Source organism: Musa acuminata, chromosome BXJ3-4 (assembly GCF_036884655.1).
Source record: "Musa acuminata AAA Group cultivar baxijiao chromosome BXJ3-4, Cavendish_Baxijiao_AAA, whole genome shotgun sequence".
In the NCBI taxonomy this organism is placed as follows: Eukaryota; Viridiplantae; Streptophyta; class Magnoliopsida; order Zingiberales; family Musaceae; genus Musa; species Musa acuminata.
In genome coordinates this window covers 253,383-375,278 of record NC_088352.1, presented here as the reverse complement: position 1 = coordinate 375,278, position 121,896 = coordinate 253,383, and the positions used below count along the sequence as shown (strand labels likewise).

At 40.1% G+C, this 121,896-nt stretch overlaps 15 protein-coding genes and 1 pseudogene across 27 annotated transcripts; 5 read left to right on the top strand and 11 right to left on the bottom strand.

Moving 5' to 3' along the window:
• Positions 1-688: 688 nt before the first annotated feature.
• On the bottom strand, positions 689-7,585 carry LOC135636940 (ABC transporter G family member 12-like). Its single transcript, XM_065149170.1, has 9 exons — positions 7,447-7,585; positions 5,235-5,964; positions 5,060-5,139; positions 3,761-4,225; positions 3,565-3,690; positions 3,340-3,471; positions 2,539-3,096; positions 2,350-2,457; positions 689-1,221 (listed from the first exon to the last, which is right to left on the bottom strand). Exons 2-9 carry the CDS (start codon positions 5,455-5,457, stop codon positions 874-876), a joined length of 2,040 nt encoding a protein of 679 aa, XP_065005242.1. The 5' UTR covers positions 5,458-5,964; positions 7,447-7,585; the 3' UTR covers positions 689-873.
• On the top strand, positions 7,322-8,462 carry LOC135636944 (tRNA-uridine aminocarboxypropyltransferase A-like). Its single transcript, XM_065149177.1, has one exon. It carries the CDS (start codon positions 7,415-7,417, stop codon positions 8,279-8,281), a length of 867 nt encoding a protein of 288 aa, XP_065005249.1. The 5' UTR covers positions 7,322-7,414; the 3' UTR covers positions 8,282-8,462.
• On the bottom strand, positions 8,390-15,779 carry LOC135636941 (ABC transporter G family member 15-like). 5 transcript variants are annotated; one of them, XM_065149172.1, is made up of 9 exons: positions 15,642-15,779; positions 13,441-14,134; positions 13,267-13,346; positions 11,968-12,432; positions 11,772-11,897; positions 11,547-11,678; positions 10,745-11,302; positions 10,557-10,664; positions 8,390-8,605 (listed from the first exon to the last, which is right to left on the bottom strand). In XM_065149172.1, exons 2-9 carry the CDS (start codon positions 13,661-13,663, stop codon positions 8,528-8,530), a joined length of 1,770 nt encoding a protein of 589 aa, XP_065005244.1. In that variant the 5' UTR covers positions 13,664-14,134; positions 15,642-15,779; the 3' UTR covers positions 8,390-8,527. The 5 variants fall into 5 exon arrangements, with proteins under 5 accessions (XP_065005244.1, XP_065005247.1, XP_065005243.1 ...); XM_065149175.1 differs by having other exon boundaries at positions 8,490-8,605; positions 10,557-10,642; XM_065149171.1 differs by lacking the exon at positions 8,390-8,605 and adding an exon at positions 9,092-9,687.
• Positions 15,618-16,571, top strand: LOC103980550 (uncharacterized). The gene has a single exon (XM_065149178.1). The coding sequence runs from the start codon at positions 15,623-15,625 to the stop codon at positions 16,472-16,474; it is 852 nt and encodes a 283-aa protein (XP_065005250.1). The 5' UTR covers positions 15,618-15,622; the 3' UTR covers positions 16,475-16,571.
• A 275-nt stretch (positions 16,572-16,846) lies between these two features.
• LOC135636939 (structural maintenance of chromosomes protein 5-like) lies at positions 16,847-34,909 on the top strand. Of its 3 annotated transcripts, none has more exons than XR_010496099.1 (30): positions 16,847-17,047; positions 17,133-17,310; positions 17,392-17,545; positions 18,488-18,561; positions 22,080-22,229; positions 22,431-22,535; positions 22,614-22,759; positions 24,410-24,521; positions 24,631-24,786; positions 26,069-26,190; positions 26,272-26,416; positions 26,516-26,581; positions 27,325-27,453; positions 27,539-27,637; positions 27,775-27,940; positions 28,033-28,178; positions 28,267-28,330; positions 28,421-28,545; positions 28,656-28,733; positions 29,891-29,963; positions 30,878-30,981; positions 32,091-32,207; positions 32,286-32,363; positions 32,464-32,563; positions 32,649-32,703; positions 33,943-33,991; positions 34,069-34,156; positions 34,237-34,309; positions 34,372-34,516; positions 34,595-34,909. XR_010496099.1 is itself a non-coding variant. In XM_065149168.1 (30 exons), the coding sequence occupies exons 1-30, from the start codon at positions 17,007-17,009 to the stop codon at positions 34,654-34,656; spliced, it is 3,159 nt and encodes a 1,052-aa protein (XP_065005240.1). In that variant the 5' UTR covers positions 16,847-17,006; the 3' UTR covers positions 34,657-34,909. The 3 variants fall into 3 exon arrangements, 2 of the variants coding, with proteins under 2 accessions (XP_065005240.1, XP_065005241.1); XM_065149168.1 differs by having other exon boundaries at positions 34,413-34,516; XM_065149169.1 differs by lacking the exons at positions 34,237-34,309; positions 34,595-34,909 and having other exon boundaries at positions 34,372-34,488.
• Positions 34,910-35,502: 593 nt separating this feature from the next.
• Positions 35,503-40,693, bottom strand: LOC135636943 (annexin-like protein RJ4). Its single transcript, XM_065149176.1, has 6 exons — positions 40,508-40,693; positions 36,831-36,976; positions 36,527-36,742; positions 36,235-36,447; positions 36,062-36,151; positions 35,503-35,924 (listed from the first exon to the last, which is right to left on the bottom strand). The coding sequence occupies exons 1-6, from the start codon at positions 40,581-40,583 to the stop codon at positions 35,727-35,729; spliced, it is 939 nt and encodes a 312-aa protein (XP_065005248.1). The 5' UTR covers positions 40,584-40,693; the 3' UTR covers positions 35,503-35,726.
• Positions 40,694-47,995: 7,302 nt separating this feature from the next.
• LOC135635956 (pentatricopeptide repeat-containing protein At2g13600-like) lies at positions 47,996-51,243 on the bottom strand. 2 transcript variants are annotated; one of them, XM_065147441.1, is made up of 3 exons: positions 48,672-51,243; positions 48,386-48,569; positions 47,996-48,247 (listed from the first exon to the last, which is right to left on the bottom strand). In XM_065147441.1, the coding sequence occupies exon 1, from the start codon at positions 51,223-51,225 to the stop codon at positions 49,462-49,464; it is 1,764 nt and encodes a 587-aa protein (XP_065003513.1). In that variant the 5' UTR covers positions 51,226-51,243; the 3' UTR covers positions 47,996-48,247; positions 48,386-48,569; positions 48,672-49,461. The 2 variants fall into 2 exon arrangements, with proteins under 2 accessions (XP_065003513.1, XP_065003512.1); XM_065147440.1 differs by having other exon boundaries at positions 48,386-51,243.
• A 4,586-nt stretch (positions 51,244-55,829) lies between these two features.
• LOC135635964 (basic leucine zipper 23-like) lies at positions 55,830-57,380 on the top strand (annotated as a pseudogene).
• A 2,029-nt stretch (positions 57,381-59,409) lies between these two features.
• On the bottom strand, positions 59,410-61,446 carry LOC135635963 (probable auxin efflux carrier component 1d). The gene is made up of 6 exons (XM_065147447.1): positions 60,676-61,446; positions 60,509-60,594; positions 60,255-60,412; positions 59,807-59,883; positions 59,653-59,723; positions 59,410-59,560 (listed from the first exon to the last, which is right to left on the bottom strand). Exons 1-5 carry the CDS (start codon positions 61,437-61,439, stop codon positions 59,657-59,659), a joined length of 1,152 nt encoding a protein of 383 aa, XP_065003519.1. The 5' UTR covers positions 61,440-61,446; the 3' UTR covers positions 59,410-59,560; positions 59,653-59,656.
• A 2,426-nt stretch (positions 61,447-63,872) lies between these two features.
• LOC135581105 (proteasome subunit alpha type-4-like) lies at positions 63,873-67,345 on the bottom strand. Of its 3 annotated transcripts, none has more exons than XM_065149734.1 (2): positions 67,250-67,345; positions 63,873-64,818 (listed from the first exon to the last, which is right to left on the bottom strand). In XM_065149734.1, exon 2 carries the CDS (start codon positions 64,804-64,806, stop codon positions 64,054-64,056), a length of 753 nt encoding a protein of 250 aa, XP_065005806.1. In that variant the 5' UTR covers positions 64,807-64,818; positions 67,250-67,345; the 3' UTR covers positions 63,873-64,053. The 3 variants fall into 3 exon arrangements, with proteins under 3 accessions (XP_065005806.1, XP_065005804.1, XP_065005805.1); XM_065149732.1 differs by having other exon boundaries at positions 67,168-67,314; XM_065149733.1 differs by having other exon boundaries at positions 63,873-64,807; positions 67,168-67,314.
• A 5,053-nt stretch (positions 67,346-72,398) lies between these two features.
• On the bottom strand, positions 72,399-74,167 carry LOC135636519 (probable sugar phosphate/phosphate translocator At5g25400). The gene is made up of 2 exons (XM_065148218.1): positions 72,866-74,167; positions 72,399-72,696 (listed from the first exon to the last, which is right to left on the bottom strand). The coding sequence occupies exon 1, from the start codon at positions 73,990-73,992 to the stop codon at positions 72,907-72,909; it is 1,086 nt and encodes a 361-aa protein (XP_065004290.1). The 5' UTR covers positions 73,993-74,167; the 3' UTR covers positions 72,399-72,696; positions 72,866-72,906.
• A 2,291-nt stretch (positions 74,168-76,458) lies between these two features.
• On the bottom strand, positions 76,459-78,035 carry LOC103980450 (agmatine hydroxycinnamoyltransferase 1). Its single transcript, XM_009396879.3, has one exon. The coding sequence runs from the start codon at positions 77,900-77,902 to the stop codon at positions 76,595-76,597; it is 1,308 nt and encodes a 435-aa protein (XP_009395154.2). The 5' UTR covers positions 77,903-78,035; the 3' UTR covers positions 76,459-76,594.
• Positions 78,036-78,563: 528 nt separating this feature from the next.
• On the bottom strand, positions 78,564-88,558 carry LOC103980552 (uncharacterized). 2 transcript variants are annotated; one of them, XM_009396988.3, is made up of 6 exons: positions 88,402-88,558; positions 84,808-84,880; positions 84,221-84,314; positions 79,791-79,904; positions 79,651-79,705; positions 78,564-79,384 (listed from the first exon to the last, which is right to left on the bottom strand). In XM_009396988.3, the coding sequence occupies exons 1-6, from the start codon at positions 88,432-88,434 to the stop codon at positions 78,938-78,940; spliced, it is 816 nt and encodes a 271-aa protein (XP_009395263.3). In that variant the 5' UTR covers positions 88,435-88,558; the 3' UTR covers positions 78,564-78,937. The 2 variants fall into 2 exon arrangements, with proteins under 2 accessions (XP_009395263.3, XP_065002849.1); XM_065146777.1 differs by having other exon boundaries at positions 84,812-84,880; positions 88,402-88,458.
• Positions 88,559-91,315: 2,757 nt separating this feature from the next.
• LOC135637362 (WAT1-related protein At5g07050-like) lies at positions 91,316-93,274 on the bottom strand. The gene is made up of 7 exons (XM_065150071.1): positions 92,915-93,274; positions 92,770-92,832; positions 92,563-92,679; positions 92,215-92,464; positions 91,980-92,138; positions 91,740-91,891; positions 91,316-91,664 (listed from the first exon to the last, which is right to left on the bottom strand). Exons 1-7 carry the CDS (start codon positions 93,106-93,108, stop codon positions 91,451-91,453), a joined length of 1,149 nt encoding a protein of 382 aa, XP_065006143.1. The 5' UTR covers positions 93,109-93,274; the 3' UTR covers positions 91,316-91,450.
• Positions 93,275-94,547: 1,273 nt separating this feature from the next.
• On the top strand, positions 94,548-115,180 carry LOC103980452 (protein DGS1, mitochondrial). Of its 3 annotated transcripts, XM_018824394.2 has the most exons (15): positions 94,554-94,818; positions 94,915-95,009; positions 100,339-100,453; positions 100,588-100,791; positions 100,957-101,103; positions 101,222-101,386; positions 104,399-104,593; positions 107,632-107,732; positions 108,048-108,137; positions 111,367-111,439; positions 111,518-111,546; positions 111,648-111,771; positions 113,718-113,828; positions 114,725-114,825; positions 114,926-115,180. In XM_018824394.2, the coding sequence occupies exons 3-15, from the start codon at positions 100,370-100,372 to the stop codon at positions 115,044-115,046; spliced, it is 1,545 nt and encodes a 514-aa protein (XP_018679939.1). In that variant the 5' UTR covers positions 94,554-94,818; positions 94,915-95,009; positions 100,339-100,369; the 3' UTR covers positions 115,047-115,180. The 3 variants fall into 3 exon arrangements, with proteins under 3 accessions (XP_009395157.1, XP_018679939.1, XP_009395156.2); XM_009396882.3 differs by having other exon boundaries at positions 94,548-95,009; XM_009396881.3 differs by lacking the exons at positions 94,554-94,818; positions 94,915-95,009 and adding an exon at positions 95,845-96,124.
• Positions 115,181-115,642: 462 nt separating this feature from the next.
• LOC135635629 (putative RING-H2 finger protein ATL69) lies at positions 115,643-116,389 on the bottom strand. The gene has a single exon (XM_065146845.1). The coding sequence runs from the start codon at positions 116,281-116,283 to the stop codon at positions 115,741-115,743; it is 543 nt and encodes a 180-aa protein (XP_065002917.1). The 5' UTR covers positions 116,284-116,389; the 3' UTR covers positions 115,643-115,740.
• Positions 116,390-121,896: the final 5,507 nt, after the last annotated feature.

The following is a 121,896-nucleotide window of genomic DNA, read 5'->3' as shown; positions in this document are numbered from 1 at the left end:
TAACTTTTTTGCAAATGGTAAACGATGAAGATGGGATTCGAGACAAGGATCTTGCGATAAATTGTTAAGGTCTTTATTAACTAAGATAATTGACATCTTATTCTTTTGATCGACAACCCTCAAGAAAAATATTCATTTAAAAAATTAAAAGAAAAAATAAATTTAGGTGGAAATTGAAAAAACATGCAGAGCATGAGGCCTTAATTTTTAAATTATGGTGTTAATCCAATCTTTACATGCTTAATTATTGTAAAATACAAAAGATGAGAGATTTTGATTACGACCGGTGAAGATGAGATGAGATTTTCTCGTAGGGCTCTGCTGCTGTCGAGGGTCAATGTTTTTATCAGTTAAATTAATTGATGTTTTTTTTTTAATTATGGGATAAAATTTTAAAGATTCAATCTGTAGTAAATGGGTCAAAAAAAAATTATGGGATGAATCCACAATGATCTGTCATACTTTTTTTTATCATTATTGCAAATATGTAGGATTATATTTGGATCAACTAAAACCTGCTTAATATGTGTATATATATATATGTGTATATATATATATATGTGTATATATATATATATGTGTATATATATATATGTGTATATATATATATATATATATATATATATATATATATGACTCAATCACGTGCAGAGATCATGGCTTAATTTTCCTGTGTACCACTCCCCACTTTGCAATTGTAATTCATGCTTAATAGTGTAAATGGATGAAGCAATATGCATCCATCAACCTAACAAGAAGCAAAGCAGGAAGACTTGAGAGAGTAAGTCCTACAGCAAAGCTCCTTGCATTATTACAATAGATAGCAAGCTCTGCACCAGCTTTAACAGTTTCAGTATCTACTAGCAGTTGATGTCATGGAAGTGGGGAGCTAAGTCCTTCTCCCAAAGCCATGGGATGCTCTGTTGAGTGCCTCGACGAGAAGGACATCGTCCTCCTCTTAGGCTTCATGGTCTGTTTCAGAGTTGCTCTCAGGTAGATCATTCGGAACACCGACGATATCTTCTCTCTAAGCTTCAAGATAAGAAAGAAGGTAATCCGGTACGATATGAGCAAGACGAAGATGGCCATTAGATCTATCCACTTCGATCGGTTTAAGCTGATCCCGAAGATGTTTTCGATAATATACTCCCCGCTTAGTTTGGGATCTCCGGGGATCAACGGGTCGAACTTGAGCCCTATCAAATCATTCTTGTAGTTTCCCTAAAAAAAAAGAAGCTCATGAAAATACATTTAATGATTACCGAACGCAAACCATGTCCATGATAATTGATATTAAAAGGTAATCATTAATCAGATCAACGTACCATTAGTTGAAACTTATGATAAATAAACTAACTACAACCGGGAGGCTTGCCCATATGGGCATATAAAACTTGCATGAATGCTACTCGTGTGGATCAAATAGAGATGGTCAATGTCATATCTGTTTTGTTATTGTTCCTTTACTAAGAACATATGAAGTATGAACATATGTATAGGTGAAAGAACCAATCTTGATGTCTTCTAAATATTTCTGTTAGCAGTATAGAATTGTTTTGGCCGACATCCAGAACATGGTCAAGAACCAATTTCTATGCACTGAAGGCAATAACTTTGTGGAACTGATATGCACTTCTTTTTGCTACACAAAACCATTATCTTCAGCATTCTAATAAGCATGTTTTGGAAGAGAGAAACATCACAAAAGTTCAGCTTCTAAGAGCCCTATAAAGATGCCATTCTTAGATTGCAGAGATCTTCTCCCTGAGAAGCAGAAAGCCTATCGACTATGCATGGTTACAAGCTTCCAGGAAAAGAAGTTGCAAACAATGTTCAATGAACAATGAGGATATAACAGCTCTTGTATGCATATATAATCGGTTTATGAACAATGAGGATGAAACATCTCTAGTATGCTTACAGTAATAGGGTCAAAAACCTATGATTGAAGACCTCGACAAGTATGACATAGGTTTCCAGTTCTAGCTCACAGACCGTACAGGGGATATCATTCAAATGACGGATTAACCCTTATCTCTATTGGGGGAGAAGGATTCCATCCAAGAAGGACAACAACTAAAAGATTAAAGAACTTATAGTTAAGTACTTCTCTCTTCATAATGGAAGTAGATACTTATATGAATCTAAAGATCATTATATCCAAAGAGAAAAGGTTTGTTTGGAATTGAAATATTAAGTGATGACGTCTTCCTCGAAAGCTTTTAGTGTACCTTAACACAAAACTCCATTTTTAACCCTCTTAAAATTCTAACAGCTAAGCACTTTATCCCGTCAAATGTAAAGGAATTTACTTTTGGATAGAAGAAAGTTATACAGATGTGCAGTTACCTGCAATGCCCATGAACCATAGCTGATCAAGGAAACTGGATATCGCCAAACAGGCTTCGGAAGATCTGGTAGCAAGCGAAAGAACCCTGCCGTCATCATCATAATTCCCTGAAATTGAAAATACATTATAAAAAGTCACACATTTGTCACTTTGATCCTTCTTCAAATACTGAAAAAATATGCACGTACAATGATGCCAGCTCCAGTTATGATGCCCATCAAGAAATTAGGCACAAGTGATGCGACAATCATCATCAGGCTCTCTATCACCGCAATGCTGGCGTAAAGACTTATAGTGAAGTAGGCAAAGTGCGAGAAACCATTTCTAAACTTCACCATGAAGTAGGTTATTGATCCACTAGCGAAGGCAATTGCAACCAAGAATGGTGATGAGGAGAGGAAGTTAGAGAGGATGTATGCTGCGACTCCGTAGTGGCCATTTTGTCTTTCACATGTAAAGACCTTCATCTCTTCGATAAAGGAGGGAAATCCTCCGATGGACATGAATGTCATGAAGCCTGAGACGAAACCGCCGCAAGAAGCTCTCGCCAGTATGGCAGTGTAGCTTGTGCCAACATCAAAGTAAATGGTGCCGACGCACACAGATACAACCATGTAAATTATGATCCTTAACCAGTAATATCCGATGTCTCTCGACATGTTTGCAAAAGACCTCTTTGTGAGAGTTCTGAGCTGCTTCCACCAAGAAGCTTGGCTCCCTTTTTCTGATTCAAATATAAGCCCTTCCTTCAATAAAATGAAAATTTTAAGAAGTTAGGTCTTGGCCACTATCAAAGCCCAAAAAGATGAAACAAGGACTGCAAATTCCATCATACATAATTAATACAGATATGGCATTCTATCAATCAACTTCAAATACTCGAAAATTTTGTGCGGCTATCAGCTTAGTGCTTCCATGATGTCAATGAGACAGTTTACATGCGACCACCAAAGAATAAAATTCGTATAAGTTTCAAGGAAGATGATTACTATCTTGGATATGTCTTGTATTTGCCTTTTGGTTGCCATGGCATACTCTGAGCTCTTGTATCTTTGGATAAGAATAGCTTTGATCTCTGAGGTGCCTAACTTTGACAAAGGATCTATAGATGATTCTGCCTCCTTAATGAACAAAAAAGATGAAAACACCAGAAGTTATGCTGGATTCTTCGGAGAATGAAAAGGAATCTTGCACTACTGAATTGGTAGGCGTACCTCATGTAATTTCATTGAGCCTTTCATTGTGGCATTAACATGATCAAAATCAGAATTTATACATCTAAGGAAGTGATCGGAAGGATTTCTTCTGCTGGGACACGGAAATCCAACTTCTGCAAAGAACTACAATACCATATCCAGGCATTCAGCAAGGGAAAACAATAAGAGTTATTATAAAGAGAGATTGACCTACCTTGGTGGCCAGCTTAGCATCTCCAGTATAGACAGCCTCTCCTCCTGACAGTAGGCAGAGGTCATCAATGAGAGCAAAAACTTCACTGCTAGGCTGGTGGATGGAGGAGATGATGGTCTTATTGCCGTCGAGTGCAATCTGCTTGAGTGTCTGGATCACAAAGAAAGCTGAGGCACTGTCAAGTCCACTCGTTGGTTCATCGAGGAACAGAAGACGAGGACGCGTTAGTATCTCAAGTGCAATGCTTAGCCTCTTCTTCTCTCCACCGCTTATCCCTCTTAAATGCCAATTTCCTATCGCACGGTCGGCACAGTCGTGCAAGCCCATCTCTTCTATCGTCCCTTCGACTACACTTGCCACCTCCTTCTTGCTCATGGTGGCCGGGAGCCTCAGATGAGCTGAATAGGTAATGGTTTCTCTGACAGTGAGGGTTCCAAGAAACACATTTTCTTGTCTCACGTATGCCTGTGGTAATCAACAGAATTATGAGAGAATTGGATACGACCAAGCATAAGAATCTTTACTTATCATAGAAGAAGTATTGTGAGAAGGCAATATTCTTGGGAAGAATTTTAGCAACATCAAGAAAAGCAGCAGAATTCCTTTAGTTATCAGAGTGGAAGGATTTTGAGATGATAATTACCCAAAAGAGAAGCAATATCAGGAATATAAAGAGAATGAGGTTTTAGCAGCGAAATAAAAATATTCAAGGATGGAGCCTAAACATGATCATGTTAAATTAAAATTGAAGATCAAACATTTAAGCTTAACCAGCAAATATATCGGCTGTATGTGTTTTTTTCCCCTAAAACATATCAAACTGGTAAGAATGTTTGAGTTTTTCCATTTCCTATGAAGAAAAAACTGTAGAACAGAACATCCGATCAATGCCTATGCAACTAGAGCACTAAAGCCAGAAGGTTCAAGTGTAAAATTTTGAAGTTGTAATGAACCCTGTTAATCTGAATTAGCAAAGAAGTAAATTATCTTGCCCCCCTTTCATTTATTTACTGCTGTAGTCTTGGAAGCTCTCCCTGAGTCATGGTTCCTGCATAGACTAATCTTGAATTTAGAACAAAAGTTTTGCTTTCCTTATCATCCTAGTAAGTTTAATATCCACTTTGTGCTACGCTCTGATTAATCTGAATTATCTTCTTCAAATCGAACAATTTCATCCTTAATCCTCTCTAATCCTTATCATGTATCATTCTCCCAACAATAAGAATTCCAGTCAGGGATGTCAGAGCAGCATGTCTGAGACATACAAGTGAACCAAAGAGTATACGGGAAGCAACGTACCACCACACCGTAGTCCAACCTTCTCTTCTTTCCATTGAGAAGCACCCTTCCGGTCAAAACAACATTCCTTCCAAGCCTCCCTATTGAAAATTGCAGTCACAGAAGAACAGCAGCTCTTATAAGCAACAAAACTAAAGAAGCATTACTTGCTACAATACGAGTAGGAGGAGAAGACCTGCCAAAGAGTCGAGAAGAGTGGACTTGCCGGAGCCGGACGGCCCCATGATGGCCATGATCCGGCCAGGCACCGCGTACCCGCTTAGGCCGTCTATCAACTTCTTAGGCTGTCGACCACCGCCGTAGTTTGGCAGCACGGCCGTGAGGTCCTCCCACACCAAGTAGGCCGCCGCCGACGCGACGTGCAGCTCCGAGGAGGAGGCCGGTGCTTCTATCTCCATTGCAACCCGACCGCCTCGGCTACAGCTGCTGCCATCCCGCAGCTTCCTATAAATGCTGAGGTTGATGGTGATGGGCGTACGAGGGACAGGTACAAGTGCTCGGCATCAGAAGCGGTGAAGGCGAGGAGATTCATTCTCCCCGAGTCAGAGTCCCTTTCACGGAACCAAAGGTGGCAACCATGGTCTGAGCTACAATGGAACGGCTGCATTGCTCCTGGAGGAGGTGAAAGAAGGGCAGAGACAGAGACATCCAAGGGGGATGGAGACAGAGAAGTGAGCTCCACTGGGGTGGCCGTATTGGATGACTCCATTAATGGGGCGATAAAGGAGTGCAGTTGGAAGTTGGTTGCTGCTGCATATGTTTCAAGGTGTGCAAAAGAGAGAGAGAGAGACAGCTGCTTCATCCGATGGCGGACATGATGAACTCCGAATCTATTGTTAGATTCTCCATGCATCCTTACCCAGCAAATCTCATTCGCGTAGACTTACTAGTCACCTGTTAAACACCTGGGAATATCAACTAAAAATTAGGGAAAAAAATAGTATTGGAAAAAGGAAAAAAAAGATTGAGTTTTTAAATAAATAACAATCTTTTTTCTGAAAATTTTGAGAACATGTAATTGGTTTCTCAAAATATTAAAATAAAAAAATAAACTAGGCTGACAAGGATGGGATAATTATTTTGTGATCAGAGTGATCAGGTTTTACCTTTTATATGGATAATTCTTGTATTCTTTGTATTTGACTTGAGATACAATCAAAAAGTAGGTGAAGACTTAAGACCGAAGGATTCATGGAATGTTAAATGAATGGTTACATGTCAAGTCATGTCAATGTCGAAGTTGACAAGGATGCATTACAAAAACCCAAATTGTCATTGAAGAGGCCTACATCTTCCTTCAAAACAAAATGTGAGGCATGCTTTTCATTGACCCAAAGCTCAACTCATACACATGCTCATGAACATGACTGCCAACAAACTTTAAATTTTATGCCTGCTACTAAACTGGAGCTAATAAGATTTCACAGACACATCATAGGATGTCAATCAAGGGATAACTAATTCATTAGCATAATAACTTTTAAATCTCCGGACAAAAAACTATAGTTACTAGAAATTAGACATATTGTCTTTGTTAATGCTTGTAGAATTTCTATAACATTGATTCCATGAGATGATTAATCCATTTGACATAAGCTTATATTAATAATAATGAACTTATCAAATCCTATAAACCGACTTCATTCTTATTACACCATCAATATGGGATTAAAAATTGAGATGTCATAGGTTACTTTTGTTTGGATACTTTAAAAGATAATATTTTCCTTTCATGTTTATTCGCTTATGACCATAACTAGTATTAATTGGCGATAACTTTATATCATTAGCCTAAAATACTTCAACTCAAGTTAATAGTAAGAAACATATCATCTTCATTTCATAATGTATCAGAGATATCATTGCCCTTGTCTAACACTAAGTTCACTCTAATATCATCTAATTTCACTGAGATGATTGATCGATCCTATTAACTATTAATATAGTAGAGTTACGAAATAATATAGTTAAATCAAAGGGTGTTGGACTAAATCGAGGTATCCCATTGTTTATCCAACCGGACAACATCGTATAAGGCCATATGTGTCCCTTTGTTTGACCTTTTTCTATCTCTATTTATGAAAGAGTTGTACAGGTCACCGTTCGGGGTGTCGTATCACCACCATCCATTCCCTTAAGAGTTGGATGCACTCTTCTACCAAGCATTCAATGCTTGATTGGTCACGTATTGTTGTATTCAATGGTGATGTAGACGTCCCACACGTACATGAGATAGACGAATGATCTGTCAACTCCATGTATAGCTATTGCAAGTAAAAAAGCTTCTACTGTGCTTTGCCTAACGTTACATAAAGAGGCGAAAATAATCACATCTTCGTTAATATTCGTGTTAGCATGATGGGAGGAGATGGATCGCCGTTGCGTACCTGCGTTGATGCGGAGGAAGAGGAAGAGCCGGTGGTGGAGGAAGGGCAGGGGAAGCGGGAGATGTGCTGGGACGGGTGTGGCCGCCCTGCGAGCGTGTGCGTGTGCGCGCATCTCCCCCCGCAGCCGCTCCACACCTCCACCACCGTCGTCGTGCTCCATCACCCCCATGAACTTCGCCGCAACCCCCTCGCCACCCTCCCCCTCCTCGCCCGCTGCCTTCGCCGCTGCCACACCCTGCCCGGCCGCCGCCTCCGCCTTGGTTCCCACCCTCTTCTCGACTCCCTCTACCACGGCCACCGCGGAGATGCCCCCTCGGCCGTCTTCCTCTTCCCCGGGGGCACGGACCTCGGCCTCCTCGCCGCCGATGCGGCCGGCCCGCCCTCCGTCCTCGTCGTCTTCGACGGCACGTGGAGGCAGGCCAAGGAGATGGTGGCGGCGAGCTTGCCGTTCCTGGAGCAGTTCGCCACGAAGGTCTCGTTGGGCTGCTGCGAACCCGGGGTGGAAGGGCCGAGCACGTTCGAGTCTGAGCTTGTGCTGAGGAAGGAGCCATTCAAGGGTTGCGTGAGCACGATGGAGGCGGTGGCGAGGGCGCTTAGGGTAATGGAGCCCGACGGCAAGGGGGCGGCGGTCGAGGCCACGCTGCTGTCGCTGTTGAGGGCCATGGTGGGCTTCCAGGCGTGCCATCTGAAGCCGATGAAGCCTCGCTCCAAGTTGAGGAAGAAGGATATGACAATGGCGGCAGGTCCAAAGAAGGAGAAGGAGAAGGAGAAAGAGAATGCAAATGGGTCTACAGAGGCTGCGGAGGAACGACATTACATGGAACCTATTTGTTAGAATTACTGAGAGAGAGAGAGAGACGAAAGACAATATAACTGAGGCCGGAGTCCGATATGCTAACAACCCGTTTGTTGGAATTACCCTAAGAGAAAGAGACCAATAAAGTGTAACCTGATCAATTTACACAATGTTTCCAACAGTGTTTCTCTATTACATTATCAAGGCAACTTGGATAGCACACCTTTCTTCCAGACACCTTTGAGGACTGATCGATACATGAAGAATACCTGCTACTCTTGGAGGTCAATTCAATTTGAGCTTGCCAATGCCAATGTTTATGTTGTTGTTGTTCATAGAGAGAGGACTGGAGAGACCTCGTTGCTGTTAAATCAAAACAAAGATTATCACCACTTGATTAGAGATACGTATTTATGTATTCATCTATCAATATTAAAGACGGTCAATCGTTTTCTGATCACTGATTAAGGTAGTACGAGTAAGTTTCATGCGCAAACACCATTCATGCCCTTGTTTAGTTAGTTTGATGACCACCTAAAAAGCTAGATATTGTAAACCATGGTTTTCAATTCCAAATCATATGAATCTGTACAAATCTATCCTTTTCCTCTTCTCTTACTACTCTTTTTCCTGCAAATGTCAGTTTTTATCCGCTAAACTAATTGACATTAAAAAAAATTTTGTGATATAGGTTCAAAAAAATTTGTTGGATGAAGTTTTGGACCTGCAATGATTTGTCAAACTTTGACCTTTGGCAGATATGTAGTAGTATGTTTGGATCAACAAAAACCTGCTTAATGTATAATTTGTTGAGCTCAATGACATGCAGAGATTTACCCCCAAAAGAAATGACATGCAGAGATCATTGCTTAATTCTCCTTGTAACATTCCTCAATCTGCAATTGTTAATTCATGCTTAAAAATGTAAATGGATGAAACAATATGCATCCATCGCAAAACAAGAACCAAAGCCTCCTGCATGAAGACTTGAGAGAGCAAGTCACCCCCAAGAATACATACAGCAACCCCCTTCCATTATTTCAATAGATAGCAAGCCCAGCATTAACAGTTTCACCATCAAGTAGTACTAGTTGATGTCATGGAGGTGGGGAGCCAAGTCCTTCTTGCAAAGCCATGGGGTGCTGTGTTGGGTGCCTCGTTGAGAAGGACATCGTCCTCATCTTAAGCTTCATGATCTGCTTCAGAATTGTTCTTGCATAGATCATTCGAAACACTGGCGATACCTTCTCTCTAAACTTTAAGATGAGGAAGAAGAGAACCCGATATGATATGAGTAAGATGAAGATGACCGTTAGATCTATCCACTTCGATTGATGCAAGTTAATTCCAAATATGTTTTCGAGAATGTACTCCCCACTCAATTTGGGATCCCCAGATATCAACGGGTCGAATTCTAGCCCAATCAAATTATTCTTGTAATTTCCCTATAAAGAGAAGCTCATGAAATTAATTCTAGCAAAATTATTCTCATAGTTTTCCTATAGACAGAAGCTCATGAATTAATTCTAGCAAGCGCAAACCATGTCAAAATTTGTGTCTGAAATATGATGATTGATAATAAAGGTAATCATCAACCAACTCAGCATATTCTAATACATTGTCCGAAGAAAAGGGCTAAGAGGATTTGTGAAAAAATCCTAATATATCATTAGTGGAAACTAATGATAAACAGATTGCCTACAACTGATAGCTTGCCTTTATGGGCATAACAAACTCTGCATGAGTGTGACTATGTAGGTCAAATAGGAATGCTAAATCTCGCTCATCCTTTTTCTTCATTGCTCCCATGCTAAGAACAATTTAGATTATAAGAACAGTGAGAATATAACAGTTCTTGTATGCATATATTTTTAGTTTATAGACAATAAGAATAAAAATAATGTAAAGACCTCAAAAGGTATGGTATAAGTCTGAAATTCTAGTCCATTGACCATGTAAGGGAAATCATTCGAATGGGGGATTAACCCTGATCTCTCATTGGGAAAGAACGATTACCATCCAAGAAGGATAACGACTAACAGATTAAAGAACTTACAACTAAGTACTTCTCTCTTCGTAAAGGAAGTAGAGACCTATATGAATCTTGGGATCATGATATCCATCAAAAGGTAGTTTTCAATCTTTCCCTTCTTCGTATTTCTCTTGCTCTCTCCTCTTGGAAAGATTTTAGGGTACCTTAACACAAAACTCCATTTTTTACCCTTTTAAAACTCAAACCGATAAGTACTTTATTCTGCCAAACGTAAAGGAATTTATTTTTGAGTAGAAGAAACTAATACAGATGTACGGTTACCTGCAATGCCCATGAACCATAACTGATCAAGGAAATTGGATATCGCCAAACAAGCTTCGGAAGATCTGGTAGCAAGCGAAAGAACCCTGCCGTCATCATCATAATTCCCTGTAATTGAACATATAGTATAAAATGTCGCACATTGTCACTATGATCTTTTTTCAAATGCTGCAAAAATATGCACTTACAATGATGCCAGATCCAGTTATGATGCCCATCAAAAAATTTGGCACAAGTGATGAGACGATCATCATCAGGCTCTCTGTCACCGCAATGCTGGCGTAAATACTTGTAGTAAAGTAGGCAAAGTATGAGAAACCTTTCCTAAACTTCACCATGAAGAAGGTTATTGATCCAGTTGCGAAAGCAATTGCAACCAAGAATGGTGATGAGGATAGAAAGTTGGAGAGTATGTATACTGCAACTCCGTAGTGGCCATTTTGCCTTTCGCGTGTAAAGACCTTCATCTCTTCGATAAAGGATGGAAATCCTCCGATGGACATGAATGTCATGAAGCCTGAGATAAAGCCCCCACAAGAAGCTCTTGCCTGTATGGCTTTGTAGCTTTTGCCAATATCAAAGTAAACCGTGCCGGCGCATACAGATACTATCATGTAAATTATGATCCTTAACCAGTAGTATCCAATGTCTCTCGACATGTTTGCAAAAGACCTCTTTGAGAGAGTTCTGAGCTGCTTCCACCAAGTAGATTGGTTCCCTTCTTCCGATTCAAATATAATCCCTTCCTTCAATAAAATGAAAATTTTAAGAAGTTAGGTCTTGGCCACTATCAAAGCCCAAAAAGATGAAACAAGGACTGCAAATTCCATCATACATAATTAATACAGATATGGCATTATATCAATCAACTTCAAATACTTGAAAATTTTGTGCAGCTATCGGCTTAGTGCTTACTATGATGTCGATGAGACAATTTACTTATGAATACATAAGAATAAAATTCATATAAGTTTCAAGGAAGATGCTTACTGTCTTGGATATGTCTTGTATCTGCCTTTTGGTTGCCATGGCATACTCTGAACTCTTGTATCTACGGATAAGAATAGCTTTGATCTCTGAGGTGCCTAACTTTGACAAAGGATCTGTAGATGATTCTGTCTCCTTAATGAACAAAAAGAATGAGAATGCCAGACGTTATGTAGGATTCTTTGGAGAATGAAAAGGAATCTTACACCACTGAATTGGCAGGCGTACCTCATGCAATTTCATTGAGCCTTTCATTGTGGCATTAACATGATCAAAATCAGAATTTATACATCTAAGGAAGTGATCGGAAGGATTTCTTCTGCTGGGACAGGGAAATCCAACTTCTGCAAAGAACTACAATACCATATCCAGGCATTCAGCAAGGGAAAACAATAAGAGTAATTATAAAGAGAGATTGACTTACCTTGGTGGCCAGCTTAGCATCTCCAGTATAGACAGCCTCTCCTCCTGACAGTAGGCAGAGGTCATCAATGAGAGCAAAAACTTCACTGCTAGGCTGGTGGATGGAGGAGATGATGGTCGTATTGCCATCGATTGCAATCTGCTTTAGTGTCTGGATGACGAAGAAAGCTGAGGCACTGTCAAGTCCACTCGTTGGTTCATCGAGGAACAGAAGACGAGGACGTGTTAGTATCTCAAGTGCAATGCTTAGCCTCTTCTTCTCTCCACCGCTTATCCCTCTTAAATGCCAATTCCCTATCGCACGGTCGGCACAGTCCTGCAAGCCCATCTCTTCTATTGTCCCTTCAACTACACTTGACACCTCCGGTTTGCTCATGGTGGCCGGGAGCCTCAGATGAGCTGAATAGGTAATGGTTTCCCGGACAGTGAGGGTTCCAAGAAACACATTTTCTTGTCTTACATATGCCTGTGGGAATCAACAGAGTTCTGAGAGAAGTGGATACAACCAAACATGAGAATCTTTACTTATCATAGAAGAAGTATTGTGAGAAGGCAATTTTCTTGGGAAGAATTTTAGCAACATCAAGAAAAGCAGCAGAATTCCTTTAGTTATCAGAGTGGAAGGATTTTGAGATGATAATTACCCAAAAGAGAAGCAATATCAGGAATGTAAAGAGACTGAGGTTTTAGCAGCGAAATAAAAATATTCAAGGATGGAGCCTAAACATGATCATGTTAAATTAAAATTGAAGATCAAACATTTAAGCTTAACCAGCAAATATATCGGCTGTATGTGTTTTTTTCCCCTAAAACATATCAAACTGGTAAGAATGTTTGAGTTTTTCCATTTCCTATGAAGAAAAAACTGTAGAACAGAACATCCGATCAATGCCTATGCAACTAGAGCACTAAAGCCAGAAGGTTCAAGTGTAAAATTTTGAAGTTGTAATGAACCCTGTTAATCTGAATTAGCAAAGAAGTAAATTATCTTGCCCCCCTTTCATTTATTTACTGCTGTAGTCTTGGAAGCTCTCCCTGAGTCATGGTTCCTGCATAGACTAATCTTGAATTTAGAACAAAAGTTTTGCTTTCCTTATCATCCTAGTAAGTTTAATATCCACTTTGTGCTACGCTCTGATTAATCTGAATTATCTTCTTCAAATCGAACAATTTCATCCTTAATCCTCTCTAATCCTTATCATGTATCATTCTCCCAACAATAAGAATTCCAGTCAGGGATGTCAGAGCAGCATGTCTGAGACATACAAGTGAACCAAAGAGTATACGGGAAGCAACGTACCACCACACCGTAGTCCAACCTTCTCTTCTTTCCATTGAGAAGCACCCTTCCGGTCAAAACAACATTCCTCCCAAGCCTCCCTATTGGAAATTCAGTCACAGAAGAAGAGCAGCTCTTATAAGCAACAAAACTAAAGAAGCATCACTTGCTACAATACGCGTAGGACGAGAAGACCTGCCAAAGAGTCGAGAAGAGTGGACTTGCCGGAGCCGGACGGCCCCATGATGGCCATGATCCGGCCGGGCACCGCGTACCCGCTTAGGCCCTCTATCAACTTCTTAGGCTGTCGGCCACCGTCGTAGTTTGGCAGCACGGCCGTGAGGTCCTCCCACACCAAGTAGGCCGCTGCCGACGCGACGTGCAGCTCCGAGGAGGAGGCCGGTGCTTCTATCTCCATTGCAGCCCACCACCTTAGCCGCAGCTTCCTATAAATGCTAAGGTTGATGGTGATGGGCGTCCGAGAGACAGGTACAAGTGCTCTGCATTAGAATCGTTGAAGGAGAGGAGATTTATTCTCCCCGAGTCACAGTCCCTTTCACGGAACCAAATGTGGCAGCCATGGTCTGAGCTATAATGGAACCGCTGCATTGCTCTTCGATGAGATCAAAGGATGGCAAAGAAGTGAGCTCCACTGGGGTGGCCTTATTTGTTCTCCATTAGTGGTGCAGCAAAGGAGTGCAGTTGGATGTCGGCAGCTGCTGCTTATGTTTGAAGGTGTGCAAAAGAGAGACGACTACTTCATCTGCCTGACATGAAGAACTCGGAATCTATTGTTAGATTCACCATATCGACGTAGCATGTCCTCCGTCTACTGCCATCCTTACCCAGCAAATCTCATTCACGTAAGGGTTAGTCACTTGTTAAACACCTTCAAATATCAAACAAAAATTAGGAAAAAAATATAATTATTTTCTTAGAATAGCATTGGAAAAAGGAAAAATAAAGAATGAATTTTTAAATAAATAAAAATATGTTTTTTAAAATTTTTATTAAGATGCTATTGGTTACTCAAAATCTTAAAATAAAAAATTAAAATAGGTTGACGAGGATAGGATAATTCTTTAGTGATCATAGCGATCCAGTTTTTACCTTTTATATGGATAATTTTTTTTTAATAAAACTTGTATTTTGTATTTGACTAAAGATATAATTAAAGTAGGTGAAGACTTATGATGAAGGATCCATGGAATATGTTAAATGAGTGGTTATATTTCATGGCATCAATATCAAAGTTGATAAGGATGCGTTCCAAAAACCCAAATTGTCATTCAAGAAGCATGCTTTTCATTGACCCAAGCATAACTCATACAGATGCTCGTGAACATGACTGCCAACAAACTTTAAATTTTATGCCTGCTACTAAAATGAAGCTAATATTATAGGATGTCAATCAAGGGATAACTAATTTATCAGCTTAATAACTTTTAAATCTCCAGACAAAATACTTTAAAAAGTTACTAGCAATAGACATGTTGTCTTTGTTAAAGTTTATAGAATATCTATAAGATTCACGATATGATCTTGATTCAAATTGAGGTATTACATTATCTGTCTTTTTGGACATACATGTCACTTTTGTTTGGATAATTTAAAAGGAAATATTTTCTTTTCATGTTTATTCACTCATGGCCATAACTAGTATTAATTGGTCACTAACCTTAAATCTACTAACCCGATTACTTTATAGTAGAAAACATATTATCTTCATCAAGGTCTGCCAAAATCAAATAATAATACTAAAACATGCACCTAAGGTTCAATTGGATCACCTCCACGTCACATCATGATGTATCGGATAAATCATGGCCCTTATCTACCCCTAATGTCACTCTAATATGATCTAATTTCACGAGATAATTGATCTATTAATAGTATTAATTAATAATATAGTAAGAGTTATGAAATAATATAATTAAATTTGATTCTACTTCCACCATCACGGGTGTTGGACTCAACTGAGGTTTCACAGTGTCTATCCAATTGGACGACATTGCATATGGTTATGTGTTCCTTTGTTTGGAGAATTCAGGATCACCTTTCTCTTTCTCTGTTTATGAAACAGTTGCACAGGTCACTGTTTGGGGGTCTCGTATCACCATCTATTCTCTTCAGAGTTGGATATAGTCATCTATCAAGCATTCAATGCTTGATTGGTCCGGTAACGGCTTCGATGGTGATGTAGACGTCCCACGTGTACACAGCACATGAGATGGTCGAATGTAATATGGCGTGATATGTCAACTCCATGTATAGCTATTGCAAAATAAAAAGCTTCTACTGTAGTTTGCCTAACGTACATAAAGAGGAGAAAGTAATAACATCTTCGTTAATAATCGTGTTAGCATGATGGGAGGAGATGGATCGCCGGTGCGTACCTGCGTTGATGCGGAGGAAGAGGAAGAGCCGGTGTTGGAGGAAGGGCAGGGGAAGCGGGAGATGTGCTGGGATGTGCGGCCGCCCGGCGAGCGTGTGCGTGCGCGCGCACCTCCCTCCGCAGCCGCTTCACACCTCCACCACCGTCGTCGTGCTCCATCACCCCCATGCACTTCGCCGCAACCCCCTCGCCACCCTCCCCCTTCTCGCCCCTTACCACACCCTGCCCGGCCGCCGCCTCCGCTTTGGTTCCCACCCCTTTCTCGACTCCTTCTACCACGGCCACCGCGGAGATACCCCCTCGGCCGTCTTCCTCTTTCCCGGGGGCAGGGACCTCGGCCCCCTCGCCGCCGAGGTGGCCGGCCCGCCCTCCGTCCTCGTCGTCTTCGACGGCACGTGGAGGCAGGCCAAGGAGATGGTGGCGGGGAGCTTGCCGTTCGTGGAGCAGTTCGCCACGAGGGTGTCGTTGGGCGGCTGCGAACCCGGGGTGGAGGGGCCGAGCACGCTCGAGGAAGGAGCCATTCAAGGGTTGAGTGAGCACGATGGAGCCCGACGGCAAGGGGGCGGCGGTCGAGGTCACGCTGCTGTCCCTGTTGAGGGCCATGGTGGGCTTCCAGGCGCGCCATCTGAAGCCGATGAAGCCTCGCTCCAAGTAGAGGAAGAAGGATATGACAATGGCGGCAGGTCCAAAGAAGGAGAATGCAAATGGGTTTCCAGAGGCTGGAGGGGAACAACATTACATTGGAATCCCCGACATGTTAACAACCTGTTTGTTCGAATTACTGAGAGAGACACGAAAGAGAATAACTTTGGCTTCAGAGGCCGGATATGTTAACAACCTGTTTGTTGGAATTACTCTTGAGAGATTTGTTTTCCTTGAAAGAATTGTAGTGCCTACAGATCAGAAACATTTGAAACTAACCAATTGGAGATTTTTGCCCTGTCATAAGACTTGTCATCACCGAAATACAACAATTATAGCAGGTGTCTGTTTTAATATTTGCAATATCCGGATTGCTACATTTCCAATATCTCATATGTATTTACATATAGAAATCTGACATTAATGACTATTATTGTAAAAAATCTAAGTTATGCATTTTTAAAATAATGCGGTTTAATACGAAAACAAAAAAAAAAGGCTTTTTCGAAAAATCGTCCAATTTCTTTTAGTTACCTATTTTATTTATGGCAAAACGTTCGCGCCTCATGTAGCATCCCGTCCCATTGCGACCCTCTTGGTGTGCCAAACAACCCTAGGGCTTCACAATCCGATGCAGTAACGATCTTCTTCCTCGCTCGCTCTACCCTCGAGAATGGAGAAATAGGGGAGGGCGACACAGAGTGGCTTCTCTCCGTTTCCTCTAATGGCGCACCGTGCTGCTAAACGCTCCAAGCTGAACCAGAGGTACTCCTGATCGAACCTATTTCGCTCGCTTGCTCTTTCTCTTACAGAAGTTGCCTCTCCAAGAAGTGAAACACTTTTATTGCAGAGGGGAGGATGATTACTTGCCGGGCAACATCGTAGAGATCGAGATCCACAACTTCATGACCTACGACCACCTCAAGTGTCAGCCCGGCTCCCGCCTCAACCTGGTCATTGGTCCCAATGGCTCCGGAAAGAGTTCCCTTGTCTGCGCCATCGCACTAGGCCTCGCTGGAGAGCCCCAGGTCTCTCTATCTCTCACACCCAATTGTTCTATATCTTTGTGTGTGTGATCAGGAAAAGGGTGAGACGGGTTTTTGCTTCAGCTTCTTGGAAGAGCTTCTAGTGTGGGGGCATTCGTGAAGCGGGGTGAGGAGTCCGGTTATATAAAGATATCTTTGAGAGGGGAGACTGAGCTGGAGAAGATTGTCATTACGAGGAAGATTGACACATCGAACAGGTCTGAGTGGGCCATTAATGGTATAATCTCTTCTCGCACTTCGTGGGGATAAGTGTTCTTGTTTAACGACTGCCTGACTAGTCTGGGCAAGTGCTGATCTCTTTATACTCGTCTTTCCTGCTCCTATAATCTCTGTCCGAAAGAGAAAAAGGATATTTCATGTAGAATTTTGGTCCTGATATGTTATCATCAGGAATACTAAAAGTTTTTTTTTTCTACTCTTTTTTCTTTGAAATATTTTGTTATGATTACTGTACGATTACTTGATGGCAAATGATCCAAATCGAAGATAATTGAGATTTCGGTTTGAGTAGCTTTCTTTATCAGGCTAGACTTTCATGTATTTTTCCTCTCGGATCATAATGAGGTGTTCTTTCGGGCACTCCATTAACAAAAAGTAAGTTATAAGCATATGTGTGCATGTCACAAATCTCATTCATTGTTGGAAAGCCTCATCGAGCTTTAAAACCCTCACTCATGTGCAAGCAAATGATCTTACAGCCAAAATCATCCATGTCCTCTTTTAGTTGCATCGTATTTTGCTTGAAGAGTTCATATAAGCTTTGTCTGATTCCTTGAGTGGCATATTTATCCATGATTGAGAGGCACTCACCAGTAAGCCTTGGTATGAGCCTCAGGCTCTAACTGAATCTGTTACGGTACAACTCACATGACTGTAATCCAAGTTGAGCCCAAGTTCTTGAGAAACTAGTATATAACAGTCTGATGCTTTTACCGATACACATTTGTTAACATTTTCTTTGTTGGTTTATGAAGCACCTTGTTTAGTTCATGGTTCACTGGTTTTGCAGTTTAATTTCCAGAGGTAATGAGTACCTTGAACTCATGATTTTATTATATATTTTTAGTTTATGGAACCTTGTTCCATATTTTGAATTGTTTATGACTTAAGGATAAAGTATTTGTTCAAATACAGGAATAAAGGATAGTCTTCATTGCAGGTGTGGCGGTGCCAAAAAGGGATGTTATTACGATTATTCAAAAGTTCAATATCCAAATTAACAATTTGACGCAAGTAAGTCATTCAAGACTTTCTTGAAATAACTGTATGGCCAATGCATAATTTTTATTATTATTGTTGCCAAAGTTAATGGTACCTTAGATTTTCATTTTTGCATCTTTTCAGTGCAGCGTATGAAGTCTTTTCTATGCCTAAAAGGGTCTGTTAATAGCATAAGCCTTATGCACTTAGCTTTCCTCTGCCTTGCATTCTGATCTTTATTCAGAAGAATTGTCAACGGCTATCTTTTGCAGTTGTTGGCATTGCAAGGCTTGTCTTTTTTGGTGCTCTTCCATGTTTTTGGCCCCTTTGTGAGTAACATGATCCTAATGGCCTAGTCCAGAAATGCCCCAAATTAAGGTTTATTGCTGATATACATGTTATACAAATAAATTGAGACTAATGTAGGTTTTAGAGTATCATTTATCTCTACTGAGTTGACTTTCATTGAATTTAAGTCCACCGGTGAGTCATTTTAAGCATTCATTTAGATCTGTTATTTGTGTCAGATCTGGGCCAGCTATCGTTAGATATGGCCAAATATTAGAAGATGTTGATTTGAAGGTGTAAGCTGCTAGTTTTCATCATAATATGAGCTGCCTAATGCTTTTGGTTCTTTGGGATCTGGATATTGTGTTGTTCTCTTCTAGCATAGAATTCCATATGAGCCCAAATCCTTGGATCTCTGTTTGGTGGCAGAATCAGATTCTACAGATTATAATCACCTAGTGTTCTCTCATTACTTAAACAAGTAATCTTTAGTCAGCATCCAAGATTTTGAAAAAAAAATAGGGTCTGGATGACTAGTATGAGGTTTTTCATGGGTGTTTTACTGGGAAATAGAAATGTTGTATGCAGGCCTTCCTCTCTGCCATTACTCTCCCACAGATGATTAGTGCAGATCTTTCCTTTCTTTTCCTTTCCTTTTCTATAACAACAAATAACATCTGGTTTTATACATGCTCTTAGAATTAGGTGTACTGAAAAGGGTTTATGGTTTTTGCATTTGATGATGTTATCGACATTAGGAAATATGTCTCCTTGGGAACAAAAATCAGTAATATTTTTTAGAAATAATAGATATTCTCATGGTAGCATAAAACTATTGAAAAAATTTGTCACAGTTTTGAGTTTGAAATTCATGGATCTAAGCAACAACAGTTACCAATTTTAAAATAACTTCTCCTGTAAATTATATCTCTTCCTTGGTTGAACAGCCCCTTGCCACTCCAATAAGGTGAGGTGGAGTTTACTCTGTCATTCCCCTAGTTTTTGCAACTTGATTTATCAAGAGATTATTTATTGTATCTGACAATTCTTTTTGTCAATGCAGTTGTTCATGAATTAACTAATACAATATCATTCACTTGTGATAGGTGCTATCAATTGACTAATAATAAGCCCTTCTTTCTGTTGTCATATTTTGTTTGGTTATCTATGCTTGTAGGGGTCCAATAGACTTGACCTTATCATAGTGTATGGTTTTTTTCTTTTATTTATCTTTTTTAATTGTGTTTGTCGACCTAAGTTATCAGGGTGCAACCTTGTCAGATATGACTTCTCGAAACCCCTCGTTATAATATGAACTAGAATTTTGACTGCTCTTGATTGATGATGGTGGGTGTAATTGGTGGAATATGGTAACTTAGTCCACATTTCTTAGGCATTTATACATTGCATGTGCCCTCATATAGATGTTGTCATTCCTCAAGAAAGATAGCCTCTTTTTATGAGAGGTACTGTTTGAAGGATTTTCTTATGATTATGTATCTACAAAAAAAGATACGAAGAGGACAAATAAGAGGTCTGTTGATGGGTGCATTCTTGAGATTGGTCGGCCCCTCTTAATCTGTACACATGCAACAGCCAGCTTGGGATTGGTCAACTTTTTCAGTCAAAAAAATGTTCTGTAGACTCAACCAACAAATCCTTTATGTCAAATATTCAATTATGAGACTGCCTGTTGCGTGCGTAAGATGAGGGCTTTTGCTTGGTGTTTGATGGTCTAGGTGATGCAATTCATTTGATATAGACCTATTATCCTTGTTCTCTATAAAATGCGAGTTATGATTGATCAACAAGGGACAAGCTTGGAAGCTTTTTGAACAAATGTGTTTTTCCTTTGTCTCAATTTACTTCAAGAATTTAGATCTTTCTCTATTTTCAAAATTTCCCTTCAGTTCGTGACAAGTTGAGTTGCCTTTAAAATCACGAGGGAGTGGAATCATTACAAGTTCCCACTGTGTTCTGGGCGGTTAGGTTTTCCATATTCTCAATAGTATTTAGGTGGATGAAAGAAGTTTTTGATTTCCATGGTCTGCTACTCTTTTTTTGTTGTTTTTCTTGGTTTTCTTAATTTTATCACAACATTTTCAATGAATGCTACTCCATAGATTAGACTGTTAGATGCACTATTGAAAATAATATCTTCTTTTATGCACATATTGGTCCTTTGCGCAGGAAGCAATGGCCTGGGTCAGCCAAAGCCTATAGCTTAGGCCTAGGATCAGGTAATCAGGCATGTTCATTAACTTACCAAAAGACACATGCCTGGACTCCCTATAGTTAAACTCCTTTTTGTTGAGCTGTTATTACTTATTAGAATCAGAATTATAGGTTTTTTAGCAGACTTAGTAAATTCATTCAGGCTTGAGTTTACACTGCACTAAAGGCTTTCATTTAAAAACATACCTTCATTCCTGTCAGGTTTAGGGTGGCGGGCTGGGTTTGTGGCACATATTATTTCTTTTGAGGCAAAGTAAAGGTAAAACTATCAAAACTCTTTTAGTTAAAGTAATGAGAGTACAAACATAGAAAAACCAACAAGAACAAAAAACATCAAAGGAAGCAATAACCATCAGAAGATCCATAACATTTTTTTGAAGTAAGCAGAAGTCAAAAGAAAACTAGGAAAAACATCAGTTAGAACCATCAAAACATCCATCCATAATGATCTTTTCACCCATAACAAAAATGAAAAAGAAGTTAACCTTTTTCTTGGTCAAATAATGATTTTCATAAATAGTTCTGGCACCAGTTATTCTAAGAGTTTTAGCATTGATTTGAGACAACTTCTAGTAGAGTGAGATCACCAATCCATCCCAGACTATATACCAAACAGAAGTATGAGAAAATTCACCAAACAACCCCTAAATCCCATAAGGATCAGAGAAGACAGGTGATTCCTGATATCATCATAGTCAGATTTCCGACTTCCAATGCTCTGTTGCACCCTGAAGTTTACACGATTCAGATCTTCACAGCTGAAAGAATCAAACATTCTGGGTTTAAAATCCGTTATTTTCTTTCAAATATATTTTCCATGTGAAGTCTTAGTTCTAACTTGTTGTTTTCTTTATGATTGTTTAGTTCTTAATTTTATTAGATTAAATTGTTTCTAATCTTGACTATATGCAAACTGTGTAAGGCTTTCTTGTGTTTTGCCCTGCTTCTGCATTAATGTGCTATTGGTTAACCGTGTAGTGTGTTTCTTGGATTACTTATTATTTTTCTTCTGTGCATTTATGTTATAGTTCTTGCCCCAAGATCGTGTATGCGAGTTTGCTAAGCTGACGCCAATACAACTATTAGAAGAAACAGAAAAAGCTGTTGGTAATCCTGACTTGCCAGTCCAGCATCAAGAACTTATTGAGAAAAGTGGTCAAATCAAGAAACTTGAAGTGGTATCCTTTCCGATGTTTCTTTTTGATGATGTATAAAAGTTTAAACCTAATTCTTTTAACCAATAAGCTACTAGTTTGATCTGTTCTTTCACAAGTTGTTTAAGGTCCTCAAAAGGGCAGAATCATTTGTTTTTTTCTTTCTTGATGCTTGCTAGTACTTGGAACAATTTTTAACATGTGCTTTTGGCTTGCTCCTTCTAGAGTGTCAGGCAGAATAGAGATACTCTAAATCAGCTTAAGACCCTCAATGCTGAGCTAGAGAAAGATGTAGAACGTGTTCGCCAAAGGCAGAAACTTTTAGACTTCGTGAGCATATTGTCAAAAGTTGTTTTATCAATATTTTGACTGTTTTGCAGTATCTGTGATGCCTTCTGCTATTCACAGGTTGACTTGATGAAAAAGAAACTTCCATGGCTTAAATATGACATGAAGAAAATGGAATATATGGAAGCAAAGAAACAGGAGACTGAAGCTAAGAAAAAGATGGACAAAGCTGCTAAAATTTTGAATGATCTTAAAAGGCCTATAGAGTATGTACCCGTAACAAGCTCTGTTATATAATCACATAACTTATTTCAGTGTACACATCTTTTTACTTGCCCCTTTGAACACAATGCTTGGATATGTAAGCTCAGGTTGATCGTTCATGGTTGATTTCAAAAGATGATTAGAGACATTTGCTTCTCAAGATTAATTCTCAGTATATTGCTAAACATGCATTCTGTGTGTGAAACTCCTATGTTTTTTGAAAAGCTTATTAATCTATTAACTGAAACTTGTTATTTGCTGAAATATGAGCCTTTTTGATGGATCTTAGTCATGTGTTTCTCGTGTAGGAGACATATATGATTTTTCCTATTAATGCAACATGATAGTTTTTTTATATGGTTTTTGACTGTAGAACATTGGTTCTTTGAGCTAATTTATATAGAATTATGGATACAACCAACTTCATGTTGGTACTATGACTTTGGATCTAACATCCTGATTTAATCTTAAGTCGGAAGTGGACAAATATTTGGATTGACACAAAAGGACCTGCTGAGTACACTACCACCTAGACTCGAGCTTTAGAATTTTGGACCAGTGATTTAGATTTAATAAGTTAATGAGTTCGTTTTCCCATTGGAGGTGTCAGAGCCAAACTATTATTGTGCATGGTAAGGGGTTCAAATACGAATGGACTAATTGTGGACGGAGCTAAAAGGCACGTCATAGTATAGAGCTACCACTAAACTAGGCCTCACATGCACCATGTTAGGGATTGATGTAGGTTATATTGGTGCTTGGCAAGAATGTCAAGCCCTTGAGAGGGAAAGATTATAACATTTAGTCTTACATCGGAATTGGAAAAATATTTAGATTGATCTATAATAGTCTATTGGATATGATACTATTAACTTGGGGCTAAGCATCATGAGGCACAAGTTCATACTCAATATGATAATTTGTTACTTATCCAATCAGGTCGGGTCATGACATTGGAATTATACTTGTGTGGAATAGCTCAACATATGCTTGAAAAACTGTTTTGGTAGGAATTTTGCCAATCCTTGGATATGGTCAATGATATGTAATATGTAAATCTATACTTTACAGTATAGATTCTCATTTACCAATTGTTTCTTCTTTCTTTCTTAAATCATCTTGTCATCTTTTTTATTGGCTTACCAAAATCATTGACAATTTTTTTCATGGAAACACCATCTACCTTCCACGTCTGAGAGCTGATTAGACAAAACTCTGCAGTAAGCTGAACATTGCAAACCCGTACAAATAGGATAAAGAGTAAAGGACAATGATGACAGGAGACGATCAATTGAAATGGATTGGTGAAATGTTTAATATTTAGAAATGGTCATGTTAAAAGGTGGGCATCTGATTCACATCGAGGATTTGAAGTTATGATGGCTAAATCTGAATTTTTGCTTGGTTAGCTGGAGGATACAGCAGAATGGTTGACTTTGATGTTATTGGTCTTTTTGATGCATGTCAATTTTGCCTCCAGATATGGGAGAAAACCATAGATTGCCTGCTATTTGATGGACTTGGTGAATTTTTAGTTTAGTTACTTGAATTTATCTAAGTTTCACCAAGCAACTTGTATAATCAACTTGTTTGTGTTAATAGTAGCATAAATGGTGCCTGAGCTGAGCTAGTGTCATCATTGTCATATGTAGGGAATGGAAGAAAGAGAAAGCAATGCATGAATCAACTAGCAAGAAAATATGCAATCAAGTAACTGACAATGCAAAGAAACGCATGGAAGTTTTTGAGCGGGAAAGTGAAATGGTAAGTTCATTTATTTTGTTTGTGCCTTTGTTTTTTTCCTTTATGAGGCAGCATATGCTATTCTATTATCAAACAAAAAGTAGCTAAATAAATAATATTACTGTATTAGGTGGTGCAAGTGCGAGGAAAATATGCCGAAATGGAAGAGCTAAGAAGGCACGAAGAATCTTGTCAACAAAGGATCACAAAAGCAAAAGAAGATCTTCTTGCTGCTGAAAAGGAGCTTGCAGATAATCCAATTTATGAAGCTCCAACAGATGAAATTGTATGTTGGTTTGTTATTCTTCATCAATAATGTTTGTCCATTAGCTGAATATGTTTGCCATTTTACCAAAACTTCAAATTATTTTATGATATCAGTATATATGGTTATATATTGTGGATGGAAGGGAGTGGTGCTTTCAACTTATAGGAATGGGTCAAATTGTTCGATTGGCATTTATGAATGGCAGACATTAGAATTGGTGGGTTCATATAAGGCTAGGTGGGCCTAATTTGTCCATAATAAAAAAACAAACAATAAACTGATGGTTGATGACTGAAGGGGCATATTTGTAGTTTTCAATTTTTTGGGAGCATATTTTCAATTTTACATGTATATCTATGATATTTTTAAGTTTCAAGGGATAAATTTTAAATTTTAGTGTTTTGTACCCTCTATGAAATTTCTCCTTGCTTCCTTGTAGGCTTATTGTATATACTTATGATATTTTAAAATTGGACAGATAAATTTGATATTTTAGTTTTAGCAGGAAGAGATGTATGAATTTTCTACTTGCTTGCTGATGGCTGTGTACATAAGTTAATCTATCGTATAAAAGAAAATTTTAAAACTGAACATAAGTAATAAAATTTCTTCATATTCTTTTTCCAGCTTAGCACAATTTATTGAGAATCAATATTTTTGAAGGTACAACTTAGTTTAAACCAAGGAATGCAATTTCAGGTATGGGATTTTGTCGGTCCATGTCTAGACCAGCATGGATCCAATCTGTTCTGGCACACCAACACATCATATGCTAGAAAGTGCCAAGGTAACATGTGCACACAGAGAGAGAGAGAGAGAGAGAGAGAGATCAGGGTTTTTTAATTAAACTGGACTGCACCACCTGATATGGTTCAGGTCCACCATGCTTGGACCGGTAAATACAGCAGCAGCGGCAGATTCTTGCCTGGACCGGTAAATACCAGTGGTACAGACTGGCCTAGGCAAAAAATTGAGTTCCCTGGTTTAAATGTTGTTAATAGCATGTGATAAATACAACATCAACAGCAGATTCATGATATTTGTTCTTTAGGGCCATGTTCTCCATGGCTGCTTCCATTCAGTTTCTTTTATCTTCAGTTCCTTAATCCCTCCTGATATGGTGCAGGACAGTATCATGGTTTGACATGAAATTCTCTTAGATTGTATTTTCCAGCTTATTATCAAAACAGATAGTCTATGACAATTAAAGAATTGAAATGCTTAAGCTTGTTAATGGTATACTCCTTATTTCTAATTGTGATTTTCTTGTTTGCTTGACTAATGCATTTCAAATTGGCAGGAAAGAATAGGTAATCAAATACTTGAGCTCCGAATTAATGCAAATGAAGTGAAATCTCAAAGGAAAGAGAAAGAAAATATCTTACTTCAGAAGAAATTGATCTTGAAGCAGTACATTGACAGGTAGTTTGTTTTTACTGATAGATTGTTGGATGCAGGTGCTTTCTTGATTCATGTGAATTACTGCTGGCTGCAATGATTTAGGTTAAAGGAGATGGAAAACAATAACAACAAACTTCTTCAAGCTTTACGAAATTCTGGTTCAGATAAAATATTAGAGGCTTACAAGTGGGTTCAAGAGCATCGAAGTGAGCTAAGGAAAGAAGTATATGGACCTGTTCTCCTTGAGGTGCATCCATCAAGTTTTAGATTAGATCTTACTTATTTGATAGCTTGTCTTTTTTCAAGTGTCTTGACAAATTTAGACTCTTTGGTGGTTTGTTCCCAGGTAAATGTTCCGGATCAGCTTCATGCCTCCTACTTGGAAAGGCATGTGCCTAACTACATATGGAAGGTACTGTAATATCATTTTATCCAACTTCGCATGCAAGATTGTTCTATGCATTCTAATTTGTAATACATATGAAACATTTGCTAAATGTTTCTCCAAGCTGATGTATGCTGTAATGTCCCAACTATATGGGGTCATGAACCTTGTTCTTTTCATGCTATTCACATAAGTTGGCATCAAGACCATGGTTCGCCTTACCAGTCTGTACTAGTGTACCAACCAGTTGTTGTTACGGTATGTACCGAGCTGTATCGAGCCATACCGAGTATATCAACACATGGTATATGAGGTTGTACTAATGTACCACCTATATCGGTCTCCTGTTGGATCAGTACGTACCTTCCGTACTAAGCGGTACAGTAAACCTTGATTAAGACTATAAAGGTAGTGACCATGGGAGGATCTGTAAGCATCATATATATATATATATATATGTATATATTGTTTTTTTCTGTTGATATCCTTTCATTTAAGGCTAGCTACATGTTAACTACATCCTTTTTTTAATTTTCCCTCATCTCTTTTTCTTCCTCATCTTCTTCCTTTCCTCTTCTGAGAAAGGGAAGCTCATTGTTAAAGGCTCCTAACAATGTGGGCTTTAGAGAGGATCATTGTTCCCAGTTAAAGCAGAGGGGCTGCACTTTTGACTCGTACACTGTCTAAATGAGGGGTCAAAGGTGCAATCTTAGCATGGTATCATGGCTTACCCCCGCTTCTGTCTAATATTGTTTTTTTTCTCATTGCAGTCATTCATTACTCAGGATTCAGCAGATAGAGATTTCCTAGTTAGAAATCTTAAATCATATGATATCCCAATTCTAAATTATGTGGAAGGTAGAGGCATCAATAGAGTGCTCTTTCAAGTTTCACATGAGGTAACTGAATATAGCTGATCTAGTTAATGTTCAGCATTCTATATAGTGGAATTTCTTGGTAAGTAGTAGTTTAATTTGTTTGCAGATGCGTGAGCTTGGTATCTACAATAGGCTTGATCAAGTTTTTGAAGCTCCTGATGCTGTTAAAGATGTTTTGATTAGCCAGGCTGCCTTGGAAAAATCTGTATGCTTGCTTTGCTGAACCATGGTTGCGATTTTGTCATATAGCTTTGGATCCTAAATTTATAATTGAATATGGCAGAATCAATGTTATGTTTCATTCAGTGGTTTATGCTTGTATGACTCTTCTTTTCTATTTAGTACATTGGTTCACGTGATACTGACCGGAGGGCAGATGAGGTGTCACGTCTAGGAATATTGGATTTGTGGACTCCAGAGAGTCACTATCGATGGTCCATGTCAAGATATGGTGGCCACATCTCAGCATTAGTCGACTCAGTCCCTCCCTCGCGTCTTTTCTCGTGCAGTAAGATTTAGTATCCTTTTCAGTTCTAATTAATTCTTATGAGTGAATATGCATTGTGACACTCACTAGGCTGAATGATGCTACTTCTGTAGGTGTGGATGTTGGCGATTTAGAAAACCTCAAGTCTACGAAGGTTGAGCTAGAACAAGTGATTGGGGAACTGGAAGGTAGCTTGAAAATGCTTCAGGCACAACAGAGACAATTAGAAGATGAAGAAGCTAATTTGCACAAACAACAGGTTTGTTGCCAAAAGACATCTATATAACTCATTCAGGTTATTCTTCATGGTTGATTTAGATCTTACTTTTCCTTCAAATTTTCCACAGGATCAAATAACCCAATCTTACAAACTTGCGAAGAAGAAGCGCTGTGACCTGGAACGTCTTGTTGGTACATGCTGCATCAGTTGCATTTATGTTTTTAACTACTGATAAAATTGTATGTGTTGTAACATGGTTGATTTAATGATTATTTTTTCAGTACAAAGGAGATGCAAACTTGATTCCCTCAACAAAGAGGATGACCTGGAGTTAGGCACAAAAAAGCTTCTTGATCAAGCTGCTAAGTTGAACGAGAAACGATTCCAAATGGCAATTAAAATTAAAGTCAGGCTGTATCAGATGCATATCTCTGCACCTAAGATCCATCTAGTGTATATTTGCAGCTTTGTCTCTTATTTCTACCTTCCCTAAACATTTTATGGGTTTATCTTCAGAATTCACTGATTGAGGCAGTTGCTCTCAAATGGAAATGTGCTGAGAAGCACATGATGTCGTTGGAGCTTGATGGAAAGGTGAATATTCCTAATATTAACATTGCTGATTGTTGATTAATCGCTTAGGTTCTTATTGTTGGCAGTTTTACTGGATAAGTTTGACACGTTGAATCATTTAGTTACTGTAAAGTTCTTTTGCATTAGAATTACAATTTTGTAATCTCTTGTGTCACTTATGTATGTTATTTTTTTTTTATGGTTAAATTTATTTCTTTTGTCTCTTTTGCTCATTGCTATACTCATCATTATCCCATTCAGTAGATTCTGTCAAATTAAGGATTGTTGATAAGGAGATAAGTATATTCTGCTAGTATGCTTTGGTTTAATTGCGCATTATAAGCTGCAGAAGGAATAAGGGCTGCTTTTAAGGAGCTAGCTTAATTTCCATATCTAACTCGTTATTCGTAGTCTGAGGCTAACACAACTATCAAAGCAACGTTTAATCACAGTATAAGGTATAATATTCATGATTTCTTTACAGTAACCAACTGGAATATGATTTCAAGAGTTAAAATAGAGAGCACACAATCTCAGGAGTCATGCACAAGAAAGTAAATACAAGGCTAAAAGATCATTAAAACGTGAAGTGAAAAATTAATCTGAGTTACATGGTAGTTTGTTGCCACAGAAGAGATCAAGACTTACTTCCATTGTGGATGCTCCATTGTGACCTACGTGATGGCTGTGAGTCATGAAAAGAGGTTCCTTGCTTGTCTGGACATCAACATTTGCAAGCATCCATATCTATGAGGATTCTCTGAAATGATCAAGGTTTGATTTTAAAGTTCAATGATCAATTATTTGTCTGACTTCATATCTATCAAGTTGCAGATCAAGGTTGGAAGTTTAGCTTAAGATTGTTGATTTTTGTAGTTCTCAGTATGTGTACAAATATCGTGTATAATTTGAAGTTCCAAATGTTACAGAATTGACAGTTGCCCAATGAGGTCAATGAAAGAAAATAAAAAAAGGGCTTTATTTAAACCAATAGTTGAATACCAGGTCCTTGTAGTCTGTTTTCTTTGTAGCCTAAAAGGCATCCTCCATTTCCCATTTTGCTTGATATAAGGATTTATTCTTATCATGATTTCTCAAGTATTGTTAGAACTATCAATTTTTTGTGACTAATTACTCATAGAAACTCATATAGTTGTTCTGATATGACCATTGTTTAGATCAGAGAAATGGAGACTGATCTCAAGCAACATGAGAAGTCTGCTTTGGTAGCAACTACACATTTTGGCAATTGTAAGTTTACTTTTATGCTTCAGAAAACCTTATACAATTTCTTTTTACAGTTAGGTGGTATGTTCAGTATGTGACAATTTAAGGAGATTATGTACATGCAGTTTTTGACTTTGTTCACTGTATCAATTAACTGAGGAGTCTAAAGTAAATAAACTCAAGACTAGTGACAGCTTATGGAAAAAATTAAGTTTTTACATGATTGGGGTATTTCTACACTGTACAGTACTTATAATTTGTTCTATATTTGGAAAATCTACCAAGATATGTTTATGCACTTCTGAAAAATCTGCAATTTGACACTTTGATGGCTCTTTTCACAATGTCAAGTATAGGGGTGCCGTTAAATGTCATAAGCTGCCACTAGTAACAAGTCAGTAAAGTTTTTACATGATTAGATATGGATACACTGTGCAGCATCTGTAAACTTGTTCCTGGTTTCATAGAACCAGGAAATGTGGATTCAGTGGCCTGAAATTGTTCTACATGCATCTCATTTATTTATAATGATTCAACCAATGGATAGCATGCAATAATAGATTTCGACCACTCAAATGCTAGTAGTTATGTTATCCAACGTTTAAATACCTCCCATACTGGTGGGGCAGTCAACCAGGATGTGGGCCCTTACCAATTTTGTCCGGTTATTCGGTATCATATGGGTAGTACCATCTGTTAAGTTCACGAACACTGAACTTTACCGGATGGTAAAGACAGCAGTACCAAATTGTAACAGGTGGTAACAAGCACTAACTTGTTTAATTTTTAATAGCTGTTTGTCCTTTTCTCTTTTCTTTTTCTTTTTCTTTTTCTTTCTCTTTCTCTTTTTAAATCATCTTAATGTTATATATAATTATATATATCAAATGTTGTATAATTAACTTAATGTTTGATCTTCACTATACTGATTATGGCAGGCAAAAAAGAAACTGAGCAGTGTAAAGAACAACTCCGTGATGCAAAGCGTCATGCTGAATCTGTTGCAATTATCACTGAAGATCTTGGTCAGGAATTCTTGAAGGTGATAGTTATTCTTGATGTTTATTAAGCTAATCCGGTCTATGAATTTTAAAAAACTTTTCAGATTGCCTTCCTTTTGCTGCCAACTCCTTGCAATTAATGACATTCAGATTGGATAAGTTGGGTCAATATGATTCCAAAGCTCGGGCATCAAGAGCTTTCTAATTATGTTGTTCCGCTGTTCAAATAATTGACTACTCTAACAAATTATTGATTTTCAAAATTTTAAAATAAATTTGGTTTTGGAAGCTAACATCTTAAAATTTTATTACTGTTTTGAAATGTTAATGATTTCGTTACTACATGAAACCTCAATTTCATTTTGTAATTTTTATTTTATGTCACTATTTATTTTTATTTGTCATATATTTGTGCATTACAAATTCTATTAGTTCTTATATGCAATCTATAGTACACATATTTGCTACGTTCTATTTGTGTTGTATTATGGTACATGTGACGTAATATGTAGATTATTTTGCACAATGTTGTGTACTATATTTTAGTAGCTGACAAAGACTTATATTATTTCTTGGTCTTATTTTTTTAATGTGTTTTTGGAACAGGTACAAAATTTGCTTTTGGAATGTCCACAGCTAAATTAAATGATAAATATTAACTATTAATTGCTCGATTAAAACATTTATCTTGTTTATTGTGAACCTTTCATATTGACATCGATGGATCTATAAACATTATACGGGCAAATGATTTTAATCTGATGTGGACTATTTTCGCTTTTAAGAATTCTAGATAGTAGGTACAGAATGGTATACAAGTTGAATATATGAATCTTTTTACAGTGTTGTAAATAATGTATGTGTTTGAAGACAGGAAGTTTCTTAGTTTTAATTGTTAATATATTGATTGATGTTGCCTCTGAAAAACATTACATACATGCAAAATCCTTATAATTATTCAAGCCTGTCTTTTTTGCATGTTCAGATTCTAAATACTTTATTTATATTCCGTTCTGAAATCTTCTATTTTAGGATTTAAAGAATGACATTTGACTTGCCCGAACTCTCAGCAATTTGGGTTTGCTGGATGTGGCTTGTCAATTCCTTTGTTTTTTGGTAACAATGTCTTGCTTCATCAATACGATTGCAGATGCCAGGTACAATAGAGGAACTGGAAGCTGCAATCCAAGATAATATATCTGAAGCAAACTCGATTCTGTTTCTTAATCAGAATATTCTTGAAGAATATGAAAATCGTCAATGCAAGGTAAATCTAGTTAGCGTCTTTAGTCATAACTATTGAGCAATCTGAAAATTCTTTTTTACTAATATCCTTGTTTGACAGATAGATGCCATAGCAGCTAAACTTGAGGTGGATGACAAGGAACTAAGTAGATATCTGCGGGAGATAGATACTTTAAAGGTTACACAAACCTTCTTTAATGCTAATAGACATGCATCTTCTACTGCTTTCACTGGTAGAAATGTTTAAGCTGGGTTCTTATTGAAATAATATTTTGTAGGAAAATTGGCTTCCCACATTGCGGAATCTTGTTGCCAAGATAAATGATACTTTTAGTCGTAACTTTCAAGAGATGGCTGTTGCTGGCGAGGTTTCACTTGGTATTGGCTAATGATCTTTTAATAACTGTTGGAACTGTGAAAATTGTATCTAGTGCTCTTTAAATTGTCTTTTGTCATCTTGCAGATGAGCATGACATGGATTTTGACATGTATGGAATACTTATAAAAGTGAAGTTCAGGTCAGCTACATGTTAAAGAATGAGTCAATCTAATTTTTTATTTTATTTAGTTGATTCACCAAGAAAAACTATTTAATAATGGCATCCCATTTAAAAGAACATAGATGATTTGTAACAGGAGAGTTGATCACCTACTTGAAATTGGAAGCATTATTACTTATTTGTCCGCACTCAAAATTCTTCTTTCATCGATATATTTGCTCATTGAGAGTTTAATATTGTATTTTATGGTCATAATTCTTGACCTTGGTGTCCATCCTTAGAATTAAACGAAGTACTAAAAATCTTGTAAATGTTGCAAATTTGCTAAACATCTGTTTACGATGTACGGCAGTAGAGGACCCTCTTAAGAGGAACTAACCTCTTTGGGGAAATTCCAACTCAAAGATACTTTTCTCCTATCCTTGGAAGGGGCATTATTTGTACAAAGTTATCTTCAAATGTTGCTATAATTTTGGTAATGGATGGGTCAATTACTTCTAATAGGATGATGCACTGCCTCCTTATATGTTAGCTTTCAACAATTGTAATGTATTAATCTATTTCTGATCTAGTTTTGGCATGTTGACCAATTAGAATGGTGATTGGTAGTTTTATATTGTTGAAGAAAAAAACATTATTAGAAAGTTAATTAATGTTGGGAAATTTTGGTAGCTTGACATGTTTGCCATCTTTCTGCAAAACCTATTGAGAGTTACCAATTAATCCAGATAGAGACAGTTTGATCCCATTCTGTTTAGCTGATCCCGATCTGGTTCATTTGAAACTTAAAAGCCTTTCTCGTCACATATAGATAGTTAGAAACAAATAATAATCCTTTTCAGTAAGCTTTAAGGTCAAAGGTTTCTTTGAAATGTTGTGTGATATTGGCATGTGTTCATAAAGTGGAACTTCCAAATCTGTTTAATGTCTCTATTTAAGTTTATATAAACATGATAACTTGTTTACAGTTGGCATGTACCAGCTTTGTTTGTTCACATTATATCTTTGAACGAAACATTAAACCAGCAGTTTATTATATTTTGGAAGTACTGAACATTCATATTGTTCTCAGCAATCATGTCTGAATTTTGGAAATGTTTTGTTCTTGAATATTATTATGTTTGTCATTAAACATGCAAGCACTACAATTTTTTGCTGCTTGCTGTTTCTATCTTGCCTACTGGTTGTTGAGAAGTGTACTTTTTTCATTGTTTGTTCTAGTAATTCCAATCAGTCACCCACTGCCCTTTTTGACAGACAATCTGGACAACTTCAAGTGCTGAGTGCCCATCACCAATCTGGAGGGGTATCATATCTTCATCTCTTATTGTTTTTTATATACCTCGCTGATGAGCTTATTTCTGTTGATTTTTATCATCTCAGGAGCGCTCGGTTTCAACAATTCTTTATCTTGTTTCACTTCAAGATCTTACAAATTGCCCTTTCCGCGTGGTTGATGAGATAAATCAAGGTAGGCTGTCACCTTGGTATATTTTTCTTTGATTTTGTACAATCATACGATTTCCTTGATCGATCTCTCTTAAAACATAGGAATGGATCCTATAAATGAAAGAAAAATGTTTCAACAACTTGTCAGAGCAGCCAGTCAACCGAATACACCTCAGTAAGAAAGATCTATAAGATTTGGAAAATTTTATTTATATATGCTCATTTAGTTTTTATCAGGATAATACCACAAAGTGTTGATGACGCTGGTATACCCGTAGGTGTTTTTTGCTGACGCCAAAGTTGCTTCCTGATCTGGAATACAGTAATGCTTGTAGCATTTTGAATATCATGAATGGCCCCTGGATCGAGAAACCTGCTAAAGGTACTATGGCTAAAATTAGATTTGTACTCAAATTAGGTCATTGTTTCATCAGAAGTAACAATGATTGATTGGTTGCAGTGTGGAGCGGTGGTCAATGTTGGAGAGCGGTGATGGGTTTGACAGGAGAAAGCGTCAGTTGAATGTTACTGGCTTTGGTGATGGATCCCTTTATGAAGCCTTCAAAGGCCTTCTCACAGTAGTTCTCGTGTTTAATTTGTAAATGAATCACAGTAGAGGTTTTGTGTTTTGGTGCAATGCAGCAATATCAATTGCATGTGAAATAATTAATTCTAACTTTTTATTGTGCATTTAAGTCTTGTAAGATTTGCCGCAAGTTTATTTGTGTGATTGATGCTGAATTAATGATTGATCATTCATTTTAAGCTGGGACCAGGTTAGATCATTCATCATTTTAAGCTGGCTTGTTCTCTCCTATCACATCTTCACTGTGACATTTGACAGTGCGCTTAGATCATTGCCAAAAGCTGTGGAATAATTATTTATTTTATATGGCACAGGTATTAGGAAGCTGCATCAGATGAGAGCCACCCCGTTCACACCACAGCATGAACAGAGAGAGAGAGAGAGAGAATAAAAAAAAAAAAAAACCACGAGAAAAAAAGGATGGTGATACATACGTATGGCAAACATTCCGCCCCCCATTAATCTTATATTTATTTTATTTTATTTTATTTTTTAAAATTTTAATTTTTTGTAATCAAAGGTCAACAACAACATACAAACATGAAGCTTAGACTCTAAAATCTCTAATTTCCGTAGCTGAATTGACGTGGATGTGAATCTATGCATTTCTGTATCTCATAAGCTTTCTCCCATCTTCCTCAATAGATTAAGCCTTTTAGATTATCGATCATCCAATTAAAAATATTTATCGAAGCTTACTACCGTCTTTCCCTCTTTTCATTTCACCTAGTCTTCTTTTAAGAATATTAATATGACATATGTTCTTCGTTTGGGCTGTTCCATTTTTAAGCTTATAAATATATTGGACATGTCAAATTAACTCATTCCACATCCTTAACACAACATCATAAGCTGGTAATTGCACCGACACACACACACACACACACACACGCAGGCATCGTCTCACAGCTGGAAACACCTCAAACTCGACCCACAAAACAAAGCCATTGTCTCACAGCAACGTTCACTCCAAAGAGCAGCAGCATAGCGCACCAAGGAAGCATGATCAGTTTCCAATCAAAGCAAGGAGAAAGGTCTTGTAGTCGCCTGAAGTCTTTTGGCGCACTGCCTGCTCAAGAGGAACATTGTTTCTGCTCTGATACATCTCCTTGATCCCCCTCAAGTCCTTCTCGGCATGCATAACAATCACGCGAGTGAGTGTGTCTTCGTCGGTGTCCGGTTTGCTGAGAGCATCGTGTAGTACCTACAGCTCGGAAAGAAAAATAAGCATAGAAGAAGTAAGTGCACATAAGTATAGAAGAAGTAAGTGCACATAAGTATAGAAGAAGTAAGTGCACACAATAATTTTGGTTTGTTTGGTAGCTCTTATGGTTGGTTCACCTCCACAAAGTACGGCTGCGGATTGACGATGCATCCGATTGCCATCCGTAGTGCCGATGCGAATTCATTTGGAGCTTCACCGGCCAAAGACTGACCAGAGTAACAAAGACCTTAATTTCACTACAGATATAAGTTCCAATTTGGTGTTTGAGTTTGAGTAGTCAGCTTTGTACCTCTTCGATGGGCGTGCCGTAATCCTCTCGGTAGCAATTAAAAGTAGCATTGAGTTGTGCCTTGCTTCTAGTACCCAAGATTCTGATGGTCTCTTCATGGTTTAATTTCTTCTGATTTATGACATCTTGAAGAATCCTGGCCTCCGATTTAGCTAAGCTTATATCGATCTCATCTCCCCCGTATCGGTATGTGCTCACTAGTGCAACCAAAAGCTGCAAAAATAAATGAAACATAAAGACATGTTCATACCACAAGTGAAAATATGCAAAAATTTTCCAGAGGACGACGTGCCTTGCGGAAATCTCCAACAGTGTGAGCAGCAACATCTTCCTCCAACGAGTGTTTGTATCGAGCATGGTAAGCCTCCTTCACAGCTAAAAGCTCTTTTGAAGAGTTCACACAAGCAATTTCTATGATCACTTGGTAGTTGAAAGTCTTCTTCAAAGCCACGTAAGCCATCACAGCCTCACGGTCGATTGGGTCAAATATCCAGCGGTAGACAGCCCTCTGAAGAACCAAGCATGCCAATAAGGTGAAACCATGTATGACGACATCTAAGTAAATAAGAAAAGGAAAACGACACGATGATTAGTACCTCAAAGTGTCCGGTGAGTTCAGATTCGAGTCGTTTGATCAGATTCTCATTGTACATTTCTTCATAAGCCAATTGTATGTGCTTTCTTTGAGCCGCATCTCTATGTGCCAATACCAAAATCAATGCCTTCTCATCAGTTCCCCATCCTAACACATACAGGTCTCATAGTTAGGCTTTTACTTCACTATTTCTCAACAATAGGTTTTTATTTCAATAAAGGCATGACACTAACACATCAAACCTCATAATAAAGTCCAAATTATATATATAAATATATAAATATATAAAAATATAATGTAAAAGAATCCAACACAAACATTAAATTGGAGGACATGGGCAAAGATATTAATCATCGATTGCGATTCTTGTGAAAGACATGACAATATCAAATCAAGCATCTTCATAATAAAATCCAAAATGCAAGTGTAAGTGGAAGGGATGCATCCATCCTAGAGGAAAACAAAACATAGTCAACATTAAATTGGAGGGCATGGGGCCAATATATCAATCAATCTTCTCTACTGCAACTCATGTGAATAAAAAAAATGAATGACAATAACACACCAAACATCTTGTCCAAACTACTGGTGGAAAAATGCATCTTTTCCATGGGAAAGCAAACCATAGGCATCCAACAAAAATCCTCTCTATTGCAACTCATGTGAAAAATTAAGGCAAGACAATCAATAACACAACAAACAAAATGCAAGTGGAAAAATGCATCATTTCCATGGGGAAAAAACATAGGCATCCAACTTAAACATTAAATTGGAGGACATGGGCCGAGATATCAATCCTCTCTATTGCATTTCATGTGAAAACAAAGGTATGACAATCAATAGCACATCAAACAAAATGCAAGTGGGAAAATGCATCATTTCCATGGGAAAAAAAACATAGGCATCCAACATAAACATTAAATTGGAGGACATGGGCCGAGATATCAATCCTCTCTATTGCAACTCATGTGAAAAAAAAAAGGCAAGACAATCAATAGCACATCAAACAAAATGCAAGTGGAAAAATGCATCTTTTCATGGGAAAACAAAACATAGGCATCCAACATAAACATTAAATTGGAGGACATGGGCCGAGATATCAATCCTCTCAATTGCAACTCATGTGAAAAAAAAAAAGGCAAGACAATCAATAGCACATCAAACAAAATGCAAGTGGAAAAATGCATCTTTTCATGGGAAAACAAAACATAGGCATCCAACATAAACATTAAATTGGAGGACATGGGCCGAGATATCAATCCTCTCTATTGCAACTCATGTGAAAACAAAGGCATGACAATCAATAGCACATCAAACAAAATGCAAGTGGAAAAATACATCTTTTCAATGGGAAAACAAAACATAGGCATCTGACATAAACATTAAATTGGAAGACATGGGCCGATATATCAATCCTCTCTGTTGCAACTCATGTGAAAACAAAGACATGACAATCAATAGCACATCAAACAAAATGCAAGTAGAAAAATGCATCTTTTCCATGGGAAAACAAAACACAGGCATCCGAAATAAACATTAAATTGGAGGACATGGGCCGAGATATCAACACTCTCTATTGCAACTCATGCGACAAAAAGGCAAGACAATCAATAGCACATCAAACAAAATGCAAGTGGAAAAATGCATCTTTTCATGGGAAAACAAAACATAGGCATCCGACATAAACATTAAATTGGAGGACATGGGCCGAGATATCAATCCTCTCTATTGCAGCTCATGTGAAAACAAAGGCATGACAATCAATAGCACATCAAACAAAATGCAAGTGGAAAAATGCATCTTTTCATGGGAAAACAAAACATAGGCATCCGACATAAACATTAAATTGGAGGACATGGGCCGAGATATCAATCCTCTCTATTGCATCTCGTGTGAAAACAAAGGCATGACAATCAATAGCACATCAAACAAAATGCAAGTGAAAAAATACATCTTTTCCATGGGAAAACAAAACATAGGCATCCGACATAAACATTAAACTGGAAGACATGGGCCGAGATATCAATCCTCTCTATTGCATCTCATGTGAAAACAAAGGCATGACAATCAATAGCACATCAAACAAAATGCAAGTGGAAAAATACATCTTTTCAATGGGAAAACAAAACATAGGCATCCGACATAAACATTAAATTGGAAGACATGGGCCGAGATATCAATCCTCTCTATTGCAGCTCATGTGAAAACAAAGACATGACAATCAATAGCACATCAAACAAAATGCAAGTGGAAAAATGCATCTTTTCCATGGGAAAACAAAACACAGGCATCCGAAATAAACATTAAATTGGAGGACATGGGCCGAGATATCAACACTCTCTATTGCAACTCATGCGACAAAAAGGCAAGACAATCAATAGCACATCAAACAAAATGCAAGTGGAAAAATGCATCTTTTCATGGGAAAACAAAACATAGGCATCCGACATAAACATTAAATTGGAGGGCATGGGCCGAGATATCAATCCTCTCTATTGCAGCTCATGTGAAAACAAAGGCATGACAATCAATAGCACATCAAACAAAATGCAAGTGGAAAAATGCATCTTTTCATGGGAAAACAAAACATAGGCATCCGACATAAACATTAAATTGGAGGACATGGGCCGAGATATCAATCCTCTCTATTGCATCTCGTGTGAAAACAAAGGCATGACAATCAATAGCACATCAAACAAAATGCAAGTGAAAAAATACATCTTTTCCATGGGAAAACAAAACACAGGCATCCGAAATAAACATTAAATTGGAGGACATGGGCCGAGATATCAACACTCTCTATTGCAACTCATGCGACAAAAAGGCAAGACAATCAATAGCACATCAAACAAAATGCAAGTGGAAAAATGCATCTTTTCATGGGAAAACAAAACATAGGCATCCGACATAAACATTAAATTGGAGGACATGGGCCGAGATATCAATCCTCTCTATTGCATCTCGTGTGAAAACAAAGGCATGACAATCAATAGCACATCAAACAAAATGCAAGTGAAAAAATACATCTTTTCCATGGGAAAACAAAACATAGGCATCCGACATAAACATTAAACTGGAAGACATGGGCCGAGATATCAATCCTCTCTATTGCATCTCATGTGAAAACAAAGGCATGACAATCAATAGCACATCAAACAAAATGCAAGTGGAAAAATACATCTTTTCAATGGGAAAACAAAACATAGGCATCCGACATAAACATTAAATTGGAAGACATGGGCCGAGATATCAATCCTCTCTATTGCAGCTCATGTGAAAACAAAGACATGACAATCAATAGCACATCAAACAAAATGCAAGTGGAAAAATGCATCTTTTCCATGGGAAAACAAAACACAGGCATCCGAAATAAACATTAAATTGGAGGACATGGGCCGAGATATCAGCACTCTCTATTGCAACTCATGCGACAAAAAGGCATGACAATAACACATCAAACATCTCCAAAATAAAAATCCAAAATGCAACTGGAAAAATGCATCTTTTCCAATGGGAAAACAAAACACAGGCATCCAACACAAACATTAAACTGGAAGACATAGGCCCAGATATCAATCCTCTCTACTGTAACTTATGTGAGAAAAGGGCATGACAATAATACCTAAAACGTCTACCTAATAAAATCCAAGATGCATGTTTAACAGGGGAAGAGGATACCTTGGACGGCCTTCCGGATGTGCTCGGCGTCTTCAGCCGCAGAAGGAACTGGATGGGGGATCGTAAGAGTCGCCATGATCTCTTTCCCTTTCTTGCTTCCTCTCTCCCTATCTGTATCTCCCAGGACTCGGGTTCCCTGTTCTTATGCTTTCCGGGTGTGGGTGTCAAAGAGGGGTAACGTTGGTCATTATGTTTTCGAGAAGGTGTGAGAGGCGTTACTATTGACCTCTGCTGTGCTGACACGCGCTGTGCGAAGTAGTGACAACGCACCATGCTTGCTTTGGTATCGTCGTCAAGACACAGTGTCCCACATGACTCATCCATTTCCTTTCTCTGCGCTGGGCAGGTCTGCCAACTCCATTCAAATGACATGTTGACGAAGGCACTCCAGAGAGAGAGAGAGAGAGAGAGAGAGAGAGAGAGAGGTTGCGAGATGAGGATGATTCCGAGAAAAGAAATGTAGGAGATAGGTACGGAGTTGACAGCGCGGACTACTAAGATGTATTTTCCAGAGTCTACTCAAGATAATATAGAGAAGAAAAAGGTGTGGCCAGGTGCAATGTTTGTTAATAATAATGATGATTTCTGGATGTGTTAAAAAGAAATTAGAGTATATTTTTAAAGATCATAAATTAATATTTTATAATTTTAAAGAAAATTAGATAAAATTTTAAAAATAAAGAATTCTTAGTCTAAACTATATTTTAGAATATTTCAAATAACAGTTGTAGAGATTAGAAAATCTTATATTTTACATATGTGACATCAATAAAAAATTTTAACCTTAGGTATTCAAGTCAAAGTCTAAAATAGGTTTAAGATTTATAAGTGTTTTTTTTAGAAGTTCAATAATTTTTTTTTTATTTAGTTTGATCTTGGACTAATAATACCTTATTATTACTATTTGAGAAAGTGTTACACTTGCATGTGATCCTTTCTTTCTTCACATGATATCATGATATCAGAGCCATAAGAGTGATAATTTATATTTTTAAGATTTACTTGGTGAAGAAGATAAACGTTTTCAATTATAGAATATTATAGTTGAGTTGGTGGATTTCGTATTGAACTTCTTAATTAGTCTAACTATAAGATCTGGAAGACTTGTTTGGAGTCTTATCCAATAAGGGAAGATCTATGAGATTAGTAACAATACAACAACGGAGACACCATAAAGAGAAAGGATTTTAAATGTAAAAGTTAAATTTGTATTAAAAAGATCTATTTCTCATAATCTCTTTGTACATATTATTCATTGCAAATTAACTTCAGAGATTTGGATCACTCTTGATATATTGCTCAACCAAAAGAATATGGCTCGACTTTAGTATTTGGAGAATGATTCGGCAAATACTATCTAAGGTGATATCTCAACTGCTTAGTATTTTTTGAAGATTAAAAATTTATGTTCAAAAATATAACTCATAGATCCAAATAACATTATTTTTTATGTATGAATGAAACGTTATATTATTGATGGTCTTCGAAAAGAATATATTCCTTATGTTACATCTATTCAAGGATAGGTTCAATAAACATCCTTAGTAGAGTTGGAAAATCTTCTTATTTCTTAGGAATCCTTAGCTCGTCAAATAGCGGGAGCTTTAGAGGGAGATAGAGATGCCCTTTTTATAAATAAGAAAAAGAATAATGATAATAATAAAGAGAAGAAGGATGATGCTAATAGCAAGCAAGAGTCTTCTTTGAACAATGGTGCAAATAAAAAGAAGAGCACTACCAAGGGTCTACTGATCGTCCCCCCACCTCCATGTGTTGATGCCTCGGTGAAATAAAGCTTCTTCGCCTCTTGCTCATCTGATGTTACTGAGCCCTGCTACATGGCTCCATCTCTAGGTGCCCCCGTGAAGCCACGTTGGGAGGGGATGACCAAGAACTAGCGACTATAGGAGGAGGTTGGGTCGACCGTGTCCTACTATTGGGGGTCGCTTAGCCTCATCCTGGTGGACCTGGTATATCGTTGCCTGCCAGAGATGCTAGTTGACCTATAGGCCCAAGCAAAGTAGCCTAATGAAGAGAGGAGGGCAGTGGAGGCCCAAGTTACAAAGCTATCCTTGCAGCTCACTTGAGCCTGCCTCCAAGCCGAGAAGGCGAAGCAACACCTTACGGGGGCACGCATGAGGGCGAAGGTTGAGACCTCTGAACTACACTTGGATCTGGGCCTAACCATCCATCGTGTCAAAGAAGCCAAGGCACGGGCGGAGGAGGCCCGGGACATGGTGGCTACCACTGAAGATGAGATTACTGAAAGTGTGGCAAAGGGCGAGGAGCGGGTTGAAGTCCTATGTCGTGAGTTGAGAGACACTTACCGGCAATTTGGTGAGGTCATCAAGGAGGGTAAGCAATTGAGGGAGCGATTGTCGGCCAACTCTGATGAGTTGATGGTTGCCCATCTAGCAATTGAGGAAGAAAAAGAGGCTTGGGAGGAGGAGAAGAACCAAGCCATTGAGCGGGAGAGGAGGGCTATGGCCTCCTACAAGGAATCCGAGGGGTTCCAATGTGGCCTCTGGTGCCCCAGCCAAGCTGTATATGCTAGATCGCCACTAGTCGCTTCAAGGTGAGGTACCATGAACTCGAGGTCAATAAGGACCCTTGTGTAGAGCTTCCTTAGGATGCTAAAGTGCATGCTCTTGTAGATGTTTCATTCGATAATTACCCAACATCTCCTTCGGCTCTGCCTCCTCCGGCTTGATGCAATTGGGTCCTAGTGACCCTCCTTTTCATTTTTATTAGCTCCCAGTTTATGACCTCCCATTCGAGATGGCATCCGCTTTTGTAACTTATTTTGTCTAATTTAATAAAAACCTCTTTGGAATACATTGTTCACCATTGACATCCGGGGTTTGTTGAGTATTGACTCCTTCGATGCTTAAGTTAGTGAAAGGGAGATGATAATAGTGTCAGTTGTATGACTTAGTTAGTATATCAAGAGCCTCTCTCGAGTTGATGGGTTCCATTTTATACATATCCTTAAATCATTTGGACCGTGTTCTTGGCCTTCGTCGTCGTCGATGGTCCCCTGCTCTGCAACGCCTTCCGTTTTCCCAAGGTCTGCGGAGGGGGCTTTAAGGGGCTGGCGGACCGGTGCTACCAGTTCGTTCGGGTCGGAGGCTCTCCGGTGCTGCAGAGCCATCCGGTTGGGGATATCCCGTGCGTCTGCAAGCACACCACGAAACCGATGGACAGGTTCATCGGCATGAAGAAGGTCGTCCTCGTCAGCAAGTGCTGCGGCCGCCCTCTGGAGCGTAGAACTAAATGTGGAAGTAAGTGAGCTGGCTCATCTTGCTACCGACTGACTAACCCTAGAAAGGACTCTGGTGTTTTGTTTCGGGTTACAGGGTCCCAATGGCATGACCATGTAAAGGAAAAGGAAGAAGAAGAGTAAAAGTATAATATATATCTGTATACACACACATGAAATAAACGGATGCTTTGCGTGGACAAGAGGCATATAACTAAGCACACAATGGTGAAGTGATATGCATGTTGTCTTCACTTTGGATCACGCATTGTAAACGTAAGTTCAAATATTTACATACTTCTCCTCCATATATACTTAATACTTGGTTTCAACTACCAATACGCAAAAGAAACAATGGATAAAGCGCTTGAGAGTTGATGAGATATAGTTTTCGAACACATTTAAGTGATATATCCACACGAAGAAACGAAAGAAGTCAACTTAATGGTCCATCTCCTTCATTTATGCAAGTCTGTAGGACAATACATGTGCAAGAAAAGGAGGAGGAGGAGTAATGGACGAGTTTATTGGATGCAGGGGAAGAACAATCGATATGATTAGGTACTAGCACATACAGGAACATTGACCGGAAATGCACTTGGGGATGCATTTCCCACAGAAAGATTTGCAATCCCCGTTGATGCTGCATAGTCCTTGGACTTGGGCAGCCGTGGCGTATTCAACACCTGCAGGGAAGAAACAGTGCCATGTCAAAATCCACTAAATCATTAGGCAGAAACAATCAATGGAGAATGGAAATTTATGCAATGCTTAGATAGAAGAACAAAGAGACTCACTGAAGGCTATCGCCAAGAGCACCAGCAACAGACATGCTGTCAGAATAGCTTTGTTGGCCATGTTCGCTTGTTCTTGAGGTGATGTTGTCTCTCGAGGATTATGCGGCTTTATCGAATAGTGAAGGCGGTTCTACATAGAGATGATGCATATCTTCTGAAAGATTTAGTATCCTAGGTGATCAGACGCACCTAAAGATTTGATTCATAGAATCAAAATGTACGAGTTTCCAATGACATAGTCCCCAATGGCATGATCATGGAAAAGGTAAAAATATAAATATAAGGTAGATGAAGTACGATAGAAGATTTTTAAGTTTTAGAATTAGAAGATGATGTATCACAAAGATTTGAAGTTTTAGAACGAGAAGACAGTATCATGACGGACAATGCATGGAGATGGTGCATACATAAGATCCGATTCTTAGGATGAGAAGATTGTAGTATCTTATTGGTCAATACATGTAGATAATGCATCACTAGAGAATTAATTCTTAGACCAACAAGGCAGTATCACCAATGATTTTGAGTCTTAGGAGTGAGAAGGTAGTGGTATCTCGGTGGTCAATGCGGGTAGATGATGTATAACTAAAGATTGTCCGTTAACATCCATATCCACGACATGCAAATCCAAATCCAAATCAATGCGTATTAATTCTTCGTTAATATTTTATAAACAAAGTTCGAGCCTTTTACGATTTAGTTGGATTGGTGGGTCCGTACACCAATTAGAGGAATGATTAAAATATTTTATTTTAGGTCATAAGAAAATACTATCTTTATGACACGCGATAGGAAGCGGCTAGAGTTTTCTAGACTATCACGAGAACACCTAGTGAGTTCGAGTTTAATGATTTTGTATAAAAACTGATGAAAAAATATATCGAAAGTTATCATTGCACCTCATTTTTAGAGGTCGACTTCATATTGAGGACGACTTGCACCTTATCTAGGTTGGTGTCAATCTTGATTCGATGGACCATAAATTTGAGGAATTTGCCTCAGCCAACGTCAAAGGTACATTTCAAGATATTCAATCTTGAATGTTTGGTGAGGTCTGATCGAATCTAATGGGATTTCGACCAAGGGCTCTTCGATGTCTAGAAAGTACCCTAGTGTTTTGACGATGGTAATTACTAATTTTTTTTCTATATTATTTATAGTAATAGCAATTGAGGGGAGAGAGACGTGAGAATGATTTCTTTTTTTATTGAGAAAATAAGTGTACATTATAATTATTTAAGTATCATAATTGATAATTAATCTAGAAATCCTTGTAATAGTAAATGAAATATTTCTAGAGTCACATCATTCATTTTTATAAGAATTTAATACATGATATATGCGATAGAGAAGCGGTTAGAGTTTTTTAGGCTATCACGAGAGTACGTATTGAGTTTAAGTTTAATAAATATATGTGAAAACTAATGAAAAAATATATCAAAAGTTATAATTGCACCTCCTTTATAGAGGTCGGTGGCTTCATATTGAGAATGGCCTATACCTTATCGGGGGTGGTATCAATCCCAATTTGATGGACTATAAATCCAAGGAATTTGCTCGAGCCATCATCAAAGACATATTTCGAGGGGTTCAATTGCATCTGAAAATTCTTGAGAGTGTAAAGGCCTCTCCCATGTTAGTTAAGTGGGTATAAGATGCTCAGCAACATATTATTGATATACACCTCTATGTTTCTTCCTATTTAAGGTCTTATTGATTATTCATGGGTATGTCACTCTGATATTCTTGAGTTCGAAGGACATGACTTTATAGTAGTACAACCCTCAATCAGTAATGAATGAAATATGCTCTTTGTCCTCGCGTACCATCTTAATATAATTATAACCTAAGAAGATATTGATGAAGGTGAGCAGCTCATGACTAGAGGTCGAGTCTGACTAGTTGATCAATTCGAGGCACTAAAAAGCTATCTTTTAACTTGTTTTGTTTAGTCAATATATATATGTCATTTTCCTTTACTTTTTTCTCACAAAGGCTATATTGGCAAGCTACTTTGGATAATGGATCTTGTGGATGAAATGAGCATACAACTTATTGGCTTCTTCCTTAATAATGGCTTGTCGATCCAACGTAAATCTTCTAGGCTTCTATCGAACATGCTAGGAATCGGAGCTGATGTTGAGCTTCTATTGTGCTATGGCTTGGTCAATCCCAGGCACATTGCTTGTCATCCATGGCATAGGAAGTTAATGAGCTTGATCTTCTTCTCTTTGGTCTGAGCCAAGCCATTCTTGACTGTTTGGTAAGGTCTAACCAAATCTAATGGGATCTCGACTAAGGACTCTCCGGCATCTGGATGGGTGATTTGGGGCATTGGATCCTTGGGATCTAGCTATTGAACAGAGAGTGAAGTCTCTTGGAAGCAAGATGTAATATTGGTGGGACTCTTGTGAATCACTCGTAAGCTCCTCATTTAAGACTCACATATCTTATTAATTATCCTTTGGTACGTTACTTTGACTTTCTTGAGTCCAAAGGATATGACTTTATAGTAGTACAATCCCCAATCAGTAATTAATTAAGAATGCTCTTTATCGTCTGATGTCGTACTAATCTAATTATAACCTAAGAAGATGTTCATAATGATAAGTAGCTCATGGCCAGAGATTGAGTTAACTAATTAGTCAATTCGACATATCATCAAATGTAATATTACTAAAATAACTTATATCTATTTCAAAAAATAGTTCTTTAATGCCACACATGTGCTTAGAAATTATTAAAAGAAGCTCTTGTATCTTCTTTGAAATTATTTTAAGTCATTAGCAAAACATAGTTTTCATTCTTCCTTTTTTTTTTTTAATAAAGTTTGCCTTATCATCTTGATTATTATGATTATAGTAACATTCAAAAGGAGTAGTAGTATACATTTTGTAAACATAATATTATATTTTAGATCTTTTAGAAATTCTACCGTGTCTACGACCACGTCCTCGACATATATCATAAATTTTATTCTTTTATCAATTTAAGGATTTTGAGTTGGATAGTGATTGACAAAGAGGTCATAGCTTAAATTGAGCTCTAATGTCAAATGTTAAACAACATAGGAAGAAGAGATAGAGCTGTCACACAAAAAAGAGTAGGACAAGATAAAATATTATATATTTCACTCAAAAAATAATTATGTTTCATTATCTAGCACATGGAGTTTATATAATTACTATAGATACATTATATTTATTACATTTAATATGTCAAGAGACTCTTCCAAAAATAAATAGTTAATTTGATTTATTATTCTATAGGCCTTTGATGGATACAATAACCTTGTCGATGCCTTTATAAGTTTAATTTTAACATTTTTGTGAGTCCTAATTGTACTTGGTTTCAACTATTAATACGAAAGAGAGAGAGAGAGAGAGAGAGAGAGAGAGAAGGCCTCGAGATCACATGATGCAACAAAAGCAGTCAGTTTAAATGGTCCATCTCCTTCGTTTAGGAAAGTCTGTAGGACATTAAACGTGCAATAAGAAGAAGAAGTACAAGGAGGAGCAGAGTTTATTGGTTGCAGACGAAGACAACTTGATACTATTAGATACTAGCAGATACAGTAACAATGACCGCCAAGGCAATTGGTGTAGCAATTTTCATCACATTTGCAGTCGCTGGCAACGATGCATGCGCCTTCTTGGACTTGAGCAGCCATGGCGCATTGGACACCTGCAAGGAGAGCAACAGTACCGTGTCAAAATCCACTAAATCATTAGGCAGAAACAATCCATGGAGAAGAGAAATGTATGCAATGTTCAGATAGAACTCCATGGAGAAGAGAAATGTATGCAATCCATGGAGACTCACCGAAGGCTATCACCAAGAGCACCAGCAACAGACATGCTGTGAGGATAGCCTTGTTGGCCATGTTCGCTTGTTCCTGAGGTGATGTTGTCTCTCGAGGATTATAGAGTAGCGATGGAGGTGTTCTACAAAGAGATGGGATGATGCGTATCTTCTGAAGATTCAATATCCTGGTGATCAGACGCACCTAAAGATTTGATTCATAGAATCAGAAAGCACGAGATATGACGATGAAAAGGGTATAAATAAGGCAACTTATCAAAAAAAATCTCTAATGATGGACTTATACCAGATTGCACCCCCCCATTTCTTGTTTTGATCAAAATGCCCTAAATGAATCATAGAAAAAGACAATAAATGTTCTTTGACTCAGATTTTTAGACCTGAACCAATTTTGTACATGAATCGAACTAGATCGGTTCGTCTAAGCTCCAGCTGCTATTTGATTATTCAATTGATTTACTAGTGAAGAGTTAGAATATCGATACGACCTTTGCAGATGCCTTTTTTTTTTTTTTTGCTCGATAAGTCATTCAGAGTACATAAATCTGCCATCAGAGCAGTTCTGACTCTATGCATCTGTTTGTCAGCAAACCTTTTCCTGAGCTGCTCTAGTAGTCATCAGCACTTCATCCGTAACTGTGTTTCCAATACCCTTATTGCACTTGTTGCCTTTCATGACAATCCTCAGTCGATATCCATTTCCACAATCCCAACTCCTGCTGACCATCCATGTTCTTTGAAGTTTGGTGCACCAAGCAAAGTCATATTGCTACATTGAGGGTATACCTATAGCAGACTTGAACATATCAGTACGAAGTACACTTATCTATCTATTACTTGTTCTGATGCCCTGTTAACCAGAAAATGTTAGTGACTTGAAGCAAGGAAAATAAGCTTGTCAAATGCCAACAACATCAACCATAACAAATGCGGATTGAGCCCTACTGTTAACTGCATTTAATGGTGGGAGCAACCTCAAGGGAATAGTTGCATCACCCACAGTCCATTGAGTGCTAATTAAGCCACTTTGTCACCCTCCAACATTACCAACGACAGTATCTGCAGCACACCAGAGATTAGGTCTCTGCATTATGTGCATCACCTGATGTAAAAGAATAAACTTTTCCCCTGATTTCAACCCAACTACTCCCAGCTACTTTTTGAACTCCAATTGTAGAGATCTTATTTCTAACCTTGAACACATCATCCCACTCTTTGTTAGCAGCATACAGATTCGCGAGAAGCACATAATTGGATGAGTTCATTGGTTCAGACACATAAAGTCGTTTTACAATGCGCTTTGCCATGACAAGATTTCCACGGCTTTTGCATGCTCCAAGTAGTGCTCCCCAGAGTATAATGTTAGGCTCAGTCGACAAGGATTGAATAATAACCTCTGCTTCTTCCAGTAATCCTGAGCGTGCAAATAAGTCTACCATACAAGCATAATGCTCAGCTTGGGGCTCACATGAGTACACATCAACCATGTCATTGAAGATGCTGCAACCCTTGCGGATGAGCCCTGCTCTGGAGCATGCAGTCAAGACACCGACAAAAGTGACATGATTTGGCATTATGCCGTTCAGGCGTAATTGAACCATCTCATCAAATAATTGTAGGGCTGTGGTAGCTTCTCCGTTCTGAGCAAGCCCACAAATAACACCATTCCAGGAAACGATATCCCTCTCAGGCAAGCTCTGGAAGAGTCTCAGAGCATCAGTTATCTCACCACATTTTGAGTACATATTCGCAATTGTGCTCCCTACAACAACATCAAGTTCCAACCCATTCTTAAGAACAAGGGCATGAAATTGCTTTCCAATATCAAATGCATTAACATTTGCACAGCAACCAATCAAAGTACCAAAAGTGAAAGAGTTAGGCTCCACTTCAGCCATCCGCATCGAATTGAAAACCTCAAAAGCATCACTGATATGGCCACCCACCTCTAGACCTGAAATCATGATGGTCCAAGAAACCACATCTGGATCAGTCATATCATCGAACAATTTCATGGCCGAACTAACAAATCCTCCCTTCGAGTACAAATTCAACAAAGCATTGCAACAGAAACGATCCATAATAAACCCGGCTCTCACGACCAATGAATGCACCTGCATGCCTTTGCTCACCGACGAGCAGCTTGCAAGTTCGTTCATAACAGTTGCTAAAGTGAACTCATCCAGTCGAATTCGATCCCTGACCATCTCCACGAATATCTTGATGCATAATTCGCCCATCCCAGATTTAAAATAACAATCTATCAATACATTCCACGACGTCAGGTCCCGGTGACCCATTTCATCAAACACCTTCCTTGCGTCACACATCTCACCCGCGTCCCCGTACATCCTCAGCAGATTGGTGCCAGCAAAAGGGTCTGAAGTCAGCGACGCGACCTTCACCATCAGCGCATGGAGCTGTCGCCCCCCAGACAGATCGCAGCAAGCGACGATCGTCGAGCAGGTGAAGTCGTCGGGCCTGACATGACTGCGGGCCATGCGGAGGAAACGAGCGAAGGCTTCCCGGACGCGGTGGATGCGGACGAGACCGCAGATGACGGTGTTGTAAGAGTGAGCATCGGTGGCCGGCATGGCGTCGAATAGGTCGATGGCGTCGTCGATGCGGCCGGAGCGGACGAAGCCAGAGAGGAGGGTGTTGAAGGAGACGAGGGTGGGGAGGGGCATTTGGAGTAGGAGGGAACGGGCGTGGGACAGGGCGCCGCATCGAGCGTATGCGCGGAGCAGCAGGTTGCAACGGTAGGCGTGATTTCGGAAGCCAGATGTAAGCAAGGCGGCATGAAACCTTTGAGCTTCTTTCAGCAACGTCGTATTGCTCATACAAAGAGGTGCGGAGGAATGGATGCAATGGAGACGCTCCGCATCAAACATATTTATATTTTTAATATATAGTTGAAGAACATATGAAATGTCTTGAATATTTGATTAATGACAGATGAAAATTTTATTTTAAATATGCATTGAGTATTATTTGTAAAATTATATTTCAAAATTCTTTTAAATTTAATGACAAATTTACCATTCTAATATTTTTAATATTCATTTAAAAGTATATATATTTTTCTCTTTAAATAAATATATTTATTTAATCTTATAAAATTTTTTTTTTTACCCAAATATATAATAAATAAAATATAATCATATAAATAAATATATATAATTTTTAACATAAATAAATAAAATTTTATCTTTATAGAAAGTCAGATTGATTTCTCGCTAAATCATTTTGGCAATCTTATAGTTTTAGATAAAGTCAAAGAGTACCTTCAAAAACTACCCCCAAGTATTGTCTTCCTCCCCTTTTATCTTTCGCTAACTTAAGCATCGAAGGGGTCGAGTCGGGAAACCCTCTGATGCAGACTTGGTGTGTAAAACCATTGTCAGCCAAGAGACAACACCACTACCTGAAGATGACCCGAGAATCAAAAAGACCTCACAACCAAGCAAATCTCGATTCCTTTTACCTAGCCTCATCGCTCCCAGGCTAAATCGACCTCAACGAACCACCTCCCTTATGGACCTCTTAAGTTGGTTTGCTATGTCAGCACTCCGACATCATAGGAGACATAAGGATGAATCAACTGTGCCAACTCATGATATCAATGACATATTAGATATGATTTGAAAAATTTTTGACAAATACTAATTTACATTTGAAATATACACATTTCAAATATATTCTCAAATACACCTACGTTTGCTTTAGTTCGTAAAGCTAAAGCTACTTTTTAGCTCGTGGTAAATAGCATGCGTTGTGTGCCACTTGGGATCCCCTCCAATTCTAGGAGATGCATTCTCCCTCTTTATATATATATATATATATATATATATATATATATATATATATATATATAGTGCACTTCATGATGACACGACACCTATTTGTCACAGTCAACAACTATTCATTACATAGTTTAACACTTCAATATCATGTTTTGACATTTTAATATTATATGATTGAGATGACATCATCCGTTAAATGTTACCAATCACATCACGGCTATTGCACGTTTCCTGGATTCGATGTACCTGGGAGAAGTGCATATCAACGTGTATCTTTGAGCATAATGGTCTTTAAATCATATCATAAATGGCTCTCTCAAGTATGTTCATCAAGTCAAAAAAAATCACAAGCTTTTCGTATATTTGACTTAAGAAGACTTGATATTTAGTTGACATCTCATTAGCTAAAAATCTATAGAGATTCTATATTCTCCAACACTAATCAAAGATAGACACAAAATATGATCTCGTTGACTCACCACAATCAAATAATTGCTTTTGACTTAGCAAGTACTAATAATGAGATTTAACTTTAGAACATATATAAGTGATGTATCTTCATGACCAATAACTACCCCCTATGTTCCTGACATTTTTATAAAATCATATCCCCAACATTCAATGTCGTATGTTAGACATGGCAGTATGTTAGACATAGCACCATCCCTCCAATGTTATATATTTCCTGGGTTCAACACAAGATGATTCCATTGGGACCAAGAGAAGTACATAATTATTCTTGACATCAATGCGTATATTCATGAGATAACGATCCTGAAACCACACTATAAAAGGCCCTCTCAGATACGTTCCTTACCACGCTAAAAAACTCACAAGCTCTTTTGTACATAGGTCCCTCAAACGTTAGTCAAGGAGATTCAGCATTCATCAACAACAATCAAAGATAGACAAAAAAAAAAAAAAAAGACCCTGGTTAGCTCGAATTAATATCCCAATCCAACAACTATATTTTGGCTTAAAAAGTATTAATTATGAGATTTAGTTTTAGGATACATATAGGTAACGTATGTTCATGAGGCAAACAGAGCAGTCAATTTAATATGCATCTCCTTCATGTATGCAAGGCTATTGCCAATTACACAAACAACAAGTACGAGGAGCAGTAGAATTTATTGTTTTCGGATGAAGTCAACTTGACACTACAAGTTACTAGCATTTTCCACAGACACATCGATGGAAAATGCACCTCGCGATACAGTTTCCACAGTTGCAATCCTTGTCAAAGTTGCATGTGTTTGCTTGGACTTGAGAAGCCATGGCGTATTCAACACCTGCAGGAAAGCAACGATGACGTCTCAAAACCCACTAGGAAAAGAAACGCATGCGATGCTCAGATAGAATAAACAGACTCACCAAAGGCCATTGGCAAGAGCACCAGCAACAAACATGCTATGACAATTACTTTGTTGGCCATGCTGGCTTGTTGTTCTTGAGGTGATGTTGTTGTGTCTTGCTGATGATGGGACTTTATATAGAGTTGTGATGGAGGTTCTATATAGAGATATATAGAGATGATTCATGTCTTCTAAAGATTTAGTATCATGGTTGTCAATGCACCTAAACGATGTATCATCAACGATTTGATTCTTAAAGGCTATTGCACGTTCCTTGGATTCGACATAACATGATTCCATTAGGATCGGGAGAAGTGAATAATCACCCCGATATTAATACATATCTTCAGTCCTAAAACTATATTATAAAAGGCCCTTTAAGGTGCGTTGCTTAACACACTAAAAAAATCACAAGCTCTTTGTACGTTCGGCTCAAGAAGACTTGACATTTGGCTAACATATCATTTCCTATACAAACTTAAATATCAGAGAAGCGATGCACCCTCGACACAATAATTTTTAGAGGGTTTTAGATCCACAAAGAGTCTATAGAGATTCCATGTTCTCCCACACCAATAAAAGACAAATATGAAATATGACGTTGGTTGATATATATATATATATATATATAATGAAAGGAGAAAGAACTATCACACAAATAAAGAATAGGTCAAGGCAAAATATTCTATGTTTCGGTCAGAAACTCTATATTTCACGGCCCAACCGGTTTAAATAATCCCCATAGATACACTACATTCATTACATTTAATATAAATCTCTCTTTTCAAATAGACTCTTTTAAGAACCAATAGTTAATTTGATTTATTCTTCTATAAGTTTTTAATGTGTTTCATCTTTTGATACAATGAACTTATTCATGGTGCCTTGACAAGTTTGATTCCAACATTCTCCCCCCCCCCCCCCTTTTAAACTTGTTCTATTCTTCTATAAGCTTTTAATGTGTCCTCCCTTTAAACTTGTTCTATTCTTCTATAAGCTTTTAATGTGTTTCATCTTTTGATACAATGAACTTATTCATGGTGTCTTGACAAGTTTGATTCCAACATTCTCTCCCCCCCCTAAACTTGTTCCATCTAACATGCTAAATTTTTTTTAAAGTTGTTGAAATATTTTAAATTTGATATATTTTTTTAGTATATCGATCACTTATTCACTCGTCTTGACATAAAATAATTTTTTTATTTTTTATATTATCTCTTATAAAATGAAATCTTGTATTAATATACTTCGATCTTTCATAGTAAACCGAATTCTTGGCTAAGACAATAATTAATTTGTTACTAATATAAATCTTGGTTGACTTCTCCTACGGTATATGAAGTTCTTGGATTAATCTTCTTAGACATATTGGAAGACAAACACAAGAAAATGTTGCTATATATTTTACTTCACAAATTGATATCGTAACGATTTTTTTTTAAAGACTATATGAGTGTAACTTCACAGAAATAAAATACATATATAGTTGTACTCTGTCACTATTTCCAATGAGCTCCAACCTTTTTGATAATAAATAGAATATGTCATAGTTGATTATCCATTTAATATATCATAAAATTCTTTTAACAACCTTTAAATGAAATGTCTTCGTAACTTTCATGTATCTACTTATTAAACCAACTCCAAATAATATATCAAGTCTAGTACATATCAAATATATTAAATATTTAATTAGATTTTTATAATAATTTGGTGTCATATTTGACAGGTGTATTAGTGGGAACAACACCTACCCACAAGAGTTACCAATATTACCACCTCGTGCGAAACCATAAAACATCATCGCCAGAGCAACTCGCCCACCGTTGGATCATCGAGACGGGCGAACGTTTCAGTGAATCCAATCCCTTCGTTGGAGGTCTTCAACCCTCCCAGTCCACCATGTTTACCGAGCATCGTTTTCTCCGACGACCTCCGTCTCGGTCTCTCTTCCCTGCTGTCTCCCTTTTCTCCTCCCAGTAGACCAAAACTGTTTCCTTTTTGGGGCGCCTTCAACCTTTAGCTAGCTCGTGTTTGCCACGAGCTCCCTGCAACCATTAACATACTCCGGCGAAGCATCACAATCACCATCCCACCCTCCACTATTTTCTCCATTGCCGAACTCGCGTGGGGCTCAGTCGTAATTTCCTGCCTTCCTCCGATGGTCGTCAATTAAACCCATCGACACAAACAACACCAGTTAGATTTTGTTTTCTTCTCAAAGAAATGTTATTTGGATTAGAGGAACAAGTCAAAATAGAAGGCCGTGGATTCACGTTGGATCGTAGATCATATAAAAGCTTGCATTTTTATTGCAATCAGTCGACTCGGGGATGAGAAAGAGGGCACCACGGAAGGAAGCAGTGAAAGGGAATCGTGGCGTCGATTGCTTTTCGTTTTCTACTCCCATCAAATCGAAACCTCAAACCACTTTGTTTCTCGCCCTTTCTTTACCAGATTCTCTGCGCCACCCCTCTCTCTCCCTCTCCTCCCCCCCACCCCTCCCCGGGAGAAAAAAAAGAACTCAAGGATAGAGTGGAAAAGCTGCGCCTGCTTGGAGGTCGTCTCCCTTCGCCTGATATCGGCTCCCGATCCCCAAGCCCCGACCGGGCCTTTGGATTTCTGCGCCACGGTCGGATTTTGTCGCTTTTCCTCGGCTCCTTGGGTCGGTACTACAATCTCACATCAAAGGTGCCGTCTTTCCGTTCGTGTTTCTGGAATGGGGATCGTCGTCTTCTTGATTTAGGGTTCTGTGCGATCTTTCTTGTTCGCTCGATTTCTGCGCCTGTTCTTCTTGGATTCATGTAGACGGGCCTGAGTAAATCATCTCAGTCGGATCCGATTGCAGCAGCGGAGTTTCCCTGATTCATATATAGGATTGGAGTGTTGCCGGGGAATTGTCTGGTTGCAGCAAGCATGGATGACGGGGAAGTGGACCTCTCGAGCCACTTGCTCCTGCCGAGCCCCGAAATGACCCAGAGCTTCGACGAGTTCTTGCGAAGGACCACCACATGCACCCACACACACACATGCAATCCCCCGGGCCCGGCCGCCGCCGCGCACACCCACACATGCTACCACACCCACACCCAGGTGTTCGCGACGGGCGAGGAGGAGGGGCCGGGCGAAGAGGAGCCGAACAAGTCCCGCCGCAGGCCGCTGGGGAACAGGGAGGCGGTGCGCAAGTACCGAGAGAAGAAGAAGGCCCACGCCGCCTTCTTGGAGGAGGAAGTCAAGAAGCTGCGCCTCCTGAATCAGCAACTCCTGCGACGGCTGCAGGGGCAGGCGGCGCTGGAGGCGGAGGTGGTCAGGCTGCGAGACCTGCTGGCGGATCTCAGAGGGAAGATCGACGCGGAAGTGGGCGGCGGCTTCCCCCTCCTCAAGAAGTGCAGCCCTGCTGGTTTACGCTGCGACAGCAATGGCCAGTGCGTGGAGGTGATCGACTGGGAAGGAAGCTGTGTGCCGGTGGTGGTGGACTGCCAGATCGATCCAAATGGGGATGACCGAGCAGAACTTGGAGATCGTTGAAGCCGTGTCAATTCAACAAACAGCTGAGAGCGTCTGAAACATGAATCAAAAGGTTTGATCTCTGTCTCCGTCCTAGCCATGTTCCTGAATCCGAAACATGAATCAAACAGCTTGTAAGAAAAATGTTGTATTATATGATGATGGAGTAGCATCTATCAGGCCAATTCAGTGGAAATCTTATATGTACAGAATAAGTAATCTTCTTGCTTAGAAGAGAGAGAGAGAGAGAGAGAGAGACATAAAGAAGAGTAATATCCACATTTGTTTTTTGCTGCTGTAATGGAGTGGTTGAATCGATGGCTTCCTCTATAGAGTGGTGGTGATGAAGTGTTGCTGAGTGTCCAAAGAGGTGAAGGCATAAATACGTGTAGCGACTCCCTTTCTCTACAGCAAATATGGTGTTGCACAAGTGCTTGATTAGCGAGAGAGTTGGATTTACTGCTTTCGCGTGTGCAGCAAATTCAAAATGACTCCAATTTACTGTGAGGTTTGCTGACCTGTTGTTGATGTTTCATAATCTCCTTATGCCAAAAAACAAAAACAAAAAAAGAAATCATAACGTTATGAGTTAGGCAGTCAATAATAGATTTAATTACTCTGGTCGGGCAAATCTGCATATCCTATACGGAGTTGTTTGCACCACCACCAAGACAAAGTGACTGTTGTGATCAGCATTGTTTCCATGAACCAAAGGAAGAATCTTAATGATTAGATAAACAACATTACATGTGATAGCTCTTTTTGTTGTACTCTTCTTGCCAGAGACAAGTACAGTAATGGAGAACACAATGATTCTTATTCTTTTTTTTACATTACAGGAGAATAGAATAATTCTCGGTTTTCAACAAATCTATTCTCTCAGACTCAATAATAATGATTGCACGGACAAAATTTTAACATCACATATGTTGTTACCAACTTTCGTGCCGTGGCCTCGGGGCCGATGCGGTCGGGTTCAGGTTTGGTCGCAGCGGTGGGCCACCTTCTTCCTTCGTGAGGGTGGGGTTCCGTCCTTGGGCTCCGAGCGTATGGCACCTCGTCTTCGTACCTGCACACAGGTCGGGTCGGGATGTTTGACCCGACCCCTCCGATGATTAAGTTAGTAGATAATTGGGGGAGTCTCCTTTTTTCCCCTTTTCCCTTCGATAAGTATGGGGTTTTTATAGCGAAGGGCTACCGCTATCCGGTGTGATCGTTTGCAGGGAGCAAGGTCGTACTTCTGGCAACGTCCGTCAGTAGCGTTGGCGTGCTGTGTGGGGGCAACCTGGGTGTTAATGCGCTTTGGTTGGTGTTCCGATCAGTTTGACCGAGTGTTGTTGGGTCGATCGAGGCGCGAGACGTCCTTCAGGGTAATTGACGTCAATCGGGTTGCGTCGCCATTATCATTCCTGTCGGGGGGGGGGGGGGGGTCATTTCGGTTTGACCTAGCTGCCGCGGGATGGTGCGCGTCACCAGGTGTAATGCCGCTGGGTGTCTGGTGATTTCCTTATCAACATAGTACTAATTTCTTTTCTTCCTTTCTTTCTTTCTTTCTTTCATATGCATACATATGAATACTAATTATATTTAGTTAGGTATTACATATTCTATACATTTATTTAACTTAAATGTATTAATAGTAATTATATTTAGAAGTGGTTATATAATATATATATATATATATATAAGTTAAATAAATGTATAGAATATGTAATGCCTAAAATATGTCTAATATATTTTTTTATATCATAAATGCTTCTAAAAGGTATTAATATAAAATTAGAGTTTTCATTAACGTTTTACTGACTATACCTAACATGAAGCACCCATCATGACATACATGCAAGATTTTAGTGTTTGGATTGGTGGAAGCTTAAATTATATATGTACACGATGGACGTGGATCTGATTATAGATTTCTCAGAAGCACTTTTTTTCTGGATTTAAAACGAGAAACATAATTCAACTAGTCTTGTTTATTAATGTGAAGCATTGGACACGTAAGGTTTCATAAACCAATAATACATAGAGTCAACTTCTGGTGATGCAAGATTGATTTGGACATGCGATGGTGACAGTAGAAAGCTGCTGCTTAATAAAATAGAGTTGCAGCAGCAGCAGATAGTAATGGAAGATTCATTGCTCCAATAATATTTATTTATTTATGATCAGATCACTGAAGACCAATAATTGTTCTTGGTGTTGTTGATTTTAATTCATCCCACAACATCTCTTTAGGTCAAACAACAGTGGTTTTTTTTTTTTTGTTATAATCAGTCACACATTCCTTTTTCATTCAGATAAGTGTAGTATTTCTTTCTCATGACCAAACAATAATCTGTATAACCCATTATTTCCTTTGCTTTGTGACATTCTTTTCCCTAAATCTTCTTCTTAGAAAAACAAAAAAAAACAATAATCTTCTTCTTCATGAAACATTTCATGTGTAATCAATCAATGGGGGATGATCATCATCATGCTCTAGTCTTTCTACCAGAAAACTCCCTCACCTGCAAACGATGAAGTTAACTAATTAGACAAATCTTTCGTTCTTTACAATATGAATTCTGCCATTCGTTTCATCTATATATTATGTATTTACCTTTCTACAATCCTAGTAATATGTAATAGATGATTGTGATGGGAAAAGATGCAAATGTGCCAACGATGACCCTGCAATACGATCAAAGACTGACTCATTAGTGATGATCATGTAATCTATCAAATATACAATATCATGAAGTTAGTTTCCATACCCTGTGCTCATGATCTCCGGATGCACATTATATTCTTTTGCATAAACAAATGATATTACAGCCAGAGGAAGAGCAGCCTGCGATGTTGAATCCAACACACCAAGTTAGACTAGACGAGAGACTCATTAAGTATCCCACTAAGAATCCAACCATTAAACTAATAACTTAGTCCTCCCTCTCTTTTTCTTGTGGGATTGACTGACTACATGTAGGTCAAAAGAAAGAAATAGCTGATCATCCCCCCCCTATTGGCATAACCATTAAATCCAAGAAGAAAAAAAAAAATAAAAAAGAGGGAAACAACTTGTAAAATTCTTTTTTTCTAAGGTAAATTATATATAAATATCATCATACTAAGTATAAATTTATAGAATATAAGGTTTGGAACCCTCAACTTAATCTTCAGTAAAAGGAAAATAGAACTTGCTTATAGAAGAACATCACTCACCTGGACAATCCCTACATGTAAGAGATCACCATGCAGCCCTACGGCGAGCGATGAAGCGGCCATGACAGCAGGTCCTACCAGGAACCTCATCGCCATGGCTAAGCTCGCAACAGAATAGCCACATGAAATGAACCGGCTTTGTTGTGCCATGAAAGTACCTGCAGGTAGGTATACGTGGGTGGATTCATCATTCTTTTATATAGGTCGATGACGGTCTTCCGTAAGCATTATTGCTTATGCTAGTGAATGCTTACCTACGCTGAACGTGGCCAACCCTGTTGCTGAGACAGAGATGATCGCCACTGAGTCGTCGATGATGGTTGGCAGCTTGATGCCTTCCCTGCCATATGTTGCAGAAGACGTAGTAAGAGTTACCGCTATATATGGAGGAGACGAAAGCAGCAAGTGTTTGTTTCGAGACCTGTATGCGATGAAAGACCACACGAGGCCGAGCATGCTTGCGTGTATGCTCGGAATCTTTAGGATCTTCTTCGCGGCCATCAGTAGAATGAGCTTCGCCGATGGCGCCGCCATCGCTGCTTCTGCTTCTGCTGGAGGTGGCGGCATTGCCGCTTCAGTGTTCGTGTCTGCATCGCCATCTCCCTCGGTGACCGGCACGACTGCGGACGCGTTGATCTGCTGGTCGCCATCGAGGACGGTCAGGACGACGGCGGCGGGGACGGCGGCCTGCTGCTGCTTGGCGACCAGGGCGCGCTGCGCGGCCATGTACTCGAACAGGAACACGACGAGGACGTACCAGAAGGCGAACTGGAGGACGACGATCTGGACCATGAGGGTTCCGGACATGGAGCCGTACATGCCGCGGAGGATGGGCACGCCCATGATGATGGTGTTGGGCAGGGTGGCGAGGGAGAAGAGGGTGACGACCCAGGCGAGCGAGCCCCGGGCGCTGAGGCGCGCCCACAGGGCGAGCGCCGCGAGGATGGCCGCCTTCTGGATGGTGTCGGCGGCGATGAAGCGCAGGTTCATGGCGTAGGGGTCGTTGGAGGAGATCATGCGGAATATGAGCAGCGGCATGGCGAAGAGGGCGACGAAGTGGTTGATTCCCGCGCACTGCTCCGGCGTGAATGCCCGGAACCGGACGGACGCGTAGCCGAGGCCCATGGCCACGTACAGCGGCGCCATGGCCTCAACCACATGGTACAGACTCGACTTGGAGATCATCTTCTTCCTCTCTCCAAACCCCAAACCTTTCTTGTGACTGCATGCATGGCGTTCTCGTTCATATATATAGGGCACTCGTTGGGTCAACAGGAGGAGGAGGAATCCCTCCATTGATCACCCCCTGATTTGGACGCCATGCGAAACCACCAGCACTACCGTAGTGGGGAAACCAAAGAAAACGACATCACTCCTCTCTTTGTTGACTCCCATTTTCCACGAAGTGTAGCTTTTGATTAGAGACTTTACAGCCATACGTAAGACCAAATTCCAATCGCAAATGTGTTGGTCGTGCACTGGTTGGGGTAGGAGGCTTCGTTAGGACAGCAGACCTCAAATTTTGACTGCGAGCAGCGTTAACTCAAAGTTGGGGTGGTGGAGTTCTCGTGGTCATGAACGGCATGGGACGTACATGGGATGGATGTTTCATGCATGCTTCCACAGAATCCACCATGTAACTCGAGTTTGGATCGTGGTTTCCGTAGGGCCACTGACAGCCAAGAATGGTTTGCGGCTTCTAGATTTGCGTGTAGTATGAGCACCGAGACGTGGTTGCCACCGAGAATCCATAGGTGAGATGGTTGGCATTACAAAGGCTAAGGAGAGTCGATTCATCTTCTTCTATAATGATCATGCATCCATCATCCATGTGATGTGCCATATAGATTGTGATGAGTCCCTGTGTTTGGAGATGTAATCAGGTGGTGATAAGGATTGTTTATTAGGCAGTGGTGGGATCGTAGGCAACTTCTGATGAGACAATGGTATTAACAAAGGTGGCTGGGAAAGTTTTCAGTCGATGCCATTTCTGTTTGGAATACAAACACGTAGAGATGATGTCTAAATCCAGTGATTACAGGGATGATGCATCCACACCTACACCCACTGTTTTCTCATTTTAAATGGCTCATCAATTTTATTTTTCTTCACAAAATTACTATATATATATATATATATATATATGTATGTATGTATGTATATGTATAGTGCATGTTGATAGAAATGAAATAGAAAGAAGAAGATTGTATTGATCAAAACAATATACAATACTTCATATTTATACATGTTTAGAAGGGAGAATTTTCCTCAACATAAAAGGATTTTCCTTAACAGATTTATGATATCTTATCATGTAGTTAAAGAGATCTTGACTATTGTTGAGGTTGTTATCATGGGACATCTTGATTGTTGTTGCGATTGTTATCACGAGAAGTCTTATTGCTATCACATGTAAAGATTATGTAAATTCACAGGATCAAGGGTCCTCAATCTATGGCACGAGAGCTTTCTCCTCTTTATTCACTTGGATATCCTCTATAATACCCATCATGGAGGCTCTCTTTTTTTCTTATAAAAGGAAAACCCTCCCATTGCAATGGGATGAATATATGAAAAAAGATAAATAGGAAAAACTTTAATATGAATATCTCTATTTTTCTTTATTTTAAACTTTTTAAACTTACATTATAATGCAATGTCCCTCTGACATTAGCATCATAAAGGATTGATCAATCAATCTCCAACACTCCTTTGTTTGTTTTATAGGTAAATCTCCGACCAAAGACGAGAGATACAATATGATCTAATTTGAATCCTTGGAATATCGAATAGAGTGCAAAGTGATATCATAAAGCGTTAGGTCTAGTTAGTTTTATCCATACCTACATAAATAAATAACATATACCAACATTAAAATCGATCATATTTATAATATAATAAATCATTTTAAATCTTAATATCATAATCTATGATACTCTTATGTGATAAAAAAAATGCTTTCATGAGTTTGTCTTGATATTGTTTTAATGAGATTATTTTCACATAAATCATATATAAAAAAAATTTAAACACTTTCCCATCATAAATTGAAAATCATAAGAAAATTTCATTTCATCCATCCAAATATATAGTTAGAAAACGAAATTGAATAGAATGGATTCTACTTGGGGTATCTGATTGTGTTCTTTTTTATGTAGATTAGAGGTTTTAAGAAGATACCAAGTCCGAACAAAAAGTACTTCCCTATAATAAATATTTATAGTTGTTGAATTATAATATTGGAAGTACCAAAATTTCAGCTGATACTGACAAGCTGACAAGTTTGTGATCTCCAAAACATTATGTTTGGTATTGTCAACATGCCATGTTTCTCACAATTTATCCCAATGCCATGCCATTCACGATTGATCGTTTAAAGCAATCAACTTTCAGTCCTTTGTGACAGAAATCTTTCCAATCACGAAAAACTCAACCTTAAATTTCGATTTTGCAAAGTCATGTGCCTCTTAAATCATTCCGTACTTCTGATCTAAGCTGTCGGCACATCACACAAGACGATGCATGGTTCACATAGCAATGTAACGAGTACAACAATGGATTTTGAATCACAAAATGTAGGAATTGACAAAACAGAGCAACAGATTTCATAGCACACTATGAATTTCCAAGGAGCAATTAATTTTAAACTGAAAAGTTGATACATCAAAATAAGATTTTTCGTTCTAAATTGAAATGTTCAAACGTCACACACGATTTCTGAACCCCCCAGCCAAACACTGTTTAAAGTGGGCGCCGTCAATCCAAGAGCACATCATAAATGCTTTAGGAGACCCGAAACTTAAGTGGACTCTGTGGTGGCTTGAGTCACCCCATGCTTCACCAGCAACTTCTCCAGTAACTCTGGCTTGCAGACCTCATACTTCACATCCCCAGAAGGCTCAAGAAAAATCTCGGCCAGTTCAAGCTTCTCGGATGTAAGGCTTGTGCTGTCCATGGTCTTGCTCAGCACCTTTAGAGCCAGTTGCACTGCTTCCTCCCTTGTGATATCATCCTTGTAGTCTTGCTTCAGCATCGATTGTGCTGCCTGGTGGTTGGCACCAATTGCCGCTGCCTTCCAACCGCTGTAATTACCACTAGGATCACTCATGTACAGCTGGAATCCGTAGTTTTTGTCCCATCCTGCAAAAAGGAAGGAGACCCCAAAAGGACGGAGACCACCGAACTGGGTGTAGCCCTGTTTAGTGTCACAGAGCGATTGAACCAGCTGCTCGATAGGCATAGGTTCCTGGTAGGCGAAGGTGTAGCGCTGGGCCTGGACCCGGGCAGTGTTGATCAGGATGTTTGCATCAGACATGATGCCAGCAACAGCGCAGGCGAGGTGGTCATCGATCTTGTACATCTTTTCAGTTGACCGAGATGTCTGGAGGAGTTTGGAGGTGACCTTCTTCTCACCAACAAGGATAACACCATCTCGTGCTAGGATGCCGATGGCTGCCCCAGCATTGCCAATGGCCTCCATGGCATACTCCACTTGGTAGAGGCGACCTTCAGGAGAGAAAATTGTTGTCCGGCTATCGTAGCGGCGAGACATCCTTGAGAATTACTAACACAAGATAAGCAAATTGATCACTTTGATTTATGCAAACGAGCATAGGTTTATAACTACTCCATGACACAGATTATACACAAACTGAATCAGGCAAAGAGATATAGAATGACAGTATAACAAGGAGACCCTTCATTATGCATAAGAAAATAATACATATAATTAGGGAATTTATGCTTGTCCTCCAAATGTTCATAAAAAATTTTCAGACTAAAGAAATAACAATGGGAATTGAAGCACAAAATGAAATCTTGTCTATCACCTTTTGCAAATATATGAAAGGATCAGGATCTGCAGATGTGTTAGAAGACTAGCACAATGGTGATTACCAACATATACTACTAACAGCCAAATCACCTATACATGTTTCAGGAATTCAGAGAATTGGAATAACCAAAAAAGAAAATTTTGAATCAGAACACTACTATATAAGAATTTAAGCTTATAGACAAATGGTTATCAAGCATTTGCAATGAAACAAATCCAAGAAGGAAATTTAAGATGTTTGGAAGACAAACATAGTTGTAAAGTTCAAGGAGCAAGCCAGATCCAAAGATTATGGCCGAATGAAGTAAATAAACTATGCATGAATGACAAATATTCTTGTAATCCTGGGATATCACTCAGTAAATGTTTGACAAGTAGAATTTACATATGCATATAACTTATATGAATTTTGTTTGACAACATGGACTGAACTGTACAAGCCCAATAAAACGGTGATTCCTTTCATTATTCTAATGAGTCCCTCTTCTTTATAAGATCCACAACTTCTATCCTCCTTCTACCATATATAAAAATGAAGCCTCTTCTCTTTTCTAGAATACTTGGATCATATCAGAGCACATCTTGTTCCTCGAGCCATTTTCATCTTTGATATTTCTCATCTTTAACAATTATTTTAGCAAGAGATTTGATAAGAGGATGGACACAGTAACAAAGAGAGAACTACAAAAGGAAAGAGGGATTAACAGCCAAACTGAATCACCAAATAACTATGAGGCAGACCTAAGACAAGCTAAGCTCTTATGGCCTAAGAAAACACATACTTATTAGTTACATCAATCTATACCAACTTAAATCTAACTCTAAGCAAAACTAAACCTGAACCTGAATGGACCCACAAAATTAATATAAAAAAAACTCCAAATATACATGAAACACTGGAACCTAAACCTTATACTAACAAAATCTAATTTAAACCTCTAACTCAACCTGGATCTCATTAGCTATTCAGTGTGAAAATAAACTCAAATGTTCACATACCACCTTATCGACCATATCTCCACTGGTCATACCCCACTCATCAGATTGAGGATCATCACCTTAAACTTGACCCGCAATATATGAGATTACATGCATAGGCCTAACAGAAGTTACCTTAATACTGTTTTCATTGCCCAATTAACCTCAGCCTAATTGCTTGCAACCAACAAGCCCAGTTACATACCGATGATACTTAAGTCTAAGCTACTAGAAAGAGACAATCAGAGTGACAAATAGGAATCTACAATTTTGGGTAATCCATGTCTACTCTCTTTCTTTCTATATTTTCTCTCTTTTCGGCGCTGGAGTGCTTGATGGGTGATTAGGGTATTATAATCCATACCATTAATCTGCCATATACTGTTGCATAGGAAATAAAAAATATTAAGAAATTTATTTGCAGTTGAAAGCAAAAGGATGTTGATTAGCTTTCGAGAAAATTATATTTAACTCTCCTTCATTCAGCAGATATAATGCACATACCAATATCAAATTATAAGAAGCCATGCTAAGGATAATTACAGCACGAAATCAGTTTCCGGATAAAAATGGATAAAGATGGAGAGGAACATAAATGTAATTTTCAAGAGAGACAGTGTACTCGTGAAGCAAGTTGTGTGTGGGTGTGAGCATGCATTTGTTGGCAATCATATGTACTTGTTGGACGTCTCCTACTACTAGATTTCAATTTCTTTAGTCTCCTACAAAGACATCATTAACAAGCCAAAAAGAATGTAGATTTCGTACAACGGACGCTAAAAATCACTAAAATGTATTTATACACCGCACAATGTAGATTTAAAGAAACAAAAGTTTATTCCAGAACCGAATGATCTTAACGATGCCAATCCAAAAACTAAAATCAAAGATATTGTGAGTCATACAACATAAGACAATCAGATTCGCAAAGTTTGAACAGAGTCATCAAGTTACCAAGAAACGAGAGAATCTAAACTCAACAAACCCTAAACCACGGACAGACTGAAGGGGATGATCGTACCCCAAACAAAGCCCTTACTGACAACAGATAAGAGGAGAACGATCCATCATAATAGGTTGGAGAAACGATTGATACAATACCTCGATTGCACCAAAGACAACTCTTTCGGGGAGGAGGGTGAGACGGAGAACGAATCGGGGAAGTGGGGGAGGAAAGGCAAACCTGCTTCGACTCCAAGAAAGGGCTCGGCTCGCGAGTAGGGATTTTATGGGGTCTGATACACCGCGATCACGCGTAGGAACCACCCGATAGTTTTATGGATCCGAAACAAGGATCCAATCATTACATTTCGGATCAACTTCGGATCTGAATCAATTAATAAACCCGATCCGATAATGTTATTGGATCTCAAGTTAGCCCTTAGATTGAATTCTCTTGAGCTACATGTATTTGTTCCTATAGTTGATGAATTATTTTGCTTTCGAATCAACTATATAAATTTACAAGGCAATTTTATTGAAAAAAGTCTTCCTTTTTTGTTTTTTCTTATAAGGTATTTTTTCATTTTTTTTAAAAAAATATTTATATTTTTATAATTTCATAAACACCCCTTCGAGCATAGGCGAATATGATATTAATAGCAAGTGATGGGTGGCATTGGGAGCAAGGGGATAGAGGTGATGTTAGTAGTGGGTAAGGAAGGGAGGGCAATGCTGCATAAAAGAGATAAGGCATCACGGTGGGATCAAGGGGTAGAGGAGGCGAAAGCGACGAGCAAAGCCTCACGTGAGAGTCATGAGCGAGGTGACGGATGCAACAAGTGAGGAAGGACAGGTGGGTCTCATCGTGGGAGTAAGGGGTGAAGGCGACAAACAAAGCCTCATAGTGGGAGCAAGGGGTGGAGGCAACGACAAAGAAAGGAAGACGATTTCGTACAAATGCAATGGGTCTCATGTTGGGTAGAGGCGATGGGATCTTATAATAGAACGAAGTACTATATGATTAATGAGAAAGGACAAAAATATTTATATGATTATAAAAAACAAAAGTACTATATGAAAAAATAAAAATAATAGACACATTTTAGGAACAAACAAAAAAAATCAAGAAAGTCACCCAATTTACTAAGTATCCATGATTATATTAGGATTTCATTTAACAATAGTAGATTAAAAAAAATGGTCTCGATGGAGTTTGTCATTCCAAATATAAGAGAGCTTTTGTCAAAGCAAAATTATAAAGAACGAGCCTCAATGTTATCAACTCTACAAATATAAATGTTGATGGAGCAATTATCGATGACATCTCTATTAGCTTGGCTCGATCTTGGGTCACATGCATAAGGGTCTAAACATAATTGATAAGATGGCTCAAGTGTTTGTCGAGAAGCCAACGTGCAAAAAGATCAAACTCAGGTGGGGTGCCCGATCGATCCCTTTATAAGTGAATAGTAATTGAACTTGGTTAATAATAAATTAATAAACTTCATAAAAGATTATGTAGAAAAAATTAAGGGCGACATCACATGTGTAGCGGAAGAATATAAAATAAAATTCTCAAATTTCCTAAAATATGTTCATCGTCGTGTGAAGATTGGTGCTAAAAAACCTACGAAACTGAAAATCATGTATGAGATAGTTGTATTATCTAGGGAGATCGTATATCTCTGAATTCTTACAGATATGTGGGAGAGGATGAAGGAGGTCAAACGTCCTCCTCTCTAACAGCGATCCACATGGTAGGGGCTGCGAAGATGATCCTCAAATCGCTACCCAAATCTCTACACTTGTTATCGTCTGACCTGAGTCAAGTTGATTTGCTAGACTTAGGCAACCGAGCTCATGTGATAATGTACAATCCAACCTATGTGGCTAGACATAATCCAGCCCATGTAATCACGTACGACCCAACACATTTGGCCAGGTAAGAGCTAGCTCATGTGATAACGTATGATCCAAAGCATGTGACCAAGCATAGTCTATCCCAAGCAGTCAAGTACAATCCAATCCATGTGGTCAAGCATGACCCAACTTGTGTATCTAGGCAAAACCCAACCCACAAGCCAGCGTAGCCTAGTTTAATGGTAAGGCTAAGCCAACTTGTGAGTGAGATTAGCTTTGCCAGCGAAGCTAGGCTCGCCCAGTTATGCGATTGATATTAGACATATAGTCGTCTCTTTATTTAGCTCATTGAACCTCAACCTAACTTGCTACATTGGATAAGCATGTGTGGCGCACATGACCCATCCAAGACTTAGGTGGGTCGATTTTGTTTAATTGGTTTGAGCTCGTTGATTGTTTAACTTGCTATATTAGTCCGATTTTATCTTCTTTTATTGGTTTGAGCTCGTTGATTGATTAAATCAGATAAATTTGATCGGTTCAAGTCGGTTTAGAGTGACATCAAACTAACTTGACTAGGTCAAATCTACTTGACCTAATTGAAATCAATAAAATCCAAATTAAACCAGTCTAGGATGATTCCATATAGGTTCTATAAGGATTTAAGATTGATTTTGTTAAGCCCTAATTGAATTAAGTTTAGTTCAAATTAATTAGACTACTTCAATTACCATTATAGTTGATTGAGAATTATTAAGAGACAAAAATTATTACTTTTTTTTTATTTTATGATATTAATGTGATTGTTACCGTATAATATATATATCTTTTATTTTATTATCATTTTGATGTTAGAAGAAGAGTTCTAATAACAAGGCGGCCAACAACAATATTCTTGATGCTCAACACTTCTATCGTGGCCTAAACTCCTACGTAATATTGGTAGTTATTCGATGACCTTAGCCTCTCCCCTTCAGTCACAACACCAACCCATATGTTAATTTTGTTGGAAGTGTTCTTGAACCTAGATGTTGATAGGGATCACTTATTTTGCAATTGGCTTAATTGAAACTCGTTGCTCCCTCGCAATAGCCAATCGCACCTCAAACACCCGAGCCTCCTCGTTCAAGTCAGGCATAGATTGTTCCCGAGCTCCCTCTATCACATCATAGATTTATAAAATTAAAATATTATTATTTAATATTTATAATTTACATAATATTTTTTTTGGTATATAGTAGTTATATATACTATAACATTTAGTTTCATTAAGACAGTTTTGTTTAAACTACCACTATCGATCGATTATATTAGATAGGTTTGATCGGTTTAAATCGGTTTAAAGTAATATCATACTAACTCGACTAGTTCAAATCTAGTTGACATAATTAAAATCAATGAAATTTAAATTAGACTAAGTTTAAGATGATTCCAACTATAAAGATTTGAGATTAATTTTGTTAGATCTTAATTGAATTGAATTTAGTTCAAATTAATTAGACTACTCCAATTATGATTATAGTTGATTGAGAATTATTAAGAGGTGAAAATTATTACTATTTTTTTTTCTATTTTATGATATTAATGTGATTGTTACCGTATAGTATATATAACAACTATATACTAAAAAAATAGTAAAAAACCTATGATCCCGACTTATCTAAAAATAGTTCAATCCTAAATCACATGCACAAAGTAAAAAACCTAAGGTGACGTTTAAGTTAGGATTAAGATGAAAAATAATTTTGCGTGATAATGATAAATTAATAAACTTGTACGCTTAGGTGAGACTGTCGTATCGTTTGAGGTGGGGTTGATACTTACTACTACGGTTGGTTGGGTGATCAGAAAAAGCTTCAGATTTAGACTCCTCTGTCACCAGTGACTGGGCCATCTTGAATAAAGATGCACCCCAACATCCAACATAGGGAGGAACAAAGCACATAAACACATAAACAAAGCAAACTAGGATGGATCTCTTTTAACTTCTTCAGTCACATCTAATGCTGCAAAAAAAACACAACACACTACTATAAGCACTCAAATAAATAGGTAGAGTTCTTTCCTTTCTGAGTTTGCACTTCAATCTTTTCAGTTAAATCTAGTAAAAGAAGAGTCTCTTTTCTTGTCTTTTCTCTCTATCACAGTCCAATGTGAATTTTTATCCTCCAAATGTGCTTCTAAACCGACATCAGATTCAAGAAATAATGGATATGACCCTTCCTCTCTTCAATAACTGTATGTCATTTAAGCACAGCACCATTCCCAAATTACACAATTACAAAATCATGAAACACAACATGTCCACCAGTAACATGGTAAGGTATTATTGCTTCAGAGGAAAACCATTTTTGAATTAATAATTCCCACTTTCCTTCCTTCTTCTCTCAATCCCAATCTTAATCCTTCAAATGTTTAAGAAGCCACATTAGATTTCCTCCTTTAAATTTGATAAGTCCAATAAGCAGCATTACTAAACTACATTACTAACAAAATCATGAAACACTACATATCCACTAAAATGCCATTACTTCAATTGCTTCCAAATAAAACTCTACACACAAAAAACATTGCTAGATTAATGTACAAAACTCTATTCAGACTTCCTCTCAATTCTAGGTTGGTGCTTACTTTGATCTTTAACATTTTACAACTCACATGAGACCTGTATATTCTTTACATCAGATTCCAGAAATAATGCATAATCCTCACTCTATGTTCTTCAGAATTCACATCAGACTCCAGAAGTCGGATCACACTTCATAATCCTCGCTCTCAATGTAGGGCGGTATCCTTAAAAGCACCATTATTTACCAAATTATGCAAATGACAAAATGATGAAGCATCTCATGTTAAGCTACATTCTTTATCTTTCTGCCAGTTTATCCATCGCACCTAAATACCCAGTCCTCAAATGTACCAAACATGTCTTAATTCTCGTCTCCTGGTCAAACACTAAGTTCCTCTTATGTGCATTCATTGGTAATACCTTTTGGCTGATCTTGTCATTTTTCTGGTTTCAATAATCCTCCTTTAGTATTTCGTATAAAGAAAAACACTGGACATATAGATATCACAAATTACAGTGATTCTTGAAAGTAATAGAGCAAATTACAGAAAACCATGTCTTCTTTGTTAACCTCAATGCAACAGGCAACTTGCTAACTACATAGATATGCATAAATTCTCACAATAACACAACTCTAAAAGCAATGATGCATGCACAAAACAGAAGATTCCCAATGCAATATCTAATCTCATAGAACAAGAAACATCATCCACAAAGATCAAACATCAAATTCTTCAACACATGGACACACATATAACAACTTCTTCAATCATATGAAAAATAAAATTAAATGTTAGCACAACATGCAACAAAACAGAGCATTAACACAAATATGTGAGATCATCAGGCATAGAGTTTGCATCATGTGAAATATGGGTTCAACATGCATCCGAAGGTTCCATAGGAAAATAGCAAATGCAATGAAACCACACAAATGAAGGACATAATATACCAGACATACTAAATTAAATAGCACTTTCAATCTCATTAGGGAGGAGGCAAAAGAAAGCTCCTACATGATCCAACAAATAAATAACAACAATCATCCCTCTTTGACAAGAGGATAGACAGCTAACAGTGATCCAAGTAACAAACAAGCCAACCTAGTGTGATCCATCCACAGTCCTCCACCCACAGCAAGAACTGCCACTAAAATCCTTCCAGCTTCCTCTTCTCAGATCTGACCCAGGTGATCTACCATAAGCATTTCCGGATCTGATGCACCGTGTGCTCAAAAACAGAATCCAACCCCAAGACAACTATAGGATCAAACAAAGAAAGGAAGACAATAAAAGTTCCATTTTTTACTTTTTTTTTTCATTTTGGTATTTGCTCCGTCAAACCTCCTCCTTCTTGATGTAGAAATGTACTGCTAAAGATAAAATAGCTAACGAATGAAGAGATCCATCAGAAATGCTAAAGACGAACCGATGCAATCGTGGCAGAACGCAGAGGGGTGGACGGATGGATCAAGCCTGCGAGTCACCCTTGCGGTCGCCACCCGAGCCGTCGACTTGATCGAGGAGCTTCCCTGCCTCGTCGTCGGCCTGGGCGGCCTTCTTCTGCGCCTCCTTGGCCTTGAGCGCCTGTAGCTTGACGTGGTTGTAGTAGGCGACGCCGAGGAAGGCAATGGCGTAACCGAAGAGGTTGATCGCGGTGACGGTGTCACGGATGACGGACCAGGAGAAGGCGATGAGGAGCCAGTCCTTGACGACGCCGGCGACGTTCATGGTGAGGGCGGAGGTCTTGCCGACGAGGAGGAAGACGGCGAGGTTGAGGGCGAAGGCACAGAGGGAGTTGGTGCCGAAGATGAGTAGGTCGGGGCGGAGGGAGGAGGCGGAGCGGGCGCGGAGGATGGGGAGCTCGACGACGGACCAGGGGACGAGGAGGAAGGCGAGGCAGCAGGGGGCGACGTAGTAAAGGGAGGTGATGGGGTTGAGGGAGATGCCCTTGGAGGTGAGGAGGATCTGGATGAGGACGAGGCGGGTGGCCTCGAAGGCGACGGCGCCGAGCTGAAGGCCGACGCCAGTGCCGTTGAAGCGGGCCTCGCCGTAGGCGGCGATGGCGACGCCAAAAGAGATGGAGAGCATGTTGAGCATGGAGGAGGTGCGGAAAGACTCCTTCTTGAAGAGGATGCCGATGGAATAGACGGCGACGGGCATGAGGGCCTTGAGCATCTGGATGAAGGAGACGGAGAGGTAGATGTAGGCGGAGTTGGAGAACCAGAGGGAGAGGGAGTAGAGGGCGCCGATGGGGACGACGGAGGAGAGGTAGAGGGCGCGGGTCATGGGCGGCGACGAGGGCGGGTCGACGAGGCGGAGCACGCGGACGAGGAGGATGGCGAGGGTGGAGCAGAAGGCCATGTGGATCATGGTGAGGCTGATGGGGAAGGGCCAGCCATACATCTTGGGATCCAAGATGTACTTGTTGTACACGATCACCGTGAAGCTGAGGAAGATCCAGATCGCGACATAGGCGTAGGACAGCAGCACCTTCTTCAGAACCCCCTCCGACACCGCCCCTCCGCCGCCGCCGCCGCTGCCCTCCCGACCCATGATGCCGACAAAAACGATGCTCTCCCCCTTCTCCTCCTCCTCTGCTCAGTTATCCTCCTTCGATACAGATCTGGAGAGGAGAGGAGAGGAGAGGGAAACGCGTAGGAGATGGGGAGAACGGGGATTGATATGAGAGAGAAGGTGGGTTGGATCTGAGAGAGAGAGAGAGAGAGAGGGGAGGAAGAAGGGGGGTGGGGTGGGGCGGAGGTGAGGAAGGAGGAAGACCGGTACTTATTGATGAAGGGAGAGTGACAATAACAAAAGGAGTGTGGGTGTAGAAGAGCTAAATGCGTTGGGGAGAGGAGTAGTCGTTGTCGGCGTCGTGAAATATTGGTGATAATTTCACACCGACACGCGGTTAACGCGCACACTTCTCGACACGAGCACCCTAAAAATTGCATTCTTAGGTGGTCGTCGTGTCCGCCGCACAGAGTAATAATAGTATTTATGTCAAGGGATCCATACCCCAAATGGGGTTAAATCTTTTTGACATACGCTAAAGAGTTTTAATCATAAGATCACATTTCATCGTAGAAGATTTTAATAGGCGTTTTGAATTCTCAACCAAAAATTGTATCCTCAAATTATAATTTTATTATTTTAGATATAAAAATTCATCATTCAATTCAATTCAATTTTTCAAGTTAGGGTTTCTATCAACCGAGTTGATGATGTTGGTTCAAGGCAAGAATTCATAACAGTGGAGTGCTACTAAAGACTATTAATAGTAGAAGAAGATAAAACAATAGGATGTTTATTCCTTTGTCTCCTAAATAATAAGGGGTTTTTTTTTTGTTTTTTTTGTTTTGCATATCTAAAGATAACATGTTTATCTTTACAAAATATTTTTAGAACCTTGATTAACTCATGTTAAATTAAACATCAATTTTAAAATTTAATAATAAACAAAGTATGGAATAACTTTAAATATAAAAAAAATAAATACATAATCACACAATATATATATATATAATAATAATAATTATGACCTAATTCATGATAATTTTCTTTTCAAAGGATAAACAAAGAAGAAGATATTATTATCTTTATTACTTAATTTAACTAATATGTTTAATCGATCGTAAGTTAAGAACATTGTAAATGAATACAAAGTCAAATGTGCTAATTGTCCTGTATGGTAAATAGTTTATCAAATTATGAAAATTATAATTTATCTTCGGTGAAAAAGAAAATTCAAAATACACACAAAATTGTGGGGTGCCCAAGAAAGAGAAAGAAAGAAAGAATCTCGGGGCCCACGTGATGCTTGATGTGTGGTGGGCCCGGTGGCCAATATACTAGTCGAGATCGTACTCGGCTCTTCTTGGACTCGGCATGCCGTAGCCATCGAGGAAAACTTATTAGCAATTATTATTATTATTATTATTATTATTATTATTATTATTATTATTATTATTATTATTATTATTATTATTATTATTATTATTATATGTACATAAATGAGGTTACAGCATCGCATGGAGCAGGTAGCCAGGTTTGGTGCATCGTTGACGAGGACCTGGTCAAAGGGCCATTTGTTCAACACCCCCCTTTTTGACATTGTCCATCCATGTATTCTTCTTCCGATTAAGCTTCGGTGGAACACATTTTCTAATGGATGACTTGCAGCATTATGTACGTGACAGACAGAGAGACGTGGTTGTGATGTTGAAACGTTTTCACCTTCGAGCTTGAAACGTTGCTTTACTCCTCTTCTTTAAAATTAATGTTTGAATCCGTCCGATTACATTCCTTCCTTGTTTTTTACTTGTGATTGGTGTGAATTATATATTTTGGAGTAGATTACCTTCTTATAATGTAATAAATACTAACCCACAAAGTTCTTCTTCGATTAATCAGGATTTGTAAGTTATTTCGTCGTGAATAATTTTGTTGAGGATTTTTCGACCACGAAAAATATCATCGAGCGTTAATATTGACGTCATACGCTGTGTTTGCCGACTCGAACGGGTGGATGTGCCACTCGAATCTCCTTCTTCGCACTATTACCGTGAAACACCATTGGCTTTTGCTTTGATTTCTCCGATACGTCCAAGAAATCACGTCGCTGCGCTGCGATTCCACCTTCGTCCACCAATAATTGTTGGGCAGTGGAAGTCTTTGCCCCGTGGAAGAAGAGGTAGCGGTTAGGTCGGGTGGACGACTCTGTGCATCCCTACTTTGGCACTTAGCGGAGTTGGGTGGCACGTCGAACGAGTCAACTCAACTCGCAAGATGACGGCCTCCCCCCACTGCCGTTCCAAAATTAACGGACGAAGAAGAAGGAGTCATCGTCGTGGCCGCCGCCGTCGTCTGGTGGTCACAAGTGGCTGGTTAGTGTCGGTGGCTCTCGTGACATCTGGCAACGTCAACGTGCCACCGAATGGCGATGCAGTGCTACTAACGTGACGACTCCTCCACATTACTTTTTGTGGCTTCCATTCGGTGGCGATGCCGAGCAGCCGATGACGATGGGATCATGCGTTGCTCATTTATAATATTAACTTTGAGAGACATTTCAATTGGCCCTACATTTCTTGACCCAAGTCCAAATTGAAGCCCTGTCAGCATACGCACCAAGGAGGGGAGAGGTCGTCTGGTCTCAATGCAGGGAGTGGGAGATGCGCTTGAGTACCTCGGCATGCTCACGAAGCAGCGACACCATCACGTCGACGCCACCGCCCTCCCCCACCACCGGGATGAAGATCACGAGCCCCTCCAATGCCACCCACGTCGGCAGGAAGGCGCACAGCTTCCCTCCCCCGCCGAAGTCCACGTCCTCGAACCGCAGCCTCAGCCAGCTCTCGGCGTCCACCAACGGCGACAGCACGTTCCCCTCCGTGCCGTACACCGGCACCAGCTCCTCGTCCCCGTACATGTCCCCCAAGTCCACCATCGACTGCACGTAGTCTCCGCTGGTCCTCGCGATCGCCTCGTGCACGACCTTGGCCGCTTCCTCCAGCCCTCCTCGCGCCAGCATCTCCGCCGTCGATCTCGGGTACGCGTTCAGCACCAGGTTGCCGAAGTAGTGGTCCGACACTGGCGGCTTCAACCTGCGCCTGCCGTTCACCGTGACCCGTATCATCGTCTCCTCCCCGCCCTCGAGCCCGCGAGCCGCCGTTATCTTCCTCCACACGTGGGCGAGCAAGGTCTCGAAGGTGGTGTACTTCGCCTTCGTCTCGGCCTTGAGCTTCCCGGTGATGAACTCCGATGAGTAGCGCAGCAGGATGTTGGTGATTCTGCTCGGTTCGACCAAGTTGTTGTGTGAGGCGAACTCGTCGTCCCGGGGCGTGATGGGCATGAAGTCAAGGCCCCAGTGCTGGAACTCGCATCTCGGCGGGACGCGAGGCTTCAGCCACGACCGGTCGTATAGCGGAAGCGGATCGATGGGGATGCCACGCACGGCCTGCCCCCACGCGACCAAGAAGGCGCTCATGGACTGGCCGTCGGCCACCTTGTGATGGGCGGACAATCCGACCACCAGCCCACCGCAGCGGAAGCGGTTGAGCTGGACAAGGAGCAAGTGGGCAGCGTCCTCGGTCCGGGGGTGCAGCAGCAGGAGGTCTGGCGACGGCTCTAGCGGCATGTGCTCGGCCAAGGTCGACGACACCGTGGCTTCCACCACCAGCACGCCGCCTCCGCCGCCGCCGACCATGAGGCACGGGCGGCCGCCGCAGTCGTGGCCGAGCTGGGCTGCGAGCATGGGGAAGTGCGCCAACGTCTCCGACAGCCCCTCTACGATGTCGGCGTTGGAAGGGGTGGGGGCGGTGAAGGCGTAGAGGACGGCGATGTGGATGTCGCAGGCGAAACGGTCGAAGATGGTGAGGGGCACTTCGCGGGGCTCCGTGTTGGGGTCGCCAAGAGCTAAGACGGTGGAGCTCCGCACTTGGACTTCCATGGGCGTTATCATAGGTACTTTCCCAGGCCACACACTCGCCACTGGGATCCTGGAGATGAGACTTATAGTGAGCTTGGAAGGATGAAGAAGAGAAGTGGAATATGAACAAGAGAACAACAGATTTGGTGGCTAACAGCTCAGTCTCACTACCAAACCTTCAATCGATTAGGTAGACCATATATTGACTAAAAACAGCGTTTAATCTCTCTCTCTCTCTCTCTCTCTCTCTCTCTCTCTCTCTCTCTCTCTCTATATATATATATATATAATATGTATATAATGGGCGGTGTTAGGGATGATTGCCTGAATGAAGACAGGGCTTAGGATAACATTAAAAACAAAAAATGTCCTATTAAATTTAGTCATCAGGAATCGGCAAGGCCATCAGATAAAAGATACCCATACCAACCCTAAATCATCAACATCATAAAAAGACTTCCTGTTCATATGTTTTGCATGCATTACTATTTTTTTTCCTATACCTATAAACTAATAAATAACAAATGTGTGTCAGCATGGGGGCAAAACAAGTCCATCTTAGCGTAGATAGGTAGTGTTGTGAGTGTAATCAAGAGATGGAGCTTGCGGAAGCTCCTTTGCACGGAGTACAAACCCGCACATTTACATAGCAATCTCAGACTTGTAATGGCATTCACCAGGATCATGACGGAAGTTAAGTATAACAGGATTAAGTATAACAAGATCCGTGAACTGACACTAGAAAAGATCAAACATATGCAACATCTTTGGCGAGACCAGCACAAGATGCCAACTGATTCAACCAATTTGAATGTGGCACAATGTTGCAACTCGGGAACTTGCTCAGATCACAATTGGATATTTCCTTAGCTGCTGTGATGACATATTCCAACTACATAATGTCTATCATCCTGTCATTTTGAAAAGTTTGATCACCCAAGAAGATGTAGAAATATTTGGCAACACTACGCTAGGAGTCAGATCTAACTGTAAATCTTACCTATAAGCCAAAAAGACAAACGCAAAATGGTCATCCTTGTACAATCTCATAATCCTCTTCCTCTTCATCTAATCTCGGTGTGATAATGCAAACTGAACAGGATCAATGGTAATCTTATCCATATTGGAAATTGACGAACCCAGATAGTCATCTGTTAGATCACCATTCACCTTAAAGATTGTTGCCATAGCTGCTGCGGTTGTAGCTGAGGCTGGTGCTATCTCCTCAATGTCGTTGAAATCCAAGTTCAAGTCAAAGTTCCCAACAGTGGCACGCACGCTGCTACTGGTAACACAATTTTCTTCAGATGCTGTTGCCATATCTCGATCAGTTTCACTGTGAGTGAGTTCGTCATCATGTTGAGAGCCAGGATCATCTTCGTATATGTTAAAGTCAACACCGCCCTTCTCGACTCCATCGACGACAAGAGAACCACGCCCTTTTCCACGACACCTCCTCCCTTGGCCCCTTCGGCTGCGGCTGCCGCTGCTGCTGCTGCTGCTGCGACAGGCTTCCTGCTTTCATGAAAAGCCTTTTATCAGCAATAAATACCACTTCTCATGAAAACCACATTGCGAGATAGCAACGTTCTTACACAATCGGAATCACAGAACCCAAATCAATAAAGATATATTATAAGAATAACTGAATTTACTATATGAAGTTCAAAGTTTTGATGAAGTTAAATAAAAGAAATGGCTATCTGATGAATATGGAAGAAACCATAAATGGAGAGGCAACCCATGGAGGTCATTCGATAGCAGTGGACAAGTAGACTCACATTGTTGCTCCTCTTTGTCTCCTCTTCACTGTAATTGTCTTCGTCTGCAGCTTTCCTGTATTAATTGTGACACCAGTTATCAGAATATTCTACAAAAGCACAGAACATGGAACACTAATTGTATATCTACGTCTGAGAACCTTTTCTTGCTGGCTTTATCATCAGGATCTGCATCAGAACCACCAACATCTGGAACGTTGCTCACTAGATCTTTTAGGAAATCAAACACGGTAAACTTGTGCACGCACTGCTTCCTGATTTTGAAGTAAACAACAATAGATGTTCAAAACTAAAACCTATTAACTTCAAAAATATTAACTATTAGGAATGAACAAACCAGAATGCACAAAATGTAAATGGTGAATACTTCAGTACCTTAAACTTATTCAAAACAGAAAAGAAATAGGTGAATTTCCTTTAAATTTGGATATTTTGTGCAAAAAAATACACCAGTTAGATAATCTATTAAATTATATCAAGTTGCACGAGACAAATTCATAAGAGGAATATAGATATTCCTAACTATTTAACATCTAAAATGTTCCTAACTGGATTTTATTCACTTACTATTACAAACATAACTGGATTTGCCTAAATCATATCCGCAAAGGACCAATCTCCCCTTAACCTCTTAGGATCCCTTAAGGACTTGCAAAAGAGAAGACGGGTTAGAAGAAGCACTATACTCGGGATCACACAAGCAGATATTTCAGAAAACACTTGATATGCAATGCAAATTATAAACATAGACTTCACAACCTCTAAACGATCACCAGATAAAGGGCACAAGGAGGTCCGTCGCGACCAAAAGTCCCACATTTGCTCACATAACACTATTGTGGAACAAGACAGCGAATCAAACTTAGACAATACCTCAAAAGCCCATCCAACCATGTGCCACCCGGGTAACTCCAGGATGTTGTACCGGTTGATACTTCACACCACTCTGCAAAGCCAAAAATACCATAAACGGTTGTCTAGATGGCTTATTTTTGGATAGTTTTGTCTTTGAGCGGCGATCGCACACAACCTGTGTGTACATAACTGAAATGACCATAAAAGTCAACCGAAATAGGGCTACCAATCCTACTGCAAGCCTTATACATACAATGCAAAGCATGAACAAAATCAAAAGGCATAAACACACAAAAATATTACAATGAACACCTTGTGTATAGAGTTGTCCATGACATTCTCCCTCATTTATACCTTCAACATCCTCGTCGAAGCCTTTACAGACATTATTTCTCCTCGCCTTTGCTATATCTTCAATCTTCTACTTCAGCTGCAATGTGCCTCTCGGCTCCCAACTACTCTCTGTCACTATTATTGAGTAGTAGAACATAAACCTGCTAACGCTTCTTCGACTCGCCAGTAACTCTAACTCTACTGTGGGGTCGATCGAGCTATACTGATCTTCATTAAATTCTACGAATCTCTTAGATAAAGGAAAAGACCTTCCTTATTGCGCACTAGTCTCTCAAACGTCTCGCGTCGCTTAAGCTGGATGGATGCTTGTTGGAGCCTTAATAAGCATCATCTTGCAAACTTTAAAGCTTTTGAGGTCTTTCCTCTACAAGATTTGCCCACTAATTTCTCTTTTGCTTAGTAGGTTCACATCACTTTCAGTTTCAATTAATATTTTGTTAAAAAATAAAACTGACAATTTACTTTCAGTATAACCAATCACTATTGGTGAGGATTTCTCAAATGTTGTCTATCACTACGTCTCTTCAAAGAGTCTTCGAACAACTACATAGCTCTTCTGCTAAATAACTAAGAGAATTGAAGTTCTTTGTTTCACTCATTCTTTCAAGAGTTGAGAAGACAAAAGTTACTTAACTCTACCAATTTCCTTGAGAGTTATACTTCATGCATCAAGTCGGTTATAGCCTTCACCTGCTCTTTGCTCGCACTTCTGAAGCACTTGAAATGTTTACACTCTTTAAACTGAGTTAGGTACCGTGATTTGCCTTCTCATTATCATTAAACTTATGGAATGCAAGAAGTTTTGCCCAAAAAAAATAAAATTTCACCCTAACCTGGAGCAAATCTTTACTACGTTTTGGTTGCCTCTGGGATTCTACAACCAATGATTTAAAAAGCGCTAGGTGCCAAAAGGCACCAAAGTCCAAAAACGCCTGAGGCGCTAGGCGCTCGCCCGAGCGAAGCGAGGCACTAAAATATTAAAATATATAATATAATTAATAAATATAATTATTTAATAGTATTAAAATCAAAATAATATATCATTAATCTAATAAATACAAATACATTACTGTTACTAATATAATGTATATTGTTAACAGTATTCAGTATACCGTTAATAATATACTTTCGAAAGAGAAGGAAGATGAGTGTAAGGGAAGACCGAGGGTGTAGCGACAGCGGTAAAAGTGAGCAGCGGCAGCGAGAGCGGCGAGCGGCGACATACGACAACGGCGAGTAGCGGCAGCGACAACGGGAGCGGGAGCGACGATAACAGCAGCGACAGCGAGCATCGGCAGCGAGAGCGGCAGTGGCAGCGGCGACAGTGGCAACGAGCAGCGGCAGCAGGAGCAGCGACAACGGTAGTGAGCAGCAACAACGGTAGCGTGAACGCGAGCAGGGTTAGGGTTGGGCAGCGACAGCTGATATCGGTGCTTTAGTTGGTTCGATTGAACCAACTAAAGCACCGAAGACCGAACCAGACCTAAAACGTTGGTTCGGTCACTTAGTTTAAACCCAGGCGCTCGCCCGAAGCGCTCGACGCCTGGGCTCAGGCGAGCGCTCAGGCGGTGCCTCTTTGAAGCGCGCCGCCTGGAAGTGAAGCGAGGCGCTCGGGCCTCGCCTCGCCTCGCCCGAGCGCCTAAGCGAGCACCCGAGCACCTATTGAAATCACTGTGTATAACCTTCTCCATTATTTTTATCACCTACTCGTTTGAGCAGAAATGATAAGTACCATATACTACCTACTCCGTTTCTTGATTGAGCCCTCCTGCATCGACCCAAAGTCCCCCATTTGCAACTATCTTAATAAGAAACTCATTGACCTCTGCCAGCACATTGCAAGGCCTTTGCCACCTCTAATTATGTTTGCTCCTTCGACGATCACCTTTGTCTGCTTGCTTTCGAGTCATATACGGACGAAACGCAACTCTAAGATAGTTTATTGCCTAGTAGTTCTGGAAATTTAGCGACTTGGCTGATGGTTTGATATGTCATTATCCGGATTCTGGGCCTCTACCCCGAGCATAATATCCACTATGCCTGACTTCCATTATGGCAACTTGAACGATAACACTACGACATATTCTTCAAGAGTATTCGCCACCGTAAGTTGAGTCACCTTAGTCCCTCCATAAATTGTTTGTCTGAGATAAGATGCATGTGCATCGAAGCTCCCTTCACCTTTGGCACCATGCACAATGAGTGCTCTTTCACAATGAGGAACCCAAAGAACGCCATGATTCTAGGACTTGACTCATTAAGCAAAACAAACTCGATATACATATTCAAGTCAGTCAGAATGGTTATCAAGAAGGCAGGCTTGAGCTCAGCATGGGTGATCACAAGCTAACAGCGAGTCCGAATTAGACCATAGTAACAGCACAAGCAATTAGGTTATCTAATGTCAATCCACCCAATGCCATATCTATGTTTAAGTTGAATGGTTCTTAGGTCAGCTTAATCTAAACGGGTGCTTAAGAAGCTACCTGTAATATCTCCTAAAACAATGGACAGTCCTGACTGGTCTTAATCTCTAAAGCTGGGAAAGACAAAACATATGTGAGGTTCTCTCCTATGTCTAGTATCAGGTGATTCCCACTGCTAAAACACACTTCCGAAATATAGAGACTACCATTCCCAGTGCATCTGTTGAATTTGAACAGAATTTAAACATTAGTCACATTCAATGCATGGATGGAATATAAATATATGATATATACATTCGATTCAGTGTATCAGACCAAAGGAGAACTGGAGAATTTAGATTACATGTCAATATAATCACTTATTGAGAAAAAATAGCTAGGCTTAACAAATTCTTGTTTATTCTATTTACCATTGACGAACGATGACAGTATTGAATTTTGAAACATCATTTTTATTTCATCAAATTTCTACATAATTTAAATTTCACAATCTAACATACAAATGCTTAAAATGAAAGTACAATAATAAAAGATAACAGATGTGATGAGATGAAATATAACAAAGAATGTCTACTTGCAACAAATTAATCAAAGAAAAAGTTAAGATGCTAGCAAAAGAATCTCCAGTGATTCGCATGAAATATTGAATCCATTCATTTAATTCCACCCTATTTTCTGTAGATCATGATAATCTTCACTAGTTTATGACAGAGAAAATAACGCTCTATGAAGTACCACCATAACCACCTTTCCAACATGGCAATATTTTTATACGCCTCTAAAACTCCACATATATTTGTACCCTCATAAGACCATAGAAATCCATGCAAATATCTTTAATGTTATATTATCTTTGTTCACCAAAGATGTAAAAATAAGAAATGCCTCAGGTGATATTACTTGGAAAGATTTGTTTGAATAAATGTGTCACTTACAAATGGAAAGAACTCATTGTCTTAACTCCTCTATGGAGAGTCATGCTATATGTCTTGCCACAGAGGTCTTGTAGAAATAATTCCAATGCCTTGGCTGGAAAATCAAAATAAAAAAAAAGAGTAAATTCAAGTGTACATAGCAACAAGTCAGCACGAGTATCCATGGTGATACCTATAAAAGTAGAGAGGCATAAATATTTAATTATTCATATAATAAAGGACATGCATGTGTAACATATAACAGCTGCATTTGTTTGATCCATACCGTGCATACCTATCTGTGCATGGGATGTTTGCACAGAATTAAGATTTCACAACAACCATGGTCTAAAAAGGACAACATCTCTGATGAGACTTTGGGCAAAAAGGATCTAAAATTGTTCATAACAAATACTGCTACAGTAAGCATTATGACATCTGGATGATGTACTATAATTGCAAAATTCAGGACTAATTCATATTATTCCCCCAAAATGTTCATCTTATTCAATCTAAACAAGCGGTAGCTGAAAAACTTGAAGTAAAATTAGCCCAACTCATGATTCACTTCATGAAACAAGAGTTGAATATCCAGCATAAGAACTCACATACTAGAACAGGTACAGCAAGTGCAATCTTCCCGATATCTTCATCCGATTGCATAATTTTCTTTATTCGGGTCTGCAAACACAATAATTTAATCATAAGATGGTTCTCGAAACTAGATGAATGCATAGAAGCAGTTTTATCCACAGGTTACACACCATATATGAAATCAAAGCAAATCACTATCATACTTAAGGAGGTCAAATTTAAGAGGAACACAGGACCTTCAGTTGGATAATAAAAAAAAAAGTTACAGTAAAGAAAAATAATCAAATTTATGCACCTCATTTACTAAAATTTGCAGAAAGCTGTCTTTGCATCTTAACCTGGAGATGCTCGTCTCAATGTTTCCATAACTACTGTTAGAGCTAGCCCCAGGATATTTACCAAAGGATAATTTGGGCAACACAACAAAGACAATAAAGCGGAAATAATAAAAGCGACAAGAACAAACAAAACACCAGAACACCAGATATACGTGGTTCGGTCAAATGACTTTGACCTACATCCACGGAAGAAAGAGGAGCAAATTACTATTATAAAAGAGGGACACTTACAAATGCCTTAGGAAATGTTCCTAGGCCATAAAACACCTTCAGCTTCCTAAACAAGAAGACTTCAAACCATAAGCAGGTTTTCTTGTGATGCCTACTGTACTTCTTGTGGTGTCTGTGGTACTTCTTGTGGTGTGTCTAACATCAAAGCTCAGGCCCTTATTTATAGTTCCAAGACAAGACAACAAGTCTGATTTTCCCGATGTGGGACTATGGGACTTGCTAAACTAACAAATCTCCACCTTGGCATGTCCCAACAAAACTTGCTCCACCTTCTTCACAAAAGCCCCAACGGGCAATCACCAACAATGAACACCAACCAAGTCCAAGCACTTCTTGAACTTGTAAACCGGAAGAGGCTTCGTAAACATATCAGCTGGATTGTCCTTCGTATGAATTTTCTGAACAAGGACTTTTCCTTCAGCAATCAACCACTTAGCGGAATTATCACAAGAAACTGCATCTGAATAGGAAGTAGGCTCACCAACTTCACTTGTTTCTTCTGCAACAGACAAAGCATATGCAACCAAATTTGCATACCTTTGTGGTGGTCGAATATTTCTCATATGATGCATATGCCATAATTTGGTGATGTCAGAATCAGACAATGATGATGACGAAACTGCAACTGAACCTGTGACAGTAGTTCCCTGCAGAATATACAAGCTACCAGACCTACAAGCTTTCATAACAATAAGAGCACTTCTAGAAACTTTCATAACTCCACCTTCAGCTGTGTATTTACACCCAAGGGCCTCTAGGGTGCCTAAAAAGATGAGATTCTTTTTCAAATCAGGAACATGTCTAACATTAGTGACCGTCCTCACAATACCATCATGCATTTTAATTCGGATTGTTCCTCTACCAACAACATCACATGCGGCATTATTACCCATCAAAACAATTCCACCATTACAAGATTCATATGTGGAAAACAAATCCCTATTGGGACACATGTGATAAGAACAACCTGAATCTAAAATCCATTCATTTTTAGACTTTGTCCTGTCATCGGTAGCAAAGAAAATATTTCCAAAATTCTCATCAGATGCTACACTAGCTTCAGCGGATTCAATAGTTTTCTCAACAAATTTTTCCTTTTGCTTTAATTTATTTTTTAATTTAAAGCAATCAAATTTAATGTGCCCCATTTTATGACAATATCTGCATTCCAAATTTCTATTTCTGGATTTAGATCTAGATTTAGATCTACTACTGTCAAATTCTCTTTTATCCATTTTATCCCTGACAACCAGACCCTCAGCCTGATTTCCTCTACTTTCCCCGGTGATATCTCTGTCTATTTGCTCCTTAGATTTTAGTGCAGATTTAATTTCCTGATACGAAACTATTTCTTTTCCATAAATCAAAGTATCACGGAAATACTTAAAAGATTGGGGAAGAGAACACAAGAGCAACAAAGCCTTATCCTTATCATCAATTTTTGCATCTATATTCTCCAAATCCATAACCAAAGAATCAAATTTATCAAGATGCGAGAGTATAGATGTACCTTCAACCATCCGAAGCATATACAGACTCTGCTTCAAGTAGAGACGATTCTCCACTGTCCTCTTCATGTACAAGGCTTTAAGTTTGTCCCACATGCTCTTAGCCGTAGTCTCCGTAGCTACCTCCCGTAAAACCTCGTCAGAGAGGTTTAGAATGATGCTGGATCGGGCCTTCTTATCCATACCCGCAAGATCTTCCTTTGACGTACCATCTGGAATGTTCTCAGCACCCTGAAGTGCCAAATCAACTCCGTCTTGAACCAGAATGGCCTCCATCTTGAGTTGCCACATGCCAAAGTTGACATTTCTATCGAATTTCTCGACAACGATCTTTGATATTGTCATTGTTGCCAAAAGATCCCAGAACCAGGCTCTGATACCAGTTTGTTAGAGCTAGCCCCAGGATATTTACCAAAGGATAATTTTGGCAACACAACAAAGACAATAAAGCGGAAATAATAAAAGCGACAAGAACAAACAAAACACCAGAACACCAGATATACGTGGTTCGGTCAAATGACTTTGACCTACATCCACGGAAGAAAGAGGAGCAAATTACTATTATAAAAGAGGGACACTTACAAATGCCTTAGGAAATGTTCCAAGGCCATAAAACACCTTCAGCTTCCTAAACAAGAAGACTTCAAACCATAAGCAAGTTTTCTTGTGATGCCTGTTGTACTTCTTGTGGTGTCCGTGGTACTTCTTGTGGTGTGTCTAACATCAAAGCTCAGACCCTTATTTATAGTTCCAAGACGAGACAACAAGTCTGATTTTCCCGATGTGGGACTATGGGACTTGCTAAACTAACAACTACAACTAATTAGGCACACAAATTCTTCTCGACAAAGACTAATATGCCATATGAACTCACATGAATACGGTTAACGTTTATAGAATTTTTTTGAACTTAGGAATTATTCATTTGGTTACCTATATGTTCAGATTCCACAATTCACAACAACAACAAAATGCATGTGATAACATCTAGTTTGATCTTGCTACCTGGTCTGCTCGTATGGCCTAATACAACTAGAACAAAGTACTCGGTAACAAGAATGTAAAGACCAGTCAGACAAGTATAATACGGCTACACAGAATAGTACACTAATCTGTACCTGCCCATAAACTATATGTGCACCACTATCGAGCTATACATATCAACAAGTATAACAAAATAAAGAACCGTCCGGCAACATTCACAGGCCAAGAACAAGACCTTGAAGCTATTATTTTCAATGATCTCATTCAGACGAAGAACAAGAAAAGAAACAAAACAAAGCTCTAATCAATTCACCACAACAGATGGCCGAATCAAGCAAAGGGTGCAGAAACCGAACAACAAACACCCAAATCGATCAAGAAGCTACGTTAGAAGAAAAAGAAAGCAAAACCCTAGTCTCCTCTACCAAGAACTGTAAACCCAAAGAAGGGTGAAGAAAGCACACGATAAAGCAACCAAAATCAATCAAGAAGCCGCAGAGTTTGCTCTAAAGGCAACGAGAGAAAGCCCGAAGCAGAGGAAACTCACGGCGGGAAAACGGGTGTGAAGCTTCCTCCTCATCGCATCAGAACCGCTCCAAGTTCTTCCTGCGGGCCTCGGATTGAGAGCAAACGGCGACGACAGAGGCGGAAAAGGCGCGACTTGTGTACTCTTATCCCGAAGATATAGAGCCAGGCAAGAAGAACGAGAAAAAGAGGGAGATTTGGGTTTGGCGTCCGCTTTCGAGCGGGCTTTTTATATATATATATATTAAATATATTTACGTCAAATTTAATATAATCACCATAGAATCAATTATTTTTATATTTACATAAATTTACCGTAAAATAATTTACACGTATATTATGACTTATTACTATATACTAATTTATTATAATTAATATATATCCATCAAGTGATTATTCTTTTTACCAAATATATATATCGATCCAGTCGTGATCTTATGATAAAGACAATAAACATCTCTCATATCAATTCTCTTATTCCTTAGTTTTCAAGAGTCATAAAAATCCTTTTTCGAATTCGAATAGGTTCGTTTGGGAATCAAAGCTTTCTTTCCATGGTTTACTCGTTTTGAATATTTGCTTATTATTTTTCTTGAACTTGTTCCAAAAAATTGAATTAATTGAAAATATTTTATGGAATAAATTTTGAACACGTGATCCTTTGCTCTGATACCATAAAATAGAATTTTAATTATTGAGTTCTTAAAAGAGTTTGAATTCATGTGGACGTAACAGTGTGTTTGTATTACGTGCATCGGGGACACAGATCACTCGGCCTAAATCCAATTCGAGCACAAAACAAGCTTGGGTTGGGGTAGAGGAATCGAAGGACATGGTAGAAGGCAATCCTATCCAATCCAACCCAAGTTGACCCACGACCTTAACCCAGCTCACTGCCCGGTCTTTGAGATTAGTGATCAGGTTGGACAGAGGTTAGATGGTAGTACAACACATGCTTGATAATTTTTTATTTTTTATCTTTCAAAAAGTTTTTAAAAATATATATTGGGGTCTTTTCTTGAACTTACAAGGCAAACAAAAAAAAAAAAAAAATGAAGTTAATTTTATGTACATTATTGAATTTTTAAGACCGAGGTGATTATCGTCCGTTCAAAACTTCATTTTTTATGTTGCCAAAACATAATTTAGTTATGTGAGATGTTCAAAATTCAGATCCTACGGGTTATGTTAGATCCCATGACATTAGTTTCGACGAATGATTTTACAACAGACATACCTTAGAGGGCTTAGAGAGTTCTCTATGAGCTAGCATATCTAAGGCCTTTTATAATATGATTCGATGACTATCGAGATTAAGCAAAGAGTTATTCGATGAAAATGATCTTACGAGATTGTTGAGTATTACTCAAATGCAAAGAGTTACCTGAAACTATTTCAATTAGTACCGTGGATGATTTGATTCATTGAACGTATAATAATATGAAATCCAAATGGGTGTCGAATCGACGATATGTGATGTTAGAATATTTTTGTGTAAAATTCCCCTTAGCATAGGCAAAGAAAAATTGAGATAATAAAATATATATTGGATAAGAGGAAGCCATGGTTTCTTTTTCTTTTTCTCTATGTTAAAAGATTAATGTCGGCTCAACGTAGCTTATCCAACAACCAAATATTTGTTTCATCGTCTTGATTTGATATTAATATGATAGATGACTTGATACGATGCCAGACGAGTAATAGTACCTCTCCGACGTGTCATGCATGACTTAGATTATCATCGAGAGATCTGCATCGATCTCAAATAAGTGATGACATCTTCACAACATTCGATAAACCTCCATGAAGAGTCATGAAAGGCATTATCCATACATATCTCATATATATATATATATATATATATATATATATATATTTCCAATAAAAGTTTTAACTTTAGCTATCAGTAATCTAACATAAATATTATGGCTTATAAAAATGGCGTCTTTGTATCCACCATATCCACTATTACTTATGATAAAAAAAAAGATGCGTGGTCCATCAAAGAATGTAGCAGAGAAAGCCAATTCCATGACTCACCTTGTATATATATGTATATGCATAAAGATCCTCATGTCATCACGAACATTAAGCTCTCGTTATTGCTAATCCAACACACCTAGCAACCAAACGAATAATGTAGAACGAGTAGGAACGCATCCGATGTGATTTCATTCTGCAACAACGATATTTTACGTCAAAATGGCAAGTGCTGGCTGAGCACTGGAGTCCCAACTTGTCATGGTGGATGCAGAAGCAGCACAGGAACATGACAGCAACTGTTTCTTTTCTAGAATCATGTAATGGAGTTTCCTTTACTGTGCCATTGTTAATTGTCAACTACAAGAGGTTAGGAGTTGTGGGTGTGGAAAAGGAGGAGGAAAAGAAGATGTGGAGAATCGTTGGTGCGTGTTGCGATAGCTCTCGTCACCGTGAGTGCTATGGAGCTCATGCATGAATTATTCTTCCTTCTTCCATGGCGAAGTGCGGTTGTCGTCAACCACACCTGACTTTACTGTTTCCCACCAACCCTTCTTGGTTGGTTGGGTGGAAGAAATCTATGAAGGAATCACACATTCTTAAAACATAATGACTGACGATGGATCACATACTCTCTGAGCTCTATATATATTCTAATCCCAAGCATCAGATGACCGATGAATGTCTGCAACGAAACTTGTATTATCTGTGGAGATTAAGACTACAAGCATCATGTCGTTCAAGGAGGACATGAAGTTCGAAGACAAGAGGCATTCACCACACCGGAAAGAATGTTTGGGTTAGGGTTTCCTGGTCATACACAGTGGTGAAAGTAGAACAACGGTGACATTGTGATAGCATGCAAAGCCTTTCTCGATGATTGAATAAACCGACGAAGAGGAGAGAGAGTGACATGTGCCGAAAGAGAGGGTGTTCGACGCTCTCAATGTCATTATATCTCCGATCCCGCAGTGCTTACATGTAGCCCACGCATACCGAAAAAGGAAAAAAGTGGAAGAAAAACAAGGTTGACTTCCTTGATCATCTCTCTCTCTCTCTCTCTTATTAGCACGAAATGGTAGGGTCTATGATTAGGCTTCTGGTGTGTCCCCTGCATTGACTGCGGTGGAGCTCTTAGCATCTCCATTTATTTCTTCGCCAGAGTTGGTATGCTGACATCCTTCACTCTCCTTTAATGCGACGGGCAAAGACATGGCCTCCCTCTCTTTCTTCTCCTTGTTCTCCTTGTACTTCCCCCAGAGAACCGAGTAGAGCCCGATAATAATGAGGATCGCACCAAGAACACTGCAAACCACATCGAAGAAACAGAGGGATAAGAATTGGAGGTTTTGGGATCCCCAGGGGTACATGGAAACTCACCCTCCGAGATAGATCTTCTCGTTCAGGATGAAAGAGCCCATGATGGCAACTATGATCATCATCAGAGGACTGAAGGCCGATGCAAAGACTGGCCCTCTTTTCGCTATCACCAGCCCTTGAACATAGTAAGCGACGCTAGATGTGACAATTCCCTGCATATGGTAGCTTAGATCAGCATACCTTCCATCATATAACGATCACAGGTGCAGGGTAGTCAGAGATCATGAAAAGAGTATTCACAGCGTAGGCAGCAGCAAGGAGGTTCATATCAAAGCCTATGGTCCAAGCAGAAGGCTTGTGCTCCATGACCAAAGTGACGGCTATGGCTTGCAATGTCCCCACGAAGCATATCCACGTCGTGAGAGACAGCTGAGCAGAGTACCGCCTCAGTGTTACTGCCTGCGAGAGTTGCAGAGATCAAACAGTCAGTACTCTGGAACGAAGGAAAGTTCATGTATGCTACAGACTTGGCTACCTGAAGGACGAACAGAGAAGCCCAAGCTAAGGTGGCCAGGATGAGGAAGATGGAGCCGAGAAACCAGTCCCTGCTGCTCGATTCAGTGGCGGCTGGAGAGTTGGATGCATGAGGATGAACATGCTTTGTCCAAACCATCTCCAATAAGGGACCTTTGTACAGTGTCATCAACATCGCCCCAGCCACAGTCACCAACGTTCCGGCCACCTTCGCCTGGTATATCACCTTCTTCAGATCCACCTTCTCCATCCTAACATCCGAATCCCACATCACCAGAACAACCAGTTCATTAGCTTGCACAGCGAAACACAAATTACCACGCAGCAGAAAGATCAGCTGATGACCAACCTGCATAACACGGCCATCACGAAGGTCATGGCCGGCAAGATGTTGCTCATGGCGCACGAGAAGGTAGGAGAGGTCAACTTGAGTCCAACGTAGTAGAAGTTCTGGTCGATCACAGGCCTGTAATAGCATCAAGCATCGAGGAATGAGCTCTGTTTGTGTACATACATAGATAGGAGTACTGCGTGCAGAGACTATACGAGAACTCACCCGAGAAGTCCCAACACAAATATCTGCAAGAACACCCACTTCGTCATCGCGGGCCGCACCTTCCTGTAGCAGCAACGAACACGCGACTGTAAGCACAGACTCCATTATCATAGCGTCGCAAGAGATGAGCCCAACAGAAGCGTACCGCTCTAGGAAAAGCGCGAAGGGGAAGATGGAGAGAGTGGCGAAGGCGTGGCGGTAGACGACGAGCACGTAATGGCTCATCCCGTTGGTGAGCGACACCTTGGTGATGATGTTCATGCCGGCATAGCCGAACTGGAGAGAGATCATGGCGATGTATGGCTTCGCCCTCCGCAGGTACTCGCTGTAGCCACCCATGAGGAAGAAGAGCCAAGAGCTACCAGGAGCTGAGCAGAGGGAAAAGAGAGAAGATGAGGGATCGATCACTCTTCGTTCACCTGAGAAGAAGCGACTAGCGGCAGGCTCCGATTTATACTGCTCGCGGGTAGAGTGCGGTGCCCCTTCGCCACGGTGGGGCGCCGTGGAAAATCCATATGTCCGAAGTGGATGGGGGCTACTGCGGGCATCCGCCCCATATGTGGCACGGGTTCGGGATGGTGCGTGCTGATGCATGGCGCGCTAGTATCGTGGCCACGAAATAATGGCGTGGGTCGCTTTCGGACGCGGCGCGCTGGTCCTTGCATCAGGACCGTTGGATGGTAAGAATCGACGGCCGAAGTTTGCCGCGTATAAGGTTCGCCGTTCTCGGCGCATGTACACGAACCTTTGGGGTGTACTGCACATACATCATAAAAACTCGTCAATCTGTGCGTTTCCGCAGGCGTTGCCGATCACCTTCGCACGTGCAACGCACGCCATGACCCCTCGATGGGTCGAGGAGAATCCACTGTGCATGGTGACATTGATATATATATATATATATATATATATATATATATATTGATAACACTGATAAATATTTTGGATTAGGTCACACTACTCCCGATTTCTCTTCTAAAATATAATTCTTATAATTATTCTGTAATCCTTTTATAATTCTTTTAAATCTTTGTCATCCAAATAAAAAAGATACGACCAGGAAACGAGAGCATATTAAAATATGACAGGAAGTAGATGCTCTGCAGCTCAAAAAGTGACCGACACAGCACAAACCTAACAGCTTTGAGGAAGCTGGGCTTGTCATGCTCCCCATTGTTTGGCACATGATCACATCCAAAACACCAAGTTGCAGATCCTCGTGGGACCTGCAAAAACGTTCTCATACTGGTTGGTATCTTCAAATCTCGGAGTCTTCGACAACACTGATGACAGATTCATAGTATACAGCAACCTTTCTTTCTGTAGCTTCATTAACCTGGAATCGGGATTTGGACGATTTGGATCTGATTCAACTACTCAAAATCAAAATTTGACCGTCAATCAAATCGGATCGGAATCGAAACCAAACAATAATAAGTCTGGACTGTTCGGTTCTAATTTTAATTACGTAGAACTGAACAAATTATTATATATATATATATATATTATGGATTGATCAAATTTTTTATGGTATTACGTGTGTGAAAATATTATCAAAAATTTGAAAGAAAATTATTAATTATTTGCTGATTTATATTATTTCTAATTAAAAATTAAAACATAAAAAAAAGGAACGAACCGGATCTGGACTGGCGGTTCTGGACCCAGACCTGGTTCGGTTCATGCCTGGGGTGAAGCGTGCGTTTCGAGCTCTCTTCATCACGTATGTCCAGTGGCGACATAGATTGCAGCAGAAGATAACTCTTGTAGTGAAGGTCAGCATCAATGGCAGCAGCCCAAAGATCATGCAGCTACTGCACATTCTGCTGTCGAAGATCATGGAGCTTAAATCACTGCAGGTGTTGAGTATGTTCTGAGGCTTGGATTGCAGTGGACTCAATTTCTTAACCCGTTACAGCAAAAAAGCATGGACAACTTGTGGCCAACCAGGTGGTAGTGGAGTTGGGCTCTCCTTTCTTGCTGGGCGACTAGTGGTGGATGACTAAGGTTTAGCATGTGGAAGGAAGGGGGAGAGAATGAAGCCTTCAGGTTCGTGAGCATGCGAGAAGATTAGGAAAGGGGTCTTTTGTTGTGTCAGGTTACTTGTTCTGTGTCTACCTTGTGTTTGTTAAAATGCCTTTGCAGCTGCGGAATGCGGTAGTCCCACGAGAGTCGCATGGACAAGGAATCGAATTCTTATGGTGGCTGCGTGCAGAATGCCTAACACACACCGATCGAAGGTTCTCTCTCCACGCCCAAAACCCTCTTTTTCTTGTATTTATTTCACATTATCTATTATCACTCTAATAATTTAAGTCGGAGTACAAAACATGTTGTGACGTAATTCAAATATAAAATTAGGATCAAATTTAGAAGCCTAAGAACTGAATTATTTACAATGAACAGTTATAAATGTTTTCTTACATGGAGTCATTCAGTATGATATACGTGGGGATTTATATGAAAAATAAATTTCATTCCTTTCATTTTTGCTCGAGCCAAGATGATGAAAAATTAACATGTCTGATTTTTTTGTAGAATGAATTCATAAGAATTCACCTATCCATATCCTATGTGTAAAGAGAAGGTAACTGACAGACTAACTATGCGAGGGAAGCCACTAGAATTAATGAGGCTAAACATTATTGGAATGAATGGATTTTCCTGGAATTAGATGTTTTGATTTCCTAGAGTGGAGGATTGTAAATAATACTCTTTTTTTTTTCTAGAAAAGAATTCACCTATTCCTATAAGAAAGGAACTTTGACTTGAAGATCATGAATTAAGATTGGCTAAAGGACAAAAGCCTTTCGATTGAATTCACCACGTCTTTATTATTATTATTATTATTATTATTATTATTATTATTTACTGTTTTATTTTGTCACGGTAAAACATAGTTATAATATTAAATAAAAATAAAGTAAATAAATAAAATAAAATAAATAAATAACATGGGTCTGTTTCGGCTCACAAGCCGTCTCATTGGGCCGTGTCTCCATGCCCGGTCCGGCCCGGTCCAAATTACTATGTAGTGGCGACTCGCCGATTTATGCCTCGCTTGAGCCTCGAACTCGTTCGTCAGCGAGGAACCTTTAGCCATGGCGTCGTCGCCGGTCGAGAGTCCTTCGTCCGGCCCTTCCACTGTCTCCGATGCCATTGGCTCGAGGTCCCTCGTCGCTTGCTACACCAGCCGGATCTGGAGGACGTTGCGGGACCGTCTGCCCTCTCTCAACTCGTCTCTCCTCGCCAAGATGTCCCACATCTTCCGGCGTGGCACCCCGGCTCACCGCCATTGCAGACGGAGGTCCGGTCTTCCGCTTCCGCTGCATTCCAACGCCACCATGTCTTCTTCGTGAGTTCTTCCCCTTCTTCTTTCCCGCATTCAAGAAACAGGATATGCTGTACCCTCTTGCTCGTGTGTCTCTTTCTTCTGGTGAGCAAGGGAAGATGAGGTGGACTGCAGAACACGGAATTTTTATAGCCAGATCATCCTTGCCATCCAATCAGTTGGTCATGGTCCTTTAGAGGACTTAAACCCTTGTTTTCTTCCATGCTTCCTCTCTAACATCTTTGATGTGTGATAAGAGCCTAGGGTTGGAGAGAAAAAGGGATGATTACTTCGAGGGGATCGACATTATCACTTCGAGGGGATCGACCTCCTAGGGCTTGTCAAAAGATCGAATAATATTTCATTGCTTGTCGAAAAGAAACAGTTATATCCATCCATATTTATAGAGTTCTACCCAGAGTCCACCAGAGTCCACCAGGACTTGGACTCTTAATAACTTCTATCCGACTCTAATTGAACTAAACAGACTTAATAAATATTATTCAAAAGTTCAGAAAATAAAAAGATTCTAACAATTCCTCCCCCTTCAAATCAGTCTTGTCCTTAAGGCTGAGTAAAATCAAACTCGGGGAGTTTCTCTTTGAGCACTTCAGTTACAGGATATCTGCGGCGCATCACAACCCGTTGATCAAGTAAGTACGGTTTCCACTTCTTGATAGTGTAAGCAATAGGTCGACCTTTCGGTGTTGCAGTCTTTTGAAAAACCCTCTCCATCCGATGGCTAGTGATAGTTGTGACCTTACTTCCACGTCTTCCCATTAGGATCACTTGTTTTCCATTAATAAAAAACTTTATGATTAGTTTAGAAAAATTCCACGAAACATCACCCAAGGTTGATAGTCATTCAATTCCAAGCACCATTTCGAAGTCTTCTAAGGGTAGTAAAAACTAAAAAGAAGTCCACAAGCAACTCTTGGCCCTGCAAAGTAAGTTTAATCTTTGAGCACTTGCTTGCACAAGTTAAAATCCATCCATCGACGACTTTTACTTCAAATTTGTTACAGTCTTCAATGTGGTAGGCCAATCGGTTAGCAGTCGTACTATCCATAAAATTGTTAGTGCTATTAGTATCAATCAAAACTATAACATGCTGATGTTCCAAAGTTCCTCCAACTTTCATAGTTTACGGGTTAGAGTAGCCGGCTAATGCATGCACTGTATGTATGATAGGTCCAACATCGTCACCAGAATCCATACCTTCATGATCGGAGTCCACATTGTTAGCTTCTGGTTTCTCCCCAATTGATTCAATCATCAGAAGTTGCCCTTGTTTACATCTGTGCTCCCTACCCCACTTTTCGTCACAGTGCCAGCATAGACCCTTCGCTGATCTTTCCTTGAGTTCTTCTCGGGTTAGCCTTTGGGTGTTAGGGTTTCGGCTGGGAAGAGATGAGGCGGGTGGCTTGTTGATCATCTGTTTGTTGTCACTTCTGTTTCGACGATTTTCCCTGTTGATTTTTTCCTCATCGTAAACGTGCAAATGATATCGCAGCGATCATAGTGCGGGGTTGACGAGCCTTAACTTCACACCGGATATCTGGATTAAGTCCGATGAATGTACCCACCAGTTGTTGTTCAGACCAATCTCTGGCTTGATTTGACAATCGTTTAAACCTGCTCTGATATTCTAATATTGTAGAAATTTGACGAATTTTGACAAGCTGTCTATCAACATTCTCATATTCAGATGATCCAAAGCGAACAAAAAACCCTCTCTTAAACTGCTTCCACGAGGGAACTCCGTGGTAAGTTTCATACCAATCATACTACTGGATTGCATCTCTATCTAGCTGGATTGAGGTTATTTCTACCTTGGATTCTTTTGGGGTTCTGTGAAAGCGAAAAAAAATTTCTGCCCTAGAGATCCAACTGGTTAGATCCCCATCTTCCCATCTTGAAAATTCTACCTTAATGCGTAGGTAACTTGTGTCATAAACTTGGGGCCCTTTTCCTGTATCTTCAGATCTGTTCAACGTAAAACTTGAGCTCCCATCTTGTTGAAACATGCTAAAGTGCTCCAATAAGCTCTTTTTGAAATCGTGAAGGGTTTCTTGTAGCCGATTCTCAATTCTAGTTTCCAATGCTTCAATTTGTGCTTTCACTGAGTTATCGGTAGTCATTGCGTAAGATTGCAAATCTGTAATCCCCAGTTCTTATTTCTGATGTCTAGTCAAGGGCATCATCACTGTCGATGCGAAGCTATCGAGGAAGCGGACGTCGAGGGTAGTGCTGCGATCGCTGCGTGTGTTGCTAGAGGGCGGCTGCAGCGGAACGAGGGGGGTAGTCGCTGGCTGGGAGCAGCGGCGGCGGTGGTCGCTGGTCGGGAAGCAATAGCGAAGGGGAGGAAACTGTGGTGACCGGCTACTACGGCAGAAGATGCAGAGTTGCCCTGTTTCGATCGCCGCGAGGAGGGGAGGTTGCTGCCGAGGTTAAGAGACAGCAGTGGTGGCGTGGTTGGGGAGTAGCGTCGGTGGTGGTCCGCTGGTCGGGAAGCAGGATGGGTGTGCGTGGTTGGAGGGCGACTGCGGTGCAACGAGGAGGGGAGGTTGTTGGCTGAGGGCTGGGAAGTTGAAGGTTGGGCGGTTGTTGCAACGTTGACAAAGGTTGAGAGGCAGCGAAGGGTCCGGCGACTGCGGCAGTAGAGGATGCTCTGTTGTCGATGCTGGTGGAGGAGAGGAAGTGGTGGTCGTCGAGGCTGCGGCACAACGAGGGGAGGTTGCTGGTTGAGGAGGGCTGGGAGGCTGCATGCGGGTTGAAGGCCGGGTGGCTGCGGTGGCGTTGATAAAGGTCGACAGGCAGCGGAGGGTCTAGCGGCTATAGCAACAGAGGATGCTCTGTTGTCAATGCCGATGGAGGAGAGGAAGTGGTGGTCGCCAAGGCTAGGAGCGATGAGGAGGGGGCAGGGGGGGGGGGGGGTCCGCTGGTCGGGAAGCAGATGGGTGTGCACGGCTGCGACGGTCATGGTTGCCCTGTTTTGGTTGCCGCGAAGAGGGATGTTCGAGCGGCTGCGACCCAAGGGGAGGCGGGTGGCGGTGGACTCTGGTCGGGAAGCGGTCGCGGGGCTGCGGCGGGACGGGACGCTAGCAGCGTTATCTTTGGCGAAGGCTCGGCTAAGGATGACTACGGTGGAAGGTGGGATGAGGCGCCCCTTTCTCACTCGAGTGGGTTGGGGTGTGAGCGGCTGGACGACAGTTGAGAGAGAGAGAGAGAGAGAGAGAGAGAGAGGGGTGCTGGCTGGGAAACAGTGGCGGTGGTGGTCGCTGGCCGGAGAGCAGCGGCGACAGTGGTCACTGGCCGAAAGCAGGGGCGAAGCCTCGCTCGTGAATGTGGCTGCGACGACCCTTTCTCACTCTTCTCACTTTTTTTTTTTTAGATGATGATAATTGCGGCGAAGTGTTGTAAGAAATTGCAACGAGAACGTCGAGGATCGCTGCTCTGATACTAAATGATAAGACCCTAGGGTTTTATCATTGAAACAAGAGGAGAAAAGGGGATATCACTTCGAGGGGATTGACCTCCTTGATCACTTCGAGGGGATCAGCCTCCTAGGGTTTGTCAAAAGACTGAATAATATTTCATTGCTTGTCGAAAAGAAACAATTACATCCCTTACCCGGAGTCCACTAGGACTTGGCCTCTTAATAATAAATAAATATTGAATAAACCTCTATTCGACTTTAAGTGAACTAAACAAACTCAATAAATATTATTCAAAAGCTCAAAAAAGAAAGGGATCCTAACAATGTGTTATATCATTTCTTCCTTTGGTCAAACCATTTTGACTGTTAATATTTCCACAACTACTATTATTCTCTATGCTTTGTTTGTTCGCACTTCTTTGACTCTGTGGTATCATCTATTTAGAAGCGATAGGATCTGATCGGAATTCTCGACATTGGTCCTCCTTCTGGTCCAATCAATTTGTTCAGACATTTAGAGAGCCGGCTGGTAATACCAACCTGGTTGAGGGTCGGTGGATTTCAGAAACCATGATTTTACCCTTACTTCTCAATAATCTAGAAACAACATGCCAAAACGAAAATAATCTTTGAAATAATCATGGTAGATTAGTTTAAAGCCCGGTTTACTATCTTGCCTGCTATGTTGCATTAATTTTCTGATGTTCTATTCGAATTAATACTCTGCTGTAGTCACATTTTCATAAGAAACAGTAACAAACTATTAGTTGGCTAACCAGTTTGAAACTCCATATTGCAGAATTGCAGCCAGAGCATCAAGAGCGTCCATTATGTTAGAAGACATTATGGAATATGTATTATGCAATTTGCATAATGTTCAGAAAAGTTTGCACTTTTGGCAATCTCGAGCTGAGGTGTTGTTGTGTTAATTTATTTATTGTCTCAGTGTTACTTGCTATATATGTTTGAGGAAGAGTTATTCAGCAGTAAACACGAGACATTCACTCTTTTTTTTTGTTAATGAAAATGCTATGTCTGTTGTCCTTAGGGAACAAATGCTCGGAAGATTTATTTCATGATCTTTGAAAGAGGACCATTGGCCTTTATTGATGGTGCTTATGAAATGATAAGCAGACTTGGCCCCGGTGGCGCTCCATTTCAGCATCTATCTCATGCTGCTTCCAATACAATATCTCACAAAATTGCTAGTTTGACCATTCTAAGGCGCTGCCTCGCCGATTTTCTTGCACAGGTTTCCCTGCATCATATATTTGTTTTATTATTGTTGTATTATCTATTGCGTATCTTTCTACTTCTAGACTAGATGATTGAAGTGATGATAAGATTTTGTTGTGAATTTTCCTAATGTCTTTTACTCTAGGTGTTATTAATTCTACATGTTTACCTATTCTTGTAGGTTTATTTGGAAGTTAACAAGTATGGTGGAACGTTGATTGAAGATGCTGACAAGTCACTGCCTTTTGTGCTGCTGTCCATAAATAGCCTTTTCGTAAAACTAGAAGCTTCCATTTCCCAAGCACATGAACTGCTTGTAGTTCATAATGTCAGTCTAATAAAATAGAAATTTTTTAATTTAAATCTTTAAACATAAAATAGGAAATTAGTATACATAAGACTTATGTTGCTTTCTTTTCTCTTCATGCTTTATGTGATTATGGAAGAGTGACAAGTCCTCTGTGGATCAGAACGGCTCATATATACTTCACTTCGAGAAAATACCTGAGGTGGACCTTGAAATATCTCAGTGGACGGAGACTAATATAAGGGATACTACAGATCTGATTTATCAGAATATCCAGAGATTAGAATCATATTTATCTTTCATTGTAAGTAGACTCTTAGACTCTTAATAAGGACTCATGGTTTAGTTTTGTTTCTGGGCAGATATCGTTGATCTTGGTAAATGCTGTCAATTTTCTTTTAATTTTTTGGTCTGTTTGCACTTTGTCTTTTTGTAATATGCAATTATGGATGATGATAATGATATCATTTGCTTCACTTTATTTAATGTATTAGGAGGGCGGAATTTAAGAAATTTCATACATTCAATTGATCATATTTTGTCAAAAAGGAGAAGAGAATATTAACTGAGTCTTTGAGTGAGAGCTTTTTTATGTCTGCTTTTGTGAATTGGTTAATTGATGAACAGTTTGACCCCAAGAAAGCTATTATGAATTACTTTTAATTGTCTGGTTAGGCAAGAATCTAGAACTTGAAGATTCAAAATAGCTGTAGAAATCATTTTTGTGATGTCAATCTAAGGTGTAATCCAGAAATGGGGTCATCTTAATGGGTGGTTATGCTTTATCCATCCCATTGACAAATAGCAAAAGAAGTTACTATCAAGTTGTGATGGTGCACTTGCTTTGCACACAAAATCATGGAAATAAGGATCCTTTATTTGGGCTTCTCTGTGCACCTAGGTGCAAACATCTTGAATATCCAAGAGCACTATGATTTTGGAATCCAATTAGTCCATGTTGCTGGGGAGTGCTACCGCCACCTCCTACTGATAGATGAATGGAGCAAATGTACCAAACCTCAAAAGATATAGATCTCCCTATTCTTCCTTAAGAAGAAAAAAAAAGAAATAATTTTATTCTTTTTTTTTTTGGGTGGGGGGGTTGGGGCATGTGGTTGAAAAATATAGATCTCCACATACCTTGCCATTTTTTTGAAATATTTTAAAGAAAAGATAGTAACTCACCATTGTCCTATCTACAAATATGATGCCAAACATGAATATTTCAAATGCTTGTGAATTCCACCTGCTGATTGTTATGGACTTCATGTTATCTATCATTTGCCATTTCCAATGTGCTTTAAAAATTCCTTTTATTATATGACCTATATCAGAAATTGTTTCTTTAGGGTGTTTTGCTGATTAACGATGATAGTGTGGTTCATATTAAAGGTACATTTGGTTCATTTCAACTCAATCCAAAAGTCCCTTGTGCCCAAATTGACACGCCTTTATAAATAATATCCTCAATGACCTTGAACTATGGTGAGCTGATGTTATGGAGGTTAGCCAAATGACTGTGGGCTGTGGTTACAAAACTGACTTGTAGTTTTGACTTTTGACTTTTGACTTTTGAGTAAGGTTCGCAATTTTGTATACCATTAGTGTAACGGTCAGAGCTTGGAGTGGTTCTCTACCGGTGTACTGAGAAGTTGAAAAAAAAAACTGCTGCCTAGTATCATGCCTGACTGTCAAAATTCTATAAAAAAGTTGAAAAAACATCAAAAAAGAAATGGCCTAGTGTCAGACTTTAGTACAAGTCATGTATAGGGTGTAGCAAGTGGTAAAGGTCTTGAACCGAGTGTATCATTTGATTTACCATGGTTCACATATCGATAGGCTGTTGGACTGGTAAATGATGCCCATACTCTACCATAGTGGATGGTATTGTAAACCTTGATTTTAGGTATCCAGCTATTGGAGATCACTGGATAGCCGATGATTGAATATCATTTGTTGGTTATGATAACTAGTGAATGGCTGGCTCAGGAACGACAATGATCGACTGTCAAACATCTTGTGGTTGATGATACATTATTGTTAAAAGATGAAAAAAATTTTATGATCTTGTAATGTTTGACAATCAGTCAACAAAATGATGTTAGGTGGGTGACATTCAATAACTAACATTCTATTAGTTGTCTAATTTACCAATAACCAGTGATCATAACTGACAATAAACCAATAATTGAGATCAATAATTGTCAATCCATAGGAAGCTAGAGCTCATCGAGTATTTATTTGTTTGGGATCCATATTACTGGCCATCAGACAAACTTATAAATTTCAGATGATTAATGGCTGACTTTATCAATCTCATGGTCTTTTGGTGGTAAGGCAGGTTAATGTTTTGTCAGACAATTACCAACCATCGTCAGTCACTAGTCAGTTATCTATTGTCTCTGATTGGTCTAACAACCATATTTCTCAACTAAAGATATGTGGAGACCAACAATCTCTAAAGTGTCATTTTTCTTCATCAACCATGGTTTATTGGATTAGATAGATTGGTGAAGAATTTGGGATAGATTGACTGAAAAAATATTTAGATGTAACATCTATAATATCTATAATTTTCAAAAACATGCTGACATCGTAGTACAAAACAAAATTACAGAAAACCCCTCAAAGCAAAGTAAACCATAGTCCCATGATCGCTCTTTTTCTCCCTCTCTATCTCTCTATATATACACTCACACACATATATATGCACACACATATGCATCCAGTAAGAGGCACAGGCAAGCAGTGGCGGAGCAGTGGAGAAAAAGGTCAGACCTTTTCTCTTGTTTCTGCTTTCTTTCCTTCGGCATAGTTGGCTGCCTCCGATGGAGGTGTGACTGCTATTACTAGCATCACCACTTCTTTAAGTCTCTTTTACTTCTTGCAACAGTATTATATCAGTTGTAACAGGCCCAAATCAGCAATTCCTGACCTAGACTTTCTGATTTTGATCAGTGTCCATTGAGCTAACTCAGGTTTGAGAATGGCCACTTCAGATCCTGGATCAGAATGAAATTGGCCTATTTGGCGAAACTTGTTTAAAATTATTGTTTTAAATATACTAAACAGTGAATGAATCAGAAAGTACATTTGACTTCAGCCACATACAAAATACAATATCCTAATAATACTTCCACACTTCTACCACAGAAGTTGGTGCTGGGAAAACAATGATGGTAGATGAGCATATAATATGGTAGATGTCTTTCAGAGAAGTATTCATTTTTGGGTTATAATTTTTTGTTCCATCATTCTTACTATTTTCATTATGTTGTCATGTGTAACAATTGTTTTTTGAATTTGTGCTTGTCAGCTTTCCACATGTCAAAAACCAAAGAGATTGACATTATATTGGTTACATTACACCTGCGGTGCAGTTGGCCTGTCACTATGTTCAGTGTGGCTCTTGCGGCATAGTAGTTTGACGGGAAGCTCTGACATAGACAATTGGATCTGTGAAGCAAAGGAATCTGCAACTGGATTTCTGAAGGATCATGTTGAACAACCAGTATGCTGCATAAATTTTTTATTTAATACTGTTTTTACTTCTCAGTGCTAGCCAACATGATCTGGTTGAGTCAAACTTGGTGCTTTCTTGAGTGTGAATACGAAAACAATCCTATCTTCAACCATGCTCTTTGGAATTTGAACTAACCATTGCTGCAATAGCTCAAGTCAGTGGACCAAAGCTGACCAATAATGGCCTTAGCTTAACTCCAAGGTTCTCATCTAATTAAGATGAGACATGTTATGATGTGCCTCAACTTTACTGTAGCTATCAAGAATATCTCTGCCTTAATACCTTTTCAAGTTTCTTTTCCTCTACACTAGTACGCTGTTAGATCAACTGGTTGTTTTGACAAGATCAATTCTCCTTCACCTTAGGAGGAATTCCAATGGAAGAGCTTGAAGAAGCAAGATCTCCAACTGTTCCCACTAGTCCATTAACACATTTTTAGAAGTTCCATGTGAAAAGAAGCAAACATCTACTAGTGGAATGAAGGATCACTGCCGGTAAGGATCCTCCTACCCTTGAGCTTTGACAACCGTAGAAACCCTTTCTTCACCATTTATAATAAAGGGAGTTATTGGTCCAAGATCCAGTGGTGTTGTCATTTCACCTCGGTTCCCTCAGTTTTAGAGGTTACATGATGAGGCTGTTAAACTATTCATGGTATGTGACAAGCAGAGCCAAGATGTTCAGCTGTCCTTAACCATGATCTTAGCTTCTTGTCTATTTGATTGGAGATGTGGGGCCTATATGAATTCCTCCAAGTAATTTTGGTTAAGCCTTCTTTTGTTATCATGACAGCTCACTTGCAGAAGTTATTATAGTTTCTGTTTTATCATCTTGGTTTCTTTTGCCATCTCTTCTTTTTTCCTATTTTAAGTGATCTTTAGGCTGAGAAAAGGCCCTGAGTCAAAATGATTTTTTGATATCATTACAAGATCTCTAGGACCAAGTAATGGAGGATTTTGCCAGTCTTTAAAAATTTCAATGCTAAATCAAATTCTACTAAGATACTAATCAAGTCATCACTAATGCCCAATATGGAAGTGCCTCTAATGGACTTCACTTAACCTATTAGATTATTGAACTGAATCTTGACGATCTTCACAAAGATTCTTTTCATTATGTTCGCCAGACTAATCTCCTTATCCACCTGGTCTGATTATCATTCTTCAAGTGAAGCAGCATCACTGATTTCTTCATGTGCCATTTGATAGAAGAATATCAATTTTAAACAGGACAAGATAACATGACCCAGAGTTGACATTGATAAGGGATAACATTTTTTAGGAAACCTAAAGTAGTATGTCATGATCCCAATTAATCTGAGAATGGCATGATGTGATCCATTTGAAAAAGAAAAAAAAAATTAAATATTTGCGTTAAATTGAATACTTTTACATATAAACCTAAATTGATACAAATCTAACGATGAACACAAATGGACTAAATTTATTGACAGCAAGGAACACAATTTTGTTCGGACTGATTCATATCAATTAGCATTTGTCAATCTGGGCATGAATATGGATGTGGATTGCCAGCAGTTAGGGCTTTGCATGCGGTCTATTTGACTTCTCAAATATTGACGCCTCAACTTCTTGATGCTACTCGCTAGCTTGCCTCTTGGTTCTCCTCCTTTCTCTCCTCTCCTCCTGCCTTGTCTCCTCTTCTCCTCCTCTTCTTTTCTGTCTCCTCTGGTACACATTGGTGTACCTTGTGTTGGTACTCAGCATGGGTTGGATTGGTATTCGTTTGGCTATGGGCTGGATCCATACTGGTATAGTCTTGGACTGTCCGGCACCCAAAATTAAATTCCTTGGTTGACTCTCCTACTTATTTTTAAACTAGAAATTTAGCACACACGTGATAAGGTTTTTTGGGACTTCATGTTTAACATGTTTAAAGCTTAAGGGTTTAGCTGCTGGTGATGTAGTTGGATCAAAGTTCTTTGTCAATCACCAATGATCTCCATCGATGACTCTGTTACTTGTTATTTATCACCCAAATGAGGCCTGTGACAGGGTAACTTCCTCCCTCTATCCAATGCTATTCATCTTGGCAGTAGATGTTCTTACTAGATCACTTCATTTACTGAACGAACTTGGTTTAATTAATGGCCTGTTCTTCAAATTATCATTTTGCATACTGCATGTTGACCCATTTTTGGCTGAAGAAAGGAGGTCGCTCTTTGTTGTTCTAAACTTGCAAGTCTTCCAATTAATTTTAACAAGCACAAGCAATCTAAATTGGCTCACAACATAAGCTGCCGAAAAGGCTTCCTTTATTAATTTAAGCTTTGATTTCCCTCAGCAATATCCAGGTTTGACAAACTTGGTTTTCATGGCATAAGAGTTATTCCTAGCTAAATGGAGGAGTTTGAAGATGGGCTTGTTTTCCTCTGTTGAACCATGTGGAACGAGAGGAACAATAGAATCTTCAAGGTTGCCTTGGTGACTTTTAGGCAGTGGACTTTGATGTTTTTTGGGATTGAAGATTCAACACATATTTAGTTACTTTTATTTTGTTCCTCACCTTTCTTTCTCTCCCTCACTTTCTCTCTTTTCTCATCCTTTTTACTGTACTTAATGAATAAGACTGCAGTGGTGCTACTTTTGCCTCAAAAGAAAAAAAAGGAAACCATATAATGTCTCTTGCATTTTTAAGTGATTCTGTAAGTATGACCTGTGGGCTTATGCTTCATGGCTTGCAGACCTATGGGCTTATGCTTCATGGGTGGAGACAGCATGTTTCAAGCAGGAACCATGCCCTATGAAAAAATCTTTGTTGTAGCTTTCAGGCCTAGATTTTGGAGTATTGGTTTAATGAGCTGAAGCTTTTTATGTCTTGCTTAAAGAGTTCTTATCAAATGTAATGGTGATAGTTAAGTTTATGACTCATGGAAACTTCTCAGTTCTTACCTTCTGTTTTTTTAGTTGATGCTGTATACTATTGCACAGATTGAATGCATAGACTGTTTATGCTAAATCAAGTTAATTATGATTTTTATCTGATTTTCAGTCTGCAATTTTCAGCTTATTTCCATCAGAGATGAACTTTTTGAAACATTTAGGAGGAGACATAAAGGCGTGATGGAAATAGAAGAGGTGCAGTTGACTGCCGATTCTTTACACAGGTTAAGTTCTACTATTTCTTTGTGATCTATGTATATAACTGATAGTCTGATACCACAAGTCAGCAATTTAATCAACTTTCTGATTTTGTGTGGCCTTTGTTCCCCTTCCAATTGTTAGTGTTTTGGTGGAAAAGGTAAATTTCCAGTGAATTTTCAATATAATTACATGGACAACCATTAGAATCTGCGTTGTGTGGGATCTTCTCTTTATTTCATTTTTTCAGCTGGTTTGACAATGGAACCAAAATTGCTATTCTTGGTTGATGCTCACCTTATTGGCTGCTGGACTCTTAGTGACTTTTGGTGAATTTCTAGGATGTTGTTGGCTTTCTGTGAGCAAACAAAAGGTCGAAAGCTACCAGAGAATATTCCAGATCAGGAAATGCTGGAAATGGTCATGGCCAGGTAAAAATTACAATTCTTAAACATACCTAAAGCTGTTTTATACAGTATTTACTCTGCACCCACTCTCTGTTGACAAGTGATGACCATTTTCTACATTGACTTTCTCGTGCATGTGCAAATATGTTTGCTTCAGCCTTCAAGGACAGAAATAATGTTACGTATTTTGTTTATTTACACATGCTTCTGTTACTTTCTTTTTCTGAACTATTGATCTTTACATAATATGATGGAATCTCACAATGATCGTTCCCTTCTACCATTTTTTCACAATGTATCCAATTGCTTTTGTGGTTGATGCTTTTTAATTTGGAATCATTTTGCAATTGCCTTCCCAATATCCCGCTTCTTTTCTTTTGTATATGCATCGTCAATCCGTATCTGTTTCGCTGTATATAAAGGATAGGCTTGCGGATCAATATCAATAATATCTGGTGCGGACCTCCTATCAAGTCCTCTTATAAAACCATGGATTCCATCCTACCTCATGCTACCAATTCGACTTAACTAAGGAGGGGTAGTTGGCTGCCTCATGTTGATCGACCTTTGGATTCCTTATGACGCAAATCTACTCCCTCCGCCACCGCTACCGCTATGCTCTCATCGTGAGTCAGGTCATCGATGCCTCATTGCTTCATTGTAGATATACCGATGCTCTAGTGATGCACGAATACCAGCTTTGATATCCAAGTTGATTTTATCGTCGCGACCCTCATTGTCATCATACATTGATTCTTACGTAGCCCTATAGTATTCTTCCTCCGCTCTTGCCTGCTTTTTTTATTGTATCTTCTATTGTCTATTATAACTGGTTTTGAAATGATTTACGGACCTCCGTCAAGGAACCTTCTTGCATTTTGCAACATCAGATACCCACTGGCCAAATGCATCTTGACCTAGATGATTCCTCCACCCTTGCTGATGTAGTCACAATAAATGTATTGTCAATGATGATGGTTCCTGTCCATCTTTCAGGCATGATCCCGAGCGTTCTCATGTGCCTGTTCCTTTGGTGCTATGTTCCTAGAAAAATTAAATCAAATAAGCTAGTTGCGATTAGTCCTAATTTAAAATAATAAAGTGCAATTACACGTAATGTCGTAATGAACCCTATTTTGTCACTATAAATATGTCAATCAACCTATTTGACATTAAATACGTAGAATTAACTCAATATCATTGAATATACTAATTACAGTAATAAAAAACTTAATTAAACTCTAATTAGCTTTATTTTATCACTATAAATATGTCAAACATCCTAAAAAGTATTAAATATGTAATTTTGATCCAATATAGGTTAAATTACGATGAAATCATCAATAGATAAATAAATCACATCATTAACATAGTTAATTACTCACTAATTATTTCTCTTTTATCACTATAAATATGCCAAGCACTCTAATAGACATTAAAGACATTTAATTGACCCAATAATTTTCAATATCATCATAGTTAATTAATCTCTCATTAGTCCTCTTTTACCGTTATAAACATGTCAAACACTCTAATAGGTATTAAAGACTTTGAATTGACCCCATATTGATTAAATTTTGATTAAATCATCATTAAAACCACTAATCATAGTATTAAAAAAAACTTAATTAAAACCTAATTAAACCTATTATACCATTACAAACATATAAATCGCCTTAATATGCTTGAAATATAAATATTTGATCTATTAAGTGTAATTTAAAAAAAAAAATCAATATTAAACTCACTAATCGTAACATTAAATACCTTAATTATTTCCTAATTAACACTATTCTACCATCAAAAGCATATCAAACAACATATTGGACATTGAGTCATTAATCACACAGAATAGGCTTAATCATCTCATAAATCAATAAAAATCTAGAAAGAGAATATATACCCTTTGATTAGAGTGAACTTCCTCTTAAGCCTCGCAAATTAACCTCCTAGATTTGATCCAATCTACAAATCATAGTCTTGTTGAGTTTAGGAGAGTGAAAATGTAAGAATGAGGGAGAGATATGAGTGAAAAAGAATTTAAGAGAGTTGATTGAGAAAGTGAAATGAGTTGAAAGAGGGAGGAAAGGGTTTAAAAACCATTTTCTAAGCCTCAAACGGTCAATTTGACCGTTTGAAATAGGGTAATCTTGGCCTTTGATTCGTAATGGTCTGATTTCGACCGTTACCACCGGGTATAGACCCCGTATCACCCAATAAGGGGTCATGTGACAATATTGCCCACTAGAGGGCGATCTGTGTACCAATATCTTATTGAACCGATACATATCGTCTGTACCAAGCGGTACAGGTCGTCACAACAATCTTTGCTTAAATTCACAATTATTATGATTTTTTTCACATCCATTAATACCTGTATAAGTTAATTACTTCGACTTGTTGAATTGTCAGAAAGATGCTTCTTGATAATTGATATGTTAGTGTACCATTCAAGGTTATAAATCTCGGTCTGATACTAGTTTTGGTAATCTACTAGATCAATGTGGTGACATAATGATCCATGCCACCTAATTATAAACCACATAAAATATTAAGATTTTAAATGCTGATCTTTACCGGAACATATGGTTCAATACCGGTCCAAGCATGGACCGGTAAATACTGGATGGTATGCATCATACTGATTGGTACTTGAAACCAAGGATTGAAATATCATACCGTACCGTACCAGAGTTTTGACATTCGTTCGGTACGATACGGTATTGTATACCGCTCGGTATACCATTGATATATATATATAATTTTCGACGGCGTCACCTCTCTTCTCCCGACGTGAGGCGACGTCACACATATATATATATATATATATATAAACTTATATATATATTTATATATAAAAGTAAAAAAAATCTGCGATATCGCCTATATATATATATATAATACCATCCGGTATGGACAGTATTATTCGAAATTGAAGACCTTGCTTGAAACCATAAGAACATTATAATTTAGTTGTCTGATGATTTGTTTGTATTAACTAGAACTATTCTATGATTGTAACAATTGTATACCTTCGTTAAAAAGAAGTAAATTTTTTTGCATCACCTTTTCAGGAAACTAATAATTGATTATTTCCGAAGAGGGCTTTCTTTTATTTTCCATAGGAAATGGTACTTTTTCACACTTGTGCTCATTTAATTATTGCAGGCTTGAACTGAGATTATTCCCTTTTTTAAGTTGTTAATAGTTTCCTCTATATACATCCAGATAACTAGTAGATGTGTTACTGCAGATATGAGAAAGAGGTGATGCACCCGCTTCAAAATCTCTTGAGTGGAGAGCTTGCTCGAGCAATGCTTATTCAGGTTCTTTTCTCCCTTATCTTAAAATAGATGTTATGACTGATCTTGATGCTATTGCATATTAACTCTGTGGAATTACAGATTCAAAAGCTGAAGCTGGATCTTGAGACGTAAGTTGAATCATTTTCATCTGGATGTTTCAATAAAAATATATTATTATATGTTGTTCTGAGTCTTCTGACTGCACTAAAGAATTTTTTTTTATATACAGAGCAATGCTTGAGCTGAATCAGATTCTTAAGGCAAATGAAATAAATTTTGCTATTCTAGCTGCTCTACCAGCCTTTTTTCTTTCTCTTCTTCTGCTTGTGTTGGTACGGGCATGGGTTATTCAGGTAGGCACATATAATTGTTAGATCTTTATTATGGTTTGCAAAGTTCTTATATTTTAGTTGAATTATGATGAAAACTTTGTTATAATTTGTGAAATTCTTGCACATCTATGACATTATCTTTTGGGTATTTTTTCAATATTTTCAGTTGGTTCTTTCATTCTGTTTAAATATGATATTGGCTGTGTTTTTGAGGGAACCTTGACATTTCAGATAGGAACGTGCTATAAAGATAGGCACCTAGCCTAAAGTTTCAACTTTCTAGAAACTACCTTGTGTTAAGATTAATATGTGCTTTTAAAGTAAAAACTGCTGAGACATGGTTGTTGTTAATCATCGATGAATAGTAGAGCTGTAAGTGATGAAGTTGGAGCAGCTGATTAGATTGCACATTTGGAAAAGAAGTCTAAAACAAATATGTATCAAAGCTCTAATGAACGCTTGAAGGTGATGATTGAAGGTTCTTTCTTCAATTGACCTCAACTCTCTCATTTAGTTGGTTGGTCAGGATGCTGTGTTTCAAAGATTCTCAGTAATCATAAACCATGGTGGAGCTAAGCAAAAAATACAAAAGCAATAAGAAAAAGAAAAGAAAAATGAACGCTTTTGCTAATGAAGGAAAAAGCAAACTGGAAGTCTCTTTTGTAGAAATGGACTTTGAGAGATGAGTGGCAAGATATGCAAACTAGGGCAGTCAAAATCTATTTTTACAGTAGTTGCTGGACCTTTGTATTGATGATCCGGGACCGAATTATGAAATTCAAATTTTCAAATATTCTCTTTCAACCTCTTGGTCTTTTGTGGCATGTGATATTAAATGGAAGATGGAATGGCTTGGATGTGTGCTACAAAATTGTTACAATAAAAAAATAATATCCTAAATTCCTAATTAGATTATTCAGGACTGGCTCTTTGATTCTTTTTCAGTTGATATCTGTTCTCAAGCCAAATCTGAAAAGCTAGGGCATGATTTTGAGAGGACGAAGAAAAAACTAGAGAACAGTTGTTATATATTTTGTCTATTTTATTTAGAACTAAGGATCTGGATGGTAATTTTCCAAGTCATGGTACACATGGCATGACAAGGCATAACAAGGCTTCAAAGTGCTAGCTTTATGAGCCTCAGCTTCTCAGAAAAGCCTAAAAACAACCTCTATAGCTATCAAATAGAAGTACTAAAAATGTGGTGTATTCAAAATATATTCTAATTTTTTTTTTTCAATAGGTTGGAACTAAGTTCTCCATTGTCTAGTGTGTCTACAGTTAATTGAAAACTATAACTGCTTGGTCCTTGAAAATCATGATGAAACAATCTCTTCCAACAGTAACATGGATTTCATTGCAATATTTAAACAGAATCTAAAATAGCATATAGTAATTCTTAGCGCAGATTTGGAGATCTTCTCCATGCATCTAAAATGAGGAGTCAATGCATCTGGCAAATTCTTTGGCTTATTTTGGTTCTACTGCAATATAAAAAAGGGAAATGTTTGAGCCATGCCAACATGAAAGCCTTGATGCAGGTATCTGCTTATATTGTTTCATCTATTCAGAAACATAGGGCACTACTATTTTTGGAGAGATTGATTTAAAGAGGTCACACTTAAGTTTGGTTGATTGGAGATTCAATGGAAAACAGCTTTTAGCAAAAGGTGGGGCAATAAGAGCGGGTCATGATGTGGTTAGGTATTTGATGCAGGATGGAGAGACACTTAATGCTCCTTTGTATCAATCAGTGTGTCTTTGTTCCCTTTAGCTTGTTGGCTTCAGAAGTTGCTTTCCTTGACTGGCCAATCAGATAATTTTTGTGCATGCTCATTTGATAATTTTTTCTTGTTTCCAATGTGCATTTTTATTTAATCTTTCTTATAAAGCTAACCTAATAGTGAATTGCATTGCTAAAGTTGTTGGTAGCCTACTTGAATTCTAATTACTGTAGATAATACCAGGATAAAGGTGCAGAAGGCAGAGGGAGAGTTGCTCGCAGGAAAAGGCGGCTTCTTGTTGTTGAAGTTGAGAAAAGACTGGTGCAGTTCCAGACTTGCATGGATGAAGGGAAGGTACAATTGAACATATTTTGCAAATTATTTATATTGGTGAAAATTTTGAAGTTCACTTTCCGTTAAGATATACAAGTGTTTTTTAATGCTTTCGTCTTTTGTGTAATTCAGTTTATTTGGTTTGAGATTGTTGTTGCTTGTTAGGTCGAGACCTGATACCTGTTACCCTCTTTTAGTACCTATCAACTGGTTTTAAGTATTTGGAGAATATAAGCTCCTCAAACTTGATGCTGTTTGCAGCTGTTCATCATTATTGTCCTGATACCAGATTTCTGTTTGTGAGTGGGCCGGATGAGCCCACATCATGTCTAAACCTACTGGCCCCAAGTTTCTATAGTCTTCCAATAAATTATGCCAAAACTGAAAAACTTTCAGAATCAGATCCTTGATACTAGCATAGTTGCAAGCTGGCTTTGTTAACTGGCAGTATGTGTTTTTGTGATGCTTTGGTGAGTCTTATAAGTGAAGGATGGAAATTTTGATTAAAAATTTGAAGTAATAGTGGTTTTAATAAACATTTGCCAGGGTATGCCAAAGTCAAGGATATATACATATTCTAAATGCAGCTCAAAAGATACATGAAAATTATGGCTCCTTGTTACAAGAGCTAATCTTCAGAAGATGCTTTTGGCCAAAAATCATTTTTTTATCTCTAAAAGATGAACTGTGGTTTTGTTTTGCTAAAACATGACTATTAGATGATTTTTTTCACTATTCCACTAGAAGTTGCACATATTCTTTGTCAGAGAATGAATGTTTCACCCGTTGTGTATGAAACATAGAAAAACTGTCGGTTGTTGCACTGTTAAAATTCTAGTCATTCCACTTGGTAACTTTATATTAACCAAAGAAACATGGATCACGTATTTAATACCCCACAACTTTTAATTAACTAGGAGGATGATGCTCGATGCTTGTATGGATTGGTGTTGTGTAGTCTTGATCACCTGTACAAGGCAGTGGAAAGTCATGCAAAGGAAACCGGCGAGTGGATAAGGTTAGTGGTGTTTTCTTCAAATTTCTTATTGCATATGTTGATGGTATTAATTAGTGCAAACGATCTTTTCTTTTTTCTTTTTTGTTTTTCCCCTTTGCAGCCTGCGACAGGATATTGTGGACTTAGCTAAGCCGGATTTGAAAACCATATACAAGCTTACTGTTACTTCAAGAATGGGGCGGATGTATGATTGCTTGCTTCCTTCTTCAAAGCGGCAGTGATCAACGATTTCAAATTTTCACCTTTCAGACTCTATTATTAAATAGCTTGGCAGGGATTATGTTTTCATCCACACTATGACTTACAAAATTATATATTGTTACTTTGCATATGTAATCTTTAATTTACATTGTCACTTTTGTGTTTTTTCTGTTTGTTTTACACATTCAGGTGTCATTTTTTTGAGTCATTATTACGTGTGTGTGTGTGTGTGTGTGTGTTTCTCATTGATCAATGGCATGATGGATCTTACATCTGGAAATATTAGGTTCTAACAATAGTAGTATTAACGTCGGCACCTTTCATCTAACTTTGGTTGGATAGGGGGCAATTACGAGGGAGGAGGGGGTGTACCAAATTTTGACTCTGTTACGATAGTCAGACAAATTTGACCTGCGTAGCCCACTGGTACGTTGGTGTGTAAAAATTGAAGTAGTATACCTTCGTGTGTCGTTTAATAATACTTCACCAGTCAAACCTGACATACGATCGATCTCACGTTTGAATGATCAGGACCTAATCGAGGCTGAGGTGAGGTGAGGTGATGAAAGAGCCAAAGCAACGAGCTCTCCTTTGGTCAACATGTCGACTCTACATAAAAAACAACCAATGAGAGTGGAAAAAATCATTAATAACTCTCCAACAACCTTCACCGCTTCCTCCCCCTTCTCTGCCACGCCACCACATGAGATCTCATCACCGGGCGTGCGCCGCCAGAGGGATCAACTCCGACAGCGGGGTCGCCACCGGCGTCGCCGCCGCAGACGGCACCGGCGAGCTGCGGCATAGCGGGCATGTCGCGCTCACCCTGAGCCACTCGTCGACGCAGCCCGCGTGGAAGCAATGCCCGCAGTCCGGCGCCCGCCGCAGGGCCTCCCCGGCCTCGTACTCTGCCAGGCAAATCGGGCACGGCCCCGCCGGCGCCGACGCCCCGCCCTGGCCGCAGACGAACTTGGGGTAGAAAGCCTCGATGGCGGGGCCGTCTAGTCCTAAGGTCGTCACCACCACAACGGCGGCGGCGTCGCCTGGGGCAGAGGCGGCAGGCCGAACCGGGAGGGACGGGGCGGGGAACGGGCGGTGGGCGCCGCCCTTGACGCGGACGCAGACGTAGGAGGCCAGCATGATGGTGGAGACGAGGACGAGAATGCCAACCGCTATGGCGATGCCGTATCCGAGGCCAACCGCTGCGGCTGACGGCGGCGCTTCGGCCAGAGGTGCAGAGATGGAGTCGGGCGACATAGGAGCATGAGAGAGAGAGAGAGAGGGGATTCCACGGGAGAATTCATTTAAGGCTACGTGGTGCAATAAATGAGTGCATGGGACTTCGCCAACGCTATTTTGAATGCAGAGAGAGAGAGAGAGAGAGTATTTAGCATGGAATTTTGCACGGGAAGTGAGATGTGTAGGTGATTAGGTTACAGGGATGGGCGAGGAATCAGATCAATGAAGTTGACATGGGAGGGAGCGAGGTTGGACCTGTGAGTTGGCTTCATGTGATGTGTGCTAATATTAATGTAACGCCCACGGGAGAATTCATTTAAGGCTACGTGGTGCAATAAATGAGTGCATGGGACTTCGCCAACGCTATTTTGAATGCAGAGAGAGAGAGAGAGAGAGTATTTAGCATGGAATTTTGCACGGGAAGTGAGATGTGTAGGTGATTAGGTTACAGGGATGGGCGAGGAATCAGATCAATGAAGTTGACATGGGAGGGAGCGAGGTTGGACCTGTGAGTTGGCTTCATGTGATGTGTGCTAATATTAATGTAACGCCAGGTCCACACACGTGGTTTGCATGTGAGAACCGGGGACAACCTCAACCTCGATGCCTCGTACCGTCGTCATACGTACCCACCGCCAAGAAAACAAACTGTAGCATGCATTCATAACCCAACGCTATTCAAATCCAAGAGACAGGCCTTCTAACTTGTTGTGGGAAACAACTTTGAGTCGTATCTCCCCGGGGGCGCTCGGGCGCTCCTCGAGCCCGCTGAGGAGGTCGGGGGCGGTGCCTGCGGGACCGACGGGGACCTTCGGCTTCGCACATGCACAAAGGTCGGGACCTTCGGCTTCGCACATGCACAAAGGTCGGGCCGGGGTGCTCGGCCCGACCCCTCCGACGATCAAGTTAGATGATGTGGAGGGAGTTTTTTTGTGTAGAAGTGTCCTCCCCCTCGTTTAGAACTCGGGGGTATTTATAGGGCAGTTGAGTGTTACCGACGTGCCTGCCTGCAGGAGGCAGGATCGTACCTCTAATGGCGTAACTGGCCAATAACTCCATTTTGGTCCTCAACGGCGAACCAAAATACTTAAGCGGGAGTTAACGTAGTACACTCATCAGGCCCTTATAAGCTAATCATACACATTGCCCACTTCCGATGTGGGACTAATGGGATATTACACAGGGTATGGGCGTGCCTTGGTGGTCATTCTCCTCTGCCTCGGTCGAGCGCGTTGGGTCAGACAACGATGAAGTCGTTGTCTGAGAGTGGGTGACGTCAGCTCTCATCGTGTCGACATTATTGCCCTCTTTTGGGCAAAGTGTCGTCCAATCATGGCTGACATCGTAGCCCGTCATGTCGCCATTATTACCCTCATCATATACCCCCCCGAAAGAAGCTATGCGCCGGTTGTCGCAAAAGGGGGATTCCGAGGTATGGCTTCAGCCTCCAGTACCGCAGTAGTTTCAGGCGACATGAGGTCGAGCACGTCTCGGGCGGGCAGGCCGCGCCGAGGAGGTGGTCTCGGGCGACATGAGGCCGAGAAGCACGACGCAGGCGGGCTGGCCGCGCAGGTGCAGTCTCGAGGAGCATGGAGCCGAGGAGCACGACGCAGGCGGGCTAGCCGCGCAGGTGTGTCTTGGGGAGATGACGCCGAGGAGCACGACGCAAGCGGGCTGGTCGCGCAGGTGTGTCTCGGGAAGATGATGCCGAGGAGCACGACGCAGGCAGGCTGGCCGTGTAGGTGTGTCTCGGGGAAATGAAGCCGAGGAGCACAACGCAGGCGGGCTGGGCGCGCAGGTGTGTCTCGGGGAGATGATGCCGAGGAGCACGACGCAGGCGGGCTGGCCGCGCAGGTGTGTCTCGGGGGGCATGGAGCCGAGGAGCACGACGCAGGCGGGCTGGCCGCGCAGGTGTGGTCTCGGGCAACATGCAGCCGAGGAGCACGACACAGGCGGGCTGGCCACGCAGGTGTGTCTCGGGGGGCATGGAGCCGAGGAACACGACGCAGGCGGGCTGGCCGCGCAGGTGTGTCTCGGGAACATGGAGCCGAGGAGCACAACGCAGGCGGGCTGGCCGCGCAGGTGTGTCTCGGGAACATGGAGCCAAGGAGCACGACGCAGGCGGGTTAGCCACGCAGGTGTGTCTCGGGGAGCATGGGGACGAGGAGCACGACGCAGGCGGGCAGGCCGCGCATGTGTGGTCTCGGGCATCATGCAGTCGAGGGTCACGACGTAGGCAAGCAAATCGTGCAGGCGTGGTCGCGAGGGTCATGCGGCCGAGTAGCACGATGCAGGTGGGCAGACCGCGCAGGCATGGTCTCGAGGGTCATGCGACCGAGTAGCACGACATAGGCGGGCAGGCCGTGCAGGTGCGGTCTCGGGCACCAGACCGAGAGGTGTGGCTCGGGCGGCAAGTCGCCCTTGGGGGGGGGGGGGGGGGGGGGGACTCGGCAGTCTACGGCCGAGTCGTGTAGATTCAGAAGGGTTTAAGCCGGGGCTAACCGTGAGCCGGGAGGTAGTCAGGTAGATACTGAACCTTCGCTCGGAAGAGACTGAGGCAGGGCTTAGATTTCTTTTCCCGGGGACTACATCGGGTAGCCACCACGGGTGCTTAGCTTCTCTTATGGAGGCCGCGGTCGGAAGTCGTCCCTTCTTGTCTCGGCCGCCCAGGCCTCGGCTGCGATGTACCGGTTAGCCCGTTGGAGCATCTCTGGCACCGTAGTGGGAGGTCGCTCCGCGAGGGACCAGAGGAATCTGGAAGGTCGCAGGCCTATCACAAATGCCTGCACTAACAGAGAGGGGTGAGTATCCGGCAAGCCCCGGATTTGCATGGCAAAGCAATCCACAAAATGTGAGAGGGGCTCGTCCTCCCTTTGTTTGAGTCCGAGGAGTAGTGCCGCGGAAGGCTTTGGCCGTGCATAGGCTACGAAGTGGAGTTCAAAGTCATTGGCGAGCTGGTCGAAGGAAGTGATAGTCTCGGTCTTCAGGCCGCCATACCACGCGTGGGCAGGCCCTCTCAAAGTGGTAGGAAACGCTCTGCACATCAGGGCATCAGAGGTTCCGTATAGCGCCATTTGGGCGCAAAAAGTAGCTACATGGTCCGCTGGGTCGCGGAGCCATCGTAAGCGTCCAGAGAGGGGAGCTGGAAGTCCGGGGGGACTGTCAGATCCCGTATCTTGGGCATGAAGGGAGACCCTTGGTGTGGGTCCTCCCCAAGCTCTCCCTTGGACCTGCGAACCTCTTTCTGGACCTCGTCGAGTCGCTGGCTGACGAAGCGCAACTGGGCCCGCAGAGAGTCCGAAGAGAGTGCCTCGGGTTCTGGGCGACCGCTCGGGTTTGCCATCGTTGGATCCCCGAGTGGGGCCGGTTGGACCCGAGGCGAAGTGGGGGGCTCCGGTAGTGTCATGTGGGCCCGAACGGGCGCCTTGCGTTGTCGCAATGGTTCGATCGCGGGCGGGTGCGCCGGATGAGAAACGAGGGGGATAATGGTTTGCACCATTTCCATCAGAGCTCGGACTTGACGGGCGAGGTTCTGAAAGGCCTCGGGTGACACGGGCGTTGAGTCGGCTGGGGCGTCGTCCGACAGCGACAAGCCCGGGTCATTGAATATTCGTCAGTATCATTCGGAGGTCGTGGCGGGGAGTTCGTCACGATGGCCTCCGTGCGGGAGACGTTCCCCCGAGGCTTCGGTCGGGTGTGACCTCTCAGCCGCGGGCTCATCTGAGCCGCTCGGGTGATCACCCGACATTCCGGGCCCTCATTCTAGTGCCAATCTGTTGCGGGAAACAACTTTGAGCCGTGGCCTTGGGGCCGACGCGGCTTGGTTTAGGTCCGGAAGATGGGGATCTCCCCGGGGGCGCTCCTCGAGCCCGCTGAGGAGGTCGAGGGCGGTGTCCGATCGAGACGGTGTAGTCGTCTCTGCCTGCGGGACCGACGGGGACCTTCGGCTTCGCACCTGCACAAAGGTCGGGCCGGGGTGCTTGGCCCGACCCCTCCGACGATCAAGTTAGATGATGTGGAGGGAGTTTTTTTGTGTAGAAGTGTCCTCCCCCTCGTTTAGAACTCGGGGGTATTTATAGGGTAGTTGAGTGTTACATGACGTGCCTGCCTGCAGGAGGCAGGATCGTATCTCTGATGGCGTCTGACATCGCCATTGACGTTGCATGGAGAACCGAACTGCCGCAGGATATGGGCGTGCCTCGGTGGTCATTCTCCTCTGCCTCGGTCAAGCGCGTTGGGTCAGATAACGCTGAAGTCGTTGTCTGAGAGTGGGTGACGTCATCGCTCATCGTGTCGACATTATTGCCCTCTTTCGGGCAGAGTGTCATCCAGTCATAGCTGATATCGTAGCACGTCATGTCGCCATTATTACCCTCATCACAACTCATTCTCCGAAATCCTTGGTGGCATCAAATCGATGTCCCTCATCCATGTCATGCCGCTACCAAAGTAAGATCCGAGTTCCTCCTGACATCGTCGCCTGAGTGAATGTGACGTGTCTCATAAACACCTGAGTGAATGTGACGTGTCGATCGGATTAGAGTGACGTGTCTCATAGCTGCCTACGTATCATGTCTATCATTTACATCTCTGTTCCCGTAATCCAACGTCGAGTGGTGGTTACATGCTCTTATGTTTCCTTCCATTGCTGCTGTCACAGAAACCACGATGCTCTATCATTTCATCTTTTCCAAGTCTGAATGAGAGCAGTGGGAACTCCACTTTCTTCATTTCTTTTCCTGCTACTGCTTTCCCAGTTGTCATTGATATATACTGAGACATCATCTACAGGTACAAAATCACTCGTCACTACGTTTTCTAATCCTAACAACACAAGTGGTGGTCATTCCTAACCTTCATTCGACTTGGATGATCAAATACAAGTAGGAGCAACAACTTCATTTTTATAGATTTTGGAGGTAGTAAAGTACCCTAACACACCAACTCAGACATAGCTTGATGTTGGATCTTACCAGATCCAAGTCTTTAAAGCATGAGCACAGAAATCAAGGTGGTAGAGAGAAGTTGAAGGGAACATGTTGCCCCAATTCTTCGCTCAAGGAGTTCCTCGAGAACCAAATCAGGAGCATTGACCAAAACACTGCATACAACTGTAGCCTCCTGCATTGCATGCTGAAGGGGCATTGACCAAAACAAGACCACCTCCTTCCTTCCCTCGGAGAAAACAGCTTGAAGTCACTCGAGTCTCCCGGAAACTAAGGAACTATTCCTGAAGGAAACCAGAAATTGTTGACTTAGAAGGAATATGTATGACCGGAAAAAACATATACGATCACGATTGAAATGGCTAATTATATATTATTCTTATAATTAGTTATATTTAATATTTTAATCTTTATATTTTTAAAAATTATATTAAAATTTATATATTTATGAAAGTAAAATATTTAATCTCGTTTCTTCTCACGTTGTCGTCGATCTTACTAATGAAAATACCATACGTGTTTAGTGATAAATCAAAGTGAGATAGAGTTAATACATGTTATTTTTATCAATCTTGTTTTAGAGGAATCCTTACACACCATTGCTTACGTTTCAGGTCTGTGACAGAAAAACTTGAACTTGTGGTAGGTTTCGACATGAATCAACCTGCAATGAGAAATAGACAGT

Coding starts and splice junctions, on each gene's coding strand:
- LOC135636940 (XM_065149170.1), bottom strand. CDS start 5,457: ATGGAGATAGAAGCACCGGCCTCCTCCTCGGAGCTGCACGTCGCGTCG. Junction 3,691..3,760: donor ATGCTAAGCTGGCCACCAAG/GTAGGTCAATCT, acceptor ATGGTATTGTAG/TTCTTTGCAGAAGTTGGATT. Junction 2,458..2,538: donor TAACTGGAGCTGGCATCATT/GTACGTGCATAT, acceptor TTTCAATTTCAG/GGAATTATGATGATGACGGC.
- LOC135636944 (XM_065149177.1), top strand. CDS start 7,415: ATGATGGGAGGAGATGGATCGCCGTTGCGTACCTGCGTTGATGCGGAG.
- LOC135636941 (XM_065149171.1), bottom strand. CDS start 13,663: ATGGAGATAGAAGCACCGGCCTCCTCCTCGGAGCTGCACGTCGCGTCG. Junction 11,898..11,967: donor ATGCTAAGCTGGCCACCAAG/GTAAGTCAATCT, acceptor ATGGTATTGTAG/TTCTTTGCAGAAGTTGGATT. Junction 11,303..11,546: donor TACAAGACATATCCAAGACA/GTAAGCATCTTC, acceptor ATTTTATTGAAG/GAAGGGATTATATTTGAATC.
- LOC103980550 (XM_065149178.1), top strand. CDS start 15,623: ATGGATCGCCGGTGCGTACCTGCGTTGATGCGGAGGAAGAGGAAGAGC.
- LOC135636939 (XM_065149168.1), top strand. CDS start 17,007: ATGGCGCACCGTGCTGCTAAACGCTCCAAGCTGAACCAGAG. Junction 26,582..27,324: donor TGCCTAACTACATATGGAAG/GTACTGTAATAT, acceptor TTCTCATTGCAG/TCATTCATTACTCAGGATTC. Junction 30,982..32,090: donor TTGGTCAGGAATTCTTGAAG/GTGATAGTTATT, acceptor ATACGATTGCAG/ATGCCAGGTACAATAGAGGA.
- LOC135636943 (XM_065149176.1), bottom strand. CDS start 40,583: ATGGCGACTCTTACGATCCCCCATCCAGTTCCTTCTGCGGCTGAAGAC. Junction 36,977..40,507: donor CATCCGGAAGGCCGTCCAAG/GTATCCTCTTCC, acceptor TGTATGTGTTAG/GATGGGGAACTGATGAGAAG. Junction 36,743..36,830: donor AACTCACCGGACACTTTGAG/GTACTAATCATC, acceptor TTGGTTCTTCAG/AGGGCTGTCTACCGCTGGAT.
- LOC135635956 (XM_065147440.1), bottom strand. CDS start 51,225: ATGAGCAATACGACGTTGCTGAAAGAAGCTCAAAGGTTTCATGCCGCC.
- LOC135635963 (XM_065147447.1), bottom strand. CDS start 61,439: ATGATCTCCAAGTCGAGTCTGTACCATGTGGTTGAGGCCATGGCGCCG. Junction 59,884..60,254: donor TACATGTAGGGATTGTCCAG/GTGAGTGATGTT, acceptor TCAACATCGCAG/GCTGCTCTTCCTCTGGCTGT. Junction 59,724..59,806: donor CCGGAGATCATGAGCACAGG/GTATGGAAACTA, acceptor ATCGTATTGCAG/GGTCATCGTTGGCACATTTG.
- LOC135581105 (XM_065149734.1), bottom strand. CDS start 64,806: ATGTCTCGCCGCTACGATAGCCGGACAACAATTTTCTCTCCTGAAGGT.
- LOC135636519 (XM_065148218.1), bottom strand. CDS start 73,992: ATGGGTCGGGAGGGCAGCGGCGGCGGCGGCGGAGGGGCGGTGTCGGAG.
- LOC103980450 (XM_009396879.3), bottom strand. CDS start 77,902: ATGATAACGCCCATGGAAGTCCAAGTGCGGAGCTCCACCGTCTTAGCT.
- LOC103980552 (XM_009396988.3), bottom strand. CDS start 88,434: ATGAGGAGGAAGCTTCACACCCGTTTTCCCGCC. Junction 84,881..88,401: donor TTCACACCCGTTTTCCCGCC/GTGAGTTTCCTC, acceptor TTGTGTTTGCAG/ACCCGAATAAAGAAAATTAT. Junction 79,385..79,650: donor AGACAAAGAGGAGCAACAAT/GTGAGTCTACTT, acceptor TCATGAAAGCAG/GAAGCCTGTCGCAGCAGCAG.
- LOC135637362 (XM_065150071.1), bottom strand. CDS start 93,108: ATGGGTGGCTACAGCGAGTACCTGCGGAGGGCGAAGCCATACATCGCC. Junction 91,892..91,979: donor TCCTTGCTGCTGCCTACGCT/GTGAATACTCTT, acceptor TACCATATGCAG/GGAATTGTCACATCTAGCGT. Junction 91,665..91,739: donor GAGAAGATCTATCTCGGAGG/GTGAGTTTCCAT, acceptor TGTGGTTTGCAG/TGTTCTTGGTGCGATCCTCA.
- LOC103980452 (XM_009396881.3), top strand. CDS start 95,871: ATGGCGTCGTCGCCGGTCGAGAGTCCTTCGTCCGGCCCTTCCACTGTC. Junction 104,594..107,631: donor AGGATCATGTTGAACAACCA/GTATGCTGCATA, acceptor TGCAATTTTCAG/CTTATTTCCATCAGAGATGA. Junction 114,826..114,925: donor GAAACCGGCGAGTGGATAAG/GTTAGTGGTGTT, acceptor TCCCCTTTGCAG/CCTGCGACAGGATATTGTGG.
- LOC135635629 (XM_065146845.1), bottom strand. CDS start 116,283: ATGTCGCCCGACTCCATCTCTGCACCTCTGGCCGAAGCGCCGCCGTCA.